Source organism: Onychostruthus taczanowskii, unplaced genomic scaffold, assembly GCF_017590055.1.
Source record: "Onychostruthus taczanowskii isolate IOZ18803 unplaced genomic scaffold, ASM1759005v1 scaffold65, whole genome shotgun sequence".
NCBI classification, from domain to species: Eukaryota; Metazoa; Chordata; class Aves; order Passeriformes; family Passeridae; genus Onychostruthus; species Onychostruthus taczanowskii.
The window spans coordinates 2,097,654-2,241,832 of NW_024504233.1; the positions used below are offsets into that span (position 1 = coordinate 2,097,654).

A 144,179-nucleotide genomic window follows, 5' to 3' on the forward strand; every position below is an offset into this window, starting at 1 on the left:
TTTTTAAAAGTGTGACTAGTCTGCTTCCACAGCCTTACATTAGACAGCAGTACTCACCTCTTAGTTTTTCTATGTGAAAGAGAAGTTCTACAGTTGGGAAATCTTAAACAAAGGATATATATTAACAATACATTAATAACCATATATTAATTGTTCTCTGACATGCAATGAACACCAGTGACTAATCTGCATCCAAGGGTCTTTATACTTTAGATCTTCAAGGTATGCTAAATTCGCAATTTTGTTTTTCGTTCCTCTAAAACTAGCCAACAGATTTTGGGCCAACAATATCTTTTAGATAATTTTCCCATGTAGTCCCTAGAGCTTCCCCTCCACACATGACCCCTTCAGCTTTGTTAGTTTATCACCTAACACAACCCCTTGCTGAAAAGGGAATTCAGCTGACAGCCAAGGGGAATCCCCCTGCTCTGTGTCTGCTTGCTGCCACTTTCTGAAGCAAGACTGCCAGCAAGCACTCGTCTGAGCTGATAATTGTGAATGATATATTTGATCAAGGCTAACAGCACAATTAAATCAGGGTTTTAACCAAGTGTGACTGTACATGTTGTTTAGACAGCTCTCTAAGTGATTTCAATTATGTTTTGTAATGAGAAATTAGGAACAAGCAGTGATAAACTTGGAGCACTGAATCTATTGCGTGACTGTTCCTTTGATGGCTTCAAGCATAATAAAATGAAGCCTCTTTCCTCTGTTCCGAGAGTCATGACACTTACCTGGGTACACACACAGTTTTAGAAGAATTAAATTATGTGTTTTCCTACTGACATTTGTAAATTTTATCCATGTATGGCACAGCACAAGATTTTATACATTTAGAAGTAAATGATCAGTTTGCATAGTATTAGAGAACAAAATTTTTATCTTGTCAATTATTACCTTTTTTATTTGTTCTGAAAACAGTAGGCAAAAATCCAGCAAGAAATAGTAAAAATATCAAAATTGTAACATACAAAACAACATTATGAAAAAAATATCCTGTACCAATTAAAATCTACAAGTAAAATTATCAAAGTATTTTCCAATTCTGAAAAGAGTTTGGAGGCATTCATGGAAGTAGTCCTTTAAATAAATGTAAGCATAAGAAATAGATATGCAAGCACTCAGTATTTTAAGCTATAAGAGTAAACGGGATGTGTTTTCCACCAGAACTCTTGCAATGATCAAATGTGGATCTCCAAACTCCTACAGGAGTATCAGATTAATATATGTGGAGCAATAAGGACACCTTGAGGACACTTAGAAAAATGCAAAAATTTCTATTCTGCACTGATATGGGAGAACTTGCACGTCCTTTGTAAATAGGAATTCCTTGGAAATGCCACATGATGTACATTATAAGCTCTTAAAACTGTTTGGCAAACTCCCTCAAGTGCCAAGAGTATTATTAATGCTCTCATTAGTCCTCAAATACTAGAATATATGCTTACCTATAGGTTCACTTACTTGCTAGTAGTTTTGAAGACAGACCTGTTCTTGCAACTCAATCTTGTTCTGAGTTGCTTTTTTCCTTGTTACAGAAATAAAAAAATTTGCTTCGCACTCCTCAGCATAGTATTACACTGTACATATTTTTAAAAAGAAAAGTATAAAAATAGTGAAGGTTTCTGTAGAAGTATTAAATGCAAATCTACACAAAAAAAAATTCCACAGTTCTTTGTCTCTCTCTACAAGTTTCAAGTATTCCTTTAAATTTGTACCTTTCAAAAACCAAAATAACTAAAATTAAAAAAAAAAAAGTGGGAAGAAGAAGAAATCTTATACCTCCCATTTTGCTTAAGATTTTTTGCATGCGAAAAAGCACTTTTTTAGTCTAGCTCTAAGTTAGAACTGCAGTTGTGGGGCCATTTGTAGAGCTTTCTGTTCCCTTAGTGCTATCTGCAGCCTTTGAACCATCACATATTTCAGGTGGCTCAGTTTCCTCTGGCCGTGGTGGGGCAAGATCAGTTGTGATCAAATCAGTTTCCTGATCTGATTTTCCTACTTCATTGCAAAATTCGACTGTATCTTCCTGCTGGCTGTTCTTCTTTATTTGTCCATTCTGTGCAGGGTAGGTACTGGCAATGGTGTCATACAGAAATTGGTATTGTTCCTTAAAAATAAAGAGAAGTTAGTGTTAATGGAATGCTCAGAGTCCAAGAATTAATCCATTCTTTCTTTTTTCTCTTACATTTTAGAAGTATAGCATGTAGTTGGACAAGCAAGACTGTATAATGAAGCACTTCAACAGTTTTTGGCATACAGAGTGTTGCTTCTATGGTTTATTCTGACTTCATGTGTACATAACATCTCTGAAACTGTCTGCATCAGATATTCCAAGCTGTCTCTCAGTGCCCTTTTGTTTCATAAAGTACCAAAATATATGTTTTTTAGACTACCTAAGTTGTAAACAACATGTATTGTAGTGAGTCTGGAAGGTCATGTAATAACCTGCCCATATTGACAACACCCAGGTCTATTTTGTGCACAGTGTGTGCCACAGTTCCTCTGGAGTGACTAAACAAAACAGTCAGTGGCTGCCAGCCTGCAAATGGAATTCATCTCCCAGCTGCAGAAGGGACACTGCATGAACATCATGAACCAACTGCAGGAACAGCAATTAATGCAATTTGTAATTTGAAACTATAGACCCTTTGCCAAAGGCAGTACAGAACTGCAGCTCTGGATAGCTCGGACTCCTTCACTCCTATCAGCAAGCACCACTGCCCAAATGGTGGTGAGTGTGAATGTTCTGATTAGAATCAGTGCTCCCTATGCAGAAATTATGCCCAAGATTATGGGGATATTAGTGATCATGGTAAGTAGTCTCTTTTTTATCCTGTTAATTCATAAGATTTACTTACGAAGGTGGAGACCATTCCCAGCCTGGTGCGACGAAGTGATTTTACTACTTGGAAAACATCTACTACTTCTTCTATTTCTGCACTTTCCAAAAGGGTCATTAAAGCACAAAATACACCAGTCTGCTGTGATCCATCACTACAAGATGATGCAAAATATACATGTAAATTTACAAAGCAAAATCAGAAGTCTTCTGACTAAATGTTAGATATATTTTAAAAACTTCATACTGAGTTATATTCCAAAGCATTTTTGACTGGATTGAAATTGTCACAATTAAGTATACGTGTAGGATTCACACAGGACGTAGTTTACCTAGAGACTACCTGGACCTGAGGTACCACTTAAAGGAAATAGGGAAATTCAAAATTTGAGACTTACAGCCTCAACTATTGTTAGCAGGATTATCTTCTGGTTTAGAAGGCTATTCCTGGAAAAGGTCCTAGAAAAGTGCACTTGTATCCTGGAGTGAGAGATGATCCCAAAAACTCTACTGGATATTCACTAGTGCATCCTGCAAGTGCACTCTGACCTAGCATTTCCCCACAACACAGGTGCACCAGCCAAGAGGAGCTGCTCATAGCACCTGCTCTGTGCCCACACTTGCCCAAGAGAAGTGTGCATTCTTTTCATCACTACAATCCAAAAGGGCAACCTTGAGCAATTCAAGGAATCTTCTTTGGAGAGCTGAGTCTCCAGACACACGGAAAGGCTTGTGAGAAAAGGTAGGCATCCCAAAACTATGGTTGCTATGTATATCCAGAACTTAGAGGTAGGTGAATGTCTGTGTTCTGAATTCAGACCCACCAGCAGTGGACAAGCAGCGGGACACTGCGGGTTCTCCTGTTGTCCTCAGTGACTGGTCTGGCTGGAAGTTTTTGTTTAATGTTGAGAATCATGCTGACTAAATCTTTGGGGGTTTCTGGAACATCACAGCCACTCCACTGGTGGTATTGATACTGATACACCTTCTGAGTTTCTTTTGTCTGGAAAACAGCAGTGGAGATGTGGTTAATGCTCAGGATAAAATACAGATTCACACACTAACTCTATTGCTGCTGATTAACAAAGAATTATATTCCTGAGGAACTGCAGGGTGAGAGTTCTGCCTCATGAATATGAGGTAGGTAAACATCCAAGCTTTGTTCAAAGTAGAAAAGAGAGTTGATCTCCTAAGACTCCCCTACCACCATTTCAGCAACTCACTAAATAGAAAACTTGAGATAATTTATAGCATTTCTCATGATTGACTGTTGGTCTGGAAGAGAAAAATATTTCCATTAGAGCAGGAGTTCTGAGAACTGCAGTGGGAACTGTTTCTTCTCTTTCTTGAGGCTAAGTTTATAAATTTGTTTTTAAATTTAAAAACTCCTTGAAAACCATGTTTTGGAATTTGCAAAGAGACTTTCACCTTCAGATGTGTAACATCAAATGCACGTATGGTATAGCTAGGACCAGACTTGACATCTGCCATTTGAACTTCTATGCCATCATATGTTTGTTTTCCTTCTTCCCAGTACTGTGCACAGAGTTCCTAAAATGGATAAAAGTACAAGTCAGTGATTACCACTTAAATCTCTTTTTACTTTGCCTTCCACATGCACTTAGAGACTGTACTGACTTTAAAGGAGTTCCATGGTATTTTAAAATACAGCATCATACACTTTTCCCTCAAAAATTCTTTGGAAAGTAAATTAAGTAGGTAAATGATAGAGCAAAATATATTGGAAACGCAAATTCCTCATCCTATGGAAAACATTTGAGCAAGGGAATGAGAGAGTGCAGTGCAGTGTTTTGTTTGCATGTAGAGGATATTCAGTGTGTAAGTGTGCAGATCATGCCCCCACCTGATCTCCCTCCTTCAGCTCTGTCAGCATAACAACGACTTTGACTTTTCTTTGGAACACCATTTGCCAGAAGTCAGAGATAGTTTCCTGCAGTGGTCCCTGTGTTGCAATCATGGCTTTTGGACCCCAGTAACCCTATAAAAGAAACAATTCTTTTCATCAATTCATTTGAAATCTGATTGTCAAACACTAGAACTCGTCATTTAAGGAATACCCCACTAAATAAATTAATGAACATGTTTGTTTAAAGGGAAAACATGCCTTTCACAGTAGGCCTTACAGTCTTACAGGAATTCTACTACCCAAACGACACTAACCTCAGTCCACCTAAGAACATCACTTCAGACTGACAACAAGATATACTGATGCTGCAGTGGCTGAGATCTCACCCTGACATTTTTTGAAAAGCATATTTTTGAGAGGTAAAACATTCTGTTTTACACAGCCATTTGATTTTACCACTAAGAAATTGTGTTTACACCACACAAAGTTGGTGCACCAGTCAGTTCACACTGAGCTTCCTAAAAGCTGAATTTACCCTGAATAGGTATCCTAACAGTGCAGCATTTCAAAGGATTCAGATAAATGGAACTTAGCTAGTAATTCCATTAAAATCAGTTACTTCATTTATGACCAATAATTGTTCTTCTTTGGATATATAAGGATACCAAAACATTGTTGGCTCCAATTTTCACTGGTAGAGTTTGGTCCATGTGAATAACTATAGTCACATTTTACTAACAGGAAAAATACTAATCTGGTTCCAGCTGTAGACAGATGCCACGTAATGGAAATATATGTTATCATGAGGCCAGCTGAAGGCCAATGGTTTTAAACATAGATGGATTTCCCAATCAGCCATCAATTCCGTCTCCCTTATTCAACTAAATTCTTTTCTACTGTGATGCCAACAAGAGAATAAGAGTTTTAGCTGAAAGCTTGTCAAATGCCTACAGTGTATCTTCTCAATACATACAGTTATGAAGGAAGCATTGATGTATGTGCTGGACTCCTCACAGTCGCTGTCCTCATCCGAGGACTCATCTGAATCATGCTCACCCTCCTTACTGCAATCTTCTTCGTGCCTGATGGGCACGCGGTTAAAGTCATCTGTGTGAGACAAAATGTCACCGTCACAGCACACCCTTGGGTATGGCATTTGTGGGGGCCAGGGAATAGAAAGGCCAGTCCTTTCACAACAGACTGCAGAACCAAGGCCACCTTGTTTGAAATAAACACTCCCAATAATTCACATTGGTAAAAACTCATCTTTCTTTTTTAATTACTATAAGAATTTTAGAATTTTACAGTGTTCAGAAAACTAATCAAATACTACTCTATAAGACGAATTGCTCATTTTTTCAAAATTTTTCTAATAGAAGAAAACAGATAAAATAAGGCAAGGTGGGATAAAATAATGCAATGGAAAATACTTACAAGGAATTATGTTGGCATTCCTATTTTTGCTTTTATTTTCATCCCGATTCCCAGTGTTCTGTGTCCGCCACCCCTTATAGGATGGCAATCGCTGAAGAAAGAGGATATTTGATATTATGCTTGATTAAAATGGTTCTTGAGATCATTGTCTCCTCAGGACTCACACCCAGTCTTCATCTTGCAGTGCCTCTGTCCTAAACTTCAGTTCTTAAACTTTGGTATCATCTGAACTACCATTTAAAAATGCCTGCTACACCATGTACAATGGTAGAGGAAATCATGAACACAGACACAAGTAATCATTCTGTGAGCTCCATCTTTCTAAAAATATAAATGCCAAAGCAGAAGTAAAACTTCATTAGCATACAGCTTTTTTTCATGGAGGTAAAGAAACTTCTGTGGTCAGAGAAATAAAATAGCACCTAAATGGCCTAATGCCTGAGGTATCTCTCTAGCTAATGACTATTCTGCAAGGCAATTTTTAACATAAGTGGGAAGGAAGGGCAGCTGGAATACAAAGCTTATTTACCTGGAACTCTGCCTCCAGCAGAGAAGGCTCACTCGGGTGGTCTTTTCTTTTCAGATTGTTAAGGGAGGAATGCAGCTCTGAGAGATTGATCTCTGTTTCTCCATACTGATTGTATTCCACCAGTGCTTGATGAATAAGGATGTACTGTGACTGGTGTTTCCCATTTGAAGAGTTTACACATGAAGTTAAAGAGTTTAAAAAAAAATCATATCACTTTTTAAAATCATTATTAAAAACTATTACTCCTGTGATAATATCATTAGTGTTATTAATATTAAGCATTAACACTAAACAGATATCAAATTCAAGTGTTAAAACTTTAAAATGCTGAAATAAGTTAAAATCAGGTAATGCATCAGTCCATAACTTTTGTTGTACTCAACTCATATGAAAATTGCACTTGGGCAGATGTAATTTAGAATTTTTAAAATCTAGTTTCACTCTGCAAGCTCAGTTTTGCATTTATGACTTGTATGCCAAAAAAGCTGTTCTCCTTGGCTTCCTCATCTAAAGTCTGAACTTAAAAAGTTGAAGTTTCTAAAACTGAAAAATTATGTTGGAAGTTTTTTTCCCTCTTAATACTTTTCAGAGCTGTATTTTCTATGAACAGCTTCAACTGAACTGAGCAATGCACTTGTGAGAAATCCTGCTGAAGCCCTAGAACAGGAGAGTGGTGGCAGGAGTTTCAGGAAGATACCTCTACTTGGACCATGAGGCATCGCTGCCGACGCAGTTTCACAACGTAGCCATAAACATCCACTCTGCCCTCCGCGTCCAGCCCCTCCAACATGGCATCGATTCCGATGTACGTCCCCGTGCGCCCAACGCCGGCGCTGCCACGCACAAAGGGACTCGGTTATCCACAGGCAATGGCAACACAAACAACGATGAGTTTGCACTTTTAGTATCTTTTAATGAAAGCAAGGCCAGCATGGCCAAATACGGTGCTTATAGCCAGAGCAGCCCAACATTGATCTGGCGGTTTTTCAAAATGTATCCCCAGGTTTTATCAACCTGAACTTCTTTCATATCCTTCAGAAAACAGGCCTGGTGTATCTTTTGCTGCCTCATTTTCAAGTGTTTAAGTCACAAAATCTGGGATCAGACAAAGACTTTTGCCAGATCCCTTTTCTGAATAGCTTCATTTCAGTCATTTAACATTACCAATTTTTTTAAAGAACAACATATATTTACCTGCAATGAACCACGATCGGACCACTAAAAAAGTTGCTGAGGGCATTAACTCTGCGTCGGAGTTTGAGGAGGAGATGTGGATCCTCAGGGACTCCATGGTCTGGCCAGCTTGTGAATTGGATATGAGTGACATCTCTTCCAGCTGTCCTTTCTCTTCCCTAGAAAAAGTGAAGTTTGGTTTTTAATATATATCAATCAATATATATACATTAGTATATGTATACAGATGTATACATAAATGTAAGTGACTAGATTAAAGCCCAAAGCACGTGAGTATTGAGTGGACTTTGGTATCTTACTGCTAGACTAACAGAGAGGACATAAATTTTGATAACCATGATTATAAAACTAAATTAGAAAAACCCCTCAAAGACATTGCTTTACTGGCCAAGACTTATATGGCTGTACAGGCATATTTCCACTAATTAACCTCCAAATTCTTACTCATAGTTGAGTTATCCAATTGTGGCAGAGCTATTCATACAGTTGTTTGCCATTGTTTCAGTAATTATACATCACTCTTCTACCAGAACTGCAGAAGTCTCCACTTTTTTGCCATGGACCACTCTTCAATTCCTCAACCAATATCCATTTTATCTTTATTGATATGATGTCAGCTGAACAAAGAGCAGACAGTTCTAAAAATATCAGCCCTCAACCTGCTGCAGTCATTCATTTCTAATGTCATATTCCTTAAGGGACAGAGCAATGTCTTTGTAAATAGGTAGTTTTTAACATTCTGATTTGCTCACTGACCACACAAAGCTACAGCTTTCTTTTAATCAGACCACTTCCTGAGTAAATTTTAATGCAATATGAGACAGCAGAATAGGAATTTCCAGCTGTAATTGTGAATCAAAATGGGTAGATTCTGTTGTTTGCTGAAGATCTGCCAGCACATTTACTCTTTGAGTCTGAGTGCTTTTAGCTATGATTTGGGCTCATTTATTATCACTGAAATATTTTTGCAAAGGGCCTGAGCTGAGGATTTAGCTTTTGATGGCAAATTTTGTTCTCAATTACACACAGGGCAACTAATGTGACTTCAGATATGTGAAAGAGAGCAATTAACCAGCCTTAATGACTTCACACATTTAGAAATGGTGATTTTAAAACACTTATATTTATAAACACACTTGAGACTACCAGAATTTTTGATTGTCCCACTGTACAATTATCAGAAGGGTCACACTGATTTTATATGCAGAGGGGGTTATGCTGAGATACACACAAAGCAAATTTTTTGTGTTAGAGAACAAACTAAATATATAAAGACACTGCAGGGTATATATTAATTTTTTACCATTTAGCAGCATATTAATAGCATAATCCTAAATGTTGGTTCCAAAGAATTAAGGAAAGATACCTTTTGAAGTTGAGAAATATATATCTAACTCATATTTCTTGCAAGAAATTACACCTATATCTAAGTTTTCCCTTAAGCTATATGACGTTTAGGAAAGACAGCAGAGCATCTTCCACTGAGAGCTGACTCTTCTCTCTTAAAATACAGACTCCAAATGGACACTCCGGTTCCAGTCAGTCTCTCACTTTTGAGTCAACTTACATTTGTGATGTGCAGTTTCTGAATGACATAGTCTGGGCATGTTTTACTTTCATAGACCTTCACAATGATGTCCCCATACGTTGCAGTCCTGTTCTCCATTGATGGCCAGTACTGGGCACATTTGTTCTGTGAAGAGATGAAGTTAAGTAAGTGATGTGATGTGGTGATGTGGCAGAGAACTGAGAGCTAGAAAAAAGCCTAATTTTAAATAGATGGCAAATCAGTATAGCTTTTCCAACTTTTCAATTCCAAATATCCAACAACTCAGGTCTCTGACCTGAAATTTATGGCAATGGAATTTAACTTCAGATGTATAGTGGGGGAAAAAAAATCCTGTACGCTAGTTGAAACAAGGAAGAGTGACTGCTACTGTTGCCTGATGGCTGGAGAAATGTTTGCAGCTACTTCCATGCCTTGTTTTTCAGTCTTCAATGAGGGCTGCTGCTTCTGCCTGCCTGTAACATCAGCTTGGGTGTGCTGTAAATCTGCAGGCTGTCAACATCCTTAACTGCAGCTAAAACAGCAGTTCCCCTTCTTCCTGCTGTACCTGGAATAAGGAACAAAAGCGGGCCAGAAGCACCCAGCCTTCCACTTTAGAAAAGGCAGCACAGGTAAAATATTGTTTCTAGACTCTACTGAGGGCACTGCCAGGTTATCAGAATAGACAGGAGAAAAATAAAAGCCATACCTTTTCTGACAGATCTATGAGGAGCTACAGTTCTACCTTGAGCCCTTTTCTGGATTAATTAGCTGTAATTTGGAAGCTCACCCTCTGCTACACACCGCTGTGACTAAAGTGATATTTTCTGGTAAGACTGGTAATTCATAAGGCAACACTGTTTTGACATGCTTTTCAACACAGGTTCTGCCACAATGAGAGAACAGCAAAGAATGCAAAAAGCAAAGTACTTAAGTATGTAATTGAGCACAGCACAGCAACCCACTCAGCTTTCAGAGAAACATGGTGGAAAGATAGGAGGAGGGAAGGACGGATATTTCTCACCCTCTTTCCTTCCTCACAGCGAGTCACCATGACAATAATGGTTGCCTTCTGTTCCCAGATCATTCTCCAGAAATCATCTGTGGTTTCATCCTTGGGGCCTAGAAGGAGATAATTTAAGGGACTTTTTCAGAGTGCACCCACATGATAAAACACCTGCATGCTTACCTAGGCAATCTGAAGAGCTAAGCAGAGATCATGCAAGGAAGAGCCACACACTTGATTTCATTATGGCTGCTGCCAGTAGGCTACAGCATTTAAAATCTCTCATCTGTATCTTTAGTGCCTAGCTACAAAATCTGAAAACTTTCGGTGTAAAATTATACAACATGCGAAATCTGTCTTTGAAGTACGATTTATTAATTGTCACAAAAATTCCCTAAGCAAAAACTCATTGACAACTTTGTCATATTAAATTTCAAAATGTCAGATCTTTGTTTTTCCTTTAAGCTTACTAATAGGATTTTACTACTCTAAAATAATGGGTGAATAAAGAAAGCGTATCCTTTTAAGATTATAAATTACCTTGTGCAGCAATATATTTTCTTGGTTCTTTGAAGCCCTGTGAAAAGTACATTGTTATTAACTTTTAGAAAGAAAGCATGAACAATCTAAACGATTTTCAACTTTAAAAATAAATTCAATATGCAACAATTCAATAATACCAAATACATTACAAAGGTGAAAGCAACCCCAATGGAAATCCTCCAAGGTGCTGATGCTTCAAATGCACTGACTACAGGATTTCTTCCGTAGTATCTAAGTAAGATTTCTTCCATAGTATCTACTTTTTTAAAGTAAAGGTCACTCACATCAATATAACTTGCATTGATATAGTCTGATCCTGGATCTCCTGGCATCTCTGAGAGCTCAACACGGTTATGGTCATCTGTTTAAATAATTTAAACCAAAATAATTATATTATCTCAAGGCAATGACAATTGAAACATATATAAAACATGTCAAAATGATTACAAATACTCACATGGAAGAATATCAATGTAACGGTTTTTGTTCTGATTATGACTCTTTTTGGCCTCCTTTATAGGAAATTTACTGAAGACTCTAGGAATACTCTGTAAAATACAAAATTTATTTTATTAGTTAAGCCTAGATTTAAAATAGTCAAATGAATATGGAAATAATTTGGAATTACTGAATCTGGAAGGTAACATTTTACTTCATAAGACATTACTTCTTATATTTCTTATAGCTAAAGTTCAAAAAATTCTTCTTCTTAATATAGTTGGTATATATCTCCACAATTACGTATTATTTACATCCCCATGGCTATGCAGTAAGACAAAGTTTAAAAATATGTGTTAAAAGATACTTTAGGATAAGAGGTATTTAGACTGCATCCTTTATATTTTTGCTGAAGAACACTTTCAGGAAAAAAATAGTATTTTCATCTTACAATGGTGAGAGATTGCTAGCAAAATTAACTGTGGGCTATTTGACCTTAGACGAGAAGTCACTCAATTTTTTAGAATATTTATTTATTTCTAACTAGTACATGTACTTCAAACATGCTCCTGGATGGAATTCTTCCAACACCTGGATAAAAACTTGTGGTATATTTTGAGTGAAGGACAAACCTGAAATTCTTCCAAGAAAAGCCTTCCTTCATCTGCAATCTTCCTCTTGTATGTGTCCAGCAATAGCTCTGAGGGTATTGGCTCTATATTGAGAAGTTGCTTGTCATCATCTTTAACTGTGTAAATAAATCAAATGTTTATTGTTACTGATATTGAAAACGTCCATCACACTTCAGTAAATGTGATGCTAAAACTGCCAGATAAATTAACAAAGGTACTAAACTCTTTCTTTTAACCTGGTGCATTTATTTTTATAAAACTGCTGTTGCCTGAGCCAGCTGTGAGCAAACAGGCTGTGGGAATAAGAGAACTTTTCCAGATCTGCTGCCTGACTGGAGACACCTCTGGAGGAGGCCACATGCAGGGACACCACATCAGTACTTTTGCACAAACTGGTGACTGTGATATTCAGGGCACAGCAACTGCCTCAACACTCACAACAGTTACACAGCCTTGCCTTCAGCTTCAGTTCTGGTCAGTGATTAAAAAATAACAACATGTATCAGCTGACTTTCCACATTTTCTCAAATTTATGTTCTGAGTTGCAATAATCTGCAATATCATCTTGAATGAAAAAAAAAACAACTGAACAAGTTGTAACACCTCTTACTAGACATATATTCATTTTTCATTGACATTGAAAAGTTGTGTTTAAGCAAATGGATTTGAATTTCAAATTCACGGTCCTACTTCCCATTTAATGTAGTTACTTTTTGTGAATTTTAGTGTTCTAAATTATTTTTTACTTGAAGCTTTCTGGTATTGACTGATCCTGTCTTTCTTCACAGGCTTTGAAATCTTGCACAAAAAGGTGCACAAAATTTTCAGTCTTTGGGATTTGAAAGACGTCAAACTTTTTCAGTAAAAAATAACTTATTTATATATAGAATACAAATATAAATATTTATTAATATATATATTTATATAAATGTATATATATTTATATAATATTAATATAAAAATAGTCTTATTTTGGAAAAAGGTGCACAGAAAAGGGAAATTATGTTTTAAGATGGATTTTATTCTGGACTTATTCTCAGTGTTAAATATATCACAAACATTGTCTGGGATAATTATAACTGGGTTTTTAATTGACTAATAAGAATTTTTCAAACACTGATGAACTTTCAGTTCACTCAAGTATAAACACTTCTAAGTATTTACTGAAGTATTTTTGTCCTCCATATAAGGTGTTATCATGTTGATATCTGTAATCTGTCTATGCAACCTAGAATGCAAATAACCCAAAGGTGGTAGCAAGACCTGAGGTTAAGTGGAAATAAATATAAATTGCTAAATATATAAAGATACTTACCTGCAACAAGGTTCACGCCTTCAGAAGAATTGCTGTAGAAGCAAAAGCACCTGTAAATGCTTTGACTAGTAAGATATATATGATAATAAGTTAAATCAAATCAGTGAAACAACAGTGCTACACCTGGGACTATGCAGATGTGGTTGGGATCCTTGTCCTCCTGCCCTCCCGCCCCAAGGCAGAGAAACAAGGTGGCCACACCAAAAACCTGTAGTGCCTGCCTGATTTTGCCTGTCTCACCTACAACAAATGTGTATTTAATTTCTTCACTGAAGTGACTGCTCACACCATCTTCTTCCCTTGCTAGTGACAGAAAACTAACACATAACTAAAATACAGTAAGTTTAAATGGTAAGTAGCCACAGCATCAGGGAATGCAATGGCCATGCTTCTATTGCCATCCTCTGTGCTACAGAACTGCTGAGCCATCGAGAGGTCACTGTAATAAGCAACACCTCCCTGAGATATTGTTTAGGGTGAACAAGCAATTAAAAGAGTTCCAAGAAAGTGTGGATTATTTTCATTACTTTTGATTTAAACCATGAAGGAAATGTTTTCCACATATTTCTGATTTTTTTTTTTCACAAAACTAGGGACAAGTCATTTTTTTCTGTGCCTCAAATAAGGGTAGAGCAGAGACATTTTAAATCTATTTCATTATATTTGGGGTTTTTTGACAAACACAAAAAATTTCATTTCTTTTAAAAGATTTAAAGGTAAAAGGATATCTTTGCCCAGTATTCGTGGAACATTGAATTTGTAACATTTTGTCACTACCCACTGTGAAATCTTGTGGAAAAACCAAAAGCCACCCCCATGCCTCTTCCATTTATGTAAGAGAGGGAGACAAACATGAAGCTTACCTCAGCTTTTTTTTGTGAAGATCATAGATTTTGTACAGAACCAGTAGTAAAGCAATTACAGTCACAACGATCAAGAATGCCAAGAATATAATCAAGGCTCTAGAATTATCTACCAACAGAAAAACAGTACATTTACTATTTTAAAATTACTTTAAAAAAAAGAAACCTGTATAGTTCCCTAGAAACGGTGCTCATCAATTTTTGGTTTGGGGTCCTTTTTGATAAAAAAAACTAAACAGGTTTGAGTTTGCTATGCCAAAGTAGTGGAGGGAAATTTATGTCTTCATTAAGAAAACGTTCCCTTAAATTCTCCATGTCCACCTGTCAAAATGCCACAACTCATTGGTTCAGCATTACTGTGCTTGCCTCCTGCTCTGTGTGACCTGTACAGTGCAGCTCTCAGCTGTTGCTGATCTGGGAATTGGGAACCTCTGCCAAGTCACAGATGTTCAGCTCCTGAAATACAGGATCCCAACATAGGAAAATAGTCCAAAAGTGAATCATGTCAGTTAGAGAAATTAATTTCTAGTTGGATTTGATTGTTTCCTGAAGAAACCACAGCTGTGTAATAATTCTGAGTTATGATTAATGACTTGTCAACATGATGTGCTACATTAATACTGAATGGGGATATTTTTCAAATGCAGATCAAATATTAACTATAAAACAGGAAGTTTGGATTTTTAATTAGGAGCAATTTAACTGAATTCACAATTTACATTATTTATATTATGCTAAAATCAAAAGGTAAAGATGCTGTACATATTTACTTACATCTGGTTCTTATACTCCCCACTACTACTTTCCCATTGTATTCTCCATTAAAGACGAAGAGCTGCATGCAGTGGGGGACAATAATAGAGATGTTCAGACATGACAAGTAAAAATTTCTGCATACAATTCTTAAAAAACTAAGCACAATGGATTTTTCAAATTCATCCATCTATTGACAACATCATTGACAGCAGTGTCTGCTGTCAACCCCTGCATTGACATTTATAGTGCAGCTCAGGTTTCTACCCAAGTTACAGCAAGATCTGGATTCAAAAATATGGAGATGACAGGAAAAAGAATTTAGAAAAATAGGAAACATACTTCACAAAATAAAAATCAGATGCATCTCAAAGTAAAATCAATTTTATCTTTTACTAAGCCTCCCAAATCTGAAAAAATAACCGTGCAATATATAATAACCCCATTTGCTGCAAATGTAAATATACAAATAGTCCACTGAATTTGATGGTTTTAGTACAAATTTATGTATGGGTAGGTAATTCATAGAAGTTCAATTAAATAGGGTGTTTTCTTCCATCATTAACTTTCGGGTACTTTAAATGGTGTTAAAACACTAACTTTTGTTCAACTGTGTTTATGTTTTATCACATATTTAATATTTATTTGCTCTTTTAAATTTCATTAATAGAAATTCCTGTCAGATCTAAAAGACAACTTGTAGTCAAATATTTTACACTGGGGTTTTTTTTCCTTGTGAGTTTTCTATAACTTCACCAGAGTCCTTTCATTACCAGCTAAGCCCATAAGGCTTTCTCCAGTTTTTGGGCAAGAATTAAGCAAAATATATGCAAAGCAGAAGCCAGGATTTAGAGGTGCAGAAGCAAATTCTTTCTGTAAAGAAAACTACTCACTGAAAGTGGTGGACAAAAACCTTAAATGGCACAGAGGTCCTGTGCTACTGGGACAATGCAAGGATCTTTTGCTCCTACAGGACCTCATCTTTATTTTTCAAATATAAAGCTCTCTGAGCAGAATCTGTTGGGAAAATTCTGACAAAATATTGACATGAAACTGAGATTACTCAAGCTCCCTGATACTGCATTTGTGCAGGTAAAATCAGAGAAGGAGGAAAAGACTGTGAGGAATGAGTAAAACTGCTTCTTAAAAGTAGTAAAACTCCATCACTCTTACTGGTATCTTTCTTACCTAAACTTTACTGAGAGGAGCTATCAGGATATAAGAAATATTCCTACTGGCCATATTCGGGGAATCACACAAGGCCATTATTCATTCCCATATTCAGGGAATCACACACCCAAAAGGGTGAAATGCTGGACAGAAAATTGCAGGAAGCCTTGAGGAAAGTGAAGCGTGTAAACAGAGGATGCTATATTTTGTACAGACACAAGGACTGGCTTGTAAGAGGCTGATGTAAAGGCATGCAAAAGGATCTGAAGTGCTTCACACTAATTAGTCCCTGAAGAACCAAAAATCTTCATTCATTAAATGGAATATGTTTTAAAAGCTAAAATATCAGTCATACTCAAGAAACTATTTGAATCTTATGGAAACCCCAAACTTCTCCTGAGCCAAGTACAAGCAGTGTATTCTGCTTGCATTTTTCTTGCTGTTAGAACCTATGTGGAATAGCACACCAGGGATTACTTGATAGGTTAGGCACATATGCATTTTAGTTCCAAAATAATAATTACTTTTTTACACCTAAGGCCTACAGATTATAAATTGACTTCTCTGCCACCATATTTGCCTTTTTTTTCCCTAAAATCAAGCATAATATGCTTAAACAATGAAAATGCAGCAATATTTTGTATATTTTAATACAATATTTTGTATATTTTAACACAATAAGCTAACTTACCTTAAATGTATAGTTTGTCCTGTAAAAGAGATTTTCTCTTTTAAATTCACATTTGCTTTCATTTTCAATTTTTCCATCATTCTCCCAAATCAATATAAAATGTGCATATGGTCCAAATGCATTTTGTTTTTTGCATGTAATCTGGACAGCATTATCAGCTGTCAATATTGTTTTAACATGATGCACTTTTTCTGGTTCTGTAGACAAGAAAAGGAGTTACTTGCTCTATTCTCATCATTTCAAACCCAACATTTCAAGCTGTATGTGCTCATGTCTGTTTCCTGCCTTCCCTCAATAACTTGATATATTTTCTTCCTTAAAAATTTCAGTCCAAATTTAACAAGATAAGTAAAATCACCTTGACTTAATCATAAGCTTATCTAAACTGAAAAAGATGTGAAGTTGAACTGAAACGCTCTACTGACAGACTGCAAAAATAGTATGATGGCAAATCTCTCTTACATCTGACATCACTTTCTCATTTGGGGAACATGGGGCGAGACAAAACAGCAGAAAAAAAAAAGAGTTCTCCATGCGAATATTCACATGTAAGTATAGTTTCAAAACTATTTTAAATTAAATTTTCTCCCAGAAGTCACCAGTATATTCTAATATTTAGAATAATGTCCTTTCACTTAAGTCTGGCCTAAAGCCAAAAAAGCTTTTTAATGGTACAGAATCTGTTAAATCTAATCTGTGGTTTCAGACTCTAGTTTCTTCTGTTGCAGGTTTGTTGCAGGTTTCAGACTAAAGGGCACAGCCAAAGGACCTTTCTCTGTGAGCTGGTAAAACCGTTCAGAAAGTAAATGAGGCAGCCTTTGTAAGGCAGCCTCATTTTGGTAGCCATATCTCAGTAGCCACATTTCAGTAGAACGCCACCATGGGAATTTTCTACAAAAACATGTCAACTTGCAAAACAGCATATTGAGAAAAAATAAAACCCAAAAAACTGCAGCTGATTTTTTCTTCATGTGAAGAGCTAAGACCTGTAAGGCTCTATAAGCAGATCAAATATCCCAGGTGAGGAGTGGCAGGATATTTACTTGGCTGAGTGTGAGGTTACATCATAGCTGATCATTTTTATCCACAGGGCACATCTGTTAGATTGCTATTCCACATGCTGCTGGAAGAACTGTGACAAGGAGAAAGTGAACATTTCTGGAGGCAATGTATTTGTTGAAGATGAAAACATCTTTTATAAAATGTAGGGGTTTTCCTGCTTCCAAGGACTTGTGTTCCACTGACATGTCCTTCAGTTCAAGAAACCATAAAACCCTTACACTTCCTGCTTGATTTGTTATTAACTGTTGAGAAGGTCTAATTAATACCATTAATTCATGATGCAACTCGTTATTTTTGCAAAAACTAAGGGAAATGAGGTTGTTTGCATATCCATAAACTTATATTGTAGATTTTAATCTTCACCTGAGTTATTAAAATGAGTGGAATGCAGAAAGTGGGGGCTTCAAAAGATAATATGCTCAAACTAGACTTTTGTAGAGAAAAGAACCATGATCATGCTAATATTAGGGCTGCCTAAAAATAAAAGCCATATTTAAATTATTATTGCAATTAAGTCTCAGACAACCTGTTTATATTTATCAGTAAATTAATTTATCAGCTTTTTTATTTTTTTGGGGGCTTCAGGTGACTCTGTATACTTGAAACTATACATTTGAAAGGATAGCCCCAAAAATGCTAGATGTGCAAAAATGTGCAAAGATGCACAGACCTTTCTGTCAGCAGAAGGGATGGCACATATTTTTTCATCTTTAACCTAATGTTGGAAGCTGTGTACAGGTACATCCAAACCAAGTGACATCCATTACAGATGGACAGTGTTGGTGTAGCCTGAGTCTACTTCAAGCAAACAGGTAACTACACAACAGAAGGTACAGGCTGTACATCTTTGTAGCTTTCACGCTACAAAGAAAAAAAATCAAACTTTTTTATCTTTTTGTTTAATTAATTTTTTTTTATATTAGGATATAATCCTTCCTAAAGACTTTGCAAGAATTTCAAATGAATGAAATCTTTTCAAAATTATATCTATATAAGAAAAATAAAAATAGGAAGTGTATAATTCAAAAATAGATCAACATTAAGTAATTTTAAAAGGGACACTAATTATATGAATTTCAGTACAATTATTTTCATTTTAATCAGTTTCTTGGCTAATAGTAATACCATGTATAAAATATAATGAACTACACCAGGAAATTCTTTGTGTTAGTATCAGCCTAGTCATAACAGTTAGCAAACAGATTTACCTCCTGCCTTTGTTATAAATTCACAGCTTTCACTGCTACCTTCAAGCTTGTAATTGTGTTTGTTGATTGTATATGGAGTCACAGATACAGAAGCTTTGGTATAAGGTTCAAAGTCATTGTAAGCATAGTGAGTTGTGCTGGTTTCTCCATCATGAACCACTGAAAAAGGAAAATAATGAAATTAATTAAATCTATGTTACGAGCACAGGAACGCTTACACTTTATCAGAGCTACCTGAAACCACTGTCATGTGCACTTCTATTTTAATTACCTTAATCTGGTTGCTTTGCTTACTAATGCTAAGTGAAGGCTCAGGAAGAAGAGGAAATACATAAATACACAGAGAGTATTTACATATAGAGAGTACATTCAGCCTGAGAAGGGGTAAATAGGAAGGTGTCACTGCACACTGAGCAAGTCTATCCTGGTGTGATGCCTGAGATGTGATGGTAGCCCTGCTTCCAGGAGAGGCAAACAGCAGAAGAACAGAATTGCATGAGAAGCAATATGAGCAGAGCTGGTGCCTGCACTGCACTGGGCTTCAGTGCCCCCGGGAGCTGGGGAGCCTTTCTGTGCCTCCTTCTGCCTGTTCACCATGGGGCCTCCCGGCAGCCACACGTTACTGCCTCTGTCTCCTACAGTGGCCAAGCCAAACCAAGCCACACCAACTGGAACATGGGGCTGCCACCCTTTTGGGTTGTGGTCAAATTCGGGGCATGGAGAATGGGAGAGATGATTTGCATCAGAGGAGCACAGGAGCATGACAGCCTTCGGTTCCTGTGGCAGCCCAGGTTTACATAACTGCAGTATATGAACAGAAAGGCTGAATTAAGCCTAAAGGATTAATCAAGCCAGGACTAGCTTAAACCTGATACATATTTATTATTATCAGGCTCTTCATAGTAAAAACCTCATTTTCCAATCCTTGTTTTGAAGAAAAGCTTGCACCTGGAGAACATGGATCACAGTACAATGGATACAAATTTATTCATTGAAATGTAAGAGGGCCGAGACCAGCATATCTGGAAGGAGTGGCCATTTAGCAGAAGACAATCCCCTGGCTACACCCATCTAAACATGTTTATGCCTAACTGCCGTACATTTGTGCCACCCGAAGGGTGACAGGGTCATGTCCTGACACGGTAAACTGAATAATCTCAACTAAAAGTTCAACAGGAACAACCTTAAAGGAAGGAAATTTTAGTATTTGTCTAAAATAAATTACAGTATTAAGAGATTCCAATAGGACTTGACAGTGCATTTATGCCTGGTGCTCTGTAATCATGTACATGCAATGAATTATTTAAATGTGAATATACTTACATTTGCCGTTCACAAAGAATTTCACGAAGTAGCCTTTATTGGGACAGTTAGAAGTGTCCCCAGGTGCTGTCCAATTAACTGTTACACTTCTGTTAGTCAGATGTATTATTTGAAGGTTTTGTGGTGCTTCTGGAACTGTTGTAAAAGAAAAATAACAATAATTAGCAATAAATGAAAATAAAAGTATTCCTCTTTTGACCTATTTTGATTAATTAAATTGAATTTCATCTGACACTACAGCAAGATACCAACAACATATAATACTTTTTGTACTCTGTTTCAAGAAGGTATACATAAGTATAAACTGAGTATACGTAAAAGCATCATATTACAGTAATTTCATATATTTAATTAATTCAGGACAAGTGAATACAGCAACATCAAATTTTACTAAAATTGTCCAATATCTTCATATCAAGAATTTAAGACTGGTTTCAGACTAGGTCTGCACTTTTTTTGTATATGCATCTTCATTCAAAATTCCATGTAGCTGATCATGTTCTCAGTCTCCAAAACAGCAATAAAAAATAATCACAGTCTCTGATAGAAGGAAAGAAGGGCTCAGACTGGAAGAGTGAGAGGGTGACTGCAATGAAAGAACAACCACTAGGGCAAGAGACCAGGAAGGAGGAGCTGAAGGAGAAGCTGAGTGTGGCAGAGAATGCTGCTCAAAGTGTATCTTTAACCCCAGGAAACCCAGATAATGGGTTTCATAGTAGGAGTTGCCAGAAATATGTGGAATCTAAACCAAAAGTAAGCATTACACTTACCAGCACAGTCTGTATATATGGCGAAGTTTGGGTTGGCAACATTGCTTTCTTTAAAATGTATGGATCCAATGCAGTCGTACCGACGGTATGGTAATAAATTTTTCAGCACTTCACAAGTTTGATTTTGATCTCTAGACATTGAATCTGTAGACACAAGAAGAGCTTTACCAATATTTTTCACAACTCCATACGTATGTGGCACCATCTTGAGATTTTCTCTACCATATTTATTTGATATCATTTGTAATAAACTATCATGATATTCCAAGCAGAAAAATGTACAACCTGATCCAATGACTAGACTTTATGTTCTTACATACTAACTTAGTTTGCATAGACCTTTACTTTTCATCAGTAAAGGTCATAATTTGACTTTCTAAGGAAACAGTTTTCCTACAGAAATCCAAACATGTCATGGGGAGTCTGGCAGTACCCTGGAATGGCTTCCTAGCTCTTCAGTTCCCTTAAGCAGGAAATCTCCAGCCCCAGACATCCATCACCCATTTTTCTGGGACACACGAGGCCATTCAGCATCCATATGTGCCCTATCACACTAGGTGCCTCTGAGCCAGCATGTCCTCAGGCCAGCTGACTCCAAGAGCAGAGAGCCTGGCCATCCAGGAGCCTGCACAGCCAGTGGCCAAGGCAGCCTGCAAGGGGTCAGCTCACAGCATGAGCACAGACTGCAGCATTTCCAAACTGCTCAGCTCCCCTTCAGAAAATCAAACAGGACCTCAAAACTCTCCAGAATTTGTGCGACTTGTGAAGCTGGTAAACTGAGCAAAACAGGTCTCTGGGTTTGAATTTTCCCAGATCCGCACTTGTGGTGATGGTAGTCCTCCAACTGGCAATCACATGAATTCTGAGCTACCCTTATCTCAGACTGGCACAATTACTTTAAATCTGCCAGTCTCTCACCAATAAACAACATCAACAACACCTATAAAGACAAATAAATAAAAAACCCACTTTTAGAATAATTTAGAAGTAATGTCCCATTGCAGGTAACAGTCACACCAGCACAGGAAAGTGAGCTACTCCAACATAAGAAGGCAGATGTATCGTTTGTGTCCTTGACTTCAAAATGTTCATTGGCAACTGGAAAGGAAGATTATATATTGTGACATTGGATATACTGAGTCTTTAAAGAACAGTTCATCTATGTTTTTTGACTTGTTCTGCAATATGAAGATACAATCAGCATACAATAATATGCAAAATTTAATAAGAAATGGAAAGCAAAAATTGAAAAAAACCTTCATGAGATAAAGACACACAGGTATTCAAATAATAAATTAATGTTTTAGTGCAGACATTCAGCATAATCACAGGCTTTGAAGTAGTGGCTGGTCTTGCTATTGTTTACCACAGTGCACATGGCCAGTGCAGCTAAAGTTCCCTTTTTTTTTTTTTTTAGTTAAAGAACTATGGTTTGTTTTCATTGTACTTTAAGAAAATACTGAGAAGTTTTAATATACAACTTTAGAATAGCTTGCAAACCATGGACAAAATATGAAAACTTGCTGTCTGATTCTCTGAAAAGCAAGAAGAATAGACAAAGAAACCTGGGGAAGCTGAATTACTGCATATAAAAATAAATTTAAAAAAAAAAAGAAGAAGAAAAGAAACTACTAAAAGCCTTGTACACCTACCTTTTGGAACAAGAAAAGAAGAAGAAGTCCCATCTGAACACCTGCCATTTTTAACTCCAACAGTGTAATTCTGGCATTTTGGAAGCTCTACTGAACGGTTGCTGGAACTCACAGTTTTGTCTATGCCATCCCCCAGAATACGATATTCTGTGTCTTTTGTGTGAATTTTCAGTAAAACCTCAGCCATTTCAGGGTTGTTCTTAGAGTCTTTTATGTCTTCAATAATAGCTAAAAGAAAAGCTACTGTAAATGGAGGTGAAAAGACCAGAATTGTTAAATAACTTTAATCTTTCTTCTTCCAGAACAGGAAGATATTTTATAAAACAACTAATTGATCAGTTTGTTGTGGGGTTTTTTTGGTGGTTTTTTTTTTTTTTTTTTTTACTGCTTTATCAGCTTTACCAATTTTCTGTATTTGAGTTGACTTTTTGGTCACATTTCAAGACTGAAGAGAATAAGGGGTATGGTTCTTACCACAAGATGCTTCAGGTATCGCTGTGGTAGTTTCTATAAGAAAAGAAAATAATATGAAGGTCTGTCTTAACAGATTGGCTATTTTTCCCACAGAGCATTGGAGAAGGGTGAGCAGAACTGCCCCTAACTCTTTTTTCAATATATTCAACACAAGTAAAGGTCCTCTCACATTTGAAATAGGGAAGAAAACTATACATAACCCCATTCTTTAACTAGTTATTTTAGGGACCATGTGTCTTTCACAATTTTCCAAGGACATCAATGAACTAGAAATGAAACTGGTTATTAGTAACATTTCTGAGTACAGAATTACACAAGAATATTCCAAAATCACACAGTCTCATAGCAGTATGATAAACTACAGTAGTTTTCCAGGATATCTATGCTGTGGAACGGGTAACTGAGCTGTATAAAATGTCACCAAAGAAACAAAATTTACCTGCTTTTTGCACTGCCACTCTTAACCTTTGGGAAGAGATTTATACAACAGTACAGATCATTTAATGACTACTTTTACACCGGGATACCCAAAAGAAATTTATGCTGGTATTTTCTGCAGACGCTTAAGCAAAGGACTTCATCCTGAAAAAAATTACTTGGTATATCCCAAGGTAAAGGTGTCACTAAAACACACCAATGTCTATTTTTTTCATAGAAGGTAGGCCCTAGATTTGCCTGCCTCCAGGCTGGGAGTCACCAGCTGGATGGTGGCCCTAAGGAAAGGGCAAAGTGAGAAGGACCACTGGAGAGTCACCAAGACTGTAAGGGGCAGAGCACCCCCAAGTAAAAGCTCTGTTCAGTTTGTCAAAGAGCAGACAGCAGCCTACAGCTACTCGAAGGACAGTTCAAGAAGATGGAAAGTGTCCAGCTCCTGGATGTACTTTGCACAAGCACATACATGTATTTTATTGACCTCACTAATTTCTTACAACCCAATGGCAACTAAAATCACTTCAAGTGCTTGAACTGCTGTGTGAAACCAAAGGGAAGACACCAGAAGAGAGAGAGGCACACAGATCTTAGATGTATTCACACTTTTTTGATGCTTGGGCAAATTTCTGTGAATAACAAAAGGAGTACTGACATAATAATTGAGAGATTTACCCTCCTGCTACATGCCACTGTGTGGACCTAATTTCTATTTTGCACTTGCTTGACAAGTAACAAATCTTGTATCTTTAATATTACTCATGAACAGTTAGTAAGGCTCATAAAAACATCCTTAAGGTTAATACAGTTGAATGTCTAATTTGTATGCTTAGGTTTAAAACATTCTAAATGCCTCATTCAAATCCATTTTCTGTGCCTGATGTATCAGAACTGTGGTAACTGTGTGCAAGTTTGTCACCTATTGTGTAAGTGGAGCTGGGAGTGGGGGTGATCCCAGTGCCTGCTGGCATGTTGACTGATGAGGTGGTGCTGTGCAAGGATGTTGAATTGTAATCATCTGTAAGAAAATAAACAACATATCAGCATTAAAATGAGAAATTCATTCTTTCATATGGCTTTGTCATTAGAAATGTCTTACACTACAGCACTTCTGTTTATGTTTTGTTTCTTAGGGGATTTTTGTAATTTAGAGAAGACTGCTGGAAGAAAAGTGATCTTAATATATTAAATAAACAAAAAGAGTATTTAAATAGAAAGCAAATTTTTAGGAGTATACCACTTACAAATGAATTTTGCTATGTACAGTGACAATTTTTTTGGTCAATACTAAGTCATAATTCCAGATGAAGCCAAAATAAAAAGAGTGTTACAATCTCTGAACTGGGAAAAACTAGAACATTTTGCTATATTCTTACAGTAAAATACAATTATGAATAATGCTTGTGCTTTTTCACAAACAGCAACTCTAGGCAGTACTCCTTTGCTGGGTCATGTACCTTGCTCACTGTATTTCTTACTAGGATTCATTATTCATCTCCCTGTTTATAAACCATTGACTGGTCTCTATATTCTCTTTTAGGCTCATTCCTACTGCTCTTGCTTTGGGGACAGCCTTGTTGGCAGCAGCTGGACTTTTGATGCCACTGTGGTGACTGCAAGACTCAGCCCTCCAATACCAGATCCTGCACATTATCCTGGCATTGCCACCACGCCGAAGCACAGACACCTCTTCCATTTGATGAGCCATGAGCTGAAAAAGGCTACCCCGGTGCTGACTTCGTTTTCCCCTAGAGCTTTGAGAGCAGCGCGTGGCCTCTAAGGGAAGACAGCAAACCTGCAGGAGCATCCCCGAAGGCAGAGGGAGTGCGTGCGGTGAGGGCAGCGGAGGCGCTGCTGCGTGCTGGGCTGCTCGGGGCCGGGCCGGGGCTGGGCTCCCTGGAGAAGTGCGTGCTGTGTGCGAGGCTGGCACCTGCGGTGAGAGGTACAGCGGGCTCGGTGGTGCTCCATCCATGTGTGCCCGGCCGAGGAGGGACAGAGCTGCCCACAGCACCAGGGCGCGGTGCTGGAGCACTCTCATAATGAGACACGGGAATTTTTAACCAAGCAAAGGCACATCAAACATTTAAAGTACAGGGGATTCAACAGGTGTCAGATGAACAACCAGGGAGTGTATTCTTTTTTGGTTATGATTGTGCCTTCCACGCAAAATGCTGTGTTTTAAGATATACTTAAATACAGTACACAAAACCAGACGTCTGATATTCCTGCCTAATAAGACAGCATATTTCATTTTGTTGGGTGAATGAAAAGGCATTATACACTCTGTGAGGTAATGGAGTGTGAGAAAAAGAAGAAATTGTCAAGGAATTTAAAAAAAAAAAAAAAAAAATCAATGCAATTCTGCCATATAAATTGTTTCTTACCAGTACCAGGTGTGGTCATTGTTGTCTCCTGCCCTGATAAAGAGAGAGAAAATAATGTAACTTAAACTTTCAAGGAATTTGCCAAAAATATAAAGACACATTCCTTCCACACAAATATCAGCTAACCTTTCCCCAGGACATCACACATCCTTAAGTTATATTTAGTGGATACAGCAACAACCAGATGCCCAAAATATCAAGTATACGGTCACAGAATGGTCTGGGTTAGAGAGAATCTTAAAGATATCTAGTTCAATGGGCTGGGATGCCACCCTGCAGATCAGGCTGCTCATGGCCCCATCCAACAAACTTCCAGCCACCTATCTGGCTCTTCCTTCCTCCTTCTTTTGCTCTTTTTTCTACCAGATCTTTCCTACTATGTTTATTTCTTGGAATTTATTTATCTCTTTCTTGTGGCACATGTTGTTCAGATAGAACTTCCCTGTTTATCATTTCTCTGTTACTTCAGCTTTACTACAAACTGCTATAGCTTTACTCTTTTGAAAATGAACTCCTTCAACCTTTAAAGCAAAAAACCAGCTTTATGTGAGAAACTGCCATACTTGTGAGGGATTTGTAAGTATCCTGTTCATGTGCCAGCATCAAAACTATGTCCCTCATCTCTGACACAGAAGATCAACATAAGCGGATATCCTGGGACTCCAGATTTTTTCTCCTTACAGACCTGACAAGCAGCAGCACATGTGTTGGCTGCTCAGTGGCCACCATGGATTCTGCACCCCATATGGACAGTTCGGAAGGCTGACAACAGCCATTCAAAACACAAAAGCAGCGATGGCAATGTCATCTGCAGGGACTGAGAATTTCTTGGTGCTCAGAACTGTCATGAAGTGTGTCTAAGCCATGATATGAATCTAAATGTACACAAAAGTTAAAGTCCTGTGAATACTTTTCTAGTCAGTAACTGAATTTGTTGTGCACTATACATTATGCAAGATCTCTTACTACAACTGACAATTTGGAAAAAGCCAGTAGCCTGATGTCAACAGAAGTCAAATGAAGTTCAGCTAAAAACAGTAATGCAGCATTTATTTCTTTACAGAAGTGGGGAAAGGTGTTGCCTAAAATCTGGTCCATGAGATAAGGACATGGGTCTATGAGGTTTGTCTGAAATCACATGAAACTGTCAAAATAGCATTTATCTTAATTGGAAGAATATAATCTCTAAAATGTAGCAGACTGAAAACAGATTGAATAACATGGGTGTAGAAGCCACTATATTAACAGGCCTAGCATGTTAATTCATTTATATCTATATACCTTCATTGAAACACAGACCATGCATTCTTTTCAAAGCTACAGAATCTTAGCACGAGAAGCTTCCTAACCTAAGAGAGGTTACAGATAAGAAACAAAAATATAGCTGACCTATTGAACTTTCAATGTACCTTCAGCATCTGAAACCTCCTGGCTGCAACATTTCTTTACAACAATTGCATGATTTACAACTATATGGATTAAACTGCCAAGGAACCCTGTAAAGGCAAACATTCATATCCATTCATATTTGCCATAATGTATTTTCAATGTATTTTCATGGTTTTCAATTCAGTGTTTGAAAGCTGGCAGTTGGTCATTCTAAATTCCATAATATGATTTTCTTTTTTCAAAAGGCTTATTAGCTGAAGAATCAGTTATTCCCCCTCCTTTTCCAAATCTTACTTTGGTTTAGCACATCAAATATACCTCAAACCAAATATTAACTTTCCGTGAGCATCGTCACAGATTAACTTTCACTTAGAAACTTTTCCAAGAACACAAAAAAACACAGTCCTAAATTAAACTCTGCTCAGATCAGTGAAACATTCAGAAATACTTTTGAAGCTATTTACTGATCTCTGATGCAAACATAATAGAAACAAAATTACACACATCAAGATTGCCTCTTCCAAGTAAAGTGAGATAATAAAAGGTAAGAGGGATCATAAGCTTGTCGTGTTGTGCTGCCGCATTCACTTCCTCAAGATTTCTGTGAAAATAATTTTCCTCATCCTCCCCCCGTGAAGTTAGAACAATTCTAATAGCTTAAATAGAGTGTAAGGTTTATTGCTCACTCCCAGTGAGAAAAGCTAAACATTACACATAATCATAGAACTCCAGGTTAGAAGAGACCTCAAGAGACCACCTGGTCCCACTGCCTTGCTCAGAGCAGTGTCTTAAAACAGTATGGGAAATAATAGTCCAAGATTACCCTTTTTTCCTGCCTATAACTAAGCACTATCATTTTAACAGAACTTCATGGCAGTTTTATGCCCTTCTAAGCATTTCAAGGGTCTCCTGCTCTCCTGTGATTCTATTCCCTAATATGATTTATTATAGCAACGAAATAGGATGCAGTTGAAAAGAATTCAATAGGTGGCACCAGAACACTAAAAAATCCTCTCAAAAAGAAAAGCAAATGCATTTCCCCATGAAACCTTTTTGAGAGGTACTGGGTAAAATGAAGGAAAATCAAGAAGGATCCCAACACACCAGACTCTGTTACTCTGAGATTAATGGGTATATTTCTACTATTAATTTATTTTCCAAAAAATGTCCCAACACTAACAAATGTCTGAGCTAACCTTGGGCTAACCAAGTTTACCTCAAAGACAAAACTGCTCAGGTTTATATCCTAAAACGTAACTCTAGAAACTTGAAAGCTGAAATCAAAAACTATCTTTAAAATGTAATGAGGATGTCCAATCCCCCAAACACATGCTGTGCACTACAAAAGCTTGATGACTGCCAAACTAAGCAAGTCAGTCTGAGTTTAAATGGAAACTACCCCAAAACTTTTCTTAGAGCTTAAACTGCGCCCAACTGTGAGACATTCTTAAGATGATATGTGTAGGATAACAAGGATAAAATCAGATACACCAAATGGAAGAATTAGAGCACAGAAAAAGTTCCTACTACTGCAGTAAGTTTTTTTAGCTTCCCTCTCCCTTCTCTTGATTTGGCCACCAGTTGGTTCCTGCTGACATACCTAAAAGATTTCAAATGGTTCATCAGTAATGTTTGAGCAGATCTGGCCTTAATCACATGTCCTGGAAAAAGATATAACCAGCAGCTCATCCCACAGGCAGATGGGAGCCTGGCTAATTGCTTTCATTCTCCTTCCTACCAGTTGGTGGACAGAATGCAGCTGCTGCTTCAAAGAAAGGTTTGAGATGACAACAAAATACACCTAAAATGAGTTCACCACTCTTTCTCCTGAAAGCCCAAAGATGTACTGGCCCTGTGAGTGAAACATGGGAGTACTGTGCTATGAAGTATTTTCAATGTTCAAGAAGAAGAGCAAATGGAAAAATCGTGAAAGAATCCAGGCCACCAAAAAACAGAGCCAGCCTCTCAAACACCTAGGACAGTAGGCTGGCTGGGTCACAGGTACAGGAGCTGCTGCATCACCTCTGCAGTACTGACTCTGCACTCACTGAAGTGCTGTGGTTACACTTGTACAAAAAGTCTAGTTGTATAAGGAGACAGTTTTTTGGTGTCTTAGGAAAATGTTTTCACTTGGCAGGACCAAGCAACTCAACAGAAGACAATTGGGGCTTACAATATTTTAAATGATAAAATTGTGTTTCAAGGAAGTCCAGGGTGCAATCTTCTCCAGCAGCAGAAAGAGCCAGCACACATTTCCTGTGTGCATGTGCTATTAATAACACAAACTCCAGCTGATAAGATGGAGATCCTGTTGAATCAGCATTAAGAGCCTAAAAATGTTACCATGTTTATAGGGGCAGAATTCAATTAGCTGATGACATGGAACATGTATTTTAACTCCATTCTGCTGCTTAATTCGCACAGTGAGTAAAATGGACCTGGTTTTGTATTTCCTGCTGCACTGGCCAGGAGGCTACGCTTGCACGGCAGCAGCTCAGGCTGCTGAGCACAGGATTGCTGCAGGACAGCATTCCTCCACACACACAGCACAGAGCAATGTGGGAAGGAGGATGCCTCTTCTGCTAATAGTGCATTTGGTGTTTTATCTAGCATGGTGCCATACCAGCTGGCTCTTCACATCCAGCTGTACTCCTCGTGTCTTTGCCAGAGCTGGGAGGGGGCAGAGGAAGTAATCTTTCCTCTCAGCCTCGTGTCTGTAAAACAGTTGGCAGCCAGGTTTTGCTGCCAGGAAAAATGCTTACTGATTCTGCCCTTTTCCCAGGATCTTTCCAGCCTTTAGTATATTGGTCAGACCCCAGCAACCCCCACCAGGCAGCATTTTACGCCAAGCAATGAATGTAGGTCCAGATTCTGCCTTCCCTCTTTTCACAGCTGAACGGCACTGCTTCAGCAGGGTCAGGGCTCTTCACATCTGCACAGAAAGCAACAGGATGTGGTCTACTTGTTCAGATGGAGTAAAGCTCTTTGAGGGGGTCTCCTAGCAAACAGCACAGACATTGCAGCTCCCCTGCAAGCCAATACTAAATTGCAAAAAAAGAACAGTTCCTGGTGGGAGGTGAAGGGTGAGTAAGGCAAGGAGCCTCACAAAATGCTGCCAGCCGCCCTTTGATTTATTTTTAAACTTCAAGTGGGATAGGATGTAATTCACACCTGCTTTAAAGCTCCCTTGTGCTGCCAGAACCAGCTAACGAGACCTTAAAGTAAATGAGCATCAGGGCCAGAGATGTTACTGTTATTGCTGAAAACACAAAACTCAGGGATCCATTGCTACTTTATAAACAAATCTGGGCAGACCTAAGAATAGACTAACAAACACTTAAACATCTGAGTAATTTTATACCACAGAGGACCCCTCAAATTTTATAGGCGGGATCACATGTTATAAAGGGCTTTCATAACCAGAGACTACAGAATTGCACTTTATTTTTTATCTCTAATTCTGGGGAAGAAAAAACTATGAATATTCCCAGTTTCTGGACAAACTGCTGTTTTTTGAAAATCAAGTAAAAAATGACATATAGACTTCATATTAAAAATATGTGAAATTTTTCATGCTCAGAGTCAAAAAATAAACCACTCATTTGAGTTCACAGCATAGAATTTTCTCAGGTGACAGAGACATTTCTGAGGGTCCTAAAATAAAAATCTATTCTTGTGGTCATTGAAGATGAAGCCATCAAATCACTTCTAAGTTATTGTCTATTGATAAAAGTCTTCATAGCCCTATAGCAATCATAGATGTTAGAACTAAATAAGTATTACAATTTCTTTTCCACGGGTAATATTTACAATATTTATTTTCACCAGAAATTAGGGATAAAATGTTGAAACTGTAAATTTTAATTTAACAGAAATTCTAAAATGTTCGGATTAAGAAATGACAATTGTTTGCTTTTGATACTTGGATTTAATGTCCCTTCTGACTTTTCAAATTAGTAATTGGAATAGTTTCCATCTGATTTCTCAAAATATTTCTTTTTGTACAAGTCCATTAATAATTGCCTCCCATAGCAACTATTCACATAGTGCATCGCTGCCCAAGAGCCTGATCCTGGCACTCTTTCCTGCCCCTTTAACCTTTGGTTAAAGCATTATGTGAGAGTCAAAGGCCTTTTTGTTCCCAAGCACCTGCCAGCGCTGAGGGCTGACTGGCAGTGGGGAAGGCGTGCTCTGCCTGCAGAGCGCAGCTCAGGAGGGAGCGCTGCTCTAACTATGGCCAACGTGATAGGATGTGGTGTTCGGGTTTGAGTGAAAAATTGACCTCTGAAATGAATGCTTGTTCTAGGTCCCTCTCCTTGCTGTCCACCTTCCAAAACTGGAGTTATCCCTATCCTCCTCGAGTTCAGAGTCAGCTGTGAACATTAATCAGCATTTGCAGCAATGGAGCAGGCAAAAATTTGAATTAGCCAGCAATCAAGTACAAGGGGAACAACCAAAAGAAAGGGAGGGAATTAAGAATTTATATCTGACAGGTACAAGGAGGAACACATTGTTACAATATATGTTTAATATTTCTGACCATTTAAAAAAATTATTGTTCTGGTTATGATTATGCAAAATAAAAATAAGAGATTTTTCCAAAGGAAAATAAAAACAAAGAGCAAAAGAAATTTCCCTGAAGAAACAGTAATTTAATGGAAGAAATATTTGTTACCAATGATATGTAGAATTTATCAAAACCATAAACCTGATGTAGAGCAAAAACCAACAGCATCAAATCAAATTATTTTTGCCAACATAGTTCCTGCAAACCTAAAATAAATACCCAGGAATATTGTGTGAGTAGAGCAAAAACCAACAGCATCAAACCGAATTATTTTTGCCAACACAGTTCCTGCAAACCTAAAATAAATACCCAGGAATATTGTGTGTTTAGCAGTCAGAAGGAGGGGTTTTCTATCACTTGCACCATACTTGAAATGACATTTTCAGTCTTCACATGACAGCTTTGCAGTAACGCACTCGTACAGCTACAGCTAACGATGCCTTTGCTGCCCTGTGGTTTCTCTCATGCTGTTTACTTCTGCCTTTCTTCTACAGAACCCTGCTCAAAAGGAAGAGGGTGCAGCATACTGTGGTTTTGAGCTTAAGTGCTTCCAAATGCGAATGGAGTTACCATAGCACCCACATGCCCAAGCAATCAGACTTATCTTAGTGCTAAACCACTTCTCTAGTGCAGTCATGAAACATCCCTATTAAATTCCTTTTCATCACATTTGCATTTGCAATTACTTTCAGTTCAGGTTCATTAATATGATATAGTGAGGGGTGGCAATCTTTGGGATGAAGTCCATACTGCTTTGCAGGGAGTCCTTGTCACCATGTGAAATGTCTGCAAGAGAGGAGAATTTCAAACCCTGATGTAACAGTTCCTTCAGCTGTGAAATGCTGGGACTCTCCACAGTCATTAAGAAACACCTATGCATGAGGAATGAAAGATTGGCTGTGATATTTGTTTGGCAATTTTGTGCAATATGCAAAAAAATCTCTGTGAATATTTGCTTTGCCCTTTATATATTTTCAGTATTTGTGCACAGAAAGTCTTGAGCCAGATTCATGTTGTTCCCATGCTAAACTTCTCTGCTCCCCAGGGCCAGTCCCTCTAACTTTAGTCATGACTTTTCCAGCTCTGCTGGATCCTTCCTTGATCTTCCTTTCCCCCATCTACCTTGGACAGAAACACTTGCTCCATATTGCTCTGCTTAATGGCACTGACAGAATGGTTCTGGATTTGCTGATTGAATATTGTTTATGGCAAGCAGAAGGAGGAAAAAACTTACACATATTTTATCATCCTCTCAATTTGTACTCCCACGTTTTTTGCAATTGCTGACTCTATTGGTCACAGGAAGCTGTGGAGAACAGCAGAAGGCAGCTCAGTTCTCAAGAGTTTTGATCAGAAAAAGAGGCTACAGCTGAGTAGTCGGACTGACTGACTTGGTGAGAGTGTGAGGCAGGGGCAAACTTAATTTCAGGCCCTTCATTGGACCATGGCTTATTTAAATATCTGACTCGCTTCTCTGCTTCTCAGAGACAGATATCCTTGAGTTTCTTCAAGATTAAAGTATTATCTGGTTTTGTACATCTTCCTGATGGAAGGTAACTTTTTATGTAATTTTGCCAGCTATAGAAAATGGGTCCTTTGCACTACAAAAACCAAATCAACTTGGAAAAACGTCTCTAAACTGTCTTTAATTAGCTCAAATTCAAACTATAAACAGTCTAGTACCATTTGAAGAGTAGAGGAGGCTGCAAGTAAATTATGTTTAAGGTCTAGTCTAACCCAAGTCTTTCTGTGAGTCTGTGATTCTAAGATCAGCATTTTAGCCACTGATCACATAAAGCCTGTTGAAATCAGAAATACCTTCTGTTTCTCAGAGTTCTGTTAGCATGAAATCCTTGAATCAACAGCTCTGTACTTACTCATGTCAGTGAGAACTCTAATCAGTGATTTTCAAAAAGATTCCGCTTTTTAACAAGAGCATTTCTTTCAAGAACTGACATCTGCCTGTGAGTTATTCCTTTTCATAATAATATTTTTCTCTGACCCACTGCTATATTAAACACCCTACCAAGCCACATGTTTGATTGCTATGCACTGCAGATTTTTTTACTGATAAAAGATATATAAACGTGCCACAGAAATTCCATGGTTTCACCTTGGCCAAGGGCTGAGAGCAGGGCAAGCAGGGCTGCACGGGAGCACAGACTCAAGCCAGCAGGACCAGACTGTGACAAATGACAAAGGAACAGCCCACCAGAGAGCAACACTGCATAACTGCTGCAAAGGTGTAGCAGCACTGAGAGCACCTGAGTGTCATGCCCCTCAGCAGTAGCAGCTGGGGACAGAAAGAATCCAGAGCCCCCAAAGGTGCAGTCACGGAGTGTACCGTGAATGTGCAGCTGCAGCGTTCCCTGAGTTCTTCCCTTCACCCAGGTAATTCAGTACTCCTGCAAAAATCACACTTTTCAGACAGTGCTGTGCAAACAACATTTCTGATACTTCTAGGAGACGGCAGCTGGCTCAAAGGAGTGCTGCTCTGAGTGATACAGTGATGTTTGGTGCTTCTGAAACAACCCTATTACAGAGTCACATGCTGGGGTTGGGAATTCAGCTGCTGTCTTGGATGAGAACAGGTCCCATGGTTCAAATGGGCACATTGGAGTCAGAGTGAAGATCTGCCTTTATCTACTCACAAAATTAAGTGTTACATTTTAATTGAATTATCTGATGATTGTGCAGTTCAGGCCTAACAAAAACTAGCTGCTTTATTCCACAGCAGAGAATGCACGAGCCATTGCCCGGTACCTCCAGTCACAGTGCTGGGTTTTATTGTGCACAGTTACTCTGCCTGCAGAGCCTCAGCCTTTGAAAGATTCACAAATCAGAATAAAGATGTGGCACAAAAATTTCCTTTTCCAGTGATCTGTCATTTGTATTTCAGTGACTTCTTGCTCCAAGCTTAACAGGACCCTCAGCAGTCCCTGTGCTCCATGAGGTGAAGTCCCAGCCTCACATCTCCAAGCAGCAATGCTCTAAACTATCCTGCTAGTCTCAGTCATCTCCTATGACCCAGATTTCTTCCAGCATGAAGAGAAGATCCTAACCAGCACTGGCTGATAGACAACTAGCTTCTGTTTCTTGAAAGGATAGAGAGTACAGAGGGAAAAAAAATCATGCAGCTCAGTGGAGAACCGTTCCCATACCAACTCTGCCTGCTGGGCAGCTTCCTCACCCTCCCGGGGCTGCCAGCTGCAGCCAGCAAACTCTCTTTGTTTCAAGGGACACTGATTTTACTTGGCTACTATCATCACTTATTCTTTTTCCTCCAGACATCCAGGCCAAAATTTATCAGAATTGAATATCATTTATCAAATATGCTACCGAATAACATTTTTATTGTTCATAAAATACTCTGACAGCCAGGATTCACTGACCAACAGCTAAATCAACTGCATTCTTGTTAGGGTGCAATTTAAAACACAGTAATGTATACACACAAAATGTTGATAGAAGCATCATGTAAGGGTCAGATTCTTCCAGCATTATTAATGCAAAAATCATTTGAAAAGTAAATCATTCAGTGATGCATATCATTATCTTCCAGAACACTGCCCATTAAAATTTATCATTCATTTTTTATTATTTCCCTGGAGGCATTTAAGAAAAGACTGGATATGGTACTTAATTCCATGGTCCAGCTGACAAGGTGGTGTTATGTCATAGGTTAGACTCAATGATCTCAAAGGTCTTGTCCAGCCTAGTTAATTCTGGGATTCTGTGAAAAGCAGAAATCACACTATTTAAATTAATTTTAAAATGTCCTATATTTGATGTGTGACCTGAAATCCATCTCGTCCTCAGCTAGAATGAGAAAAATTGGAACTGTGACTAAGTCCTACCCAGGAATTCTGCTTTTTGCTCACTTAACTGCATGAGTGGTTGAATGTACTCTCCATGTCTGTGTCTCTCTAACATCCCGTGCTGCAAAGCGGAGGTAATGGCACATTGCAATTAGAAATTGAATTTAAATTATGAAGTTCACAGGGATCTGAAAGCAACATAAAAAATATGCCCACATCCGTCTGATTGCATAAACAGGAACAGGCTGCAAAGAGAGAAACTCCTTGAACTTGAGCTCCCCAGAATGCCCTGCACACACTTACAAAAGCTTCTCACTATCTCAAAATCTGGATTGCAAAACCTGGGCTCTGTCCCTTCAGGGAAGCTGAGCAGCTCAAGAAGGGGCCCTTACTTCATGTGACATCAAAAGCAACGATGAACAGATTTCAGAAGACAGCAGAGTCCACACAACTCCTCTGGAATTCAATAAAAACATTAAGTGATTTCTTAATCCCTTCCTCTTCTTTTTTTTTTTTTTAAAGATCAGTACTTTTGGTACCCAGCATTGGGCCTTGGCATTTTAAATGTGTTCTTTTTTTTTTCCTCTTTCTCCATTTGCTACTTTCATTATAACAGGAGATGTGAGATCCAACTTTAATCAACCACCTGATAATCACAAGCAAAGAGAGGTAAAAACAGTTCATCTAATTTTGCTTTAAATGCTACGCTGACCATCCTTTTCTAAAATACCATATGTTGAATGCTTCAGGAAATAAAAATAAAGGCGCAGAATGGAAGGACTCCACTCTTCACAGGGATTGTGGTGTCCCATATTCCAGCAAAAATCTAAAGCTCATGTTCCTCAAGATTTGAACAAGACTGATTTCAGTATCTTCTTAAATAATTCAAGGCAAAAAGAACATAAATACTCTGTGCTTCCATCTTTTGCCTGTGGAAGGTAATTCTCATTAGCATTTCAAGTTTCCTTTTTTATTATAATTTTTTATTTTAAAATAAAATGTGCACTCATATTAAATGAGTGGTCTGGGAAAGAAAAGAAAAATCAAAGGATAAGGATGCTAGACAAGAATTTATTTAGGAAAAGAATTGTATGGACCTTTCAATGTATAGGGGCCCACGGAAAGCCCTCAGGCCAAAGCTAAGAGAACATCCAATTTCATGCTCCAAATAATTTTACACTCTTTATATAGGCACAGCTATTCACAAGACCTGTAAACATTTCTTACGTGTAATACCAAGAAAAGTGTATACAGCAGCATTACATATGACAATAACAACTCCCACTTGGAGGTGGGAGGTCAGAAGCCCAGTTTAATTTGTAACACAAGTATCAGTTTGTATACACACATCCCCATAGACCAGCAGTTGGGGAGTAGTGTGTGTACCGTCTCCTGTGATGACAGATGTAAAAGCTGAAGCAGAAAGACACAAGTATGTGCAAATATGGGTAAGGCTTTTCTAAGTCTATCCTTTTACAGTATTTGGTTGAAATACTGGTGAATATATGGCCACATGAACTGGTAAAATTTACTGCTCTTTCATTTTTAATATGGAAATATATGGGGGTTTTTTTCAGTTGTGTAAACTAAGGCACTTGAAGATATTATTCAGCACCTATTATTTTGCATTTCATACATATGCCCCACAAAACTGATAATACAAACAAACTAAAAAAGACAAAACCTTCTGTTAGGTGTTCAAGGAAGCACAGAAATTTGTTATTTGTCATTTACTTCAGTAGGAATTAAGTATAGCTTGAAAAAAGATCATAGTTTGAAGAAAGATAATGTGAATCAAGACTTCTATAGAGTCTGGCATGTAACAGATCTCTTAATAACCCCCCAGCAGCACACACAAGCAGGAAGCGGGCACTGACAGTGCTTAATTCAGCACTCTGCTCTGTTGGCTCAGGAAGGCACGTGAGCCTTCTCTGTACCTCCATCTGGTGCAGGAGACCAACTCCAGTGTGGGATCACCTGGATTTCCATAGGCTGCTCTGCACCAGAATGTAAACTGCTAGGAGTAACTGGATAAACTGCACTATGATCAAAGCCCTGCACAACCTACAACACCCTCACCCAAATTATTTATCAAATTTTTCAGTTTTCATTATACTTGATGCTGAAACTAAAACCTTCAAGGTAGTTTAATGCATATTAAAAATATCAAAGGCCATTGTTGATGGTGCCCAACATTAGCAAGGCGACTGAGAAAGACAAAGAGATTGCAGCATTTTAGTTAGGATTATGAAGAATATCCTCATGAGCAGAAACTTTGAAAAATCTACAAGAAAGTAAAACTCTAGTTTCTGGATTTCCATTTTGCCACATAAGATCCTTTTGTAGGATATTCCATGGTCAAGGATGATGGTCAGGAAATTCATTTTTGGCACATGTATGGAGCCAACAGCCACCCCAAAGGAACAGGATTCTCTGATGAATGGAAACGGAACTTAATAAAAGAATTGTCCTATGAATGCAAGAAATGGCACTAAGGTCCACAACATCTCCTGCTCAATTCCCCCCTGCTCAGTCCCACACCATGACTGGGGAACCGGCAGATAGAGGAGCTGGCTCTGCAGAGATGAGTGGCTGATACCTCAGTGAGATCCCACAGCACTTGGTATCATAAGGAACTTCTCACATTACAACGATTGCAACCTACTTGACCATGGCTTTGGTCTACGTTACATGAGGAATACCAGCCTCTTGCCAGAGCATTGGCCCTCCAGCCAGGAGTGCTAGTGCTTTTACTTGTGCAAAGGTGCACAGCGCCAAAACAGCTTAACTGCCAAGCTTGTTTTGTCTTTCAGTTTCAAGTTACTGGCAGCTGCTAATGAAAGTCATCTTTTACCTCATCAAAGTTAATGAGCTTTGGCACTGCACTCCTGAATGTGGTCATAAAAGTCCTGCTTCTGCCAGTAGTTGTGTTGTTCAGGGGCCTCTCTGCCTGGCAGTGCTGTACTGTGGAATCGTGTCCTTTCTGGCTATGACTCATCACAGTCAGTCAGCCACATGGTCTAACTCCCTTTTCAGTTTAAATCAGCTTCAGGTTAGATTTGAGTGGCTTAACTATGGGAGGGTTCCCATTGTCTTGTTTCTGCCTTCAGACCTTAGGGGACAAAGCTGAGAGTCAACGTTGGTGTTTATCCATTAGTCAGCTCTAAGTTTTGCTTTGGCAGAGACATAGAGACATCACATAAGGCAGATAAAACACACTGCAGTCCACCACTTCAGCAGGAAGGGGCAGAGGAATTACTTTAACACATAAAAGTAGATAAACCCTTTGCTACATGTGTTTGGTCTGTAGTATAAGTTTGACAAAATGTCTGCCTCTGTTCCTTCCCAGGCTCTGCATTAATGCTGACACTGACAACAGCTTATTAAGCACGACTAACACATGAATGGGCTCAGAGAGGGGTTTGGGGCAGGTGCTGCAGGGCTCCAGTGACTTCTGCACACCCACCCAACAATGCTACTTTCTGTTGTGCAGCTTAAAATTGCAAAAGCCATATGTGATTGGCTGCTCTTTGCCCTCTTTTTTGCCTCCTGCCCTCCCTGCCAGCCAATGTAGGAGCTGCTGATTCAGTGCTCCTTCAGCAGCCAACCTCTAAACTGCAATGGTCCCACGTTCAGGGGGTGGCCCCTACCTGCCTGGCTCCTCATTATCTTATCATTGTGCATCTGCCTACAACACACTCCAGGAAACTGGCCCACAACTCTGATGATGCCTCCACAGCACAATCTGAAAGACGCGTTCAGTTTAAATCAGCAGTCAAAAACTGACATGTTCTTGCACCAGAGTTTCACTAGGAACTTACAGCTGCTTCAGGCTTGCCACCTAGACTGCCTTTTAGGAAGCCTTGACAGTTTGCTATCTTCTGCCAACTTGATCTGAAACTCTGAAATTCAGAGGTGGTAAGATCACAAGGATTAATTCAGTCTTCTACAGAGATAGTAGTTCAGATTTGCTTGCCCAGCAAGCCTGTGATGCATAACATTATTACTGTGTTTATCTTCCTGGTCTTGACCAGTTTTCACTGGGACAATATGGTTTGACTTCAGGTAAACTAAAAAGCTTAATTAAAATTTGTATTTCTTTTCAAATAACATACTGATTTCAGAAGAATTTCCAAAATAGACCCACTCAGCCCTATTTAATAATTTATTGCAAAAGTTAAAGTTGCTAACATTATAGAGTAATAAAAGGAGAATGTCTACTCTCCTAGTCAATAACTTCATCTAAAACATATATGTATTTCAAAAATCAAACAGTTGAATTTCTCAATAATTTTAAGCTGCATATTCAACATCTTTGGTACAAGGGTAACGGACACAGAACTGGCAGCAAATAATGATTACAAATGTACAAGAAGAGTTGCATTAGCTACCAGTTCTGTGAATTTACTCCTGTTCACCTGCAAACCTAATATGGCAGAGAAATAGCCAGAGCTGGTTTTGCTCCTCCTCTGCCACCACCAGGAAGAGTTGCACGAGCAGAGGGTTAAGCTCACAAGGCATAGTTTCAACTGTGCACAGTATAAGGAAAATCAAGTACAACTTTTTAGTCTTTGCTGGTTTTTTAACAGTGTTTGGAGCTAATGGACTTATTTCAATTTCCTGGTAAATGGCAGCCAGCAAGAACTAAATGGTGTGACAGGATGTGGGTGCCTAAATTTTATCTCCATTTAGCAGAGCACTGGTCTGCACTTAGCAAAGCAGCTCTCAGCTTGCACTGTCAGCAAGCACCTTCCCATTCCCAGGAAAGGCTGTCTGTCAACCCACAAATGAGTAAACTTCCTCACTGAGGTAAGGGGAATGGTGGCAATGTACAGAAGCATTAACACTTCAGCCTGCATTGTTTGACGACACAGAATATTGCAAAACTAAAGAACCAGAAAGAGTAGTTGCCCTAATGATTCTCTTTTTTTCATTTTTAGAGTGCTTTTTTAGCTACAAAGCACAACACAGCCACCACAATGACACAAACTTCATGGTACACTACGAGACAGCAAATATCTAAGAACAAAGACTATCATTTCCCTTCTGTGAGCATTGCACAGAATATCCAGAGACTGTCCCAGGCCAGCATGAGTCGAGCTGCCCAGTACAAACATCCAAAGTACTTTTTTCTTTTATCCTTCTGCTATTACTATTTCAAGTATTTTTAACTACTGAAGCTGCATTGATCTATCTAAAGTCCAAAGAGCCACGATTATTAAAATTATGATCCCCTGGCTACCTCTACCACAGCAGCTGATGCTCAGGCAGCTGTTTTGTTGTTTTGTTTGTTTTTTTTTTTTAATTGGAATTTCATATCCATAAGTCCTTCAAGAAATCTTGGGTGAATTCCACAACATTCAGCTCTGAAAATTTCTTCCTAAAGACAACATCCTGAAGATTTTTTTATAAGCTTATCCATAAGCTTTTCTTTCCTAAAAGAAAATCTAGCATTAGTTAAAAAAAAAGGCAACAGGTCCCATTTCTGCTCTTCCCCAGTGCTCCCAGAAGCAAACAACTTGTGCTGTTAAACTGCTGGGCCCCCTCCTCACACCACTAACAGATTGTAGCCAACCCTGCCTTCTACTGTTGCCTTATACTTTCCAGCACTGAACAGGAATCTCTCTGGGGCTGACTGCACGAAAACTTGGTAAAAAGGCATTTCAGTCTTCACTTTTATTGCTTCTAGTACTTTTTAACAATCTAGCAGACCCATGGAGTTATTCACAACTTTTCTCATGCATTGGAATAATTTGTTAATTAATTATGGTTTATGTGATTTCCTGAATTAATTTCTTCATTTTGGTAATAATTACTTTGTATTTTATCTACAGTAGTAGATATTATCTTTAGTCAATATCACTTTAGATGCATTTTCGTCTTCAGAAAACCACTACTACCTACACAAACACTCATAACCCAGCCTTTATTTTTTTCTCTGACGTTACTGCTCCCTCTCCATTTAGCCTGAGGCACACACTTGCACAGTGTGTTGCCATAATTTCCTGACAGGTTCTAGGATTTCAGTTTATATTTGTATACTTTCTTTCCATACATTCTAAAATGCTTTCTCCTAGAGCTAAATTTTAAACTCTTGTCCCAATGAAGACTAGAGCTTACATTCTGCAGAAATAGCACTGGGGATTTCAAAGGAGATGTAACTTGTACTGTTTAAATTACACCCTGAAGATAGCATATACTTTCAATACATTGCATTTATGTAACATACTCACATCTCTCACTTTCTAACACTAAGAGTGCATAAATTTTTACAATACTAACTCCAAATACTACTTATAATACAGAAGCTCCTCATGGTATATCTCTGCCACTGCCTTAAACTGGGCAAGCAGTCCTTTGGTTAGGTATGCTGAGAGCTTGATATAACTGAGTGAATTAACTCTGTTTCTTTGCAAGAATTTCTTTCCAGTCTAACTTAATGGTGTTTGCAGTGAGATTCTACAAATGTGTGCCCTGTCCTCATAAAGAAGAATGCAAACTCAATTACTGTGCACTCTCAAGCACTGCGAATGGAGGATTTTTCAGACCATGAAAACAAATCACTGCATCTGCACATTGTTACCTGTGTTTTTTTAAAGCAGAATATATTCTCTGTGAAAAAGCATCAATTAAAACATGGCATTAAACCAAGCCATGGGTTGTTTTGGGTAAAACATGATGACTCACTACAGCAAGAGCAAATCAATCACTGGAAAAATTACACACTGCCTAAGAGTATGATGAAAGGCATCCAAATGGCCTCAAGTTCCATCCTTCATGCATCAGTAGAAATGGATGAATATCACTATACCAACAATCCTGACAATGCTTCCAAGATTGCAGGTCCAGACCAAGCACCTGACTCCAAAGGGAAAGCACCTCCATCTGCCACACTGGCTCTACATGAAGGAAGCCTAAATCTGCAGAAGAGATGGAAGCAGCCACATGTGTCAGGGGGACTTCCTGGACAGCCAGAGGGCTGACAGCCAGGCAAGGATGTCACACCATACTCCTCTCCTACCCTATCATTTTTATGGATTTTTTTTTTAATCTCATAGTTCGCATTATTAAACTTTTTGAAAAGATCTCTATTAATACAGTTTCTCTAATTTACATTTAAAAACCCCTTATTATTAAAGAAAAAAATGTATCTGCATAACAAAACTACGAATATTAGAAAATAGCAAAAATCAGTCAATTTCAATAAAGTTGCCCTGACAGATCATAAATGCCAGTGGAAAGAAATACGGAAAATTTATTCTGTTTAATTATTAATCTGCTGACAGCACAAAGGTAGTGCAATGGACCTGGGTGTGTCCTTGAAATGCCTCTAACCTTTGCAAGCAGGAAAGTGGTCAGAATTTGTTTTGCAGAAGATGAACAACCCCTGCATCTCCACAGAATCCTTTGAACCTTCAAGATGTGGAAAATCTGCCTGCTGTGGTGTTTAAACCTCTTTTTTTTCCCCTGTAGCATGCAGACGACTCCTATCCAAATTGAGAAACTAAGCAATCTTTTTGACTTCCTCTGTTTTCCTCATAACAAGGCTTCACCTGTGAAGAAGGCACAAGCTGGGCTGGTGCTTGCCAGCTTGATCATTATATTAATAAATCCATCAAAAACAATATTAGAACGAATCACCAGTAAGACTGCAAGCACTGGACAATAAAACAATATTAAATCTAATTCTTTCTAGCAAAGAATCATCAAAGAGCTGAAATTCAGAAAGAATTTTTGATATTAAAACAACAGCAGGAATATGAAAAGCAAGTGTACCATAAAGATAATGAGTAGAGAGAGCAAGCTAGGATATATTTGCAATCAAACTGGTTTCTCCTCCAGCAACTGCATTGTGAAGCATCTAGATGGAATGTGTGGTCAAGAAACATCTAACATTTCAAAAACTCAGCATCACACACTGTCAGCCATTCCCAGGATTATTATGAGTGAATTCTCCTGTCTCTATATGAGAAGAAGTCATAGGGATTTGGGTTTGAGCTTGTTTTTGAGCCAAAAGCTTTGAAGCACTTTTTGTTCTGAAATGTGGCATCACAGTGAATTTTGTGACAGATCATTTCCCTAATGATCACATTCCCTGCAGTGAGTTTTTGATCTTCCTCCATGACTGCACCAACACACACTCTGCAACACCTTCCACCTCCAGTGAAAATGCTCTTACAGTCCCTTAGATTGAAAGGGGACTCAAAGAAATGTCTCACACTGACTTAAGTCCTGGGTCAGGACTCTGCATCACCAGCACAGCTGATATGTTTTCATTTGGGGGTTGGACTTATTTCACAATAGATGGTAACTTCTATACCATCTGCCTCACTAAGACCTACCATCATCCTGATCATGTTAATTCTCATTTGCCTCCTGCAATGCCACAATAATTCCAGATCAGAAAATAAATGGAGCTGCTAAACATACTGAGCCCTGTAAAATTAGTGGGACATCATTGTTATTTCTCTGCTCTTGATTTACTCTTGCTCATGTTCATTAGAAAATGCCACCCTCTGATCTGACCCAACTGTCCAAGCAACCCTTTTATTTGTGCTCAATTTGATACCTCTGACTGGAATTAGGCAGAAATTTTCTGTTGAAGATGACAGCAATCCTCTCCCAGGAAGAAGGATTAATGCCCTCAAGTCCTCCTGCAGTAGTCTTTCCTGAATATCCCATTAAGTTTTTGTGTCCACCCTTATTTGGATGACAAGCACTTTATGCAGAAGATTGACCCAGAATTTCTACAACTGGCTGAGGTGATGTACAGGCCCTCCTACCATGCTGCTGATTGACCAACGGGGTTCATTAAATTAATGGTTCATTTCTCATGCATTTATCAGTGTTATACTCTCTGGCTTTTTGCTTCAGTTTGCTGCAAAGTATGTGACTTCCTTTATGAAATTACAGTCACAAACAATCAACTTAGATGTTTGGATTAAAAAATGCTCCTTCTTTTGTCTTCATTTCTGATCCTTTTCTTACTCAGCAAAAGGTCCAGAGCATTTCTTTTTGTTCAGCAGCTTTCCAAATGACCTTTTGGAAGTCAGCTATCTGAATGTTTCCATTTAACACAGAAATAATAACTTTTACTTGGTAAAGTGTAAAGTGTTCTGAGCTCTGTGGAACAGTAAGACATGTAGGAAGGCATTGAAGTCCATTTATGAAATAGAAATATTTTATATTAGCTCTATGAGGTGACAGTTTGCTACGATGAACAGGTGTCCCAAGGCTCTTTTCCTTTGCATTTCCTTTAATAAATAATGTTTACGAGTACTTACTAAAATAAATATGTGATCTGAATTCTGCCAAAACTTACTTTTCCCTCTAATGACACAAATATGTTGCAAGGTAACATTGTCAAAAAATGGTTTATGGGTCTTTTAAGGAAATCACATTTCTTTGTCTCACCTAAAAGATGAAAATGACCGCCACTAACATTTGTTTCACTCAAAACCACTTATATGTATGTGAAGTAACCAAGATTCAGGTACGTTCCTGAAAGCAGGAATCTATTCTAAACCCATTGGAAGAACCATTGTGTTTCTAGTTGCATACAGAAACCCACACACTGTAAAAACTGGCAGTCTGTTCATGGCTTCTGAATCCTGGATGGTGTCAATGGGGTGGCCAAGAGATCAAGCCTTGTGTGTCTGGCTTGATAAATGATGTCATTTAAATTCTCTATAAGCAATCCCAAGGAATTTGACCAAATTTAAATAGTGAATAACTCTGCTTTCTTAATGGTACAGATTAAATAAGTCAAACACTGAACCCTTATTAACACTGATTTTAAAGACAAGCTATGTTGTCTTAGGCAAGACTCTCACAATCATGAAAGCTTCTCCAGGTAAGAATCTTGTGAAGATGTACTATAATCCTTTCTCTGAGCAGAATTCCTCCCCCCACACCTGTAAGAATTGCCTATACTTTTTCTTAGACTGGAAGAAAGAGAATGTTCTGCCTACACTTCCTGGAAAGTGTACCTAGGCCTGTGTCTGCTTTTATCAAAATACCCATCAAAGGTCAGGTAATTTTCCATACTCATCTAGAGACAAAGATGCTACCTATCCTGATGAATCAGTTCAAGAGTGCTAGTGCTTTTCCCTCAAAACATATCAGATATAACCACTAAGAAAATGAAGTGCATTATTTCCATGACTGTTTCCAAGCATGCTCAGAACTACAATGTAGCAGATTCCACAGCTTCTTCCACTGCGTCACTCCAATCAGCTCTTCCCTAAGCTGGTGGCAGGGGACAAGGGGCTGAGCAGGAAATCAGTCAGGAAGAACTAACTAGACTTCTGCACTAGTTATAACAGCTGTAAGAAAGTATGAGTATGCGACACTGAGCACTAGTTTTAAAAAAGAAAAAAGACACAAAAGAGAAAAGGGTGAAAAAAGTGCTATCACTGAAGAAATGCTAGAGATAAACCAGTAGGTTTTCATCCACTTTAGACTAATGCCAAAAGGTGATTGTCCCTGCAGTACTAATTTACTTCTTTCATGAGAAACTCCCCGATTTACTGGGAAAAACACAAAAAAACAATTACTTTTAATAAAGTAAAATAACTTTTAGTTGCTGAAGTGTTCTGAGCTGTGTGGAACAGTAAGACATTTAGAAAAGTGTATTGAATTCCATTTAAGAAGTAGAAATATTTTGTATCAGCCATATGAGGTGACAATTTGCTATGATGAACGGGTGTCCCAAGGCTCTTTTATTTTGCATTTCCTTTAATAAATGTTTATCAGCATCAGGGCTGCTTTTTATAATAAAATCATACACACATAAGCTGTTCCACAAGTCATTGTCCAGGGAGCAAAGGCAATTACTCAAGAGCTGCCAAATATCCATTTGTATTGGCAATGCAAAGCCCTAGTACTTCTTCCTTTCCTAACACTGCTGAACATCCACAGAGAGGTTTCATTCCATGATCACAGACTGCTCTTTTGGTCCAGCTTAGAACACAGCTCCAGAACACGTGGTGAAGGTGCCTTTCACCTGCAGAGCTGATTCTGTGCTTGAGCCAGGGAGTAAGGGAGGCAAAGAACACTGAGAACAGAGAGATCTCACAGCTAAGTAGGGAAATGGTAGCTGAGGTGACAGGATTAATATTGCAGCTCTCATCATAGAATTCTTGTATGATGTTACAAAATGTACTCACACTAAATTTTACATGCAGCAATCATTAATAATGGGTCTGCATTTAACAGGTTCTTAATTATACCAATCTGACTGACAGAAGTGGTGACCTTTCAAAACTGAAAATTAATCTGAGACAAGCACCCGCTCTCCTTAAAGCACCCCTAACATCAGTTAATTTTTCTGATTATTAGACTGATCTTCTCTTTGGACCATATTATCATCACAAGTATGAAAAATCTATATGTGTGTAGCACTTAGCTAGAGAAGATGAGCAGCAGCTTCAAAAAACATAAAAAGAAACAAGTATTTCTACCTGTAGAAAGTTTTCAGTAGCAATTCTGTAAATATGGCCTGAATTGTACATTGAGCAACACAGATATAAAACAGTGAACAGATTTTCATTCTCTTCACAGAAAAGAAAATACAGTAGAGGAAAAACCTCTTTCTGAAGTTCTGAAGAACTTCTTTCAGTGAAGACACTGATTGCACCCACCACCACTGGTATCAGCAATATGTCAGCTTTATCACTCTATCATTGCAGTGCTTTTCAAAGACTACCTTAGAGATCTAAAGCAATTTTTAAAAAGTGTGTAGGGTTACTGTGCCTGCTGCCTTCCCCCTATGGTTACTCATTATCTCAAGGAAAGGCTGTCATAACAGACAGATATCAGGTTTTACAGAAAGATTACATTAATAAACAGTTATCGCACACATATTACACAATACAACTCCATTCAAGGCTCTGCTTACACCTGTATCTTATGATCAACTACTGCATTTGCAAACAGAGCTATTCCAAACACTTAACACTTCATAACAAAACTTTTTCACTCACACCTGCAGCCATCTAGAACCCATAAGTCCTTATGACCATGAAATCCTACACCGCAAATTAAAAACAATCAATTCCATAAAAAACAAACCAAAACCCCCATCCCTCTGTAGTGTTCAGTAGATATCTGTAAAAAGATATTCTGTACTGTATCCAGGTCACACTTGAATTAATTATCTCCAATCTTGTATCTACAGAATTCACCCTCTGATAATCAGGAAACATTATTATTTCTTTGCAGTCTAAATAAATCAGTTAGGTCAATTACATGTCAAAATTAATTTATTATAATTATTACTATTTAGGAGCACTTAGATATGAAATTGTTGAATGCAATCTAAAATTTATTTGAACTGAACAGAAGAGATGTGGAAACTCTCTTCCACAGCCAGATGCTGTTCATGTTAGCTCACCTCCTGCAGGTCGAGGAACAGCTACAAGAACTGAGAATCAGGAGGGTGGGATTACATGCTCTCCCATACAAGACAGTGAATGTGTGTGTGTGTGTGTTTGTAACACATCATCCACACACTCTGTTGTTTGTTTACTGTATTTCACTCACTAGTGGGAGAATGCAATATGTTAATGAAAGGATTAAACAGCTGGAGAAAATAATCATTGCAAATACATGTAGTGCCTTTGTATGTGACCTGATTTTTTTATTGTTTCCACACAATAAAAGAGAAGAGCTGTGGAACACCTTTTTACCCACAGTAGTTTTATCATTAATGTTATCTTCCAGGAATACTTACACCAGTTGTTGCTATGTATAAAGGTTTTAAGAGCACAATGTGATGATATGTGCAATACATGGGCCTGTGTAGGACAGTTGATCTTGAATCTTGGGAATAATTTGTTGCATGCTGCTTTGAATGAGGTGTTGTATGTCCCTTTCCCAGAAAAGGAAATAAATAGCTCAAGGGATTATGCAAGTTCTTTGGCTGGCCACATATGGTGCTATCACTTTTTCCATTATCAGTCTTTCCTCTCACTTCTATATTAGCCCCTTTTAAGAAATATCCATGTTGCCATCTTATTGCAAAGGTATCCATACCTTCTTGGTGATTTCTCACGAGCATCTCCTCACAGCACTGACTCCTTCTCAGCACAGCCAACAAACTCCATCTCCCCTGCTCAACCAGCCAACCTACTCTTTTACAATACCCACCCTAACTGGATCTAGCTGTGGCCTATTAAGGGCAGGCCTGTTCCTAATGCTTGGTAATTAACACAGCTGTAACCCCTAGGGGTGAGATTACCTTCCCCACTATCTCTATTCTCCTACATTCTATCCATCCTCATATCCATGCTGTCCAGAATCAGATCAGAAATCCTTTGAGGACCAGACCATACTTCATCCTACATTTGTCCAGCACCTGGCCCAGCAAGACCACAGCTATGGAAAATAGCCCTCCTATAAACACAGAAGTAAGACAGTCACAACCACACAGAGGACCAGCTCCTTCCTGACTTCCCAAGTAGCTCTTTCTTTCCTTTCCAAGTATTCACAACTTTAGAAAAACTTTCAGAAAATTATTATATATTAACTTGCAGCTGAACACTACAATTTTTCATATTATCTCAGTGACCAACACATGGAGGTCCTCTGAAAATCTGATCATTTTATTCTATGTAAAAAAAATTCCCAAGTGTTTTGGAGCTTACAGTCAAAGCCATGGATATCTCTTCCAAATAGCCTTCTCAGGGCAGCTAACAGGAACTTGGAGTTCAAAGACCCCCAGTAGGTTTAAAGGGAGGAAAAAAAAAGCAAACAAAAAACCCCCAAACCAGCAAAACCAAAAAGATAAAATAAATTCTATAAGACACTTAAAAGCCTTTTCACTGACTTCAGGATTGAGGTGAGACTGAGGTGAGCAGCAATTATATTGTGAAGAAAAACAGAGAGCATCAGCTGCAGTGAGAGCAGCTGAAAATGGCACTTCTGACATGCATTTTGTTATGAAAATGTCTTCCTTGCTTGGTGAAGGGTGTGGTTTTTAGGAGCCATGGTTTGCAAGCAGTCCTTCCCTTGCCATCAAAGGCACCCTCCTGCAATGACGACACACTTGATGACGTCCACATTGTAAATGGTTTTCTTTCCAATATTAACACAAAAACTTCAACCAGCTACTACACCAAACATTTGTCTGTTTATTCAGGGCAGTGCAAAACTGCATCTTAGCAGGCCATTGAGACCAGAATTCATTACAGGAGGAAGACAAATGCAGCTGTTGCTTTTTTACTAACTTTTGGAATAACTGATCCACATATCTTGGCATTTTTCTCCTGAACTGTTCTATAATTTATAATTAATGCATCGTGTTGATTTAAAAGGCATCTGTAGGTGAGTTCCATAACTGTACACTTCTATAAATAATATCTCACTACATATTAAAACTTAACTATTTTATTACTTCTAAATCCTCATGGCCAAACCGACCAGTCTGCAGAAAAGTTAAAAAATGCTAAATTTGGCAAGCCAAACAACACAGGATTTTATGAAAGTTTTGTGTCTGAGTATTACAAAGCCCTGATCCATTACTGTCAAGGTTAAACAACTCTTTACAGAATTCATATTCATATCCTTGAGCTCACTCCCTTGTTTCCAGCACCATTCCACTGTAAACCTTCTAAACTGTAGAGAGGAAGCTGGCACTGGGTTGAACTGTTATTATTCATACATTTTTTTCTAAGAACAGGAATATCGGATGTCTCTCAGAAACGTTTCTTTCTAAGTCATTTCATTAGCAGACAGACAGCAAAATCAGAAATGCTACTAATGTCTACTAACACATGTTTCTTTCTGCTCTTTCACATCTTTCCCTCAAACTTCAACCACATTTCTTACCTCAGACTAAGACACCAGACTGCAGGTGTGTGCAGGATGTAGAAAGATCTTTCACTTCTGTTGAGGCAGCACAGTTGAGCACAGCAGCATTAATGAAGCTGCAAACCAAGTCAAGCTTTTTTCTGTACTTGTTAGACCATCTGAGGTATCCCAAATATTACCCTTCCATTCACACACATTGCACAGGCATGCATATGCACAGACTGTTCACAGTAATATTCACAGAAAATTCACAGTATTTTGGGAGGGGGGACCTTGTGTACTGCATACAAGAGATCTAGGGCAATAATCTCTTACTGTCATCAGGGACCAAATAAAAAAAAAATCCACATAATTTAAGAAATATGTGTTTCATCATTTAAAGTCTTCCAAGAAAGTATGATATGAATAAAGAAATCCTCCAGATACTCTATCCAAAACTCATTAAAACTGGAAGATTTCTCAGAGGTGTATACACATGTGATTTTGCATTAATTTTAGATATCAAAGGTCTATCTTAAGAGGTTAATCAAACTGCTGCAGTAGCAGCACTGGTTATCTTTGCTTTGGTTATGTGAGTGTATGATTTTACATTATATGCTGACAAAGTCAACTTGGCCTGCACTTCTCTAGAACAGTTGTTCAGGTTTATAACTGCTACCACTGAGACTCCTAAAACACCTAATTTACTAGACAGGCTTCCTCTTGTATTTACCCTTAGGTGTGGAGGATTCTTTATAACATAAATCTTTTTCCAGCTGTGGTCTGTTTAGCACACCTCAGGTCATCCACAGACACAGGACGTAAAAGGCTGGTGGTCCTGTTCTGTTGTCTCAAGAACAAATTGACCAGCTTCAGATATTTTTACCCATTAATGGGTAAAATAGAGACCACAGTTGATGTGATCATGTTTTACAGAATTTCAGATTTGCTAGGGTTAAGCACAGTATGGGTTATGCTCTTACTCAGCACAAAACTATCAGCTCCTCATTGACCTGCGCCTTAGGACTGAGAAAAAGGTATAAATTTATGTACAAGTCATATGCTCCATACTTTTGCTTTCTTTCTTCAGATACTCTACCCAAAATACTTTAATGCACAGCCAGTTTCATCACATTAGTTGGTGGTAGTTTACATGTTGCAAGACACAGGCATACCTGTAAACATTTAAGGAATTAGGACTCTACATTTTCGGCGAGGTAAGTGTTACTATCTTCAACTTGACAGATGATGAAACTGAAGTCTGGAGAAATGAAAGCAACATTTCACACCAGGAGTTTCTGAGACAGCCTAGACTGCATCTTACTTCTGTCTCTTAGATCTTATTCTAGAAGCCTAACCCTGCTTTGTCATTTATCTTACCCTATTTTTCCCCTACATAAATCTTAACTTACAAGCCTCCAGAAACAACTACCTTAAATATGCAATTCAGTTTTGCAGTGTATATGATTATCTGGAAAGGCAATACTAACCCTATATTTTTGTAACATCTCACCTGAGGTTCTGTATTATATACTTCTCTGAGTGTAAAATCTTTCAGCTCATATAGGACATATGCTCCAGTTAACGAACTACTATTTCCTTATATATTTTACAAAGAGCTTCATTGTATGGGTTCATTTTTCTATTAGACAGCTATTTTGATTATTTCTCTTACTGTCAGGAAAAGAATCTATTTCAAAAGGCAATTAAAAATATTCCTCCGTGGAGTCCACCTTTTTCGAAACAACAAAAAAGTCATTCATGCCCTAAAAAAGGTACCTCTAGAGCTCTTTGCAAGGCAGTGGGATTATGAATGAAGAACAGACAGATTGTGAGAGAAGTCTTTGAAACTAAAGAATAGAAACCTAAGCAAGCAGGCCAGCCGAGAAGGCACTGACACAGAGGGAATAACTGCAAGAACAGTACTGCAAAGTAGTGGTATAAAAGAAAAGAAGTGGATCCTGTTAGCTATACAACACTATGGCTAATATAAGCTAGCACTGAAGTGCTCACAGCTAGTTTCTAAAATCCTGGCATTGAAGGCCCCAAACTGCTTTACTTGAAAGGGAAAAAAGCCTAGAAATAGATAAAATGCTGTAAGAGTTACTGAAACACCAGTGAAAAAGACCTGTTTGCAAGTGCATGGATAGACTGGAAATACATCAGGACATGCAGGCTAAAAGAACAGTCAAGTTGCAGGGAAATAAACAACTTTTGTAACTGTATCTGTTATTTTAATCTTGATATTTACAAGAGGAAGTCAGAGTCAGAGTTTTGCCACTCCTTAAAACTTCTCACCATTTGGTTTTTTGGTTTTTTGTTTTTGGTTTTTTTGTTGGTTTTTTTGGTTTTTTGTTTTTGGTTTTTTTGTTGGTTTTTTTGGTTTTTTTTTTTTTTTTTTTTTTTTGGGTTTTTTGTTGGTTTTTTGTTTTGTTTTGTTTTTTGTGCATAGCAGTGCTTCAGGGCCTAAACTCAGCTTTGAAGAGAGTCAACTACTTCCTCCAAAATATACTGGATGCACTTCATGGGTTTGTCTGAAAAAAAACTTGCTTGATTTCTGTTATATATGATTTAAGATAAATCAGTGTGAACGATGGGTATCTCAGGAGGATGCAGAAAGCAGCAGAGCTCGGGGACAATGGCTGTCTCGCAGGCAGAGCTGGCAGTCACAGTGCCAGCAGCCAGCTGGGTGAGCCCATCTGCTCGGAGCAGGCACAAACACCCGGCCCAGCCCTGCCTAAGCCATGTGCTCCTGTAACACACAGCCTCTGCTGGGGCTCAGAGGAACTCACAGCCACACAGCTGAACTCTTGCTAGCAAGCCTTGTCCAGCACTTCACACCTTCCTGCAGCACTTCTCACTCCTCTGCTGTCTTGGGTTCCACTTCGGCAGCCACCCCCGTGCTGTGCTCTCCCCGCTTGGGTTCTCACCCTGGCACTGGCAGCAGAGGAGGAACAGCCCCCCAGAGAAGGCAGAATGACTGAGAAAGTCAGCCCTTTACAGGGGGCTGTAGAGACACTTGAGCTAACCACACCAGGTAGTTGACTGAGTACAGAAAGTCAAGCCATGCCAGCAGACTTCACCGTGGGTGAATTTCTTCTGCCTTCCTGGTGGATCAGATTTATGCTTATGAATATTAACTCTTAAAGTACATTGAGAATGTAAACAGAATGAACATTTCCATGGCTTGCTGTTCTCTCCTAGCTCCCAGCAAGATACAGTCAATACCACAATGCAGCTGCACAGCAAAGGAAAGCAGAATATATACAATATATTCCTATCTTCAGTGTGGAGACTGCTGCTGGTTTAATGCATACACATGCTACTGGACTAGCAGGCAGTTCTGAAGATAGATCATGGGAGTCAGAAAAACAGAGCTTGATTCCTGACACTCAGCACATTTGGAAAGTCACTTCATCCTGTTTCCTCCCCGCATTTCTTCAGCCTTATTTCATTCTATATGCAGTGTTTCTAACATTGTTGCTGTTGATTTGTTTTTCAGAACCTTAATATATAAATATAAGTTCACCAAATTGAAACTAAAGGAAGTGGTTCCAAATACCAAGCCACCAAGAGCTGGACACTCTTTAGAACTGGTTTCTGCATGACAGTTTTTTTAGCTTTAGTTCTACACTGGTAAAAGATTCTTAGTACATCAATATACTGATGTGAGTGAATAAAAATGACTAGAACATGTATTTTCCCTGCTATGTAAGAAAGACCCACTAGTCCAGAACCAATGTCTCTTGCGCTGTCTACATCAACAGATATACCTATAGCACATCCACAGCACAGCCATCTGCTTGTTATGTTTTGAAAAGGTCTAGGCACACCCACAGCACAGCCATCTGCTTGTTATGTTTGAACAGGTCTAGGTTAATGAGTAAAAAAAAAAAAAAATCACATATTTAGTAGAAAACTGTATCTAATTTCACTCCAGAAACCAAGTTGTTCAGCCAGAGTTCGGCTGAGCTCCAACCAACTTGTGTTCTGCCTGTAGCTTAGGTATGATACCATAATGAAACTGCACTGCTTCCAGTTCAGCAGTTGTTTGTGTCTGGCCAGCCTGGGGAGCGAGCAGAACTGCCAGCCACCTGTGTGCACACCACTCCCTGCCTCCAATCACTGGGAATAAAGCACTGGGATGGTGCACAATGTGTAAAGCAGGCAATTTGTTGTAAATTGTTAAGAGGTCCCTGAGTGCAGGACTCTGGGGCGTGCATTTCTGAAACCCTCGAGTGCACCACTACAACAAAAAAAAACCAGTACCAAACAGAACCTGCACTGGGGCATCTGTAAGAGGACAGCATCAGTGGTGATGCTCTTCACTTCCTTCTACCTTAATATACATTCTCCTGCCAGAGCAATTCCATTTGTACTTTATCCTACACATTAAATTAACTCAACCCATGATTTTTCTCACTTTTACTCTTCCACCCAGTCCCACTGGGAGGCAGTGAGCATGCAGCTGTGTGGGCTGTGTTGCCAGCTGGGGTTAAACCACAGCAGTTCATTTTGATGCCCAACGTGGGGCTCAGAAGGTTCGAGATAACAGCTTTGGTTGGAATGTGTTAGATGGAATGTATAGCTGTTATTGCTCTTTGGCTGCTCCTGTGCTTGCCCTGGGCCCGATGCCTTACAGTACATTAGTGTTGTGCTCATCTGTGGCTGCTTTTTGCTTTCCCTCTGTTGTGCTGCTGATCCCCTCACTCTGCTGTGCTTGGGGACATTTTGAGGTGATGCACAGGGACTGGCACATGGCCAGGGCATGGCTGCTGTTTCTGTGCTGCTGTACTGGACACGCTGGAACTCCAGAGTGAGCTTGAGTCAAAGGGACTGTGACCTGTGGGTGAGTCCACGTGGGAGCAGGATATCCTGAAGCTTCTCTGGCCATGAATAAGTCCATGCCAAAGCAGGCAATCTGGGAGTGCCTGTGGCCATGGCTGTGTCAGTGCCGCAGCAGGGGTGCCCCTGAAGGAGTCGGGGCCCAAGGGCAGCTCCGTGCTGCAGCAGGTACAGCTTGAAGCACCAGTGGCTGTTCATAGGGCCGTGCTGGAGCACCTCAAAGGGTGTGGCCATGGATAAACTCACAGCAGAGCAGGAACAGCCTGCAGGGACTGCAGCCAGGAGCAAGGCCAGGTTGGGCAGGTTTGCTTTCTGAGGGGACAGCAGCTGTGGGTGAGGCGCTGGAGCAGGTCTATCTCCAAAGGCACTGAGGCCCATGGACAGGGCTGTGCTGGAACAGCCGCCCCTCAGAGGCCCTGTGGCTGTGGATAAACCCATACACCAGCAGGCGTGTGCCTGAAGAGACTGCCTCACAGACAAGGCTCCACTTGGACTACATACAACCCTAAGGGACTGCAGTCTGTGGGTAAATCCAAGCTGGAATAAGGGCAAGGGGAAGAGTTCATTGCAATGTTAAACCCGATAGGGAGTGGGTAAGAGACTGTAGTAGAAATACCTTTAAATTGTTGTAACCCATGATTTGAATTGCATGTTATAGGAATTACTATAACAAGAACCACCCAAACCTATGGAGGAAAAGCCTTACAAGAAACAGAGCAAGTGCATCAGGAACCCAAACTGAGCTGGCTTTGGTGCTCAATAACCACAAAACAAACCACCTCTCCTGTCCTAAGTATCACCACAACACAGAGCCCAAAGTCATGGACTAAATGCATTCAATGGATGTGTGGTGGACATGAACACTTTGCAGTGGTATCTGTGTATTACATCAAAGGATAGGAAGTCAGGTGGTGGTTATCTATCTCTATTATCAACATGGTTTTCAGCACAAACCCATACTAGCTACTGTGTCCAAAATTAACACTATCCCAGACAATACCAGCACAGTGTGCCTGCTGAAGCTTGATACTTTTAACTTGGGGGAAAAAAAAAGTCACACCCCAAACTATCAAGCAATTATTTAGTTTCCTGAAATAAAGGAAGTGGCTCAAAAGTGAGTAAAAGCTTTTGAAAGCTGTCAAATTGCTAAAACTTTAGTGGAGGAGGGGGAAACTTGAAATAGTGATCTAATGGAAACAGTGCTTGTTCTGCAAGCATTTCTTTTTTCTAAAGGGAAGCAAAGGTGTTTTTCTGACTTTTTTGGCTTGGGTTTTTGGGGGAGGGATTTTGGGGTATTGGTCAGTTTTTTTTTTTTTTTTTGGGGGGTGTTTGATTACTCTTGGGTTAGGGGTTTTTGGGGGAGGGATTTGGGGTATTGGTCCGGGTTTTTTTGGGGGGTGTTTGATTACCACTACATATTTTTTCTTATCAGAAAAATTAGTTGGATTCATGCTTTGTATTTGAGGGATTTAAACAGTGAAAAGGCCTTTGTGGAGACTCTAACTTCTATTTTCTTTCTTTCATGTAGTTTGATGCTCTAAAATGTGGCTTGGTGATTACTGGAAATAAGTGATGTTCTATAGGATATCTGAGCTTGTGGAGGAAGTAAGACAACCTTAAAATTTCTCCTGCTAAGTTTTCAAAATCACTAGGTACAATCGGCTGCTGGAAAATAATTTTGGTAATAACAAAAGAAGTCCAAATGCCCACCAAACTCTTACAATCAAGTGCCTGAAAAGTGATTGCCATAAAGCCAAAGCCTATGCCACCCTTTTGAAATGCTGCTCCTCCATTACAAACCCCTCCCTAGCAGACTGCCCAGTGTCCCTTGGCCACAAGGCAGAGCAATCTGCACAGCAGATATGAAGTAAAATAGCTCTGTCACCCTGAGAGGAGATGCAATCTCTGTGCCAAACGACATCATAAAAACAAGGTGTCTGATGCTGTGTACTTGATACTACAGTATAAGATTTAATTGATTTAAGTGTAGTAGAGAGGAGTTAAAATATTTCCTTGAGGCTCTTCAGTTTTGAAAATGTAGACAGGAACTGGCTCAAGTCAGACTACTGTGTGTGAACAGAGAAAAATAACTAATACTTGAAATAAAATGCTACTACCCATTTATCTATCTTCCAGCCCTCTCTGTCAGCTAAGATGTTGACTGACTGTGGAGGTGGCTGAGAGAGCAGACAGTAACCTGCCTTTTCTGGAGAAAAGGTAGCAGTGGGAAGTCTCAGAAAGACCTATAAAATGGAAAGTAGGACAGCAGATAAAAAAAAAAAAAGTCAGGAAAACCAAGAGATTTTGTTCTTTTCCTCTACAGTGCAGCATTCACTTGTTTTCTTATAATCTCCAGCAGCTATCAACCAGATTTATGCAGTGCTGTCTCTGTTCAGAGACTTTAAGGGACAAGAGAGCTAACGCTCAGGCTTCAATGTTCAAAAGTTCTTAGCTGGTTATCAACTAAAGACAGATCATTTTGGTGCTTATAGTATAAACCTGGAGTTACTATAGTGACAAGAGGGAAGAAGCATGAAAAAATTCAATGTAAATGAAAAGAGATTTCAGCCCTGCATATAACTCGCTGCCATTTCAGAAAAAATATTTCAAGCCACTTTGTGTCTGCCATCAACTATTCCAAATTACATTACCAGCTAAACTGATGGAAGATACATATACATAAAATATTGCATTTTCTTCTGAAGAAAATATTTTCTTGAACATGGATACTTTTTTGACCTTACATTAAGTATTACCTCAGGACTAACTGCTTTCATGCTACTCTCTCTATCTGTAACATCTAACATGTTTTGCAAGATCATCCTCTTGAGATCTATCCTTCTCTCAAAAAGTCAAGCAACAAATTCAGCAGCAGTAGGCTAATTAAATATTCCAAAGACTATTTAAGGAGCAGTTTCTACAAAATAAAAATAATGTTTTACAAAATAAGTAATTTACCAATAGTAGAGATTCATTTACAACTTTTAGAACTTTTTACTAACCACCCTGCAGTAAAGAAGTCAAAACTGGAGGAACCGTGAGCATATTCTGTGATCAGGGAGTGGCTAATATTGATGGGAAGACCTTTTTCTTGAAGGATTTCAACACAGAAAACCAGTACTATATCATGAGATGAAGTTGAACATGAAAACTACATGGAACACGTTTATATAAGTCCTAAATGCATTCTTTTTCAAATTCAGCTACAAATGTGGTTTGTTTTTTTTTTTTTTTTACCTAAATGTATTCTTTTTAAAATTCAGCTACAAATGTGGTTTGGTTTTTTTTTTTTAAATGGTTTGTATAACTCTCACATGGAACCACGCGGGAGACATTTTAGCGTAGTACATGATGCACCAGTCTTCCTGACCTAGGTTCTTACACCATTGCATACAATTGTATTCTAATTTCTGAGCCAAGATGGTATTTCTGCACTTTGCAAGGCTTTTCACTGGTTTTACATCTACAGAGGATATTGAGGGATCAAAATGAGAGAAAGAAAGATCAGTTGCGACCTACCTTTGAGAAAAGCATCCTGTCCCAGAAATGCAACACCAAATGCTAAGAGTTTAAGCCACAAAAACATGGTTATTTCTGGAAATCAGGCGTATCCTTATGAAACAGCATGTGTCTCTCTCTGGAAAGCAAAATAAATGTTATCTGTCTGCAAAAGAATTTCTTCAAAAAAGTTGAACCCAGAAGGAGACTAACTAGGCACATACATTGCACTGCCTGCTTATCTGAGAAGGAGTTGCTTCCTCTGTTACCCTAACTAACCACTCGCAAACTCGCAATGCACTGTAGTGATGTCAGAGACAATTACTTCTTCAAAAAAACTTCTTTCAGTTTCCAGGAAGTCAAAGGGGTTTTTCTTAGGTTCCTGCAGTAATACTTAGCTTCCTTAATTCAACTAAAGTAGATTATTTTCAGCTATTTCTTCCTTTGTACTTAGGAGCTACACAAGACTCACTTTTCATAGGACTGGATTTAGCAAAGTCTTTTTTTTTCCTTCATATGCACTTTTCTGCACACATTCACTGATTCCCATATATGTTATGTATGTTTCTTGAGATTTCTGTTGAGAGAACAAGAAACCCTAACCACGAGTCACCAAAACACTTGTTTTGACAACAAGGCCTTCATAAAAATGCATCCTCAGGTGAAGTAACTGATGATTAAATTAAAACCATTTAAACATGGGGTTGAACTAGATGATCTCTAGAGGTCCATTCCAGCCCTAACTATTTTGTGATTTGGTGGGATATATTTCTGAATCCTTCTACAAGGATATTCTTCTGGGTATGACAGTCATACACAACAAATGGATAGAGGCAGTCCAATTCTATTTTCTGTAATGTTTAGAATTTGAGAACTCAATACAATTCTTTACCATGATAGTGCAAGAGGAATGTTGTCGCTTTCATGGACTTAATACAAGGTACAGCAAAGACATTTTCCCTCACTGCATGCAGTGAGGCAGTTCTCAACAACTTGGTAACAAATGTCCCTTATATAGTAGACTACAAGGGGAAGAAATGCTCGATTGCTCCTCTTATTGAAGATCTCTGAAAGAACCAGCAGAACCCTGTCGTAAGACAGACAAAGAAAGGAAGAGAATACTTTTGTGCTGCCTATTCGTAAGTCCTTCAGGCTTCCTAAGCAATACACAGGAAAAAGTTGCACAAATTCACAAAATAATTCATAAACTATATGACTGAATCAAACTCCTCATGAGATTAAATACATCTTCTACAATTTTGAGTCAAGTCTTACAGCACAGGCCAAAATCTTAGCTTTCATTAAGCAGTATGTCTCCATACAAAGTGGCTGTAATAATAATTGTATTGTAAATGTGTTCAGAACAAAACTGATCCAATGATATTGCTCTGACACTCCAGAGATTCCAATTTTGATATAAAATAACATCATCCTGCAGTTGTCATAAATAAAATTTGTACTATAGCCATGCATATACAGCCCTGGCATTTTAGTCCCTTTTAATCCTAGACAAAAGCAGGATACCAGCACGGCTGACATGTGCCATCTGATGAGCAGAGTGCATGACATCCTGTGCAGAATCTCCTGAAAATGTTCTCAAAAAGAACCAGGCTCCATTCCCACATGACCTTCCCCAGTAATTTTATACAATCTCCACTCAACTCCTCAAGCTGCAACCCCAAGACAAATTCCTGCAGAATGGATCTTTTCTGGCTGTGTGGTATTTACAGCGCTTCCACAGCACTGAAATATTGCTGTGGAATACCCTACCTATTATTTAGTGAGAACATCATACACTCCAGTGATCCCACTGTTCTAGGTATACTGCTAACTATAAACCATCAAGTGTCAAAATTAATGACCAAAGTTACAAATTTACATAAGAAAGACACAGAACTGTTGGAGCAAGTCCAGAGGAGGGTCACAAAGTTGATAAGAGGATTAGAGCACCTCCCCTATGAAAACAGGCTGGGAAAGTTCAGGCTGTTCAGGCTGGAGAAAGTTGAGTGGAGACCTCATCTGAAGGGGCCTAGAGGGAAGCCAAAGCACTCTTCATCAAGAACGGTAGTGACAGGACAAGGAGTAACAGGTACAAGTTGAAAGAAGGGAAATTTAGGTTAGATATTAGGAAGAAATTCTTTACTGTGAGGGTGGTAACTGGAACAGGTTGTCCAAGGAGGTTGTGGATATCCAAACACTGGCAGTGTTCAAGGCCAGGTTGGATAAGGCCTTGTGCAACCTGGTCTAGTGGGAGATATCCCTGCCCACTAAAGGAGGGTTGAGACTGGACGATCTTCAAGGCCCCTTCCAACATTTAACATTCTGTGATTCTGTTAGAACTCATGAAGTCTTTTTTCCAGACATAAACTGCAGTCTACTTTCCCAAGGTTAAACCCAAAACTTTCCTTTTGAGGGAAGAGGAGAATTAATTTACCCCACTTGCTCATTAAACAATGGACTGGTAAAATAAATTCTTTCTCAGGACAGAGCCTGACTTTTTAATTGGCCAACACGATTATGTCAGTATGTAACTAGAGCACCATACTTCCCCTGTCCTGGAAAGAATCAAAGCCAGAACCATCCATTTGTATTAATAAGGATTTCTAAAATGACATGAAAAATGTGTAGCTGCTTAAGTTACCCATTTCTTTGGAAATCTTTCCCTTTTTTACTCATCCCCCTGGGTAACCTAGGAGGGAGAGTCTGCTTCTCTCACTGCTAATAAGACCACAGCATTGAAGCCAGGAGCTGTGATCCTCAAAACACTCCACATCCACTCCACATCCACATAGAGGCTGTGCATCTACGTGCACAGCCTCTCATAAGACATCAGACAAAACTGCTGTAGGTGCTCAGTGACTGTTGTTAGACACTGCAAAAGCTCTGCCCAGACCCCCAAACAGTCTTAGAGCTAGCTAAGAGACACCAAGGTCTCTCACAGACTCCTGCTAACTTGCTTTCTACCAGGAGGTGTTTCTGACAGACATCAAGGTCTCTCACAGACTCCACAGTCCCTGCTAACTTGCTTTCTACCAGGAGGTGTTTCTGTAGCTGTTTTATAAGTGGTGTGGCCCAGAGACATCTGATTGCAGGGTGTGGCAGAGAGAGGGAGGGAGCAAGCACGCATCCATGACACTTCTGCCCCAGAACAACTCCACTATATGCTAATGCAGCTAAAAAATACCTTACTGTTCTTTAGGGAGAAGCCAAGGAGCTGCTTCTTATTCCAGTGAAGGGCAGAGCAAAGTAGATAACAGCCATAAAACTCACCACTATTTACCCTAAAAGAAGGGAGAGCATGAACTCTTCAACTATGTGACATTATTCTGAGATTCCCTTTTTCTACTCCAAGAGCATTCCCCAAACCATTCCCTATCTCTGCCTGGTACTACTGAGCCAGGAGGAAATAAACTGGAAAGATTAAAGCAATGCAACAGTAGCAGTAACCAGGGTATAAACAGCATCTTGATACAGCCACAAGCCAAATAAATCTGTGTCTCAGGTTGGATCATCACAGGCTGTCCCCAAAGATTGGCCCACCCTACATCTGCCACCAGATATCAACAGCCACACTTCCCCTGCACTCTGACACCTACGGGGCCTGTACCACCCACAAAGGACCATTCCTGGTGCTCACTGTGTTTAATGCCATGGGAAGCAAGACTGAAAGATGCCAGTGAAACCTCATTCTGTTTGTTCTCTCTTCTTATGTTTTCATGCTGCTCAGGTTCACCCTATGCTCATTTCCCTAAGGGTTTAGTCAGATAACACTCAGCATTCACATTCCTCACACAACACAACTTCCAAGTCCAGATTATCAAAATCATTATGGTTTCACTTTGGCATTCATCACCAGGAATTTTAACTGGGATTTATTTGGTTTTTGGAGGGTATATTCAGGCAATGGTGTTCTTCACTGGTACCTAAACCTAATGCTGTTGTTTTTGGAGGGTATAATGGCATGGAGGGGGAGGATTAATTCAGGCAATGGTGTTCTTCACTGGTACCTAAACCTAATGCTGTTGTGTGTTAACGTGTTTACAAAATGTAGTATGAATTCATTTTCTCAATCAATGTATTCTCAAGAACTCACCTGTGTTTTCCTTTTGTTCAGAGGCCTTGAAAGAATACATTACAAAGCATGTAACTAAATAAAAAATAAATTCTCTACATACTCCATACATCATTTGTATTTAAAGTAATGCAGATTTCTTTTTGCATAATTTCTCTTGCACTGAAGTCATCTCATATGACTCAGCTCAATTACAGTGATGCTCAGCACACTGCATATCAGAATTAAGCAGCTCACAGAAACTCAAGTCACATGCTTTTGCAAACACAAAGGGACAGAGGATAAATTTATCCCAAGGGCAATTCTGTTTAAATCAAGGGGGCTACCTGCATTATGCATTTTATCCAGTAAAATTAGTTTGACAGTCTTACTGTGAAAATATTGTTCGTGTTAGAGAACATATCTTATAGCAGTCTTAATGTTTCACTGAACATTTGCTAAGGAATCTATTTTTTACATATTTTTTCAGGCTTGTTTTCAATTGCCAAGAACTATTTCCTGAAGAAAGAAAACATTTCTACTTAATGTGTCATATTGGATCAAATTATTTTAAGGTTGAGAGTAAACAATATAGCTCTTTGTGCAAGCATACTGCTCTGCTGCTATCAACCCTCAGGCAACGATGATTTGACATCTTCACTTCATATGTTGCCTGCATGATCTGTGCTGTACCTGCTCAGGACAGAGAACGTATTCTGGTATCCCTGAGGCACTCTGCACAATCTGGCCCAAAATGAGCAGTAAGCCTACAAGAAGCTCTTGGAAGTTCCAGACACCTACTTCTTGCTTACACATAAAATCAATGCAGGATAACAGTGGGCTCAGTTATTGTGAAATGAACGCTCTTGAATAGCTCCTTTTAACATGCCCACTTAGAATTTGCTACCCTTAAACAGTGTCAGCATAGCCATAAGTCCTGGAATTTGTTAGATTTGTGCTGAACATCTGCTCTGCCTCCTGGTTCTGAATGAGTGCTGGATGCTGAGAACAGCTCAGGAGTTAACTTTGTCTAAGATGTTCAAATATTGCACTGTGAATGAGATCATTTTATATTATAAAACATCAAATAAACATTTTCACCCATAGCGTCTTTTCCTTGTATCCTTCCATCATTCACTTTGAAATGGAAAACGAAAAGGAGGGATGACAATTAATTGAATATTTGCTTCCCCTGGACCACTTCTTGAACTCTCATTCAGAAGAACTCTTCAACAGTGTCAGATTTTTCCTCCTCTTAGTCCTATTCTACTTTTCCCCCACCATTTTCACTTCCTAGTACAAACTTCTGGGTTCTATAGGCACTCATATGACTGTCTCAACAAATGAAGAACCACAATTTTAAAGGGCAGTGAGCTGAATTCCAGGCAGGGCATTGTTCTCTGAACAATCAGGCTGAAAGTCAGGAATACCACCCCAGCTGGAGGTACTAAACAAGCTCCCTCTGTGCAGGGTCTCCCGTATCACCTTCACAAAACCCACCCTGCCTTCAGCTAAACTGGTTATTTCCTTGCTGATGGCTTGGTACTAGCTAATCTATAACTGCTGGTTAATTTTCCCAAATTATACACAGACTTATACTTAATTACATAACACTCTGCAGTAAATGCTGTCTTACCTGCACCATAAAGCCACAATTGGGCCATGTTTGCAGAAGGCCTGACAGAACACAAGTAAAGCAATAGTAGCACCTGCCAACACAAAAGAGCCCACACAGTAAAAGAAGAAAATGCTTACAAACAGTCTTTTTCAAAGTATTTACATTCTGGTTTCATTGCAGATCACTGGGTATTCCTTTATCTCCTGAACATTGTTTCCTGTGTGCTCTGCACCAAAGGTAAAGACCAGTCTGTTTATTCTGAAGGTAATATATAGGGTAGGCTTTTTTTTTTGTCTTTTTTTAATGTTCAACTTCAGCTGAAGCAGGCCAGGATAGGCTACTGAACCTGTGTTTCAGGCTATCTTCCTGCAATATGCTAACTGCTCTCTAGTGTCTGTTGTAAATGAGCAGACCAGCTTGCTTTCTGTGAGTTCTCTGTCCCCTTTTCTCTTCTTCCCAAGCAGATATCTTCTGTGATTTTAACTTCTGTATCCTTTGTTTCTACCACTGTATTCTGCTTCCACCCAGACTGCTCCTCAACCTCGGGTGCCAGTTTCATTGTCATACCTTATTAGCTGTGGTCTGCAAGTTGTCCTGGTGTTTCACTATCTGTCAGATGACAGTGCTTACAGCCAAGATTATTTGTGTGCATTTTTCCAATAAAACACAGGATTACTCTATAGCAAATGTTTTTCTAACATCTCAGCTATGATTATGTTTTGGATGGACATGCAGTTCCACAGCTGATTGTAGTCATTAATGTACAGAAGAACAAAATGCCTTTGAGCAAGGTATTTATAAGCATAAATCACAAATCCTTACCTAGAAGGCTGGTCTGCTTACAGCGATGCTGTCGGTCATCTTCTGATAGCCCGTCTCCCGCCCTTCTTCACATTGTGACAAGATTTTTCTCTCTGGGGCTGTCCAAAAGGGTTAGAGAAATGTCTCCAAAGATAAGCATGTGGCAGGCATTACTTCTTCCTCAGTGGCTTGTCAAGAAACTACTGCTATAAATCTACAAGAGTCTGGAAGATTTCTATAAGCTAAACCCACAATAGTCATTTTTGAATTTGAAACAGTTAGGAACCCAAACTGATCCCACTGATTTATTGACCATGTACATCAGGGTCTGCATCTCCCTCCCTCAGTTTCCATGCCTCTAAGCCATTCAGTTTATTTGTTTCACACACACTACAAGCCATCTTAAAATGTCACAAGTTCTTAGTGCTAATACTCTGGGGAAAAAAAGTCTGTCTAAACTGGATGTCTTGGTTTATTCTCACACTAAAAAAACAACAAAATATTTAGCAAAGGCAATAAGTTATAAACTTTAAAGAAAAAGAGTAATGCAAAAGTCATTCATGTAATTGAAAATATTTCTTTATCACTTCAAGTTAATGGGCATAATTAGAGTCAGCTAACAGAGGTGCAAAAATATTGGGTATATACTTTTAATGTAACAATCATATAAACAGTAGACTCATGCACGACAAATTTTGGCAGAGTCAAGCAAATATTTGAGTGATTTACAACACGTAAGAGAAAAGACAGCATTGGGAAGTCAAACACTGAAATAAACAGATTTTTTTTGTTATTTGGGTTTTATAGCTAATTTCTATTTTACTATAGGACATTTCATAATAAGCACTCAAAGACATTTAGCACAAATTGGCTATTTTAACTGGGTCACAAAGCTCAAGAAACATATTGCTGAGGCCTTATAAATACATACAATCTGTGCATACAGTGCAATGGAAGAGCCAAAAATAACCAAAAAAGGATGGTGGAAGGGGAGGAGGGGAAGTTGTTAATTCCATGCTGCGGTATTCCCCAAACACCTGGAATTCTCAGAGTGTGTAAACCACTGAATCACATGAGAAGCAAAACAGTATCAGATTCATTTGTTTCAAGAAAAAAAAAAACCTTCCACATTTCTCATAAAACAGGACCCTAAGAAACACCACAATTTCATAACTGTTTTATATGTGCTTGTGTGTACACTGCCAAAAATCTAGTCTCTGTCAAAAAAAAAAAAAAAAAAAAAAAAGAATAAAACATAGTATCACTACTATTTCTAAGTTTTATTCTAAAAAGAGATAAAATGTTGTCAATATAAATTGTAAACAAGAATAGCTTATTTTTCCCATACCAAGCTCAGGCTGATATACTAATTTGGCAATATGCTCTCACTCCCCAGATCAGCACAAAATATTTGCACATCCTCTTTCTGCCTTACAGCAAGTGTTACTTCCTACACTTAGTGAGTTAGGAAATATCACAGAAGATGAAACTTCATGCAACAATTATTTAGCAAGAGTCTCTGTCTGTTTTTGTCTTCTTCTCATAAGAAGATCCCCTTTAGAGTTTATGAGATTCTGAGTTAAAATACAGAGGCATAATTTAAAATTGATTTTGATGCAAACCAAAAATAAAGTGCCAGTTTCCAGAACAAAGTCAGTCTGTCAAGCCTGCAATCTTGTAAACAAAAATTAAAGCTTTTCCTTCAGAAAAAGCTATGCTGAGCTATCTGAACCTCATTTTAGTTTCATATCCCAGCTTAATTTTCAGTTTACTGAGGTTCAGAAAGTTGCTCCACACTGATCAATAGAGACACATGCTGGAGGGGTGGATTTCCTGAGAGACTTTACCCACTCCATCAGCACACTGTCATTCTAGGTGGAGGAGACCATGGAAAAATACAGATTCACAAACAAATTTGTCTAAGAAAAGCAAATAACCTGTTCATTTTCCTTTCCTTCTTCTACTGTAAACAGGAACAAATTAAAGACAGATGACAGCAAACGAAACAAGACTTGCCTGCCCTCCACTGTCCTTGATCAAAGAATCCTTAGTGCTATTCCTTGCTCTCAGAACCTTCCTTTTTCCAAATTTCCCACACCAGTCTGAAAAAAATCCCGAACTGTGTTACTACTGTGCACAGACAGCTCACCTTCTTGAATCATGAATCTGTAAGGTCAGCCTTACAATACACTGTATTGTAGCTCCAAATACCTTTCACATACTGCTACAGTTTTTGGGCACCAAAATACCAGTCCTGAGGAAAACAAGCTCTGTGCATATTTTTGCATGAGGAACACGAGCAGGGTGAGAAAAGAGAAGTTCAGAAACAAGGTGGGAAGAGCTTTTCTCTGCTGCTTCCACAATGGCCTCTGCTCTACTCCAAGAGGTAACAGGAAGTAGAAAAAGCAGTTTTGAGAAAGCCTGGGTTTTATACATGGTCCTAGCTCATGTTAGAATGTTGAGCAGCTGAAAATGTACATATTCTTTCTATAACCATATAACCATGAGATCTCTCTGAAGATCATGCATCAATTCCTATTTACCTATTTTAAATTGTTACATGCTTTCGTCTTAATTAATTAATTTTAATTAATTAAATATTATATTCCTATTTACCTATTTTAAATAGTTCTATGCTTTCATTAACATTCAGATTAATTAAGGGGCAAAATAGTTTGGTTTTCATGATCTACAATATATTAATAAATAATAAATAATAAAGATTAATTATTAATTATTAAAGATTTATTATTAAAATAATAAATAATAAAGATTAATTAAGGGGCAAAATAGTTTGGTTTTCATGATCTACAATAGTTAAATTATGCAAAATCAGTTTTATAAATTATCTACTAATCATCCAAACTACCTACAACCATTTATTGAACAAGTAATAGCTCAAAAGGAAAAACAAAACCCCAAAGTCCTGTCAAATAGATTATTTATCTTGAATCCCAGCAAACACCCACTTAAACTACTGACAGTACTTTTTATGATGTATTTGTAAAAAATGTATAAGTTGAAGCAAGTTTTGTTTGACTGAAACAACAGATATATTTAATACCTTTACTGTCATGAAAGATCACCAGCAGTGTTTTTCAGCATTGTCAGATTAAGACTATTAGACCAAATAAAGCTATAACTGAAAAACAATAAAAATTTATGACTGCTGCTTCTTGCTCTTGCCTCAGCTTGGCTCATAAATCGATGCTGCTCTCAGCTTTCCAAGCTGGTTTCACTTTCTGGCTCCTGTATGATAATTACCAAGGCCCAGAAATGGTGCAGACCTGCAAAATTCCTTTAACTGAGGAACTGAATATAACCTTTTCTAGCTAAGTGAAATTCCAGCTACATCAGTGAAGCCACATTTTCAATTATGCTGTCTCTGGTAGCTATCTTTGCAGATGGAGTTTCTGGAGATCAGCTAAGGCATTTTGATGCAGCCCACTGTTGGTCCCTGAAGTAAGGAATACTCTGGGAACTTAAAAAAGCAGTGTTGATATCCTGGCCCTCAATCCCCAACCTCAATTTAATACACTGAAACACTTGAGGTGAGTCCATGCCTTCTCACCTTTGGATTGTTTGGATGAAACCATTGATCCTTTGGGGAAAACCTATCTGATATCTCAGCTTTCATTCTGTACATCCGAGGTACCAAGCTCCTTTTCACCAATCTGCCTGCCACAGGTGCCAGCACTTTCTTACTGAAAGCAGAAAAGTACAGAGACAGATAAATACCATGCATATTCTCATCTAAGAACTACATTAAAAACTTGGAAAACCGTTTAGAGTCAGGTGCCCCAGGTTTTCCTCAATTGATAAGCTGCTTTCTTAGCTCTTGTCACAATACATTGGGTGATTTGAAGCTTGCACTGAACTAAAGCACACCTGACACTGAATCCCAGGTGCTGCAGGACCTACAAACCCTGCCCTGGGGCATGGGAGAGGTTGCAGAAGTGTGCAGACATTTGAAGTTCTGTCCAGTCCAAGTGCTGAGAGCACATCTTTCACTCTTCCTGGTCCCCAACTGCTCTTTCAGCTTCTCAACACCTCCCTTTTGACATGATAGGACTTTTGTAAGGACCAAAATTATCCACTACACAGCCTTCCCCAAAACACTTTTGGGCGGCACCTTTGATGGGATACATTTTATGTTTCAGTGTATCTTGGCTTGTACGTGAGTCACATCTTTTAATCTACCTGTGGTATCCACACTCTGTTTAAAAATATAAGCTGTCATTTTATGGCCATTTCTGCAGGATTATTTGAAATAATTTGAACACTTTCATCACTGGATGACATACACTGCTAGTGCAGAGATTTGTGTTGCCCTTCTCCTAAGGTGGGGACAAGCACTGACAGAGGCTTTCATTTCTCCCCAGTTGTCCCTTGACATAGCAGTGCTCAGGGAAAGGCACCCTTTGACAGCCAGCTCTGTGCAGCACACTCGTGTTCTGGTCAAGCAATGCAATTGTGAGTGGGAGGGAAGGAGAGGAGAGGGAAGAGGAGAGCACAGGACAAAGGCAGATCATGGAGCAAGAAGTGGTGGTCACTGAGAGCTCTGCATATGCAAGTAGGATGCTGGTAAAAATCTCAGCAGAGAAAGCACTGACACCAGTACAGTGCAATGTGCTTTTACTACATCTAGCTCCACCTAGATGTCAGGCTGCTGTGCTCTACTCTCAGCTCTACAGGCATTTGTTAAGTCCAAAGTGTTCCAAAAGGGCAATGATCCACAGGATTCTCGGTGTATCTGTAGGTACATATAGGAACATGTATATGAACATGTAAGGATGGATGATGTTGCAGAATAGTTGCCATTTTTTGATGGAAGAGTTATCAGGTTAAGAGGATCCTTTAAATGTTTTGTGTTCCATGGTGCACAAAACCTTTGAGCATATACTTGATTTAAGCAGCTCACACTGCCCGGCTCAGCAAGGGTCATGTTCAAATTTGCTGCTAAAATTAATGTCAATAACATTTCAAGGATCTCCTTAGAAGCTTTTAGCTCTAAGAACCAGAGCAAATACATATCTAGCAAGAGACACAGTAACTTAAATTTATAACCTGACCTTGAATTATGGGAAAGTATTTTATAACATTCCAGATTTATGATTTTATTTCCTGGAGACCTGACTATAAAAATGAGGTTGGACTTAAAGAAGAAAGTACTTTTCTGATTTTCTTAACAAGGTGTCCTTGAGCTGTATAATCTCATAACATAAACCAGACAATCTTTTAAGAAATCTATGTTCTTCCTTAATTGCCTCATAGCTAAAGGCTTTAAAACCAAGATGAGGTATGTACTTCCTCACACGCACAGAGGCAGAGACACTGAGCAAAATTCTAGCTTTTGTTATGCACATTTCTTGAGAGTATGATATTCTTTTTCTCCATATCCAAATTTTACAAGTACCTTTTCTCTTTCTTGATTTGTAGTCTAAACAATCTTTGCATCATAACATTTCCAAATTTTCAAATTTATATCAAGAAAAATATCCATTCTTAGCTACAATAAAATTCAGAGGTAAATGCTTTACAGTCTTATTGACTCATTTTTTCAGTGATGTGTAAACAGACCACTTGTCCTGCAATCATTAGAATGTTCTAGAACAGGATTTAACTACAGAAAACTCAAATATATTCACTGTTATTCACTTGACAGCTTAAACTGATAATAACACACATGCTTATACTTAATTATTCCTTCTGTTTAAGAGTCAAGACCAAAACCAAAGCCTTAAGTTATTGCATTATTTTCTGTTACAGTTTTTCACCTCTCACTCATCTTACAAAAATACAGGGAATGGGAGCACAAAACAAAGAAGCAGAGGAAGTAGCTTCAGAAATTTGAAGTTTACTTTACAGTTACTTTCTCTTTCCTGGTTTTCAGGAGTAACTATAAAAAAAAAAGCTCAAATTTTATTTTATTCTTTTCTTCAAAGGGTTGCTGGGAATAGAATTCAAATTATCAGAGGTTCCCTTTCTTATTTAGGGCCACTGACTGACCCTAAGAAAAATGTATTGAGGCATTAGATGTATTTGTTTGAAATACTTGATATTGAAATTCAAACAGTTCTTCAAGCAGAATTCCTAACAAGAAGGATTTGTGACAGGGAGTCTACAAGATTTACTTTGAAGAAAGAAAATGTGTGTTTAAGAGACCCTCGAACCTTCAAAAGAACACCTCCTTCAAAAGGCCCCACCTCACAGCTGTAAGGGGTTTTCAGAAGTTAATGTATTTACATAAAGTGGAAAGCCTTGCAAACTGTACAAGGCAATTACTGAAAACAGTGGTGTAGTATTGAACAAAATGGTCCCGATTTTCCTTGGGTTTTTTTTCAAAGAAATCCATTATTTCTTTCATCTACACTAAAACTATAGAGCAAATCCTATAGTTCTTACTAAAAAAAAAGCAATTTTACAGACTTCCTGCTGGTCTTAGATGGAAAGAAATGGAATACTCCTGTGGGGTGAAGGACAGAAAGAAAAGGAACTTGAAAATACAGTCCATAAGAAAGAAAAATTGTATTTAAAATGCACCAAATAAACACTAAAGACCTATTACCATGTATTTGAGCAGCTTTTTCTGACATTTCTATGACTACACCTATGTCTATTTAGACACATATGTATGCTTGTGTATTCATGCACCATGCCACACAGAGCTATCCAGATGAAAAGCCTATCCAATCCTTTTTAGCTTTAGTTACAATGCATTGAAACCAACATACTCTTTGCTGTCATCAGCTAAGACTTCCCTGGGAGAGGACTCCGTGGTGTCTTATGTTTTAAATCAGCTTTGTGAACTTAGTAAAACTTATAATTCAGGAAGAGAGGGGTAAAACAGCTAGAAGACACACATAAGCATCAGGTCTAGCTGGGTAGTTCAAGTGATCAATGCATTTTTTTTGTTGGGTTTTTTTGTTTTATTTTTAAAATATTTTCCTTCTTCTAGTTTATGAACAGCTTTTGCCTTTTGAACCCCACCTTTATGTTTCTCCTAATCTCTGGAATTATCCTGAAGATGTTTCAGAGAGAGGGGTAGAGAAATGAAAATTATTTTTGCAACAGAGTAGGACTGGTAGAACTTTTCATCAATACTGCTGTGGGCACGATGCACGAGCACATGCACACACAAACCACCACACGTCCACTGAAGATTCTTCCCTGATTCCTAACTGCCCAGTATCAACTGAAAAAAAAAAATCCCACACTGCAAAACATGGTAGAATGAGTGAATGGTATTTTTGTAAGGGAGCTCTCTAGACTTCACCACAGAAATCTCTTTCCACTAAACACTGCAGTATCATTCAGCCTACACACAATAATGTATTTTAATCTGGCAACACTCGCCCGTGTGGTAAGAACACCCAACAAGTAAGATAAGACTGACAATATCTGAATTAATTTGCATTCACCTCCTTTAGTAAAAGGGAATCCATATTTAAATTTAAAAGTTTTATTCATTTTTGAAACTATCTTAATTCAAATACATTACTGATCATCAATCAGTTCCCAATAAATCAACCACTCTGCCTGAATGCTTGACACATGCTTAAAATCATGCTGTATATTTGAAGAGGAAAAAATGTAAAAATCCTTTTTTCTACACATTCACCAGAATGTATCTCCATTGATCATTGTGGAGCAACTTTCTGAACCCCAGTAAACTGAAAATTAAGCTGGGATATCAGACTAAAATGAGGTTCAGATCGCTCAGTGTATGTTTGTCTGAAGGAAAAGCCTTAATTTTCATATGCCCAGCATACAAAACTATGAAAGTGTTAAGGTTCTGTAGCTGCAAAAATTACATAGCTGACCAGGAAAATTACAGACACAAGCATCTCCTGATTTTCTCAGTATAATTAACAAGATAGCTCTGAAATTCTAGGACTCTGAAGTCACATTGCCTCTTGTAGACACTTGGATGGTGAAGCAAAGCAAAGGCTTCCACTTATGCCACTCTGGAGTGATCCTATTTCCTATTTGTATGGGATTGTGAAACACTTCTCTTGTGAAGCATTCTTTTTAATATGAGGGTTTCCTCCAAACACAGAACCTACTGCCACCTCACCTGCCAACTTTCAGAGTCTGTGCAATCACTGCAGTAAATTCGAGCCATTCCCCAGTACTTAGACTTTCCTTTGTTGGAATTTTAAAGCCTGCTGCTGCATGGTTACTGTGCAGAGCCTGTGATTCAGTAACATGAGTGAAAACCATGAGCCTGAAAACATTTAACTGACCTCTGGGTGATTGCAGAGGAAGAAATGCAGCCTCTAAGGCCTCTCCATTCCCCCACATGGATCTTAGTGCAAGCTAAGTACACTAACTCTAGCAGTCACAGCCTAGATGTATGCAGTTTTTCCTCTTTATATGCCTTGAACAAACCTTAGAAATGAAACTTCACCAACTTTTTCCCCACTGCTACCTTCAGCTGTTAGACAACCTGAGAGACATCATGGGGCGCAGGAAAGGACTGGGTCATCTCTGTATCCTCTCTAGGCCAGGACACAGACAAGGCTCTCCACAGACTGCCAGAGAGGCCTTGTCATGCCACAGCACTTATGGCTCTTGACCCTGGGGGCTGAGGACGCCTCTTTGCTGCTGCTTTAGGGGTCAAGCAAACTGCTGGTAGGTGTGGAACTAAAACACCTTCATTCTCAAGTTCAAATCATGCCCCTGCACAGAACTCTAGGGGTTTTCCTTGCAAAATTATTATTTAGGTCAGTTTTCTAAAACAAACAGATTCTTTAACAAGGTAGGCTGAAAAGCTGCTATGAACATTGGTAAGCCAAATAACAGGATAACACATACCTAACCACAGGCATAAGCATATTTTCACACAAACCTTTGATTTGTTGGTAGCAACCTTATCAGATACTGTCTGAGGAAGGGGAAAGTTCCCATAGCCAAGTCATCCCTTTATATATTTAACCTGCAAACTTCAAAACAGCAAAATTTTATATAGAGGAAGTCAAAGTTACTGTAAAGAGTCAGATTTCTGAACTTCTTACCGTCAGCTCCCCTCCCACCCTTTAATTCACATACCTATTGACACAGGTTTCCAAGCTGTAGGTGCCTTGTTATGTCTTCAGCATCATCAATGCCTGTAATAATAGGTGTTTCACATACTGCAGAACTGCAAAAACAGAAACGTGAGACAGTCAGAAGAAAGCACTGATATCAAAGATATTACAGTAAGAGGGGGTAATTTATACTTGGAAATTTCAAGGAAATGAGAGTGCTTTACCTGTAATGCTTCAGAGCAGTCCCCAGAGTAACAGCACACATCCCTGTTGGAGTTTTTTCCTGGAGTACATGGGACATAATATGCACATTATGAAAAATATATCAACCTGTTGCTATAACATTCAGTTTCCACAACGTCCACACCTGACACCATAGCACAACATTTATTTGACACATGCAGGTGAGTGCCTGCCCCGCACCTCAGTGAAGCTCACAAGGTGAAAGCCTTGTCTTTTCATCACCATGTCTGCCCCTCTTCTTCCCATGTGGGATTCATCAAAAACACATCTGCAGGAGCCAGCAAAAGGGCTGCAGTGCTACACCTGCAGCTGGGGGCAGAAGCCTGCCTGAAGGTCAGACTCAGCATGAGGCCCTGGGCAGCAGCACTGAGAGGGAGCTGCTGGCATGGGCAAAATGCAGGAATGGTGGCTCGTATGGTCACAGCTTATTTCATAAAAGCAGAGCTGGTTTTGTTCCAAAGGCAAAGAGGAGTCAAGTGGCCAGAAAGAGGTGAAAAAAAAAAAAAGAATAATTTCTGAGATTCTCAGTACTTTGCATACAGTGTTCACCCCTACCTCAAAAAGGGGGAGAAGGGAAATGGACAAATGAACTGCATTTTTGTTGTGGAGTCTAGGACACATATCTACAATCATCTCTGCTATTAAGAGGAGGATCTCAGGTGGCTTGGAATGAAAGATCCAGTAGGGCACACTGACAGAATAAAAGCTATTACTTCTTATGCCTTTACTAAAGAATTTCAATGGATTTAATTTAATTTCAAGAGTGTTTTGAGAGCCAAGACTGTGTAGCCTTTCATCAAGGGTTACCATACCCATAAGCATGAAGCTTCTTTTTTTAATGTATCTTTTGAGGCTTTTCAAAGCAATGATTTTTTTCTTTTGAGAGACTTCTATTACAGCCTATGCCATGCTCTGTGAGAAAGGTTTAATCCATGCTGCTTCTGCTATTACCCATAGTGTCAAAAAAGAACAGTGCAAATATTCACAATATCCTCAGACAGAAGTAGAAAGAATACTTTTGTGCTTTCATATTAGCCTAATTCAATTTTTTTCTCAAAAAAAAAAAAAAAAAAAAAAAAAAAAAAAAAAAAAAAAATTCCAGGCATTTATTTCAAAGATAAAGTAGGCAGCTTCTCAGAATTGCCAAATTGATAATAATTTGCCTTTATTTTTTATTCCAGCAGCTCCTATCAGACCACATATTTACTAGAGCAAACTTTTCATATTAACATTAACTGCATGTAAATGAAGTTCCATTTCATATTAAAAAAAATATTTTCAAGTCATTCACCTCATTCTTGTTATGACTTCAGAATAGCATAGATAGCAGGGAGGCTCCCCTTTAAATGCTGTGTGATCGCAAAAATCCTGTGGCTCTCTGCAGAGCCACAAAATATTCCCTGGGATAGGCAAGGATCTTCCAAGATGTTCTTCTGTAAAATCTTTTGTTCCTCTTTGTTCTCCCAGACAAAGTTTGACCCCTAGAACTTTTGTGCCATAACCACAGAAACACAGAGCCAACTGCTCCCACAGGAGCTGTGAGGGAGGCCCACAGGGAGCTCTCCCTGGTGGCCCGTGCTCCGCGGTTCACCTTTGTAAGCATAATTGCTGTCAGAAATGCACCTTTTCAGTCTATTCCACTTCCAGGACAACGACACCAACCACCTCTGACCTATCTGTGGATCACCAACTCCTGTTATTTCCCATCCCAGGCCAAGGGGAATTTCAAACAAGCCCGGGCCGCAGCACAGTTCGGAGCCGAGGTTGGCACTGCCTGCAGGGAGATGCTGTGAGCGCCCCGCTTCCCTGCGGCGGCTCCCGCAGCTCCGCTCCCACCCCGCTTCCAGCGCCTGCAGCCCGGCCCAGCGCAGCTCTGGCTGCCTGCTCCGCCGGCCTTCCCTGCCAGCTCCTCGCCAGCAGGCCGGCCCCCGGCGAGGGTCGAGCGGGAAGGGCGCCCAGGGCAGGGGCAGCCATGGCCCCGCTCGCCGCCGTGTGGGCAGCCAGGCTTCCGGACATGTTGAACACGCTGTAGTGGTGCTTAGCTTCAGAAGCCCTGACGGTACTGGCAAGTGAAGTGTTTGAAAGAAAAGCAGAACTAATCGTGACTTTTGACTTTCTTTTCAAGCCTGTAAGAGGCTCTACGTTAAATCATCCAGAATCCTCACCAGCAGAATTACCTTCAGCTGAGGAAAACCCAAGTCTGTACAAGCTACCAAGAGAATGGTAAAAAAAGAGGGTGGGAAAGTGTTTGCACTGCACAAAGGCTTGATAATAAAAAACCTTCCTCCTCTAAAATGAGGAACTGCCTGAGACGAGACTCACTACTCTCACAGCCACATGACAAGCAAGAGAAACAAGGAACAGAAATACCAGAGACGTGATGTAAAGTGGTGGATAGGCTAAAATTAATGTTCTGATTTCTTTTATGAAGGGAGGATAAGTTCTATTTTTATTTTTTTTTTAATTACACCAAAAATCCTAGAGGTCACTGGAAAGTGGTGGAGAAGAGATTTTTAAATCTCAATACACACATGTACTAACATAAATACATGCACATGTTTAGGAGCACTAATTACAAGTTGATTTTACAAAGTAAGGAGAAAAACACCATATTCACCTTCAGAATTCTATCAGAATAACATCAGGAAGATTTACACACTACCTTAGCTAAAGCAACTTCTACTCTAGTCTTAAAGGAAAGGTTGCCAGTATTTCTCATTTTTTCCACCCCATATTTTCTTTCTTACCTTTCCAAATAAAGCTTCCCTTCTTCCTATTGAGGTATTAATACTTTCACTACAAGAAAGGAAATTCTTACTAGTTTTTCTCACTTTTAGTTTAAGCCAGTGTTGCTCAGAGCTGGAATGAAATACAGTGAAAAGACTGAGTAGAAAATTGAGATTTTGTTACAAGTTAGAAAATTGATTAAAACGACCTTGAGCTGTACACAAAGCAACAGCACTTAAGTACAATGAAGAGGACCACAGGTTCAGCTCCTCTAGGCTGCAAAGTTGAACTATTTTCTTTGTGATATCTTTGTTGATCTTGTTACGTCTAATTTGAGACAGAGCTAAACTTTTCTAATATAGTACACTCAGTTTTCTTCAAGTGTATGTTGAGCTGTGACACGGATATGAGTTTTTGGTTAGCCTACACAGTTCAAATATACTTACATGGCTCCCCAGTTCCCCTCCCCGCCTGCCTGGGTGCACAAATACACTGATGACGTTACAAACTTCTTTTGGGAAAGGCAGCAATGTGAGGAGTCACAGAGAGAATGTCATAAGGGAGGAGGCACTGTCATGGTGCAGAAGAATGGGAAAGAAGACAGCAAATAGCTGCACTGGGGAAATTAAAAAAAAAAAAAAAATAAAAAAAAATTAAAAAAGAAAAGTCCTTGAAATGAAGCTGTGTGCTGCTGGGGCTGGCTGTGATGGAGTTAATTGCTTCATCGCAACCTGCAACTAAAATTGTGCTGAACCAGCGTTGGAGGTGCTGCTGAACAGGGCTTGCAGGGTGTCAAGGCTTTCTCTGCTCCTCAGCTCTGCGCCTCATGGGGCTGGCAGCAGGCTGGGAGCGGGCACAGCCAGGACAGCACCACGGGCTGACCAAAGGGCTGCTGGGTGTCACACAGTGCCAGCTCAGCCACAGAGCTGGGCTTCGGCCCTTCCTCAGTACTCCCTCTTTGGAAGCTGACTAGGCACTGGTCTGCTTGTGGGAGGTGAGAAGTGACTTCTTTTTCATCAGTTTGTGTCCTCCTACCCTTTCACCTCATTTTTAAAACTGCTTTTATAGCTTGACGCACACATTTTCTCACTGTTGCTCTTCTGATTCTCTCCCCCGTGCCACTGTGGGGGAGTATGTGATCTGCTGGGTGGGGATTTGTTGGCTGAGGTGATCACACCATAAACTGAGAATAGGAAACAACCACAACCTGATGACAGTGAAATTATAAATTAACCTGGAAGTTACAGACACAGAAACTATGGCCTTTTTTTCTGCTGCTTTTTCTTTTGCACTTTTTAAAAATTAATATTTGCTTTACCTGTATTTTCACATGGGTAGTGAGATTTTTTTAAAAAAAAAAGGCCACGTTTTAATTCTTAAGTTTTCTCCTGGATGTTGAAGAGATCTTTAGGAAAATTAATTAAATATACAACTCACACTGGCTGTATCTGAATGTAAAACCCCCTATAGGTGCAAAAAAAATTACTTCCATTAGGACACAGGCCAAATTTAGGAAAAAATATGAGCTGGTTTAAAGTATGTGTTTAATATAGGGTCATCAGAGTGCTACACCAGCTGAAGCTGGGGCTGTGTTGCAGACTTGGCCAGCAATCAATAAGCTTACCCAGACAGTGTGGCAGCAAGCTGCCTCTGGCAATATTTTAATATTTATTCATCTTTGCATACCTTTTTGTTCCCATATTTTTCAGGCTGATGGGTGAAATTCAGGCTGCTGAGGTCAGCTGTGGTGATGTCATCAGGGTGAAACTGTCAGTGTCAGAAAATGGCTGCAACAAGGATCCTAGCTTGCAGACATAATTACAACTTCAGTACAAAGTTCTCATAACTATCTTCTAATGTAAGCAAACAGGTTTTGAATTCAGAGAAAAAGCCAGGATTTTCACATATGGGTGATGGTTTTCACTGTATACTTACGAATTTGTGTACAAAGACCTTTTGCTGTTGATGCTAACAGAAGCCAGTCTCTCTCTCTCTCATCATGACAGACCCTACTGCATCAGAAGGTGCTCCATTTTCACGAGGAACAGTCCCCACTGTGCTGCAGGAAGCCATGCAGGTGTGCACCCTGCTTTTCCTCACTTAGGCCTTTCTAGAGCAACGAAACAAAAGGCACACGGACCCATAAAAGCACTGAGGCAGCTGCCCTGCCTGACACACTGCTGATCTTAAAGGCGTTATCAGTGAATCAATGTCGCTGCTTCAAAGCTGCAGCCTGAACTGCAGCCACTTAGCACACAGTGGCTCATTTGGAAAGAATTTGGTTCATAATTATGAAAAAAAAAATATATATTTAAAAAGTGTGTGCCTTGGGAAGTACAGCCACAGAGACAATGCATGGGAGACCTTCACATTCAACACGTTTCAGTGGAAACTCTGCCTGCTGCCCTCCTACCTGCAGGAGAGTCTGTGCACACTTAAACCACAATAAAAGGATGCCACAGCACACCTTTAATGCTCAGTAGTAGGTGGATTGAGAAGGTGGTAAACTCATGCTAGGTAAGGCTCAATCTGAGTTACAGCAAGCAGATTTTTTCCAAATAATCTGAATTACCTGGGGTGAATTCAGCCATTGGCCCTGGCCTTCCCACTGCAGAGATAAAACAGCAGCTGTGCAGCCTGCATCTAAACTCAAAATGCCTGATTTAGAGTGTTTCTGCTGTTCAAGCTGTGGGTCAGCAGGGAGAGCTCAGCAGGGTCTCTTATCCCTTGTAACACTCTTCAAGAGCTCTTGTTCTGCTGCTTTGCTTTGAAGGAGTAAGAATGCCAGAACTGAGCCCATGTTTCCCTGTCAGTTGGGATAACCAGAAAAGGCTCAGGAAATTCTGGAGGCCAAGATAGATAGAGAAGATGCTGAGAAGAAAAAGGAGACTTAAAAAAAAAAAACAACAAAACCCCTTTCTCTGCCCTCTCTCACTCTGGTAACACCTCTCCTGCCCCCATCACCAGTCAGCACATCAGCTTCTCTTTTCTAATTAAATGAGTCTGGAGCTGACTTGGAAAGAAAGTCTGCAACTACGACACAGAGAAGTTTCTTACTGGCTTGTGTGATGAAGTAGGAGCCAGTTTGCCAGTCCATGGCTTAACCTACTTTATTTTAATGAATTATCCATGAGGTGGGATACATAGAGGTGTCATGTCAGTATAGTCTTAGGTCATCACCAACATCATCAGACAAGCTTTGAAATTAGTTCTAAGTGGCAGTACTTCGTGTAGAGTCTAACAAAATATGTATAAGCACCAGCCAAACTAAATTATCATCTTCTCCCCTGCAGATGTGCACTAGTGCCTGCCTGATGCCCTAAGGGCCAGCATGGCATGCCACCCCACTGTATGGAAACCAGCCACAAGGAAAATTATAAATTGAAACTTTTTTTTTAATTCAGAAAAATATTAAAAGTGTGAACTGTGACATATGCAGCTCAAATGATCTGCCTAAGGAATATATTAATTTTTTCACAATGGAAGAACTTTATAGTTGCTTGAAGATTGTACCTTTTTCCCATAAAAATTCATCATATAGAACCATTTTTTGTGAAATATTAATTAATAGATTGTATATATCAAAATTCAGATCATTAGTGATGCCCAAATACTGTAATTATAGTATTGAGAACTGCTCTGAAATTTCAAAGGGTCTCACCCACAATGCTTTCAGCCAAGTCCAGAAATTGAAGCAGTTCAATTTGCCTGTAGTTTTGTAACATTTCTCACTGCAGTGAGATTTGCTTGACGAGACCCTTTGCCTGAAAAGGGATATACTTTTGATGTCTGAGACGAGCCTGACATTTCCACTTCCTATTTAATTTTCAAGTCACTTCTGCTTTAAAGTTCTGAGCTCAAGTTTCCTGCCCCAAGTAAACCAGATCTCTTCATTTTTTACTTTCATTTTCCACTTCTGCTTTTCTTTGCCAGTAATACCACTTGTAGCTGAATTGCAGTGGCAAATGGCTTCCTAACCCTACAGTTTCCACATTTTCTGCAGAATTGATCATCACTTCTTCTGTGGCTGAATAAAATAAACTTCAAGGCTATGCATTAAAATCTTCTAAAAAAAGTGCCATGTCTGCTGTTCAGCTGTTAGAGTGACCTCTGGTTTCAGTGCTGGAGATGAGCAAGTATCACACAGCTTCTGGATGAAGAAATAAACTCAGTGTTTGATACACTGGAAAAAAAGGCGGAGCTTGAGTGACATTTGACTTTGCACTACACAGAAACAATAGAACAGAAAACAAAACAAATTCCTTTTCCAGGTCTCAGTGCTACTGTTGTTCACGACACTGCCAAAGACAATAATAAGGCAAGAGGCTTCTCCTTCCATTTTCTCTTAAACCTACAGCTATTTGGCAGGGAGAAAAAAAAGACTTCATAGCCTACTTCATAGACTACTTCATATAGTATACACTTCCTCATCAGAATCAGGCAACAGCCTAGCACAGCAAAGCAGCAGCATGACACAGCTGCCCTGGGAAGCCCCAGAAAACAAAGGGCCCTAGAATAAGAACCATTAGCAGAGGGCACCAATTAATTTTTATATAAATGTATTTTATGTATAATATATACAGAAATCACATCACATGTATAAATATATAACTATGTGTATAAAATTGCAGCATGGAAAAAACATTTCTATCAGGAGGTGATCTCCAGTCCTGGCAGAGCTCTATCAAAAACCTGTAATAAATATACTTTACTGTAATAAATATACTATACTTAGTTTACTTTATGCTGTGAGGTATTTTCTTACAAAAAATAAATCTGTTTTAATTATGCAACGTGACATGTCCCTCTCCTGTGCAATGGCCGAAGTACCTGTAACAGGTGGGATTTTGGGGGTTTTTTTATGAGGATTCAGAAGATGAATATGCTGCTTATTCATGCAGTAGCTCACAAAGCCCTCTTTCCCTCTGTAGGGAATGGGATGTGCATTTACAGCCACGCACAGGCACTTATTTGACTGTTGTGTGCATTATGACTTGAAAGTAAAACCTAGCCCACCATTCATGCCTTGCAAGAGTCTGGATCTTAGAGCTAAGCCCAGAGTTTCTCACTCCATCTCATCTCCACTTACCTCCATCATGGCAGATTACAAGGCAGAGCATACCTCAATCACTAAATGCTTTTTTAAACTTTAGTCCCCAATGAATTAATTCCTATTGAATATTTTTTTAAAGTGAAAACCCTAATAAGTATTGTAAAGAAGTAACATTAAACAGAAGTCTGCAAGCAGTTCTTGGTGTTCAACCAAAATTAATTGTTGACTGAACTTGATTCTTCACTTTGAGGAGAAGTTTTATTTAAAGGAAATGCCAAGAAAATATTTTCCCCCTCAGTTCCTAGACAAGATTAACTGTATTCTGCCTCAGAAATAAGAGCTTGCAAAAAAAGAGAAAAAAAATCAGCATTAAAATACCATAAAAAGCCATTTGAAGTGCTCTTTTTTGCCCCAGTGTGTTAATCAGAGACTTCAAGCTCTCTGTGACCCTGAGGAGAGGAGGACGTTCCCTTCAGCCTTGCTGCTGTGTTTTTCTGACTGCACTCCCAGGCCTGTGCGCCCAGCAGCAATCCAGGCACAGCCAGCTGGGTTGGTACAGTCTGGAAGCTTGTTGCAATAACACACAGAACATAAAACACAAGGAAGAGCCTGGCAGCTATATAAAACTCCCTCTGAGCTCCAGTCTTCGCAGAAGTTCACCAGCCCCAGCAAGCAGCATGACCAGCCAGTCTCAGGGAATCCAGCAGCTTTTGCAGGCAGAAAAACGTGCCAAGGACAAACTGGAGGAAGCCAAAAAAAGTAAGTAGTTGGCCTGGTTTTACTGTACTTCTCAAGTGCAAGCCCTTCAGAATTACAGTAGCTCACAGAACAAGATTCTTTTATCTGTATACATGCACTAGTGCTGCAGCCAGGCATTAACGCAAGCCTGAACATTCAGAGTCTGCTTAAAACCCTGTGTGCTTGTGCCTACGTGTACATGTGCCTTATTACATTAAAAAATGTTTTCTTTGTTATATTCATCCTGTCAGCTGCATTTGTTCTTCCTTTATCTCAATGCTGATAATGCCATTACTACCTTGCTATTTAAATTAAAATCTCACATGTTGGCTGCCAGCTCTGGAGGACTAGACTCCAAACTCTTTACTTCTCTCAATAGGTTTTGCTAAGATTTTTTAGTGTTCCTCTTTACTTGCAAAATCCAGTAACTTGTCTCCTAATTGAAGCTGGGCTTCAAAAAATTATATGAAAACTAAGGGGAAACTTCAGCACCCTGATAGTAATCAAAGTCACAGTAAAACCATGAGCACTCTCAGTACTGTAATAGATCATTCACAGAAGTTTTATTACATGGTACAAGTAATTACTCTCCTGAGTGCAGGTACAACCACATGAGTCATTGACCTGCACTAGCACTGAAAAATTAATACTGGTTTTTGGAGTGATCTTGCTTCAGAAACTAGCAGCAGAATGTAAAGAAAATGGATGACAATGATGTCACGTGGAGCAAGAACACAATTAAAGGAATATATTTTGTTTTCCGGGAGGAATGGACGCTAAACAGAATAATTTGTGTAGTTTCCATATCCCTTTTACATGTGAATCAGCATTGTTGTGTGCTCATTAATATTAATTTTTAGTGTAACGTGTCAATTTGTACAGCAGCACACACAAATAAGTAGAAAGGCAATTTCCCTCCCTAAGCACCCAGGCACTGCCTGTGCCTTGCAGACACAGTAGAGATTAAAACAAATCCTCCCAACCTTCATAAAACAGAACTCTCTCAGGCAGAAACCTGAAGGCAAGGGACACTTAAGTAGTGTTTTGACCTCTCACACAGCCAAACTAGGAGCTCTGGGAGGGATGTTTTTTCCCTTCTCATGTAGCACAGAGGAAACACACTGCTCCCTCAAAGCAAGAGGGCACACGACCTGGAAAGGCACAGCCTCGGTGCAAGGAGAAGGAGTTTGGCCTGAACACAGACTGCAGAATCAGGCATTAGCTTGAAGTGGATTACTTTTGGGTTTGGGGGGTTGTTTTTGTTGCTTTAATTTCATTTGTGGGGTTTTTTTTTTAAACCAGAAGAGTCACTTTAGCTTTTTCCGTAACGGTCAATTAAAAAGGAAGCTTCATAAATTAAGAAACTCCATATAAAGAATAACTGCAATGTAAAAGTGATGACCAAAGATGAATGTCTTGAAGAATCCAAACACAGTTATGGATGCATTTACTCTAGTCTGCAAAAGACACACTCCCTTGTCACCACCTCAGCCTCACTTGGAGTGCCTGTGATAAGAACAGGATTTCTTACAGATAAAGTATCTTCAGACCCCTCTGAGTCAGAAACTTGAATTAAACCACTACCACTGTTTTCCTCAACACTAACACACTAGTAGGAGTTATTAACCAGCTACAGAAAAACAGCTATTAAGAATTTTCTATCAGCAAAAGAATTCAGAATAAAAATATACTATCACTGTGGGCTTTCTTTTCTATTACTTTTAAGATCACTTTTTTTTTTCATTTATAAAAATTATTAAGGAAAATTAAAAATTCAGTACACAAATGTAAACATAAGTAAACAACCCAGTGACTGCAAGGGTGGAACTGGCTGCCCAGAGGCTGGGGAATCTCCATTCTCAGAGACATTCAAAACCCACTGGATATGCCCCCAGTCAAGTTTCCCTTGCTTCCATCAGGGAGTGTATCCTATAGATTCCTTCCAGCCTCAGCAGTTCACTATGATTCCATGAAAAACCTCAAGAATTTCCAAAATTAGCCGATCAAGGGCAAACCGTTTAAATAAATCCACTCTGGATTTGTTTATTATAGGTTCAAGCATTATAGGTAATCTACCAGCATAATTCTACCTAGACAACCATTCTATTCAACATTGCAAGAAGTTGGCAGTGAAGCTACAAAGCAAAATTAAAATGCCCATGTTGTCCCTAATTTAAGTATTTCCATAGCACTCTCAATACACCACCTTAGATAACTATGCCAGCATCAGTTAAATACTGTGGGACAAGGGCAAAATAAATTCTTTTAGAGGCAAATCTGGCTATTCTAAGTTGGAGTTACTTCAGCAATCTCCTCCCCACGTTGATTCTGCACTTAGATCAAAAAAACAAAGGACTGCAGAGTTTGTCTCAGCATAAGAGCTAAGCTGAAAGACAGTACATGAAATGCAGCAGATCTGTGCAGTGCAGTTGGCTGACCCGTGCGCACACAGCTGGGTGGAACAAGGAGGGAGGTGCTGCTTCACCCCAGAACAGGCAGCTCAGATCCACCTGGCACCAGCTGGGATCAGCAGCTGCTGCTCAGGGCCTGCACTCCGCAGGTCTGGCCTGCCAGGGAAAGCACTGAAGCCTCCCAGCCCTGTGACCTCCTTTGTCACCCCAAGCAGGCATTGCACAACACCACTGCACCGATGGGTCTGGCTGCTGTGCTGACACTGGGACATCAGCTGGCAGCTTGTTCCTGGGGCACACCAGGAAAAGGCATTTGCAAGGAAATGGGACTAGCAAAACTACCCTGATGCAAAGCCTTCAGTGTTTACAGTTGATACTCACATAACCATTCAAAATGTAGTGTGAACACACATAATATTGTATATAAACAGTTAATGGTCCTAGGTTTTGCTGACATATGTGCACTTGTTAGTAATGCAAAAGCCATTTGAAGTAGCTGAAAAAATTAGCAAATAAAATTATATTGATACACACAAAGCAAAAATATAATGCTAAAGTTCCTCTGTACATGCTTAATTACTTCTTGCTCAATACCCTTTCTCCTAGCATGATATCATTAGCTGATATCATTTATACCTGAAAAATTATTAATGTTTTAAATAATTAATTAAATGAACACATGCAAAGCTGAAATTAGATTGATTAAACACAAGCCAAACCAGTCTGCAATCGTTTGACCATTTGAACATGGTGCTGCTTTATCTATCATTTTTACTTTAAGCAAAATTTGGATCCCAGAAATAACTGAGCATTGTCAGCGCCAAGACATCAATTCCTGAAAATCCTTTTGGGTAAAACAAGGGAAACAGATGTGTCATGAACACTGGGCTCAGCAAAACTCATTCTCCTATAGATTTTTATATCTTCCCTTGAATTTCTCATGCCTAATAAAAAGAAAACTCATGATCAAGATGAAAGATCGTAGAAAATCAGATTAAAACCAAATGCTAATCAAAATAAGATATTGTAAACAGAATTATATCCATGGCGCTCCTCTTGGACAATATCCAAGACATATTTTATCTACTGAGAAAGCTATACATAATTCTCAGCTTGCCTCTATTCTATTTTATTAAAAGTACAAAATAGTTTTATCACAACGCACATCCCCAAATCCCATTTTCCAGACAATTTAGCAAAGACAACTGAAATGGTTCTATTTTAAGAAAATATGATTAATTTTTGGCAACTTCTTCAAATGACTTGATTTCTATGCAGAAATTCAGCTAGAAGCCTAGAAGATATGTTTGAAAACAAAACTCCAATTTTACCATTGCAGTTTTTGGAAAGTAAGATAACTTAGTGTTTGGACAAATTAGAATGCAAAATTTTTGCCTCCTACTGTCTTTCTTCCAAGATCTAAAAAACTCCAACAACTTAAAAGACACCAGTTCATGTGGATCTAGCCAGAGCAAAGTGTTTCATGAACACCACAGAAATACCTAGAAAGAAGAATAGAGCCTTTCTCCATGCTACTAACACCTTCCCATGTTAGGCAAGAAAATCCTGTACAGTTCTGAATGGTCACAGCAAGTTTTTTAAAATTTGGCCAATTTAACACAATGGATAAGGAAACCAGGCATAGCACAGCCTGGTTTGCTGCTTTGCTGCTCTCCATCTTCAGGGATGGAAGGAGGGACAGGGGGCCAGCAGCAATCCTTGCCCCCATAGCATGACCTTTGTGGCAAAAATCTCTTCAAGTTTGGGGCTTTCTGTACCTCACCTCTGATCCTGAGGAAATGTCATAGGGCCGGGCTGTTTTTCCCATCCTCCTGCACTTCTTGCCCTCTTTTTGCATGATTTTGGCTGAATTTCTGCGCTCCACCACCCTTCAGTGTGTAAGGGTTGATTTCAGCTTGGCTGTGCTCTGCAGAGAACCAGCCCAGCAGATCAGTAAGGCTTTGAAAAGGCAGTCCTGTATTGCACAACTACGGTAGCAGACAAGTGGTTAACAACAGACTGATTAATTAATTTTGGTTTGTCCCTAGTGGAACAGCAGGTTAAGCTCTAGTTTCTGCTTAACTTAATCAGGTGCAGCATATGCACCGTCGCATATGTTGGCAGTTGCCGATTCTGTCCACAACGTTGTTGGACTAGCAGTAATTTACTCACAGCTTTTCCACTTAATTAAATAGGAAGCAGCAGGTTCCTGCTGTGCCAATCCTAAAGGCATCATGGAAAAATGAAATGGCTGCCACCCTACAGTGACACTCTATGTATTGTGCTTACTCCAGAGCACTGTCAAGAGCTGACATGTATGTATATATATACTCTTTGGTTCACTATCTATATTGTCAGAGGCAACTGAACTGTTGTTTTATAGTTAATCTCTTTCCATTTTCTGCATTTTAAATGGATATATTTATCTATCTGGTGGCCAAATATGCAACATATTTACTACAGATGGCCCCCCAGATGGAATTTGAAATTAAAATCCCACTGATTTTGAAATAATTTAATTTGCTATAGAGACCCAGTTCCTCAGCTGGTGAAATTGGCAAAGCTTCATTGTAGTCACTCCCCCTGACTGCCAGCTCCAGAAAATCGCCCCCCAGCTCCACTCCTACAGAGTGGAAACTCTACAAAAGGCTGATCAGCTCCAAATTTGGAGAGGAGAATAAGGGAAACTTCAAAATACAGACCTGAACCTGGTTCCAAATTTTGTTGTCCAGACTTATGTCAGGCTCTCACACAGATCTGTCAGTTCACTCACCCTAGTCCCAGTACTTCATACAGTGAGTGGCAGAAGCTGGGGCAAATCAGCCTTTTCCAAACAAATACAAACTCTGGAAAAGTACCCACTAGGTTTAAAACAGCCTCTCTCCCATTTATACATAAGCACAGTGCCTATATGGGAAAAGGACTCTGATAAATATAATTTCCCACACACGAGAGCCCCGCACTGATGGACTGGGAGTCAATAAAGCTATCTAGTTCCTCAGTAGGTTGCTCCTTCCTGTTAAAAGCCTGCCATGCCAGAGTACATGCCACTCCCAAGGTTCCACAATAAGCCAGTAGTCCAGAAATCAAGACTTAAAAAGTAATTCCCACTTTGTGCATCTCTCTGCTTCTACTCACCCATCTGCAGATAATTATTTTGGAAAGAGCAATCAGCTGGAGAAGTAATTTCCTGCTGAATCAGGTATTTTACCCAGGCTTTTGCTGAATCTCAGGTGTATTAAAAACAGTCTTCCTCCCAAGCTTCAGCTTCCTCATAATGCCATGCTCAGTGGGAGCAAGTTTCCATATGACACACCCGATAAGGCTGGAGAAGCCCAGCTCAGATGTAACCAAACCAGTGTAACAGCTTGGAGAAAGAAAACAAGAAATCTTTCATCTTCCTAGCCTAGGCAGAGAAGGTTTCCTAGGATTTCAGGAAAAGAAATAGTGGTGTTAAATAGGTTGTTACCATAAGTAAATAAATCAGCGTGCCACAAGAGATCAAGATGGCTCTTTCAGCTGCCTAGGCCACCACTCTCACGTTCTTGTGATATCCTAATTTAAGCAACTAAACAATTTTTCAGCCACTGAAGATATTTCTCCTGTTTAAGAAAAGGGAGTAACCTTATTCCCCCCACTCCTAAAATTCTATCTGTACAGCAGAAAGAGACCCCAAAAATCAGCACTAGCTCAGGTGTCTCAAGTATAACATAGCAAAATTCCATGCAAGAGGTTTAAAGTTAGAAAATTACTGTTTCCTCACAAGGTACTGTCACAGAATCCTGAGGAGATCCATGCAACTTTACTGACCTTATAAATGACAGAGAAGCCCAGAGGGGTTTTGTGACATACTCACCAGTTCCTTCATGTACAACCTTAAACACCACATTTCCATCAAACCGTTTACTCTCATTCTTTACATGACAGCCCTACTAGATCCAGAAAGGTCCTTATGTCCAGTCCTGCAGTGACTTACATGCTCTTAATTTGACAAGCCCATAGCATTTTACCTAAAACAAACTATTCACAGCAAACAAAATTAGGTATGTAATCAAGCCTGGTGAGGAGAAAGGCTCTAGTTTCCACTACACACTAAAATGTCACCTTACAGATCACCTTGTTTAAAATGAAAAGAAAAAAAATTAATCCCTTTCATGGTTTCTGTGCGTTGACAAAGAATTGACCTCCTTATCTTAGTCACTCACCTCTGCATTTAACAAAGGTTGGTAGAAGAGGATGGGGGAAGAAAGGACAAAGCCTGAAAGCTGCAACTCAGTTTGGTAGTGGTTAAGACATCTTGCATTATTTTGGATATCTGCCAGCTCTAAGCAGAATCCAGTTGGTGTGGGATGAAGGGATTCTGGCAACCAATCAATACAGGAAATCTTACAGAATAACGTCTTTTCCCATCCGTGACAACTAAAATCTGTTATCTGGCTGCTACTATTGCTGATGAAGAAAAGATAGATATTTATTTAAACACCAAGCTGTGATTAGGAAAAAAATGCATTTGTGTTGCAGGAAGATGTCTACTTGCAGAAAGACTTCTGTCAGCAAACCAAGAAGCTCTTCACTTGATGTGTGCTTCTGCACAGGAAGTTGGTCTCAAAAGAGGGGTACTTGCATGACTGGCTGGCAGTCAAAAAGTGTTCTAAGTCAATGACTTCATCTCTTCTGACCATTCTTGTGTAAATCCGATGGACAAGACTTTCAGCAAAGTCAGTGTTCTACTGTGCCAGCTAAAATATCTCTGATTTGGAGAGATTCATCTCTGGGGATACAGGGATGGTATGAAATAAATGCCTTTTTCTTCCCCCTCCAGGAAAGGGTAAAAGGCTGAAGCAGGCCAAAGAAGAAGCCACAGCCGAGATAGACCACTACAGACTACAGAGGGAGAAGGAATTTAGAAACAAGGAAACAAATGTAAGTAAGAAACCTGCATGTATTCTTTTGTCTTACCAAACTACTCAATGGTAAACCAAATTGTTTCCAAGAGTATTACCTGGAGACTCCTGCACACCAGTTTGGTCATACTGATTAAACAGAGGGGTGTCATCTACAATGTCTATATGCTTCATTTGGACTTTTTCACAGACTTTGAATGCATTTGTAGAAGAAATTGTGAACATTCCCCACCAAAATGGTCCAGATTCCATATTTGGTTCACACTTATGCTTTGAAGACATATGTACCTCATATATACCTCAGGGTATTTCTTTACTCTTCTCAGCAGAAGAGTAAAGATGTTGCTTTTTTGTGAACTCCATTTTTTCACCACAACCAAATTAAAGCTGCAGGGAAAGGCCACTATTTGTCAACGGAATGTTTCACATGAGCAGGACAGAGCACATATCGCCCCTCAAATGACAGCATGTTGTACAAGATCGTTGCAGTCCTCCTGCACGTTCCCTGACCCCATTATGTCGAACATTCACCTACCCAGAAAAATGCCATCATTAAGGTGCGTCTGGAGGCAGACAGGAGCTCCAGCAAAGCCAGTGCAGAGGGAGCTCTGATGCCCGGTTCAGTTTACTTTCTTGGGTATTTGGACCCAAGTATTTTTAATTCTCTGTCATAGTCTCCTCTAATGCCATTCTTCCTCCTACTTTGCATCACTTATATTCAAACAGGAGCAAATTTTATCATACTATGAGAGGCTTCATATCCATCCAGAATTAAGAAGAGCAACAGAAAAACAAAGATTGAGGTTAGAATGACAATATGCAAAATCTTTTTTCAAAACACACAAAATTTTTTGCCTGGATCTCAAACCAATTTTGCTTTTTCACTCATTGTCTGAGGTCACCTAACTCTGGAGATGTGCAGCCTACTTCTGAGTTTTGTGGCTTCTGAGCCAATGTAATATTTTAGCAGCTTTGAAATGACACTAGCATAAAACCTGTATGGGAAAAATAAGGGAAAAACCTTCAAGGTCAGCAGAAATCATAAACTAAGCAGAGCATCGCCTGCATTCCGCAAGAAAAAGGTCCTCAAATTCAGAAGCTGAAGAAGAGAGGGAAAAACTCAGAAGAGTAAGAGTTTACTATCTCAAATGACATTAGCATGAGCCAAGAAAGCAGGGCTGCAGAGGCTCTTCTTAAAATTATAATACTTTTCTTGAGGCTTTTCAAAAGTATTTAGCGGCTGGATAACATGCAACCATCTGGGATCTCTAGAAAGTTACTTTCCCCAGTGGAAAAATTCAGTTCCATAAATCTGCTCTAAGCTGTACAACCTTTCCCACACACAACACTTGAAACTTGTGTAAAAGTTAAAATAAAATGTCAGCTAAAAATAGTTATTATAGAAAACTATAATCTTTTCCCAATACTTATTATTATGTCTACAACCTACATTTCTTCCAAACTGAAAAATGGTTTACATGTGGATTATGGACAAATGTCTTACTATATTGCCAGGTACTGATAACAGAACAGGGAAGGTAGTCTGTGCAAAATATGCTTTTCCTTTTTTTAAGGACTAAGTTGGGCTGAAATCACACAGAAAATAGAGTTAACAACCCCTCCCTTGTTTCTGATCATGCTCTAGGTACCCCACTAATATACCACAGGTTAGCTCCACCTGCTAGTCCACCCCAGAGAACCGTGGCACAAACAAGAATATGTTACTTATTCCTTTCTTACTATCTGAGCATGCAGAAATGTCTTCTTCTCTCCACATGGAATTCTTTAGCTGGAAACCAATTTCTCTGCTGGTATCAGAAGGACTTTTCCATAAGGGAAGAATTCAAGAGATGTTGGGGCAGTGGGGGAGGAGGGAGCAAAGTCACAGATTTGGAACGTGTGCATCTGTTTATAACATAACCTTGCTAAAATGTTCAGTGAGTCTAGAGTCAATTAAATTCTAAGCGAATGTCCTGATATTAACTGTGCCAGAAGCTGTCTGGTATTTCGCCAGATAAGAAGATGTAACATTAAAAGACCTTGTCTGAGGCCTGTTGAGGGTTATACATCACTAACTGCTGAAGACATTTCAAGTACTCTGAAACTGTAATTATGCATTTTCAGGAAGGCTTTTCCATGTTTGGGCTTTAGCTGCACTCACAGGCATTCTCAGTGAGGCCAAACGAAGGCACACAGTGATAGAACTTAGCTGCCTAGTCATTAAAACAGAAAACAAATTAAAATGAGCCATATAAAAGACAAAACATACACAATGTTTTTCCCACAGCGAGCTGGTAAACTTTCATTACATAGGGAGATTCCCATTGCTAATGAGCATATGAGAGTTGCCTTTAATCCTGTTTTTATGCTTACAGTTGAACCCAGATCAAACCCTCACTGTTCAGAGGCTCTATGATGTGTTTATGTTATGCTTGTGCTACATGATGAAGAAAAGTTCAATAAACATGGTTATATGTAGCCTCTCATTTTGCTCAGAGATCTTCTGCTTTTCAGGTAATGGGCTCCCAAGGTAACCTCTCTGCCAAAATAGAAGAGCAAACAACAGAAGCCATCCGAAACCTCACAAGCAGCTACCACAGGAACATGGAGGGCATGATGAAAAAGCTCTTGAGCACAATATTTGACATCAGCCCTGAAATTCACCCAAACTTCAGACCTGCAGTTTAAGATTCATTGATGTTCTGTGCTTGCAAAGCAAACTAGCCTTCTTTCTTGATAAGCATAAATATTTCCTCATGTATTGTTTCTGTATGTGTGAGAAAAAAAGAGCACTGAAGCCAAAAGCACACAATTCCACACAGGCTTTTGATGTGGCAGGAATTATACAAGCATTTGTTGGAATATTGTTTCCTGTAGCTAAGCCCCTGTCATTTAGGCAGGGACAAGTCAACAACAGCAAAATAAATGATTATTTGACACCAGCAGGTTTTCAGTGGGAGTCTTTGTTCCTTTTGTCTTATAAAATTTTCTGTACTTGTATGTTATATTGCATAAAGTCTGTCTATCCTAACCTTTACTGTACTTCAAGTCACATGAAATAGAATATCACTAAAAACTAAAATGGAACATTTCTGTTTTTCTTGTGACACATAGAGTGGTCAGGTTATGGACCATACAGGACTATTTGATTTTGGTCAAAAATAATAGGTCAAAGCATTTTCAGTTTTTCTATGCTAGTTTAAAGCAAAATGTAGTTAACTTGTACAAAACTATGCTTAAAAGCCTACTTAAATTATTATACTAAAATTTAACTACACCACAAACTTTATATAGCTTTGTTAAGTCTGAAAAATGAGAACAGGCATAATCATTATTTACAAAATTGCTATGGTGCAAGGGCCAGGCTATCACATCTATTTTCTATATAGTTACCCTGAAAGCACAGGAAGCCAAGGGCTCAAACTCTATACCAGTTATCCTAAATGGTACCTGAGTCCACGGGTTGTCCACTAGAAATCACATCAGCTACAGCTCATTTCTGTTACCCTAAGCAACCTTGGGTAATACTTCCCTCTGCAGGAGCACAGATTTCCCTTGGAATAAAATTCTACTGAAGTTGTGAAAATACAATATGATCTGTGCTCTCAAGGTGAAGCCCATTCAGTGTAATGGGAGGCTGATGGGAGGCGCTGATGAAGTGGGGATGTGACACACACCTGCACTGTGAGCTCCTTTAATGCCTGTCTCCACTACAAAATTACACCAAATTAGAAAAGAAGCTTGAGAAATGACTAGCAAACAGTAGCCATGATTTTCAGTCCATGTAGACACAGACAAATCATTTCCATTTCACAGCAGCTAGTCAAAGGCAATCTCCTGTTCCAGCAAGGTTTACACAGTTGATGTGCTGTCATGTGTAAAATGACCGTAAAGCTGTAGTCAACCTAATGTCAGCAAACATGACTCCTCAAGGCTGTGCCTGGATAGTACATAATCTCCAAGCCCTGATTGTTACAGTCTCCTGCGCTTGATTATATTCTCTGGGGACCCAAGGATGCTGAGGAATGGGAAAGAAACTAGAAATCCTATTGACACCAGCTGGAAGGCTCATTTATTTAGGAGCGCTTTGAATTGATGTGTGATAGGTTTTGATTTCCTGGGGGGATGAAGGCACTCCAGTCCCAGCCCATGTGCAGGACCCCATGCAGGCACCTTCCTGCACAGCTTGGGACAGTCAGGGCTGTCTCACAGCCCAGGGGCACATGCTTCCAGCTTGGGTCATGTCTGCAGCCCCAGTGCAGTGCTCAGCTGAGAAACACAGATCTGTGAGCCTAAAGAGTCACCAAGGTGGACACTAACACCTCACAGGGTCTCACTGTGATGCTCAGGACTGCTCTGCTTTCCCTATGGGCTACCTCAGCACCCTTGCCTCCAGCTATCACTTCTAAACATACAGAAATGTTGCAGGTTCAGCTACAGAACTGAAGCAATGGGGCTCCCATTGCTGCATGGGATAAAACACCCCCACCCCCCTATGGTGACAGCAGAATTGCCACAGCCTGGTGGGCAGCAAAATCAAGCAGCAGCTTCTCATGTTGCTTCTCAGCAACCAAGTTACTGCCTCCTGAAACAGGTTTACTACCTCCTCTTGAAATAAAGATTTGCCTTCCTGGTTACCCTGCTTCTTTTTATGACAATCCCTCTCTCCCTCATTCCCACCAAAATCTGTCTTCTCTCACCTGCTGCTTCTCTTGCAAAGCCTTCAAGGCTGTCTGTACCCTTCTGGTCCTAATGGCCAGGGACACATCTCTTATTTAAATATCCTCTGCCCTGCAGTCACAGCCATGACCTGCCTGTATCCTTGTTATCACCTGCATACCTGAGGTACACACCAAGTCTTAGGTTATAAAACCTTTTTGAATATGATTATGTTCTTGAACTCTGGCTACTCCACATTTACCACTCATATAAAAGGAATTAATTTGATAATATTAGGTTTTTGATCTCAAGGTATAAATCTGAGAGCATTTAGCACTCTGAGCATTTACTCTCCTCTACATTCAGTCCTACTTTCAGACATAAAAAAATTGGTCATACCATCACTTTTAGATGTAAGGGTCAAACTAGACTTCATGTTATTTGGAAAGATTATATTAAATTAAGAGCTTAAGTCACTAGCTGCAGCAATGGAATATTGGGGTGCCAAGAAAGCACATGCTGAGTTTATAAGGGCACAAAATACCTTGTATGTGGCAGTTACATACAGATGATAATGGAAAAAAAATTGTTCCATGCAAAAGGAAAAAAGGATTGTTAATTTCAGGGTTTTTTTAGGGTAAAGGTAAAAAGGTAAAAATGGTTACTCTGAATTAGCAGTCACTACCAGGAATGATAACAAATGTCCTTTCATCTCCTGGGGATATTCCCAGACCCACAGGAGCCCCCAGTCCTCACAGAGCCTTGACACTTTATTACCTACTATGCACCAATGCAGTTGCAAATAAAATGGCAGTATCTCACATGCCACCACACAAACAGATTTTAAGACACAAGAAGCCACATACAGATAACACTCATATAAACCTTTCTCTTTTGTTTCATAATTACCATTAAAATCAATTGCAAAACTCCCATAGTGTGACATATTAGGACTGAAACAACAAACTTGAGTTTCCTAGATTGGCCCAGTTCTTCACTGGCTTACAGGACAGGGGTTAACAAGGCCCTTTCTGTCTGGAAATGAAGACCTGTATTAATCAATAAATTCTAAATCCACTGATTAAAGTATCTCAAATAACAACTAGGTCATAAATAACAACAAAGGGTCATACTAGTGAAAAGTACAAGAACTGTTTTATACAACTCATGACATGGATTGGGCTGAATTTCTCTGGCTATTCTCCCTCAAAATTCTCCTTTGAGTTATAATATATGAGGATGTAGTGATGTGGTTCCCATTCATGGGTGATGAGGGGAGATCTCTGAACTCATGCCAGTAAGACAGAATATCTTTCAAGTCTAAATAAAGTAAAATAAAACAGACATGAAGAATTAATACTACGCTCTGTGCTGAAGTTGTCTACTGACTTTCCCATTAATTTCTGAAGAGTTTGGAAGCCGAGGTTTGGGAAATCAGAACCAGATGTTAATCCATTACATGGATTATGCTATTAAGTGAAATTTTTCCATATTAAAATATACTTGGAAGTTCATACAATCTGTAAAACATAAGTTGTTCTTGTAAATCATCATATGTAGCGTATAAGTGTGTGTGTATGAAGTTTTAGAACAAAATACTTCAGTCCCTGACTTAAAAGATTTTGTAGCCCCAAGGCTGTGAGGAATGTTTCCCTCTAAGTTAGGACAGGATGCTCTGCTGTTGCAGAGCTCAGGAACCACCACAGGGCAGGTGACAACAGGCTGCCATAACATACAGTCACAAGAGATGTGAACCTCAAGATCCATACTTTCACATGCAGCCTTGCCCAGAAGCATCCTTAACTGCAGACAAAGCAGGAAAGATGTCTATGTGTAAGGATATATTGGGCATCCCTGCAGCAGGGGACAGGGTCAAACTTTGGGTAAAATTTGGGCAGGGACAGACACCAGACTGAGTCTGGGCTGAAATTTGAAGACATTGTTAGGCTATTAAGCTATACCTTCCATCATTTGCAGTGGCACTGGCTGTTAGCTATACTGACAGGCAGGTAATACTGCCTTCAATTAAAGACACATGAACAGTAACAGTTCTTACAAAAGGAAGAATCAACCTTACCCCTGTGGTCCATCAATGGAAATACATTATGTTCAACTGGAACTTCTATTAACTGGGTGCATCTTTCAACTATGGGTTTGGTTTTTTTCTCAAAATAACAGCATGGAGACTAATCAAATGTTGTCGAGACACAATTCTTCTTCAGCCTCAGCCATGAGTCAGGCTCACACTCTAGGATGTCCTCACCAAAAGACTAACTCATGGGAATGGTACCCATGTGGCATCTCATCATCACCTTCTCCAAACTCTGGGGCAAAGAACATGGCCCTGACTGTCCAACAACTCAGTGTAGAGCCAGGTGCCATTGAAAATAAACACAAGGGGAGCAAAGGACAGTGGGCAAAGATTTTGGGGTGACAGCAGTAATTCCAGGTCTTTTCTGTTCTGGAAGCCCCCCACGGCCACATATTGGTTAAGTAGGACATTTGAAAATTACATTCTGCTTCATGTATACAATGCATATTCTTCAAAATAATTTCCTCCAGCTCCTCATTGAAATAGAAGGAATGCCTGTTCCATAATACACAAGCATCATGTATTCCTGTCAGCTTTCTGTGGCCTGTCCTTCACAGATTTGATTATTCCATATTTTATGGTTGTATAAGGCACTTATACTCTGAGTCTTCCCCAAGGAACATTAATGCTTGTTAGAAATACATGACCCAACCAGTATTACTACAAAGCACTTGGAAAATGTTACATTGGAGTACTATTAATACACTCTATTGCACTTGCACTACATGACTGCATGTGGAAAATCTGATGACTTGCAAGCTTATTAAGTTACTGAAATTCCTCATTGCTTTTATGAAAGATATGCCACAACTGAACTACCTGACCCTGGGTGATTCCTGGAAGTCCCTCTGGCCCCAGATCTGATTTATTTCCAGGGACATCAGACTCCAATATGCTACCAAATTTCCATATCACTTTTGGAAATACAGGATTTTTGAGGTGAGCTGTACTCCAAAAACAAGCTTTCCACAAAATATGCCAGGAAAATTACCTCAAAACTTGCTATTAAATAAACCTTGATTTAAGAAACACAGTATTTATAATTCACCTGTAACAAACCAAAGAGCATAAATATTAATATAAAACAGATCATCAATGTCAATATAACCTAATTTGTATAACCTTCTCTATGTATTTCATGTAAATATTTATTCAACAATCCTGTGGCACTGATTTATTATAGAAAAGAGATGGATAGATAAAAACAGATATATAACATAATGTAATCTCACCATGTGTGTCTTTGGCAAATAAATGTAGCATTTTGTGTCAGCGTTGTTTCCGTGCAGACTTACTCACGGGAAATGAGCAATCCCATTGCTGGCAGCGGGATGACTCATACCTGTGTTCCAAATGGAATAAAGGTGAAGTGTGGAGGCAGCTCCAAGTGCAGAAGTGAGATGTAGCAGCAAGGACAGACTGCCAGGGCACATGGGTGCTCAGAATTGCTCCTGCCATGAATTCTGATCCACATCTCTTCTCCAAGGGTGGCTGCCCTGCACCTCACACCAACACTGCTGTTTCTACCAGCCCATGAACACACAGCCTTGACTTTCCAACAACCTGGCTCCCCAAGCATCAGGAGGATATGTTTTACCTCTTACACATGGTTCTCCAGCTGTTAGCAGCAGCAAAGAATGTTTAATAAATGAAATAATTGTGTCTTATAACAGATTTACACTTCGTAACATATCTATAAGATGAGTTTCAAGGAAAAAAAACCAAAGTATTGTTTCCTCTTAACACTTAACTGCTCTGTCTGCATGTGCTATGGGTAATGTTTCTTATGACACAGGCTGCCAAATCCATTCTGAGTATTTTCCCTAATGTCTTTTCCATTCAGCTCTGGAGTAAGCAAATTAGCATTCAGCACTTTTCTCCTGTTTCTAAACCATTTTTCTTCCACATCCTTTGGAGCCACCCACAAAAGTGACATTGAGACAATAATTTACTCCAAGATGAAGAGTCTGGAGAATCCTCACCCATTTCCATAAGTACACTCATTTCCAATTCCTACTAACTGCTACAATTTTGACTGATATGTTTATATATATGAGTAAATATATACATCCCATATGTATCCTTTGTATTCAAGAAGTTGAAATAATTTTCATTCAGTTTCTCTTTCTAAACCTAAGTATTTACCTACCTTGGAAAAATAAACAAAAACTACGTTTCTTCTTTTTTGTGTCAAATTCAAGCTGAGTGATTCACCAGTTTCCACTTAATCACTGCCTAAAAGAGCCAATATTCACCATAAAGGATTTTAGACCTGGAAATATTATTTCCAAACTTTTGTTTATGTGGAACAACTGTGAGAAAACCACTGAGGGCTTGACTGCCAGATGCTGGGAATCTCTGTAAGTCAGATGATACCAACAGGGTAGCAAACAACACAGTTTTGTGAAAATCTGTGAGCTCTGCATCTGTCTCAGGCACTTTCTGTGCTGTGCTGTTCCATAATGTCCCAGCATGTCTGCTGCTCTGCTGATGCTATTGCTCCTATCTGAAACTAGATTCAGTAAGAAAAACACCTTATGATGGAGGGGGTTGCCAGTCTAACAAGGCACAAGAAAGATGAGTGCATGGTGACAGCTTGTGCCAGGTCTGTGTGCAGGCTCTCTGCTGCCCAAAATAGCCCACTGTCAATGACACAGGCTGCAGGGTACACTGGAGAACTAAAGAGAATTTCAAAGTGGGAGTGCCTCTCAGGAACATTGGTACTTTCTGAGAGAATATTCCATGAAAAGTTTTTCAATCAGCTCAAGCTTAAAATTGTGCTGCTCTATTATTTTCAATGTGAAAAGCTTTAATAAAGAGAACTCATTCTGAAACACACTGCAATACTCTCTGGACTAAGTCTGCTTGAACAGAACAAATGGATACAGCCATGTTCAGTGAAACATGAAAATTTATCACAGCTTTGATCTGCACAGAAATTCAGCAATTCCACAGTAAAGCATGGTGTTTAGGAATGATTCACTTGTTTGACATGTGACTTGTTCAAGCACTAAGACCAATATTTATACTCTTTGGTGGTTAAGAAGGATGTTGTATTCAGAAGAAAATATGTTGTACACAGAAGCATGTGGACTTGTCAGCAAACACCGAATGTAGTCATATATACTAATATGTTATTAATTGGTTTGTGGATAGTAAAATCAAGTCCCTGACTTCAGAGTGAAAATATCTTTCCTCTCCTTGAAATGGAGAGCAAACTTGTATCCTACATACTAACATGGATGCCAGCATTTCTCAAAATCTTGTGCAGCTTTTAAACTAAACTTGAGATTCATTCTCTATTTCCATGTGGAAAAGGTAAGATTAAATGTGTATTGGTTAAGACAGCAGGCAATTATAATTCAAAGCATTAACAAAAATGGCACTATGCAGTTTACAGTTGACTTGTAGACATAAAGTTTAATGAGCCTCTTTGTTTTCTCACTCCTCTGCAACTGGCTCCAAGTCTTTTAACTATTCCTTTGCCTTGTAAATTCAGGTCCATGTAAGGTGAGGATCAGTGTGAAGGTTCAAGCAACCTAACAAGCCTGCCTGAGTTTGTGTTGCAGTGCCCTGCTTCCCTTCAGCAGCTCGGGTAAGACTGGAGCATGCAGAGCACCAGCAGCAGCTGAGGGCAGGAGTCAGCCCAGGAGCTGGCACTCCAGAGCTTACAAATGTTTGTGGAGAAAAGAACATCAGTGGCACATACAGAGGCATTGCTGACCTTATAGGCCACTCCTGGCATTCAGACTTCAGCGTGTCTATGGAAGAACTGGGAATTGAAAGAGCAATCTTAACACAGACCTATAAACGAGAGGAGGCAACTCCAACAGCATGGGTTTGTAGGAGGTCCGGTTCTTGACTGAAAGCCTCAGGCTACTGGCCTAAGGAAATTGCTACATGTGCAATATGCAGCTCCTATGCACAGTGGGGCTGTCACCAGACACTGGGGTACCCCATATTTTTTGTGTATTTGTTCTAATAAAATGAGGCAGAGAAAGCTTATTTACAAAGATCACACTGCTGACATAACTGAAAAACTTGAAGTAATTCTGTATACAGATTTCATCTGCCTTTCACAGGCTCTCTGCTCAAATTAAGCATATGTATCTCACCAAGGGAGTGCAGGTACGCTGTAGTAGTGTTTTTTGGTTAGTCTCTTTGTCACAGCCACTAGTGCCACTGGGAAGAGAGAAAAATCCCAAAAATATAAGGCCCTCCAAAACTTTCCTGGTTTATCACTTTCATCAGGCCAACATTTTTCTCACACAAAATGCAATCTGCTTTTCTTTATGTCTAATGTGTATCCTAATTTATTCCCACCATAACCTCCTTAATTTCCACTTAACTTATGCATCCAGTTTCCAATATCCTCTAATTACTTTTCCAAATAATCTTCATGCTTTCTCCTTCTCTAACAGGAATTCATCATAGACACACATCACATTGCTTCATTTTCCTTCTCTGCACCCCTAGTAACCCTACCAAAAGAGCATGGCAACCCTAAAACAAATTGTGTTTTGAAGCTACTATCCAACAGCATCTTCTTTGTTTTCTGAATTCCCCACTCATCTGTTGCCACATTGTGCTACAAACTCCTGCAGACAGGAGCCATCCAGCCTTCTGACCTCAGCTCCAAGTCCCACCCTCACTGCAGTCCTGGTCCACGGCTGTGATACCCAGGAGTCATCAAACACAAATTATTGCTATTAAACAACAGAGTTTGTATAGGGTTTGATACAACAGAATGACTGAGGAACATTTTTAACTGAGAAGCCATAGGTCCTTCTTACACTTAGTAGAAAGTAAAAAATATTCCATGTGTTTATCCCTGGGGTGGGATTAAAAAGGCCCATTATAAAAAAATCCCATTTGCATTGTTTTTACTGAAAGACTTCACTTTAACAGGTCTGATCTGGATTAAAAATAATGACCATCCAAATTCCAAACATTCTTCCTGTAAATACTGGCTGTCCATTTATAGCCTAACTCAAGCCTGTTCTTAACTTGTAGCTGGATCACCACCACCTGCCATTAACAGCTTGTTCAAAGTTGAACCTAATTGTACAAAGAGGTAAGGACACCATCAAAGTTATTTCTTAGCCAATCCATCATCTTTTATGCCCATCTCTAAGCATGCATCTGCACTGCTGGTAGGCAGACTAATCTCTCAGGTATATAAAGGGAAGGGACTTTTGCTTTACCATTACAGCTGGCTAATCCTATTAAAATAACAATATGTATACAATAATTAGATGTCAGAAATAATGGGTGCTGCTCTAGTCCTACCCTCTCCTTTTTTTATTTGACTCTGTATTTCAAGAGAAAGTGATCCGGTGGCCTGTAGTTCTGACCTTTATCAAGTATTCCTGAGATCAGCAGCTCAGCTTTTCTAATCTTACCTTGACTTCTCTTCAGTGACCCCCCGTTCCCCGTTACAGACTTCCCCAATTACCTCAATAGTCACAGTATTCCCTAAAGCACCGCTACATGGAACACTATTATCTCTTATCTATTTTATCTATTAACCTTAGGAACACGGGCACGCTATTATGAGCAATCACTGCGCTTACAGAAAAAGGACAGAAAGGGGGCTGTGCTTTAAAAGCGTATGTGGAAAACGTTTGCCATTTTGAATACATTTTGTGTTTTCTTCTAAAGGAAAAATAACCAGATACTTCAGAAGCAAAGCCAAAATATCTCAATTAAGCCTCTCAGCTCTTCTGCATTCACTGGAGTACTTATCTTTTTTAAAGATGTTTCTCCTTGATTCCTACATATTTTCTATTGCTCATTCTTCATAGAGAGCCTGTCAAAAGACAACAGCAACCTGGGAACGGAGGTGTCCTGGATATCTAACTCTAGCCCCATACCCTGTTTTCTGGGTAGACTGCCAGACTCTTTAGTTGGCAATGCCGTGCATCTGCCTGGGGACAGGGAAAAAAACTCCTGAAGAGCCAGCTGCTTCAGGAGAAATAGATAGTTTGGGAGAGAAGGAGCAGTCAGCTCAGAAAAGACAATAATAGCATGAGACAGCTGGAGCAGAGATCTGCAGGAGCAAAGCTTGTCCCTGATCATGTACCATCAGTAGAACTGGCAAATTATTTGTTTCCCAGTCAAGAGGTTTGGGGCTTTTGGAAATCTGAAATTTAGAAATAACGTATGTAAAGACAGCCAAAATCAATTTTTCCCCACTCACTGCTGGTTTGTTTGTTTGGGGTTTTTAAGTCACAGATTTGCCCATGTGGTCGTATTGTGCAATATTTCTGACTGCAGATAAAAGGGGAAAAAATTGTCTGGTTCACAAACAAATTCAAAGCATACATTTTGATCTGCTGGATTTGTTACTGCTGATTTTTGGTTTTTTGTTTTTTTTTTAAAGGGGGAAAAACAATCTTCCATTTTTTCAAAAAGCTCAAAATTTTGAGCTTTCAGAATTTCTCCATCTGAGGGGGAGAGCAGGGGCAGAAGTATACAAATGCTCTGAGCACAGGGGCAGGGAGAAGTCCTTCAACCTCTACTGTACTTTTGGAATGACATTTCAGAGGTACGGATCTTATTCCAGCTCCTCCAGAGACAGGAATATATGCCAAAGCAGTCAAGGAAATTTAGAGGTGCTGAGCTTTTCTGGTGAGGAAAAAAAAAAATCCATGTATTTTGTGCTTTCCATGTTCAAAAATGTTCTTTCATCACAATTAAATTCTATTTTGAATTGTAGTACAGAATGCTATCACCGACCAGGACTCCGTGCTAATTCCATCTCTAATCAGCAGATGGCACCATTAATTCGTCAAACAGGATGGAGACCAGAAAGAAGTATAAATTTATCCCCTAAAAGGAGGGGGGGGGGGGGGGGGGGGGAAACAGAAGGAAAAAAAAACCATACACACAACTTGACACATAAATCAGGAATTAAATTCAGAGGGTGTAACTTTCCCCTCACGCCACCCCTCCAAAAATACACCGGGCTATGGAACCCGCTGTGTGACACCCTGATGCACAAAGAGCTGCTACACCTATAATGTCCCCAGCCTTGCCCTGTCACTGACCTACATTGTCTCATGGCTGACTGTGAGACTGTAAAAAATAAAAAAATCAAAAACATCCCAACTCTCCTTCTGACCTCCCCTTACCCTGAACAGCACCTCTGGAGTAGAAGGCCTCCCCTGAGCTGGAAGGGGGACTCAGGAGCAGCACAGCAGGGAGCTGAGAGGAGAAGCTGGAGGCAGAGTTGCAGATGCTGCTGCAAGCATGGGTTCAGAGTCACAGGAGTCCGAGCCCACCCAGGGAACCACAGGCTAAGAACAGGCAAGTGCACAAGAGTTTGCAAGACTTTTTTTCCTTTTTTCTTCCACTCAGACAGCAAAATTTCTACTTGGAATTCAAAGGCTGGTAGAGGCAGCCACCCCATGTCCCTCACCAGTGCCCTGAAGGAGCAGAGCATGAGCCCACAGCTCCAGCAGAGGCAGGAAGCAAGCTCTGCACAAAGCAGCAGGTCGGTGTGTCCAGGTGTCTGCCTTTCCCCTGGCCCAGCCATGCTCATCCCAACCCCTGCTGGTAGGATAACTGTTTTGGCAGGCACGGAGCTGGCACCCACCTGATACCTCTTCACGCGCACCAGGCTCGCACAGGGCTTCGCTGTGGGCACGGCGTGCCGTGGGAAGGTGGCTCCTTGGCACAGGCACCAAAGGATGTGCAAGATGTGCTCACCCCCATCAGAAATCTGCTGCATTAAATATGGGCTTCTCCATGCTCTTACATATGAACAGTGAGTGTGAAAAGCCTGCCTGTCCATCTGTTCCTTAAAGGTTTCTTTCTTTTGCTGCGTGTTAGAATTTCTCCCCAAATCTTCTTCAGCAGCACAAATCACATCAGTGACATTTATGGGTTAGGTAAATGGTATGCTGCTGACATCATCTAAGCACAGTAACAGGCACAGTTATGTTGTCTGTGGATAGCTTTAATGCTATGGACTTCAAGCTCCATTTATCCTGTTCTCAGTGAGCAATAATTAAAATGTGCAGTAAAGAAGTATTGCTCTAAGAAGCAATACCCCTACCATGCAAAAACCAGACATTTTCCCAACAGAAGAGAGCATTCAATCAACAGTTTCAACCATGGCACGAAAGTGAAAACTCTGATGTTTGAAATTCAGAGAGGAAAGCAGCACAAAAAGACAAGCTTACCTTGCATTGCATGGAGTCATCTTTTCTCAGGCCCAAGGAGCAGATGCCATAAATTTTTGCCACTTCAGACTCTGCATGTCTGGTTGTTGCAAAGTGATTTTTCTTCCTGACCATTCCTTACTATTTTCCCAGCTTGCCTAGCAGGCACAACTCAGGAATTACCAATACCTCGGCAGTGACACAATTGATTAAGTATGAGCAATACCAGCCTGGGTTTTGCATTCAGTCAGAGCTCTGTAATGGCAGCACAAGGGGCCTCAATTGTTGAGCAAGAAGGGCTTTATGTCACTTGTCCCTAGAGCAAGGCACAAGTGATCTTGATGGAGAAGGCAGCAAACATACTGTCAGAAGCCATATTCACAGGGAAAAGGCAGAACAATGGAGATTAAATGACAGGGCAGAAGCAAGGAATTAAATCATCCCCGAGGCTCAGCTATTCCAGGCTTCCCCATGACACCTGCAAGAGGCACAGGGGAAGACCTGGAGCAAATCCCTGTGGAAGTCTTGCCGTCTGTACCAACACTCTGATGGAAAACCTGCAAAATCGCTTGTGGCTCTTCTGAAAATCATGGGCCATACAACCTTGTGTCCAGCTGCACAGTCACTTTTCAGCCAGTTTCCAGTCTGAAAACTGGACTGGAAAACAAGAGTAGAATTGCTTTGAATCCGAGTCCTTTTAACTTTTTCTTTCTGTAAACAGCATAACTCTTGCCTGCCCTTCCGCTGCACTAGTGTAGTTCACTTCCAAGTGGTAAAACAAAAGGAAAATAGTTGCTTGCTATAAATCAAAGGAGATTGTGTAGGCCACTTACATGCTTCTAACTTGGTAATAACTCCGTTCTTCCAAAAGACAGGAGGCACCCTGAACCCACACCTGCCCTTTCAACAGTGTGCCCAAACCACCACAACAGAGCCCTCTGCACATGAGCATCTTTTCCTCCAGATGCTCTTGTGTGCTTACGTGGAAGATATTTTGGCTGGGAAGACAGTAATGAGAGATTTTGGATTGTCACCTGAGAGACAAAATCACAGTTCCAGGCCTAGTGCCAGGGAAAAGCTGAGTTTTCCACGGACAGGGAAAGAACTGTGGTGAAAAAGGGAAAACTAGAGGTCTGCTCTGTCTACAGCAGCCTGATAGCTACCATATCTTCCCAGACCACAGGGAAGACACCTTTGCTTCAGACATGAAGACAAACCCTTGGTCTGAGTCAGATGGAAAACTTAACCCTTGATATGGCCTTTCCCAGATTTGTGCTGGGAATGGCACAATGACTGTGCAAGAGTGAACAACAACATTTCCAAGTCTTAGTAAATAAGTTCCAGATAAAATTACAGTAATTTATGCTTCCTTATATTGAATAAAAAACATTTACCTCTGTGGAGCAATGGTTCAGGCTGGCTGTAGGTTTGTGAAGTTCCTGGCTCCTTTCAATTCATGGACACTGCTCACTTTACAGCTCTGTATGCCTCTTCTGCTGGTGTGCTGCCACTACCTCCCTGCCTCTTTGGACCATCCCTTAGCTTGGTACAACAAGCAGGGGTCTTGTGATCTGCTCTCAGCTCTGTCAGCAACATTGCAATGGTAAGCTTGAATTTTTACATAGCTTTTCCATCTCTTGCCTGTAAAATGGAAGTGACAATAGTAATTACTTCATATTAGAAAACTAACTGTATTTGTAGACAGTCTCTCTGCGCCCCAATTTCCAAAGAGCTTCAGGTATGAATCCATCCTCCTTTTCCTCCTCATTATTTACTTACTTTCAAAACATCAGGGCAGGAAAGGTCACGGACAACTGGCACAGTCCTGTTGCCAATGTCCCATTGGCAAACCTCTGAACTTGCGAGGAGGTTCCTCTGATGCTTTCCATGGTTACAGGGCTGTGCATAGGTAGAAGGAAGACACTTATCTTTGCATGATATCAAGGATTGTGGGTCTTAGTTGAAACATAAGGCCTCTAACCCCCACCAGTACAAAAAATGATCTTCAATTGGTGCCAAAGAGTCTGTAAGTCATGCTCAACGTCTTCACTAAAACAGCATCCTGTGCCTGCTTAAAACAGAAGAGAAAGTTACAAAACAGGAGCCACCACCTGCTTGGGAGTCAGCCTGAAATACACCAGCTGAACTGCTGCTCTGCTCAAACAGACAGGGAGCTGATGTTACACAATGCAGTTGCAAGGAAAAAGTGATCAGCAGCAATATTAAATTATTTATTTCATTCATTCACATTTACTTCATTCATTATCAATATGGGACTGTTTCCCTTATACTTTTCTCCTCACCAAAACAGGTTTTTAATGCAATTTGCTCCCAGCATTAAGTTGGATACAATCCTTTTAAAACTAGCTGCTTAAAAGGAGAAAACTAAGCTCCGGCATGTCTTTGGAAAATTAACATCATTCATGTCACTAGTAGGCTATCACTGGGGATTTTGTTTAGCCAGAAAGGCTGTGTTTAGGCTAGTGACTGAAACACATCTTTGAGACCCCTGAAGCACATGCCCCTCCGCACAGCTTCTGCTTCCCGTGGGGAAATCGTGAGGCTGGCACCCCCCTGCTGCCACCACCACACCTCAGCAGAGAGGGACACGCCTTTAGCACCACTCCATGGCTTTCCGAACTGCTGATATTGCCAGTTCTCCTGTACCTGCAGCTGCTTGTTGTTTAGACAGCTTCTATAGTATTAGAAAGCTGCAATGACTGGTCTCGAGCCCGAAGCAGTATTTTCACTGTAAGCACTGCTGCTCAGCCCTTAGAAGTGCAGCTAATAATTCTGGGAGAATTTTATCTGACAAATGTAAACATGGTATGCATGAATTTTCATTAATATTTCACATGAAGAAAACAAGGCTGAATCAATCAGATAGTGGCTAAACTGCAGTAGCATCTCTGGTGATAAGCAACCACACCAAACCCACAACTCTCTTCAGTTCCCTCAGTTTAAAATTATCACAGATATTTCTTTGTGAACAGCTCTTTGCTTGCTGGAATTTTGATTTATAACGAAAGTCTGAAAATCTTTTTAAGTTCTCTGTCTGCATTCTGTGCTACAAAACACACAGTCCCTCCAGAGCCCTTCCCAACCCACGCTCCCTTCACCTCTGCAGCTTTACTGCACCTCCTCTGGCAGGGCTGCGCAATGCACTGGAGGAAAGAAGTCACCTGGCAGCAGAGACATCCACAGAAGGTGATGAAAACAAATCCCACCAGCCTCAGAAGGCTTCGTATCTACCTGCTAGTTATACAACAATCCTCCAAAGGTATCCAGGCTGTGGAACTGCCAGAGGGTTGACATATATTCACAAAACTGTAGGAGCTCTCCCCAGATTAGTACCAGAGTCTACTGAATTCAGCCTGAGAGGCAAGAACACCTCAAAAATGTGCAACCACAGAGCTGTGGACAAACTGCTAAAATTATGCATTTCATTGCAAAGAATATCTAACTCCTTGAATGGAACATTGAGCTAATGTCAGCATTAACCCAGAAACATATAGCTGTATAACAGCAATTTGAACTGATTTCAGAAGCAAGCTGAAAGTATCATACTAACAAAATGCACTTTATGACCTAGCCCACATCTAGTTTTAGACACCTCAGAGACCCTTAATGGTTTGGGGCTTTTTTCTTTGTAGGGGTTGTTTTCTGGGTTTGGTAATATTTCATTTACAGGAAGGTTGAAGACTTTATGCCAATATATGCACTTGCACCATATTTCTTTAAATATGTTCCAGGAAATGCCATACTGATGAACTGCTCTGTAATATAATCCTTCAGACTGGAGCAATTCATAAGATCCCAAGAACAAAAAAAGCTTTTTCAGCAGGTATGGTTAATCAGGAAGTGAGTACATGCCATATTAGTATCCCTTCAGGGCTCCCAGTCCTCAACCAGAGCACGACCAGTTTGTTGTTCTGCTGGGAAAGCTGTCACAGGACAGACGGACTCATTAGAGCTCCATTTCCACGTTCTCTGGAGTTCAGAGCAGAAGCTTTGCCATGTCTGCTCTGAGATCTTTATTGGTTGTAAACCATGACAGACTTGAAGGAAAATTCTCAGCCCTATGGTCCAAAAAGTTCACAGTGTAAGAAACAATTCACACCAAGGATAAACTGTGAAATGCATTCCTTAAAGTGTTTTATTATCATTTTTTCTTTCAGCCTGGTGCTGGAGGTAGATATCTCTTTGACACAAAGCCCTTTGTCCCACAACCAGTGTAAGAGCTCCAGGGACAAAACTGCAAATTGGTTTCCAAGTCTATTTTAGGAATGGCTTAACAATCAGAAGAGGAAATGTGATATTCAAATCAAATGGCTATATTTTTCAGCAATAAAGGTGATGGGGTGAGATCTGCTCTAACAGCACCGAACAACAAAATGCAAATATTCTAGCACTGGGTGGCTTTGCAGGGGCCAGCACCTGCTGAAGTCACACATTTCTACTTGCTGACTTTGGCAGGGAACAAGGCTCCCAGGGGACAGAAGCCCAGAGGGCTGGGGCTGGTGTCCCTGCCCCAGCACAGCACAGCAGTCAATGGTGAGCAGCACTCTGGCTGCAGCTGCATCCCCCAGCACTTCACCACAAACTCCAGCTGCCCAGCAGCCTCCAGCAATCATTCACAAGGGACCACTTATTCCATCACATGAACACCCCAAAAAGCAATCATTTGAGGGCCACAGAAGCTCTGTGTGCACATTCCTTCTCCCTGCTGGAGTAGACTCCATTTGAAGAGGATAACAAGTTCCATCAGGCTGGCACATCAGGCAATAACCCCCGCAGCACTGAGGCTCTCTGGAGCCTGGCAAGATGTGACACAGGCCCCTGGGCAGCACTGCTGAACAGGGCAGCTAAGGTTGCCTGCAAGGAAATTCAGCCCAGCTCATCTCAAACACCACTGTTTCTGAAAACTCCGCTGATAAGAGAATACAAATACACATGTAAATAAACTCAGGTTTGTTTGTGATTAGCAGAGAAAGGTTTCTTAGTGTTCATATTAAGCTATTTTTGAACTGGTACAGTTGCTTAGTGTTCACTTGCAAAAGCAGAAGGCTTTTATAGATTTCTGCCAGAGATTAAACCAAATGTTATCAGGTGACAGCATAACACAAAGGCACCAAAGAGAAAGGATCCAGCCTCCAGCATCCTCTGCACATTCAAATAAAATGGACGCACTGCAACCTTTCATATGGTGTAAAAAGTACTGGAAAATCACTGTTGGTGCAAAACAGCTGTGCCTTTTTACTGGTTTGTCCTATGGAGCACACTGTATGCATTTGCTTTGCCTGATTCCCAAAGCAAGGTACCCAACCATACACTATGCCATAGGTGTGAAATCCAGCCACGTGCTGCTTTAGGGTGTCTGCATAAACCACTGCTCAAAAATCAACTGTCAGTGTCACTGGCACTGGGGGCAAGTCAGTGCTCTGAGATGTGGCCACTTATGGGAAATACTCTGCTTGTCTAAGGGTCTGTCAACATAGGAGATATTTACTGAGGCAATTATCCTTCCTGTAACAGGGCACTAACCTGCTACAGTCACACTGCTGCAACTCTTAGTATTGAAGTACTTATCTGCAGTTCAGACTAAATTGCTTTGAATGCAATATAATTATTACACTGCCAGAATCATAACAGCAAATATCCCTTTGCAGACAAGTTCTAAGGAGCGAAAGGCTTTTCTGCCCTGGAGAAGATTAGGCAGATACAAATAATGAATCATCAGATTTTTTTTTCTTGCTCCTATTATCTGTCTCTGCTAACAGCCTGCATGTCAGGAAGCTTGAGCTAATGGACTGGGCATGGGTTTAGGACAACTAGTGTCTCATCTCTGGTTTTCATATGCTGAGTGACAGCAGGTAAGTCACCTGTTTTTTTGCCTTTGGGTTTGTTAGTAGCACCAAGTCAGTAGAGGCAAAATGCCAATTTAATAGTCACTGTCTAATTTTCCTATTTCAAATGGTTTTTTTCTTCTTAACACTGAGTAAAATAAACAGGATATCTATTGCTCCAGCATTCCACGTTACCATATTTCCCACAGAATTATGGCTCCTCTGCCCAATGAATCTGATGCTGACAGTTGCAAATGGTTTGCAAACTTAGGAACTATCTGAGCTCAAAACTCAGGCCCTTTGTGTGAGTCTAACCAGTGTAGTGCTCTGGAGACGGATGAGGAAGAGCAAAACCACATTTGATACAATACTGTTACCTTCAAGCCAGAGTTCTTTGTTTCAACATAGCATTTTACCTGCAGTGCTGCAGAGATGCATGTGGTGACCTGCAGTGAGGCATATGCCATCACAGCTCTCCAAAAATCACTCTTTCTACATTAGCTCACCCTGCTAGAATGACTGGGACATACAGTAGGTCACTATCTGATTGAAATGACCTTGAAGTCTATTTGCTGATAGGTCAGAGTTGGTCTAGTCTCAAAAACCACACCTCACCACAACCCAAGAGCTGTGCTGTGCCACTGTTGCAGAGCACGATGGGCTGCAGAGACAGCAGCACCTGCCAGCCAAGCACTGGCTCATGAGAGCCCGTGTGCCTCTGGAGAACCTTATACAGCATCTTTCATTCCTTTGCCAGCCCTATTCCCAGGAAAGGCTCTATATGGTCTTCATAGGCAGCAATCTATGCCCTAACTTAAAGGAGGCTTTCAAAATTAGGGGATATATAATGTCATGTACTTGAGGTCTGGATGCCTGGACCATCAAAATGAGGCAAAAGCCTTTCTTTGGGGTAGCTAAGTCAGAACATTCTTTTCTGAGACTGATTTTCTTTGCTGGCTTAACTGACAAGTAGGAGCTAGGACAATCTTCCTTCTGATTTTCAGGCTCCTAGCAGCACACAGGGATGTGGGCACAGCTGCCAGAGGCTCCAGCAGGTGCCCAGTCATGGTGAGAACCAGCAAAGCCCCACAGCCCCGAGGCATTCCTGCTAGGGAGTTCCACAATGGGGATGCTCAGCCTGGCATGACCACTGGGGGAACCATGCCATGCTGCAGAATGACCAGCCAAGAGCTCAGCTGTGCCCTTCACTGGGGTCTGCACCCTGTGCAATGCCCTGTACTCAACACACACTGCATGCTGGCCACGCTTCACCGGGGTCCTGGCGTAGAAGAAGTGTTTCAGAGACAAAGAGGCATGAGGAACTTCTAAGCAGATAACAGCTTGACATAAACGAGAGGAAGACGGTACCCCCTTCAGACCCAACCTGCAAATAAGTGAAAAAAGACAGTGCTCCCAAGGCAACAGCCCGAGACAATTCAGATTAAAAGCCAGTGATTTGCCATTATACTCCTGAGAACACCTTGGGATGTGAATTTTTCCCCTAGTATCTTGGAATAGCAAAGTGTAAATCATGTGAAAAGGTATGTGTGTCCCTCTCCACCCAGCTGGCACAGGCCACAGTTAGCAGCTAAAAGAGATTATGTGTCCTGTGAAAGGCCAGTGAGAAAAAAAACATGGTGAATGTGCCAGCACATGAACATGGAAATATCAACCTTTTTATTTCCTCATAACATGAAAGATGTGCATCCATACTGTTTTCCACAAAGCCACTAAAACGAAGAAACACTAGGAACAGTTTCTGATAAATAAAAACAAAGGTGGGAATACATAAAGTTAGCATTTGCATGCTATCCATTGGACAGTTTCACACACTGAAATGTCTCTGTGAAGTCCTGGACTCACTGAGATTTGAAGTCAGTTTCATCCATTGAGTATAGATGAGGTCTTCCACTCAAGAGAAAAGAGACTTCAAATTTATCAGTGGTGATAACACTTGCAGACTTCCTGCCTTATCAGATCTTTGCTTTTTTACTTAAAAGTGTCCTGAGATACTTAAGTTAGTGTGTCTTGGAAATATTCATAGCTTATTAAAGTATAACTGTCATATGCTGCAAATACCTCACATAATCAAATTACCTATTCATGACCTTGCAGGTATTATAATGTGCACACCCTTACCTGACAAACAGAAAAAATTGGATTTCATCCATGTGGACCACACTTCCAGACACATGATGTGATTCTTGGGGTTGCCTTCTGGAGGGCCAGGAGGTGGACTTTGATGATCCATGTAGACCCCTTCCAACACAGGATACTCTATGAGTCTATTAGCAGAATGACACCTTTTAAAATCAGTATTCCCAAAGCATCTAAATGCATGACTCATGTACATGTTACACTGTACAGCTTCATATTTTTGAATGAGTTTGTTCATATTTGCTAAACTAAAGAAACATACAAGATTTTGAAAGCATGAGAAAAAGTTTGAGACATTAAGCTGTACAACAGAGAAAGAAACAGAGATCACAAAAGCAAAGAGATGACAAAGATCAGCACGACATGGTTACCTCACTTCTGGGGTGCTTTTAAGAAAAGTATTAGATATTCAGGAAATACTGAGCATTTACCTTCAGAGAAAAATCAAGCCCATCTGAAGGTGCCAGACAGTCAGCCTACCCTTGAGTTTCACTTCTACTGTGCCAAGAGATATTATGCCTCATATCAGCTCTAAAAACCCCATGAAGGTGCCTTACTCCATGGCACATGGATATCACAGCACTGGGAGTCAAAGAAATATCTGGAAAAGTCATCAACCTCAGTGGGAACACTAATTTCCTTCAGGGCTTTTCTGCAGCTTGTTTTCAATTTGATGCTTCCTTAATATTTAACATTTGGCCTGGAATGCCAGCACTGAGTGGGGAGCAGCGTGGGTCATCCCAGACAGCATCTCGAGCTGCAGTGCTGCAAGCAGCTGCTCCAGGCACCAAGGGAAGCTGGAGATGAAGGGCATTGTGCACTTTTTAGGCGTAGGTTGTCAGCAAAGTTGCTACGCCTGACACTTTTTTGGTGCGGGCACTCGTTTCTAGGAAACACTTTGGTAAACAACTTTGAAGTCAAAATGAAAAATTACAGCCTGAGTGCTTTTTTCGCTTTTATCCACCTTACCTTCATGACTGTACTCGTCCATTTAAATGGCAAAGCAGTGCTGAATGCAAACAGCCTCCTTCTGCAGGCTGTCTCCACAGTTCAATTACCAGTGCTTTAGCAGTGCTAATTAGCATTCCTCAGAGCTAGATCTCTTTGAGTGACAGGTAACCATGGAGAGTCACAATCCTGTAGGTGATCAGCAAGAGTCTGACTTTTCTTTTTAATTAAAAATTAGAAATGCCTTAAACAAAAATAATAATTCAGTGATTTATGCTATTATCCCAGGGTTGCCAAGCTGGTGAGAATAACATTAGTGTAGTAAAAATGAAACAATTTTTAAATGAATAGACTAGGGCAATATAAAGGAGAGCAGGTTTATTATCTGTAACAAGAGAATGTACTCATAATGATGGTACAAAATAGTAGACACTTCTCCAGAGAGTTGGCATGGAGACCAAAAATAGGACACTTTGCTGAATGTGGGATGGGATTGCCCCAATTTATTTTAGATTTTAACAAGATAGATAAATACCAAGTCTGTTACACAGATAGAAATTTCATAGGGATATAGTTTCAGTAAAATTTAACCATGAGTTATACTGAGAGATAGTATTGCATCTGGTCCAAGAGGGAGCCAAGACTGGAAATTGAATCAGCCAGATAATCAATTAGTGAAAATTGTTTTCAACGTAACTATGCCATTTCCCGTCAGCTAATGATCTAGGTCTCCTTCCAGAAATGGACTCCAGCAGCAAAAAATTCAGAGTCATATTTTTGAAAACGGCAGTGGGTCTAAGTCAACAGTGTTGGGCCAACCAAATCTGAATATTATTTATCAACAAATAATAAGGAACATGTTTAAGCTGAATATGCCAAAGACAGGACGACGGATATATGAATATTTGTAATTATGAAATATTTCCCAAGACCAAGGAATTTCAACTCAGCAAACTCATTAATTGTAGATTCTAATGAAAATAACTGCAGATAAGACAATAAAAGGAAACAGATGATCAAGCAAAAATTTTTCTTATAATCAACAATCATAATGCATAATTCTAGCCATTGTTCATAGGCAAAACCGTGGCTGTTAATTGTGAAGCATCTATTCAACAAGGGATTTTTAAACCTTCCCCATATAATTTCTTTCTATATGCAAAAATCAAAAAAAAACCCCAGACCCCAAAATCAATATGGTTTATTTTCATATGGAAGTATTAACATCTTTAACTAAATGAGAGTAAGATTTAACCGTATACAGGAAGGAAAGAACTAAAGGTAATTTCATCCCTATCAAAATTTCTGTCAGATTGCCTAGTTTGGTTAATATTTCCATCTAAAATTGAAATGTTAACCAAAAAGTTCATTTCTACAAGTTCTGGGAGGAACACTTTCCTAAAAACACAAGTAAAAAAAACCTAGATACTGTTCCAGTATAAAGTATAATAGGGAGTATAAATGTATAATAGGGAGTAGTAAAATAAATACCCAATTTTCAGCTCATTTATTTAATGTTTTAAGCTTACAAATGGGTAACAAAGTTAAAAAAAAACCTAGATACCGTTCCAATTTACTGAGTATACATGTATAATAGGGAGTAGTAAAAAAAATACCCCATTTTCAGCTCATTTATTTAATGTTTTAAGCTTACAAATGGGTAACAAAGTACATATCTATAGCTGTCAAGATATGCAAACAACCAGGGCTAATAACAGTTTTGCTGAAGTTTATAATACAGTTAAAGAAAGAAAGAAAGAAAATAATAAGACATCTCTGAGTCTAATATTATCTTTTATTTCTTTCTGTATTTACAAAAATATCAGTCACTGACAGATTTTTAGCTCCACTGAATGCTCTGAACTTTTTCTTTTTGAAGGAGAAATTTTACAAGCAAACAAATCAGAGATCTGGCTTTGTGCTGTTAAGAGACTCAAGTGCTTCCATCCTGCGAGCTCTTATCCAGCGCCATCTCAGCACAGCCATAGCACCAGGCTGGCTCAGCCCCAGCCAGCCCTGGTGACTCCCAGGAAATTCAGTTTGACTCTTTACTTTATATACATACACTCAGGCACATGTCTCCAAATTTTTGGTCTGGTAATCATCTTCTTACTCTCATATTTCAAGGAAATAGTAAATTCAGTTTTATGATAAAGCTATTTTTGCTCTAAATTCAGTGTGCCTGTGTAGAACGGTTCATTCAAATACTGCAAACTTTAGTCACCAGCATGGACAGAAAATTCTTAATAGAAGACAATTAATTAGTAGAAATTAAGTCTCAGAATAAAGGCAGCCTGCTTTGGAGACCAGGTTTGTCAGCTTGTTTTGAAAGCTGTTCTGCTTTCTCTACTGCAGTGCAAGGGAAGCAGCAAGGGGAAAGAGATGGCTTAAGCAGGAATGGGTTAGGAAAATAAACCCACCACTCTCTCTTGCCACAACTGCTCCTGTTCTTGCTCTTGGAAAGAAACTCTCTTTTATATGCTAAACTATCACCTACTTAAAGAGAAAGCAGATTTGAGCAACTACAAAAATGACAAATGTTCCTGCCAGTGAGTTCCAGATTTAGAGGTAACAGAAATAACGATCATCTGAAATGTTGAAGATTTTTTTTTAATAAATGCGTATGGTTCAGAGTTTTTCATTAAAATCATTGAAAATGAAACTTTCTATAGTATTACTGTGCTATTTAACAGTTTATATCTTTCTTGATTCACTTGCCTAACTAATACATCCTGGCAAGTTTAGGGTTTCAAAGATTAATTATCCTATCCAAAAAGGATTAATTTCTTTCCCTTCTTGTTGATAAAGCTATCAACATGGTTATATCATACTAACAGGCTATAATCCACTCTCTGCAGCATCAGAAATGTTGAAATACAAAACAGGCTCTTTGCTAGCTCTCAGCAGAGGGATGAAGTTCACTGACAGAGGGAGCTGATAAATTCCCCCCAAAATGGCTCTTAGAATTTCTCAGCAACATCTCTCAGTATTACAGCCTCCATGCCTTGCCCTGTGACTGCCAAGCTGGAAGGACTACTAACTGAAATATCTTGGTTTCTTTCCCAAAATCTTTGGCAATATCTCCATCATTCTCATCCCTCCCTGAAAAATCAGTGCAAGCAATCAGATTACCTTCAGTAGAACTTGTACCAGGACTTGAATGTGCTCCTGTTACCAGTTCTGTGATTGATTCTGATGGATATTTTGGTATTATTAAATATTTATAAAACTACAGAATTTTATATAAGCTATTATTTTTCCTCTTCCCTGACAGAAACCCTCTGGCTATGAAAATTGGCTGGCATTTTTCTGAAACCACCCTCTGCTTCTCTTCCATCAACTTTCACTTCACACACCTTAAAAACAAAAAAAACCCAGTCCAGTCTTCCCATTAATCTACGTGTAGGTAGGCATTCTTAAAAACAAAAAAAAACTAAACCCAGTCCAGTCTTCCCATTAATCTACGTGTAGGTAGGCATCATAGGGCAATTCAACAATATTTTCAATTTTTTTATCTTTAAAGGGTCCGTAATTCTTCAGCAGCCTTTAACTATGGGGATAGCTCCCAAAAGCAGGAGTTTTCACAGGTGCTGCTTTAACACACCGTCTCTGTCCCTGCTGTGATAACCTCATCTTGCTTTCATGATTTCTTTACACTTTAAAATGTTTACAATTTGATACAACCCATTTTTTGAATAATATTGTTGGGCATACTAAAACTCTGTTGTTTAGAGTCCCTGTGGATGAGAGAACGATTATATAGCTGAAAATACTTCCTTCAAGATAAGAAGCAAAAGCTACTGAAAAACATTAAATTATTAAAGTGAAAAGATTGCCCTCCTGAAGAATAGAAGTTAATTCTGCAAGCTGTGCTTCTTGCTGCAGAGCCCAGGCTGGTTGGGGTTTCTCGCTCTCTCCCCAGGTTTGGGCTTGCCCTGAGGGTGCCCAAGCTGCATGCACCCTGCCACCAGCCCTCAGCCATCCCTGCAGGATGAGCCACAACTCAGGGCTGTCACCTCTCTTAATTGCACCCTACACTGGATTTCCATCAACCTCAGAAAAGCTCTTAGGTGTGTTCTGCTGCCTGCACTCAGAAACAACACACTTGCCCGTGGTCAACAAGGAATCCACGCTGCTCCTGACTCCAGCACAACCTAAGAGCTCAAAAGTTGAGTGCAGCACTCACTGTTATTTATTTTCCTATTATATTTTGTGTTAGGTCCATTTTTGAGTCATTTTGTATAGATGGCAAACTGAGATTGGACTATGGATCTATTCTCGGGCTCCCTTCTGAAAGCACACTTAGGAATGGTGTTTTTTTCATGTGGCTAAATTTTGATTAAATATGCATGGCACAAGAAAAGAGAGGGTGTAATTCAGACATTGAAGAAAATAACTTTTGCATCTCTGTTTTTAAAGAGGCTGCTGGAAAACCTGCTGGCAACTGCAGAAGCCCTGCCTAGTTTGGCTGCTCCTTTCTTACTTGGTGTCAAAATGGAATATTTCAGTGCTGTCCAACAGAGATGTTGCATTTTGACTTTCCCAGGAACAGGATAGAAAGTGGAAACTAATGAAAGCCTACTCCAGTTTTTCCTTTGGTAGCAAAGAGGCTGAAACACATCTGAAAGCCTGGAAAGAGAAAAAGTAGGATGTATCTTCTGATTCCAAACAAGAAGAATTAATTGCAAAGAAATAAAATGTTATCACAAGATCACATATTGAGTTTAAAATGTACATATGCAAGTAGCTGTGCACATGTTAGAAAAATTCCAAATGCATAGGAGATAGGATTTAAGTTCCAGCAGTGTTAAAAAGCTGTTTGCTACTTACTTATTTTGGCAGGCCATAAGTGATTTTTATATTCAGCAGAACAGGACAGAATGTATTTCCTTTAGGTACAGCAAACTAAGTATCTTCAAGGAAAGGCTGCATTGTTTTGTTCAAACTAAAGAGAAATAGCTGATGAGTGAATAAGAGCATGATCTAAAGCCTATTGAAATCAATGGAAAGATTCTCATTGACTTCTCCAGGCTTTGGATCAAGCCTCAAAAGAGCAGCTATTTCTCTCTGATACAGCAAGGAATCAATTCCCTCTCCCAGCGGTACTCTAAATAATTCAATATTTTGTCTCAGATCATTTCCTAAGAAAAATGATGAGGATGTTGTTTAAGTGGGCGATACCCTGAAGTGACAGAGTTTACAATGCACTCAGCCATGTAAAAGCTGCTCTGTGCTGCGCGGCTGCACAAAGGCAGGGCACTGGGAACAGCCCTCGGACGCTCAGGGGTCCCTCCCCGCCCGCCGGCCGAGGGATAGCAAGGTCCTGCTTCTCCTCCCTGGCCAGGAGAGACGGAGGAGCTTTCCTAAGTCACAAGGAAAGTCACACCATGACAATTCTTTAAAGAAGCAGCACTATTTTATCTTTGCAGTATAATCATGATGTTTTTCTCCACAATTTTTTTCTATGTTCACAGAAGGGCAAAAATTGCAATGCTGATCTTGTTATTTACCAACACAATTGATGCTCTCACCATTCTTCAATGCTTTTGCTTCATAGAGCAAAACACTATATGGAAATGATATCTTTCTTCTCAGCTCTTTTGTTCCACATTAAAAATTAATCAGTACAAAGCAAACCAGCATTAGATTGAGGAACTCTGCCCCAAACCTCAGCAAAACCTTACTATAATTTTTACTCCCCTACCATAATGTGGTGGCCTTCTGCTCACTAATCCTTTGCTCCTGTAAACTAGAGAAGCCTGCTACAAGTTGCTTATGAGGAGTTTGGAGGTGAGGCACAGTATCCGTGCTGTCTCCTGGATACAGAATCTGACAGAGCACAGCCCAGCTCCCAGCCATGCTTCCTTTGAGCCAGCAGCAGAGCAGTGCTGGGAGGATTCTCCCCATTTGCACAGGACAGCATTTTTCAATACACCATTTTAAGGGAGAGTGTGGAAATAATCCTATGTCTCCACTCCCACCTGGCAGATATCTAGAAACAGCTGACAAATGGGCAGGATGAAATTGGTACTGGGGTGCCACTGGGGTGATGATCCCCCTTCCCTGAGTTACACCTGCGGGGAGGGACTCGCCAGCAGCACCTGTGATGACAGCAGACATGGCAGCTCTGGCACATCCCCCTCTTCATTCCCCACACAAAGCACAGCCACACTTTCATAATCATTTGGGGAGAAGTACTAATCAGCACCTGTCCAAACATGCTCCAGTTTCCCTGCCAGCCTCCTTGCTGCCTGCACACAGCTGTACTCACAGCTCCTGCTCCCTGTGCATTTCAGGTGCTTACAGCACTGGATGCTGCCTCAGGTGCACTGTGGTGCCAGTCCCAAAAGCTTGCCCTGACTCTTACACAAAGCTTGGAAATCCCCATGCACAGAGAAAAATTTGCTGCCAAGGCCATCTTCCCCTGCCAGCTCTTCCATAAGAGCAGGAGAAGGGACAGGCTCTTCCCTTGTCAGGGCTGCTCTGTTTCAGACGGGTTTTGGAGATCAGCTGGGTGTTTGTGCCAAAGCCCACCCTGCTGCTCAGCTGGGCCAGCCAGCTGCTGCCCACCACTGGCACAGCCACGGGGCACGGCTGACTGCCCAAAACACCCGAGAAATGTCCTCGCAGCTGGTACAAAATACACCTGCTCTCCTCTCACACACCAGGATGCGTCTGGTCTTGGCAAGGCCAGAGAAGGGGATCCTCAGCATTCTTTCTCTGCTGTTTGCCTAACACTGCCACATACAGCCTGACTTCCCACCCACCCCCACAGTACTTCTGCTCAAGTTTCAAGAGATTATATTTGCTAAATTGAGCTGCTACCCAGAAAAAGACACTCAGACTATTTCTGACGCGTCCTTCAATTTCATCAGAAAGTTCCCTTTTGATTTCCGAGGCATTGAGACTTTTAAAAATTATGTATTCCAAAGACATGATAATCAGATAATGAAAAACAAACAGCATCCACACTTCTAGTCATTGAAAAAAATTGTCTGTAGATAGACTAATGTATTCCAGCAAATTTGATTGTTGCCTTTATATTACTGTCATCAACTCTCATACATTTCTGGAAAATGCTTTAAAATAATCCAGCAATGAGCCCTTAGTTTAATCTTTTCATTTAAACAGTATTCCCAAACCTTTCAACTCAGATTCCTCCTCCCAAATCAGTTTTTTCATTAAACAATTTGTTACAATACCAAGGGGAATTTGGCAAAATAACGTATTTAGGAGTCACTGTATAAAAAATATGAACCATCTCTTTGATTTGCTGTGTAAACCTGCAAAGATGAGTTAATATCACATCACCCAGCCATTTGAATTGCAGTAACAATGCTTCGTGAGCAAACTCTAAGACTAAAAACAATTTGAATACCTTGGTTTAATTCACATTTTAAATTGGGCTTTAAAGAGAGCATAAAAACCTTTTTGCAGTTTTGTTATGAGCAACAGACAAAAATAAATATTATAGTTAGAAGCTTTGTTTTAGTACAAAAAATTTACACTAGTTTATAAATTAAGTGTTTCACATTCTTGCACAGAAATTTAGGCACTACATACAGAGGACAGGCGTTTCTTCCCCCATTACCACATGAGTGCCAAACTGAGTCTTTACCCCCTTTCATTGTGCCTTAGACTCCACAGCTTGCCTGTCACACTGAAAAGACCATGGTACACATCTATGTGCATCACAACAGCCTCATCAATAAGGCACAGAGTAATGCCTATGTGTCCTTCCAACCATTTCATTTAAAGAACAGGATGGGACTCTGTCACGGTCCCATGAGTAAAGGAGAAAGGCACCATGAGAATTTAGGAGTTATACATATCTAACCACAAAAAGAAATTAGCTGCAAAAACACCACTTCCTTTTCTAATGAACAAATTTATACAGCAATGAATAAAATAAATTTGAGAGCTGCTATTTATTACAAGCAAATTAAAAATGCTCTGAGCACTCAGAAAGCAAATTTATCAGGGAAGACACTGCATCCAGTTTTCAAATGTATTAACCCCTGACTGAGACGGGGGAGAAATGTTCAGCTTTTTCTTTAACCAACCTTGGTCCATGTTATTAAACATTCCCCGCACTGTTGATAAAAACCAGTGGCACAGGAGACCCCACACTGGCTGTCCTGCCTCTTTTCCACCCCAAGCATGGCTCTGCCTTTGGGAGGCTCCCAGCCGGATCCCACACTGCCAGGAGCATGTGTACGCCCGCTCTGCTGCCAGACACACAAAACCTCATTGCAGCCCCTTTGATTCTGTACTTTCTGTCCCTGCCTAGATAACTTTTCAGAAGCTGACAGAGCCTTTACAATTTAATTGGTGTTGACACCTTTTGAAGCAATGCCTTGAGGCGCCGAGGGTCATTGTCTACTTTATCCTGCTTTTCTGCGGCTGCCTCCATTTGGCTACCTTGCAGCCTGTGGTGCTGTGGTGGCCCCTGCACTCTTCATTCATGTTTGTACTTGTACTGAGTCCCGTTACAAGGACCCTTGTTAAACGCCCAGCAGGCAGCAGTGAATAGAGATTTTGACTATCTGGGATTTGAAGGCCTCTAGCTATAAGGGAGAAAGGCCTGTAAACACAAAAGTATCCCAGTAGCAGTGGGGCGTTAACGTAATCATGCATTTATGCCACAGGACTTCAGGACCAAGCTCCTTACTGTCGATTCACTGGCTATTAAGTCTCGGTAATTAGGTGGTTTCCCGTGACTTTTCTTTCCTGGGATTCACCAAATATCATTTTCCATATGTCCCTTTTTCCCAGAGCAGCTATACACCCTCACACATTCAATAAGCCAGGCAGATGGTACCACGTACCAGGCTCTGAGCAGCCAAAGCCAATTCAGAACAAGAAAAAGGATTCGGCATGGCATTCCCAAAGCTGCCCAGGAAACCTGGATCCAAAAATCACAAGAGGTCACACAGCCTTGTGATGGCAAACTCATCTCTCCAGGTTCAGCCCTGCAGCGCCTGTAACCAGTGAGAGATTTCTGGGCAGTCACATCCGAAAAGCAGCACTAGCACAGAAGATGAACAAGACAGAACCCTTTGAGAACTATCTTTCACTTCATAAACAACATTTAATATTAATTTCTTTGATGTTTTCCAGATTTAAATAACTAAGTCTCACAAATTTCCTACTGAAAATGCAAAGGACTCACTTCTTTTGGACCCAAGTACCAGTCATCTTGGGGCCACATCTCAGTAAAACTCAGCCTCTAACACTGTATTAAGACAGTGAATTATTAAGACCATAACCAAATAAAACAGAAAATAATATTTTGGTTAAGTAAATATTCAGTCAAGCAAGGTATTAAAGCATGGCCAGAATGACCTCAGTGGCAATTTCCTACTTGAAAAATTCCCTGCCCTCCCAAAAAAACAGTCTTGCTCATCAAACCCGATGGCTGAGCTTTGCATTTTCCAGCATACTCTCTGCCACATTTCAGACTCTGCTTTTCCACAGTCACTCTGAACTCCAGCACTTCACCTAGAGCGCTCTGAAAATGAGACCTGTAATTCCACTACGGCGCTGCCAAATCCTCCCACATTCAATATCATTTGGTCCTTTGCCATCTGGGGGATGCTTGTCCCTGTATCCACGATCCCATCAACCCCTTTCTTCCAGTGGAAAAAAGCAATGAGAAACAGACCCCTGTGCACACCTGCATCCCATGGACACTGAGATCTGACTCCAGATCTTTACTCCTTGTTACCTCTCTTGTTACCCTGCCGTCATGTCTCCCAGCCTCTCATTCACAGCCATTCTCCTTCCCTCTGTCCCCAGCCTGCTTGAAAGAAAGCTGCAGCTCTGAGCTCTGTATCTGAACCAGTGCCACAACAATAAGTTTCCATTTGCCCAGCTAACCTGTGACCACGAGTGACCAAGACTCAGAACATAAACTTTTCCACACGCAAACAAAGCTGCATTCAACTGCGATAAAGGACTTACCTGTCCCATGCTTTATGAGATCCCTTTGCATCTTTCCGTGTGCTTCTCCAGCACAGCACATGGAGCTTTATAGAAATACCTGAAAGTCCAACAAATAGGGCAAAAACCACCCTGTGTAGGCACAGTGGAAGAAATGAGGGGTCCTGGAGAGGCCAGGCTGGCCTGGCTATGAACACACAATACAGAGATGCACACAAACCACCTCCAGTGACAGGTGTCCTAATGAGCTGAATGTGAATAATGTCAAGAACAGCTTGAAGCTCAACACACTTCAGGCAGCTCTGCCAGGAGCTTTGGCTGACAGAGGCAAATGCCTGGTGCAAAGATGAGCATCCCACCAACAGCATGAGTGGTGACACATTGCTCCCAGGCAGCAGAGAAAGTCACTGGATGAGAGTTGGTTACATCCACCTGTGCATCTGCTTCCTTGAGGGCCACAGTCAACCCAAAATTCATCACAGCTGAGAGCACATGTTGGGGCAGCCTTTCTTCTGTTTTCATCATCCTATACAGAGTCTGCAGGCAGGGATGCTGGCTAGGATATAGGAAGTAAAGAAGCTGCTCTAGACTAGCCACTCTATCTGAAGTTGTCACTTGCAACAATTAAACCAAAGCTCTAACTCTTTCCTCATGGAGGTGAGGACTTTGTTACAGAGTCTACTGCAAGGTACAGGATATTATCTATATATAGAAACAGCCACATATCTGGTCAGGTGAGAAGCTAACCTCCCTTTTTCTGTGAGTGATCTTTGTGCCCTTCTATTTAAAAAAAACCTTAGTGAAGCTTGCCTTCCATTATTGCACTCATACTCTTTCCAAGTCCCACTTCTAGATACCCACCCCCCCCAATGCTGAAATCATGATGCTCATTTAGAATATTTGGTGTTTCCCTAGTGATTAATTCCAAATAGCACATAGTATAGGAACTGTTCCCTCAAATAGAAGAGTTTTCTGTTGTATGCTTATCTTGTTACCAAAGGGTTATGGAGAAAATATTAATGTTATTTCTGAAACATTCAATATCCCTCTTTTGTTGCTTTTTTCTTTGTTTGGTTTCAGTGATATTTTTCTAAATCTCCTGTATTCCCTCTGAGATGGGAAGAGTATTCTATTCTGTTCAAGGACTTTCACACATAGAAGCTGCTGAAACAAAGGAATCCCCATGTCTGCCCATTCTCCAACACACTTCATGTGGGAGCTCTCTCCCACACCTTCCATGCCTCAACCACAGGCAGGCAGGAAGGGCTATCCCTGCTCTTTTGAGAGCTAGGAGGGAGAGCTTATATTGAGGTACAGCCCACGTCCAGCAAGGCACAAAGGCTCCTCCACATCTGCTACTCAGACTTGTATCCTTGGGGCTAAATAGTCATGCTGACTACAATGAGCTCCAAAATCTGCTCATTTTAGGGAGAAAAGAACTAAAAAAGCCTAACTACATTTACAAGGAGATTTGCTCTCCTTTGGGTTAGATTTAAATCTGTCCTGGTTGTTGTCCAGGAGTTTACCTCTGATCTCCAGCACGCTGAGGATGAAACTGTTCATCTGACTCTAGTTACCAAAAAAAGCAATACTGATCCTATCAGGCGTCAGAGGGGAGATTACAAATGAGAGAAGGAGCCACCCCAGCTGATTGGATACACTTCTAAATCCTTTCCATTCTGCATCCTGCATTTGCTCTTTATTAAAGCAAAAAATAATAATGCACTGTTTACATAGTGCACAGGGTAGCTGTAAAATTTAATTAATCACTGTAGCTTAGCTTGCTGAGATTTTTCAATGAAAACCACTATAAAATGTAATGTTTGCTATAAAGAAAACCCCTCAAAATGGCCTGACTTCCTGCTTTAGTATCGTACCTTATGGGACCGGAGACAGGACACTGCTGACAGTCCTGATTCAGCAAATTACTTGGAGGTAAGCACATACCTAAGCCAGTGGACACCAAAGTGTGCATTGATATGGTTGACTTGGGATGCTTAAAATTGGTGCCCCATAGACTGGCTGCTTCTGTATTTCCTGCCCCCCTCCAAAGGATTTACTAATCTGAATTACTAATGAATCTTTCATTTCTCACTTCCAGATTTCCAAACACAGATTCAAAGCATGAGCCCCTGTTTTATAGTACCTTACTTCATTAATATCCCATAGTATAGTATGAGTAGGTACTGTACAGTGTGTTATTGTGAACAACAACTACACTTAGGATTACTGACCTAGAAAAAGCAAGATTTCCCACCCCACCCCAGCCCCATCCCTCCCCAGAATTTGCCTGAGACTTGCCCCAAGATGTAACACAAGAATGCACGTGGTGGTAAAAAACCTCAATGCTGTATCTCAAGTGCCTCTTTTGTCTTCTGGGTAATTCAGTTTTACCACAGAAATACATACTCTTACAAGCTGATAATCCCCCCAGATCTCCCTTTTTCTAAATCACATATTGTAGAAGACAACAAATATTCTTTTTTTTTTCCCCCTAATTTACAGCCTTAAATAAAGATTAGCACATAAGGATGGGCTGAACACACAATGTTTCCTCTCCCTGCAGGTATTATTTTCCCTGCTCCAATGTGAACAAAAAACACCTCACGGGTTAATTTTTTCTGTTACCAAGCAAGGCAGAAAAGAAGAGGGCCCTTAGTGAGGTACAATAACATGTGCAGGTTTTCTTGGATCAATTGCCAGCATTGACACTGCATCCTTCAGCTAGCAGTCTGTGATGAATGGTACCCTGTAGCATTGGAGAGAGCAACAGCAGCCAGGCAGCATGGGTGACTGCGTGCCCTCCTAACTGGCTGATGAATCAGGAAACTCAAGAGAGACTCTGAGTGTGGGAGCTGGAGTGGTAAATGTTTTCATCTTTCTCTTTTATGATCTTCCCTTCTCCATTTATATAGGACATTTTAGAGATTGAGCTTTGTTACAAACTATTAGCCCAAGGCAGTGGGTTGGGGACGTGAGATCTCATGGAAAGACAGAGCACAAGAAAGTGTGAACAACTGGAACTACATGTGATATTAGTGGTTTGTTGTTGGAGGAATTTCTGTTTGGATTGTAGTTCAGACAGTTGCCTTGATGTAACTGGAATGAAAATCAGCACCCAATGTGCCTAGAGACAAACCACAGAACTGTCAAAAAATACTTGCCTTTTTATCTCCCAGAACCTTCAAAATGAAAATTCCCCATTCACCCACAGCACACAAAACACAGCTCTGCACTCACAGAACTGGACAGTACTAAAGGAAACAAGAAAAAACAACTGCCCCCAAGAGCACCAACATGAGACACTGGTGTATCTGACTGCCCACTTTGCTCTGGCACACTCTGTGACACCAGAGAGCCTAATTTCAAACAATCCCACCTCTGGTAATGGCCAAGAGCCAGGGAAGCACTCACTCTGACCAAATTTCAATTTGGAATTCAGTTTGTGTTCTGCATTTTCTTCCACACAGTAAAGAATACAGTATTTGGTAATTATATCATGACCCATATGTGAGCAAGGTTTTAACCTGTGCATGACCAGTTTGTTCATCTGTGTTGCACATGAACAGCTCAGCCTGGTGTAAATTCTCTATTCCTTGGGAGCATTGGATCCACAGAGGCCAAGGGTATGGGCTGGTGCTTGCACACCAAGCTGAGCTGGAAGCAACACCCTGTTTGTCAGGTGATTAAAACACCCAGCTCCTGCAGAGTTTGTGCAAGGAGGTTGTGCAATGGTTTCCCAGAAAACAAAAAATCCTACACAGGTGCTCATTTAAATAGCTGTAGGCCCACTACGAGTGCCAGGAATTTCTCTGGCCTCTTAACTAACTCCAGCTCTTAACTACCAAGATGAGAGAGTAGGCACAATGAAAACAATACCTTTCCTGGTACTGTGTGCTTGGGATGGACACACAAGAGGCTCCTAGAGAACACATACTCAAAAATCTACATGGAGTGTCCATAGAAGGAAAGGAATACCTAGGGACACCCCAGGAACATTTGATTTCTCTGATGGTATGGCAACCTCATTCAAATGTTTTAACTGAAAATTAGTAGTGATACAATGCTATGAGGTAAAATATTTCCTTGAGTTTGCTACCACACATCAAGGTGGGAATTACTGTGGAACTGAGCTCATTCCATGGGCACATTACAGAACTGTGTTAGATGGCTGATAAGTATTACAGGAGCTCTAGGGAAATGTTGCTTCCTTATTATGTTAATCAGTTTACAAAATATGAGACCATAAAAGAAAAGGGGAGTTCCCCTTGACTCCTACCATAAGCCAAAAAACAAGAGAAATCAAGTAATTTGTTTTCTGCTCCATGGTGTACATGATGCCTGCAGGATGGGACCAAAATCTTCACCCTGAAGGGAGCAGTAAGGTTGGAGCTGTCTTTTCCCTCTGAGTACATCTTTGATGGGTGTAGTTTCCTCTCCTCTTTTGCTCTCCTTCATTATTAAATTACTTCATGGGAAAACTTGAGATCTATGGACAAAGCTTTTAATGATGGGAAAGGGAATGAAGCAAGGCCAGATTGGATGGGGCTTTGAGCAACCTGGTCTGATGGAAGGTGTCCCTCCCCATGGCAGAGGAATCGGGACCAGACGATGTTTAAGATCCCTTCCAATACAAATCATTCCATGATTCTGTGAATGTTCACATTTAAATATAGACTTTGATTTTCAAAATCATAGGCTACAATTAATGAATTTACTAATGCAGTTTTATTTTCTAACAAATTTATTTTTGCAATGCTTTTTAGTTTGTTTTTTCAATATTATTAGACCATATTTTGTCTGCCCTTGCCTATGGGAGTGGGAAACTTTGACCAACTGAACAAAAGTAATTTCCAGATGAAAGAACATGCACATTCTACTGGGGAAAAAAAAAAAAAAAAAGGAAAAAAAAAAAAAAGAAAAGGGGAAAAAAAAAGAAGAAGAAACCCTAACTAAGCCACAAAACCACAAGGAAAAACACCATTTTCACACTTAGGCAGAAAAGCATTTGGAAAACTTTAATAGTAAATCCCCAGGCAATGGAACAACCCCCAGGGTTGTCAGCAACTTAGGAGACATTCAGTGATGGACTCTTGAAGGAGACAATCCCACATTAGAGATTATTTGACTGCACAGTCAAAAAAATCATAGAGGAAACTCTTCGAGTCCATGAGGATGATTGACATACCTTTCTATTCTACCTCAACAAGAAAAAATAACAAGGAAAATTCTTCCTTGATCAACCACACCCATTAGAACATTTTCCCATCACCTTCCTGACACTCAGAGAATGAACTCATTGGCCAACTGTGTTCATCCAGTGGAGCAGCAGCAAGGAGATGGAATGAAGATATCAGTAAAGACAACAGAGGACAACCGCAACATCCAGTGGCGTGGCCTGACAAATTGCAGGCCAGGCTGCCTTCAACAAGTCAGTATTCTGACTGGTGTGGGTCACTCCAAGTAAAGATCATGTTTTGTTTATTTCTACTGGAAGAAGTGTTTGTGGAGGCCCACAGAAGAACCCAGCAAGAGTGATAAATGTTTTGGTTACTGCTGCAAGTTGCTCTGACAACCATGGGACATTCCAGGAATGTTTGCCCATAACAAAGCCTGAACTTGTCTGAAATATATTGAAGTTTCTTATAGTTCAGGCACACCTCATATGTAAATAGTCTGTGTCACTGTTAATAGAAATACTAGAGAAACTTGTTCTCCAAACAAGGTCAAACAAGGTTGCCAAAATTACTTCAGACAGGAAAATCAAGCTTTCCTATAATCCCAGTAGATGGTAAAATTCTGTGGCCTTTGGCCCTCAAAGTCTGGTCCCTGAAGTAAGTCACAGTGCTGCAGCATTAGGGTGATAAAAGTAGCTGTCAATGGTTGAGTCCTGGAGTGTCCCAACAGCCACAACACACAGAAGTTCTGAGTTCACAACATAACATGAGCTTAAGAATCAGTGCCAGACGTGACCCATCTCCTCTAACCTGACTTTTGCCTGGTGGTATCCCACCTACTGGTTCAGTCTAGGAGCTGGGTGAAGTCCATGACTCTGTTAACTAACAAGAATGCACCACAAGGAGGGAAAAGTTGAAAGCATCCTCATTGACCTTGTGGATCTCTGTTATTGCGATACAAATCCTGGGGAGAGTAGGGTCAAAACACATCACTGAAAAAATATAAATTTCCAGCTTTGAACTTTAGCCATGCAAAGACCACATTTTCACCTCCACCTCTCTATGATTTCAGGCCAGAGGAGCCTGGTTTTGCCTCCTGAATGGAGTGGACAGAAAATCATATTGAGCAAAGCTCTTATGTAGAACAACCAATTGTCCTCATAGCCTAGAGACCCAACACTGTGCATGTGGAAAATGCAATAATGGCACCATTAAACAGCCTCAAAGGCTCATTATTCCAAAGCAAAGATGAGACAGAGTGAAAAATGAGTACTCACTATACTTACTTTACCAAGCAAAAGATATCAGACTTGGCCAGGTCAGTCCTGGATCTTTTCGACATACTTGGAGCTTGATTTTTTTCTGCTATGTGTCAATAAGATCAAACTTCCAGAGTTAACCTCTCAATTTGCATGGCAATGAAACACAGGAGATGTCATACATTCATCAATATAGCTTAGAAAAGATGATATAATAGAGAAATAGTCACTACTGAAAGTAAAACAGAAGGGCTAAATAAAAGGACTCCACCTGCTTTTAATTTGAACCCGCAACACAAGGGAGAAGTTAAAACTCAAATAGGTACATACGTTCCTTTGAAAAGCTAGATCTGTGCCTGAACAAAAGAAAGAGGCTTTTCACTTACCTCCTGTGGTATCAAAGAGCCCATTAAAAACCAATAAAATATTATGAAGCTTTTTCCCTTTGTGAAAAAGTGCAATTAATATCCTTCAGCAGATGATTATTGATTTTTATAAAGCAATTTACAGGCTTCTAAAGTCATGATTATTCAACCCTCCAGGGGCCAAAAAGGAAGAGTTTTCAAAAGTAGGAATCATATTCTCATTTCCACATCAGCACAGCCAGAATTTACAGACTTCTTGTTAGGTTTTTTGTTGTTTTTGTGGGGGTTTTTTGCCCCCAGGATATTTTTGTTGGTGTTGATGTTGCAGTGCTCCAGCACAGGATTAACCCTTTTTTTCCTCTCCCACCTGAGACAGATTTCTTTTGTGATCTGTTCTTGAAGTATATTGCCTGTCAGATATTTATCCGCTGCTCACGGCTGGTGGGTTGGATGCTCAGCAGAGTAGACTTTGTGTCAGAAAACCAGCAGCTGCTCATATATCACAGTGGTCATTAGCAGAGGATCATTCTGGACCTTTGCCCACAGCACCTTGCTATGGCAAGAGAAAGGCTATAAAACCCTAGGCCCTGTCAGCTGTTGTCATTTAGGTGAGAATTTATCAGGTCTCAGAGTGCCCTCTGACTGGATTATTATGAATAATGAATGAAGCTTTATGCCACACTGAGGCATTAATAAGACTGGGATGACTGGGAGAAATTCAGTACAACATCATAGCAGTAACTTTCTGCGACGAGTACACAGCTGGTGGGCTTGCTGGATTCAGCCTGTGCTAGACACTGCCCCTGAAATGAGGAGCTCATTTAATTATTGAGCAAGGAGCACAATGCTTTTGGTTTAGCCTATGGGTGGTATTACTGACCTGCTCACAGAAAGCTTGCAACAAAAGGCTTTCTACCCTCTAACCAAACTCATTTTCTGTTCTTAAGAAGCTGGATCACTGAGCCCTCCCCAAAATAAAAACAGTGAATGTCAATCTTCATATTTACTATTAAGCCAGCTTAAAAAAAAAAAAAAAAAAGGATATGTAAGAGCAACCAGCTAACAATAACTCCCTAAAATCTCCTGACACAGAAGTCATCTAACCTGTTGGTGGTAACTCTGGGGATATTAGCCAGGATTACCAATTTTCTTCCTTGTTTTTCCTCAGTTCATTCAATATGTATCCCTACGGTGCACAAATGAGAAACAGGGAAGGAAGGAGACAAAAACTGACCTAACTTGGAGGGGGGAAAAAGCAACAACAACAAAAAAAAGCAGATGCACAGCAGAGACTATTGGCAATAATCTACCTCCTGGTGTGGCAGTTCCAGCTGCACTCCAGAGGAATGAGCCCACAGAGCTGACAAGCACTCGAGGCTGTCATTTATCTTGGTACCAGCTCCACTAGGAAAATTATTTTATAGGGCTGGACACACTTTTACAGACTCTTTAATACCTTAGGTGCATAATATCGTTAAAACCTTAGGCTTCCAGTATCTCATATTATTGTGCTCTCAGCAAAAACAAAAACTGCATGGCCTCTTTTGGATAAACATGTTCTCCAAACTGATTTTTTGTTTTATTTTACCCCTTTAATTTGGCATGCAGTCTCCAGGAAATCCTCAATAATATCAGGCCAGATCTTTGCTCTCCTAAACGGCCCCAAATAAGGAGGCAGGGAAGGAGGAGCCAGCCTGAAGACTACCAACTGCTCAGACAGAAACATGTAATTCAGGAGGAATATTTCAACTCATTCCTCACACACAGGCAGTGCTGGGACGTGGCCTAACTCTCACATCAGCCTCTCCATTAACTGTTTTTACAGCAGAGCCACTGATGCACAGCCAGATTATGAACAAAGGGAAACTTGATCTTTTTCAAAGGGAAAATGCCTTCTTGGCAGGGCTGGACACAGGAAACACCCATTTGAAAAGGTTCAGTTTCCACCTTGCTCACGGAGTGACAACTGGAGAGCAGGAGAGCCACAAGGAATGGCAGACTGGGCACTGACACGAACCATGGGCAGCTCTGAGAGCCAGCCCTGCCACCAGGGACAGCCTTGGGCACACAGTGGCACCAGAGCTTTAACAGCAAACATGTCAGACAAGTTTGAGAAGCTTTTCTTCAAAATATTATCAACTCGGCTACAATATTAACGGTACAAGTTTGAAAATATTCTCATACCATAGGAACTCTCAAAGCAAACATTAGGTACATTAAAAGGCCTTCACTTGAACCAGCTCAGTTTCTGCTCTTTGATCCTAACTGCTTTGACCTCACTGACTCCCAGGTAGGACTCATTTTCCAGTATAATGTTCAAGACTTTGTTATTTAAGAAAAATCTGACCAGGAAAAAGAGAGAAATACGCACAAATACAATTTTTTGGAATGACACAAATTCTTAGGACAGCAAATTTCATTGTAATAAAGGAAGCCCAGTTCAGTCTTTATTTTGTAGTGGCAATATGGCCCTTTTCCTACACTTCTACTACTTTTTTGACAAAAGCAAATTGTAAAAAGACAGCAATCCCTTAATTCCTTTATTACAAAGAAATAATGTAAAATGTTTCATTTTCATTGTTTCAGTGCTAGACACCTCTAATTAAAAGAAAACTTGGTGTAATCTGGAACTCTGAAACCCCAGTGTACAACTACTGAAATAGCAAGATTCCTATAGATTTTTCATTTTACTGGATTAGAAATCATTACTGTCACTCACTGTATATTTTTTAATAGTATCTTCATATTTTTGTAGCTTTGATCTAGAATGCTTCATATTTGCATCCTGCCACTTTTGTTATGTATAGGGAAATTAAAGATGACAGTGCAGTCATGTATGTTTTTTTACTTGTGGATGTTTTCATTTATCAGTCTTTCTCACAATGAGTCAAGAATGAAAATAGTCCATGCTTGATTCACACTGGTGAAAAAGCTTTGAAAAGCTGTTTAGAAAGCTAGGAAACAAAAAACTGAGTTCTCTCTTTTCTTTTTTTTTAATTTAATAATGTTTATGTCTCATGGTAGTTTTCATCTTAGGTAGAGATTTTGTATTTTCATAGCATTTCTTTTGTAAGGACCTCCTATTTTGCTAAAACCAGACACAGTCCTATTTTGGAGGGGGTAGCAGCATGAATGGCAGTAAAAATCAGACTCCTACAATTAACTGAAGCATCAGGCAATGGCTGGGGCACAAACAGCACACCCTACTTTCCTGAGATTCTTAAAAACAAACAGAAAAGTGTTTCCTAAAGGCATATTTATAAATGGGGTTACATACCCTTAAAAGACATGATCTTTTCAAGAGCAGAATAGAGCCAGGAGAAACCTGCCCAGTCTTGGCAGCCTGAATCCTCCCCATGTCAGAAGAGAAATCACATGTTTGTAGAACTTGCAAGAAGTTAATTTTAGTTTCTTTTGTCATTTTTGAATAGCCATTTCATATTATAGATGTCTTGCTGCAAAGTAACATTGCCAGTGACACCTAAAATGTGAGAAACTAATGAAACATAACTACACTTCTTTCTTCAACTTCTTTTCTTTTTAAAGTCCCTGGACCATGGTAGCAGTGCAGTTACCTGTGCAGTTACTCCTAAGCAGTTGTAATGTTTCAATCTGTTCTCAAGCTTAACAAATTATTACCACAATTCACTGGAAAGTGATGTTCAGAGGCAATCCATCCTCCACTCTATTTCAGGTCTCAATGTCTAGGACTTACACAAGGTAAAACAGAGTGATTCCTGAGGAAAGAAGGGGAAAAAAAAAATCTGTTATTTGCAAATAATGGCCAAAACTGCAGCCTTAGAAGCAGTGAACAATTTGTGAATTCAGCTGCATTTTGATGACTGAAAACAGCTGAATACATACATAAATATATAAACAACTAAACACATAAATTTAAAGTTGCCTCCTCTGAGCAAAGTTGAATTTCCACATGGCAACTCTCCCACGTTTTTTCTAGTGTGCCATTATAATGGGAAAAATATCTTGAGGGAAAAAACCCCACCTCTCAGCAGACAAACCCCCATCTCAGATGCCATGCTCACAGTAAAGTGTCCCATACAAAGTCAACCCTTTTCATTCCTTTGAGCTACTCAAGATTTTCAAGTGTGAGCACCAGAAACAACCTGCATGTCCACACATGCACCAGCCCTTGGAAGGAAGGATCCACTGGTGAAATTGTGAGAGCCAGGAAACAAACCTTCCCCTCAATCCCCATCCCTCCACACAAATCATCTGGTACCTTATGGCAGAGGTGCTGCAGCTCCTGGCTCTCCCCAGGCTGCTTTTTGCTGTCAGAGGTGTTCTGCACCTTTCCATGGGAGCTCTGTGGGTTTCCTTCCCTAAAAAGGGTTAAAAATAAAAACAAGTAATAGAGATGAGTCCAGCTGAGTTTCACAGAATAACAGAGGCACAGAAGGCCCCATTGGAAGGGAGCATAGTGGGTCACCTGGTCCCAACTCCTGTCCTAGCAGGGTGATCCCAGAGCCCATGGCAGATTTGCAGCCAGACAGTTCTGGATTATCTCTCTGTTGTTGGACACAGACTCCAGTTTTTGCTTGGGATGAAATCTATAGGCAGCCATACTCATTTTAAAATGGGACTCTGCATGCAGGGAAACAACACTTGGTGTTTTCATTTTTTGGGTGCATAATCTAGGAACACTGTTATTCCCTATCTTTTGATTGCAGCTGAGTTAATGGACACATGTAAGAACACAAATACTGCCTAACCTGCTTTATTTTATTATCAGCAATAATGAGTAGCAACCCATTAATTTTAAAAGTTGAGGTGTACACTGTAAAATTAATGAGAACCCAGAGTCAATTAAAATAACAACAATTAAGCCATTTTATTGATTTTTCAGCTATCTTTTTTCTGTAGCAATTTTGTGGCACATACCACAGATCATCTGTGTTGTATATTTCAATGCAGATGATCATTTCTATTTAAAAACTGTTTTACTTTATTATGACTGAACAAGACATGCTGCTTTAAAAATCCTGGTTTACTATTACATATCTAAACTATGCCATTTATACGATTTTGTAAACCTTTAAACCATTTTTCAAGCTTAAAATTTCTTAAAAGTTGGATTCAGAGAGTCTGGGATAGGTGGAAGAAGAGAATAGTCTTTCCCACCCCATATTTTGTATGTGTTAATTCAAGGTTCTCTTCTGGAGAAGAACTTTTTTCCCCCTAAATTTATTTCCAACTACTTTTGTTTTCCTTGAGGGACCTTTGAAACACTATATTGCTACTTTTCATGTTTTTTATTTGCCCTCTGGAACAATAAAGGCTCAAAGGTTCATAAATATGCATTCTGTAAATGTATTATGCTGACAAAGTGTTGCTCAGATAGCTGCTTTTGCCTTTAGGGAATGAATAAGTTTACAGCATGCTTAAAAAACAGTGTAAGAGGAAAAAGAGAGAGAGGGAGAGCTGTGTCAGCGTGTGGGCTGAGAATGAAACAAAAGCATTATCCTGAATGCACAGAAAAGAGAACATAAAGTTAGGTAAGACACAACAGCTAGCACCTTCCAAGTTGCAGGGGTGGGGATTTGAGGGTGCTGCTCATCAGTGGTGTGCCTGAGAGGGCATCATACCTTGTTTTCCAGGAAGGCTGCATGGACAAGAGTTCACGAATCAAACTTTTTTTGCTAATTTTGGCACATGAATTAGGGTAACTCCTTTGTTCTTCCCAAAACATTCAGTTCCTGGCAGAGGCCTTGTACTGGCTCATTCTTATCTGATCAGACACAGATCTGCTTCAGTCACCTCTGCCTCACTGGAAGCTCAGGGCTGGTGCTTGTCAACACTTTTGGCAAGAAGAAAACATTTAGCAATTAGAAATACCATTTAAACACATCCAAACTGGCTTATTGATATTGATGTGACAGTAGGCTTTGACAGATAAGGCTCCAGACCTGGGAACTGGGTTTGCTCAGCAAAGTTTTGGCAGGGGGGCGACAGGTGGCTCCTGTGAGAAGCTGCTGGAAGCCTCCCCCGAGTCTGCTGGAGCCAATGCCAGTCAGCTCCAGGCTGCTGGCCAAGGCTGAGCCCAGCAGCACTGGTGGTGCCATAATTAGGATAACATACTTAGGGGACAGGCAGGAACTGCACAACAGAAACTTCAGCCAGAGAGAAGAGAGAAAAGAGAAAGCAGCAGCTCTGCAGACACCGAGGTCAGTGAGGAAGGAGGGGCAGGAGGTGCTCCAGGTGCCAGAGCTGCTCCAGGTGCTGGAGTAGAGATTCCCCTGCAGCCTCTGGTGCAGCCCATGGTGAAGCAGCTGTGCCCCTGCAGCCCAGGGCAGTCCATGGGGGCAGAGATCCTCCAATAATCCTGGAGACAGGAGCATTGCACAGTGATGCTTCTTGTCTCCAGGGGATGCAATGCAGAGCCGAGCCAGCCCAAGCTGCTTCCATTCCCACCTGGAATGGTTATATGCACATCCACAGACATGCTCTGCCTCCACTCTTCACAGGATGGTGACTTCCCCAAAAGTCGTTATCTGTACTTATGGCTGAACAAATATGCCAGTACTGCAAGGCTACAGGTGATCTCTTAGACGTACAAATTTTAAGCCCCTGACAACTCATTTGGATAAAATCCAAAAGGATAATACAGCCAACCAGTTGCTACCCCTAATTTTTTAATAACCTTTGAGCTACTGGCTCAATGTCTCTTAAGCACATATATTTTCCTACTTCATTATCTAGCTTTGTGTCTTTTCTTGGTGAGTATCATGGCATCACCTATTTTATATACCAATACTGGCTACTAAAGTTATTTTTTGTGACCTGGGATTGTCTTAAGCTACCTTGGTCATTTAAAAGCCAATCTTTCCTGTTCTCCTTTACTTCATTCCTTTATTTTATGTTACATTTCTCTTAGGCCAGCATTAAATATTTAAAGCTCCTTGATATTTTTTTCATAAGATTTTTTTTTCTATTCTTGCTTTGTTTCTTCTTCTCAACAGTAGGAAAAAGCAATTTCCATCTGAACAGTTAAAGGATGCTCCTTTAGCCATGTAAACAATTAACAATGGTTGCAAAAGTAAAATATCAACAGACGACAATACTCCCAATCAAATAGTGTCTGGCACATTGCTTTACACTGCTCTCAAAAAACCCCAAAACCTCTTTCTTGAAACCAAATTAGAAATCTTGTATGACCACATACCGTAAAGAAAAGCCAAGTTTATAATCTGAAGTTGTTCTCTTCAGAGAAGGCAATTCTTAGCAAAAATAATGACCAAGCTGTGCCTCATCACACCCTTCTCCAAATGCTGCAAAGAGAGCATTGCAAGATGTGTTTCTGGTACAGCTCTCGGGATACATCAGTCCGCTTTGCTGTCTAGTGCTCAGCAAAACCCCAGACACTGCTTAGGGCAGTTGGAGAGCACAGAGCCTTCCTTCAGCGCTCTGATTACCCCCGGTGCCCACCCGGCAGGGAGAGCCGGCATTCCGCGGTGCCACGGCTCCCCAGCGGCCGTGAACGGGCACATCCGCCCCGGAGTGGGGCAAGGTGCCTGTGCTGCAGAGGAGGCTCGAAGGGTGCAGCGAAGGCCGACTGCAAGCTTTGCCCCGTGCACGGGGATGAAGAGGCAGCCAAATAATCACGTCTTCTGCTCTGAACACACGAACTGTTGTTCTGGCTTTGCCCCTCTCGCACAAAGCTTCCGCGAGAAGCAGCAGGGGTCTAACAGACTACAAAGCCTCAGCTTTAGGCTGAAACTCTCCCTGACAGGAGAGTAAAGTTTGAAACAGAAAATATGATTATTTCACTAGTCCTCTCTGTTCTTATAACTCCACTGCAGCCTAGCACAGCTCTGAGCACAGGCAGACAAATGCCCAAAATATGAGGATTTTTCCTAATCTGCATCACAGGTCACTATATTGTTCCACTGCCACTTTAACCATCTCAAATTTGCTTTGCTGAAAAGCACTTCCTCTGTTTGAGTATATATTTATTTCTATAAAGCTCATTTTTTTCTGAGGTCAAATTATTTAAAAGGCCATCTTTGATGTATACTGTGTTCCTATATCTAGAGTTGGAATGTTCACCCTGTTATTTCTCAGCCCAATTCTGCATAGACTGGATTCAACGCAAAATAAACTCACAAGAAAAGGCCTACTTGCAGAGCACAGAATTAAAAAAGGAATTTCTTTGCTTGAGACTGGACCAATCTCCCTCTTTCTCAACAATGCAGAACCAGTAAGTTTCTACATTGTTTTTCTCAAAATAATTGCAAGATTAACTTGCAAAAATGGATCACAACATTCCAGGAATAAATCTGGGGCAAAAGCATTAAAGAACTCCTGGTAAATATATTATTATTAAGGATACGAGAGTAATAATCTATGTTTTCAGGGCAAATCTCAATACCCATTCAAGTGACAAATTAATTTAGTACCTCCTCAACTCATGCCAAACATGACTTTGACCTAGAAGTGGCTGCTGTGTGGACAGGATGTCACACAGATGTGCCACAACAACACAGGGGCCCTTTCCCCATGAGCCCTGAACTGTGCCAGACGCTTTCCCTGAGCCCTGGCTGCAGACAAAGCCACCCTGGGCTGGGCACCTTGGCATGAGGGTGTGCCATTTATTCCCCTGAAATGGCACTGATGCAAACAAGTGAACAAAGTCAGATTGTTGGCTACCAGTTCCATCATACCCCTTGAATGTAAAAACAAGTTTTCCTGGTATGGACCAGGCTAGGTTTTAAACTGAAATTGTAAGCAATAAATCTCTGGCAATCCATTAAGGATGAGGGAAGGGGGGATATAATAATCCAGTTGTCAGCCAGGTTGTTCAGTCTGCAAGCATTCATTGGCAGAAGAAAGGTGAAAGTCATAAAATAAAGAGGGAAAAAAAATAGGCTCCTGGGCTATTCAAGACAGAGACAGACACAGTGTGAGGGTTTCCAACAGAAAGATAACAGATCAAGACAGGGGATACAGATGCACACATGTTCTGCATCTCTCCCATAGATCTAGTTTAATAAAGCACAAATGATGATCATTTTTTTCTTTTTTTATCTATTATTAGGTTTTTTCAAGTGTGTAAGTGTGTCTTAATCAAAAGAACAGTTCCATACAGCTCTTGACATCAAAGAAGAGCATTTCCAAAGCTATTACAGTATCAAAGTAATATTCTGTGCAGAATCTAAGGTGAACCATTGGAATAATCCTTCTGGGATAGAGATGAAAAAATGCTGCATTCAGTGTTGCCCAGAAGCATCCAAAGCAATCTATCAAAAAAAGACATAAAAATATTGGGCCACACTTACTTGATGCATGTACTCACCACTACTATTATTTTCCTCCATTTTCTCTTTGTCTGCTTAGCTACTAATCTTACCTTTGTCTGAAAGTTCCTGCTGTACATATGAAAGTACCAGGGCTGATTAGTGAGTCACAGGAGGAAATGACCTCTGATGTGCTTCAAATCCATGCACCTTTTATGTATTTGAATCACATTATGGAAAAAAAAGGAGTGTTAAGGCAAAAATAGCATCATTGTAGCAGCACTGAGGTGAGAGTGCTGGACATGAGCAATCCTTTTCATGTGCCTTTAATACATTTTCACTGTGCTATTAGAGACTTCTGCTTCTTGAATATACATTTAAAGGTAAACTATATTTAACTACAGCAGTTTAGCTGGATAACCCATTTCAGTAAAAGACTTTGCTAATCCCAGCAACCATCGATTTAATTATATGCCTGTACAATACAGAGAGTTCTCCCTTCAGCTGTGTGAGTGAAGCACCAGTTTCCTTGCAGAAGAGATGGGCAGTCTGGCTGCTGCTGTGGTCAGGAGAACAGAGGGGGTGAGGGCAGAGGGGGAGAGAAGGTAAGGAGAAGTTCCCAAACACAAAGAAGCCCTTCCATCTGACAACAGTAGTTAACTTGCTCCTTGAACTTAACATCTGGTAGCATTTCATCTTCTGAACACTTGTAAAACCTTATGGTAGTTTAGACAGTGGGAGTTCCTTTCCAAAAGAAATTTTAACAGTACAAAGAGACCACAAAATCCATTTCTTACTGGGCATGGGGGTCTCTAATTCTCAACTCACAGCTTACTTCAAGAATACCCTTGAAGTTCTTCCTTTGTGTAGTTTTTTGAGAGCAGTTTTAGCATTAATTTTTAGCAGGGATAATATGCATATATGGAAAGGTTGCCTCTACATCCCTCAGCATTAAGGATAAATGTGGGTAGATACAGATATTTTTTCTCCTTAACTGCCTAATAAGGCCAGTATGGGAACCAGAGAAAACTTCATTGCTACCAAAACACATCTAAAATTAATACCCACAGAGGAAGATACAGTATTTTGTGAAACAATGCTTCCCACCTTTGAATATCCAACTGGCAGTGCCAAGGGCCTGTAGGGGGTAAGGAACAGCTTCCCACCCCCTGGAAGGGGGCACAGTGGCATGGATGCCTTCCTGCTGCCACAGAGGAGGGTGGCAGTGATGGCGTGGGATGCTCTGCCCCAGAGCAGGCAAACACATCCAAGGAAAGAAGCCAGTTGGAGGTTATCACGTTCTAATTCCTTCTTTCCTCACAGTGCTGCTAAAGCTGTGCTGGAAATGGAATTTGGGTTAAATGAAGAGGGCAAAAATTGATATTTTGATATTAAATAAGCTCTAAAGGAACTCCAATGTGCAAGCAGCACCAAGAGTCACCCAGCCACAAAGACCAACACATCCATCCTGGGCTGTAGGAACTGTTTGCAACCAAGCTTCACTCACAACACAAATGTAACAAAATCCCTTCAAAAGGGTTTCTTTCTGACACATTTGTCTATTGTTGCATGATGGCTGTCCTTAATACATGGAATTAACACCTGCTCCTTTTGGGAAACATTATTTTCAAAAAGCAAAGGATGTGATTAAGCGAGGATGCCTTGCTGACTACTAAGTCTCTGGAGCAGCAGTGCACTCTGCATTTGCCTCTCTCTCTAAATCAGCACCACCCCAAAGCATGAAACAAGCCTGTGATCACAAGAAAAAATGCAATCCAAACCTGCTGTGAACCAAAATGCAATGGTTTTGCCTCAGTCTATGAGACAGCATGTAATAAAGAACAAACCTGGAATGAATACTAAGCTTTGCATAAACACTACTGCAATTAAAATAGGGTTGAAGTACTTGTCAATACTACAGATTCATTAAGAACCATCAAATTGGAGAAAACTATGAGGAATTGCAAAATTCATTTATCAAAAGGAAAAAAGAGCAACATATACCAGAAGAAATGAATATTTTTCACTATGGTAAACATAAGATAATGCATTATAGAAAAATTAATGGAAAGCAGAATTCTTCTCCTTCCAAATTCAGTTTGTTCCAAAATTTATTTTAAAGCAACTGTAGAAGTAGACACACCTGAAGACAGATCTTTAGAAATATTATGCTCCTAGATGAGATGAGGAAGGTTCCACAGCAAAGGAACAAGACTGCAGTTTTAGCAATGCAGATGCAATCTGGGAGACATAGATTCTGAACAGCCTCAAGTACATAACAGCGTGCTGAATCCAAAAGTAGGGCAGTCGGGAGAAAAAGTTACCAACTTTTGGAGGAACATTTGCAAGAACCCACAGACAAAACCATCCTTTGGAATTTTCTACCCTTACTACTCAAAGGAAATTCTGCTTCTCAGCTGGGTCCCTCCTTTTCCTCAAGATCCTAAGTGTATTTTCCTCAGTTTGAAGCTACGGGAACTCCCGAGGCCGGGGCCCGGAGCCCTCACGGCGGGCGGCTCAGGGAGCCGAGGGCCCCTTGGGCTCGCCCTTCCTCAGCCGCTCCGGCTCCCTTGGCACTGCCTCAGCCTCGTTCCATAAAGCCATTTATCCACGGCACAGTAACACAGGAACAATAACACATTCCTGAGCTGGGGAGGGACCCCCCAAAAAGGATCCCCAGGGCTTTTATCCCCTCACAGCCCAAACGCAGTAAAGTTTCGCTTTTCCTCCTCACTCCTGGGCTCCCGCCGTGTCTCCCTCAGCCGGCTGCGGCAGCTCTCCGCGCCCCTGGTTATGCAAAGCTCGGCCTCTCATCTGTGCTCCCAGCCGGAGCCCAGCCTGCATGGCAGCCTGCAGCTGCAGACTGTTACCTGCACGGGTGCGTGCCGCAGCCGAGCCGTGCCGGGAGGGAAGGCCCAGCCCTGCCCTGCCGGAGCTGCCCCGGGAGCGGCGCCAGGTGCTCCCGGCAGGACCCACCACCCGTGCATTTGCCCCTGCACACGGGCGAAGAACGCGCTGGACAAACACAGGCTGCTCTTCCATCTCATCGTGTTTGCACCGACGTCCTGTGATGGATTTCACAGAGCTTTGGTAGAGCTCAAACTTCAGGAGACAACAGATAATTTGAGGTGGAAATTTACTAAGTATTTGTCACCATGCTGCCCTAGAGGGATCAAAAATCAAGAAACATGCTCATAGACAGCTCCCTGTTAAATACATGCATAAGCATGTGTACTTTTGAACAACTGGACAAATGATTGAGGTATGGCTCTGCCTGAAACAAAAAAAGAATAATCCCAGTTGGTCAAAAGCCAAGCAATCCCTATGAAACTGCAGTGAACAGAGCAATTCTTCAGAGCAGGCTACATGCCTACATACTGTATTTAGCACAGGCTGTAACATTAAAGATCATTATTTACATTTTTACTATCTTTAATGGGCTCTTATTTGCACTACAGAGAGCAAAAAAGAATCTAAAGAAACGCAGAGCTATTTATTACAGGTAAAATGTGTTCCTTACTCATTTACAACATCTCAAATATGGTGCAGATAGAATACCACAAGAAACTGCACCATTCTGGGAAAAAGATGGAAGAAGGCAGTTCTAGAAAAAGATTTCTATCTTGTGGAAGATGTCCCTTTTTTTGCCTGCATATTTGAGAGACTCGTGTATTCTCTTATTTCCTCTGCCTCACTTGTCTACAAGATGAC

General features: G+C 40.1%; 2 protein-coding genes across 2 annotated transcripts; one reads left to right on the forward strand and one right to left on the reverse strand.

The window, feature by feature from the left end:
* Positions 1-931: 931 nt before the first annotated feature.
* Positions 932-59,322, reverse strand: PTPRC (protein tyrosine phosphatase receptor type C). Its single transcript, XM_041420721.1, has 31 exons — positions 59,257-59,322; positions 59,054-59,171; positions 26,126-26,158; positions 25,537-25,671; positions 24,661-24,759; positions 23,313-23,345; positions 22,839-23,066; positions 22,156-22,284; positions 21,187-21,330; positions 20,417-20,551; positions 19,094-19,252; positions 16,824-17,020; positions 14,984-15,044; positions 14,210-14,318; positions 13,347-13,378; positions 12,032-12,147; positions 11,419-11,509; positions 11,246-11,322; positions 10,959-10,995; positions 10,437-10,534; positions 9,434-9,559; positions 7,867-8,024; positions 7,370-7,505; positions 6,673-6,822; positions 6,144-6,234; positions 5,683-5,816; positions 4,707-4,841; positions 4,271-4,393; positions 3,667-3,845; positions 2,862-2,997; positions 932-2,110 (listed from the first exon to the last, which is right to left on the reverse strand). Exons 2-31 carry the CDS (start codon positions 59,118-59,120, stop codon positions 1,838-1,840), a joined length of 3,621 nt encoding a protein of 1,206 aa, XP_041276655.1. The 5' UTR covers positions 59,121-59,171; positions 59,257-59,322; the 3' UTR covers positions 932-1,837.
* A 23,905-nt stretch (positions 59,323-83,227) lies between these two features.
* Positions 83,228-93,295, forward strand: ATP6V1G3 (ATPase H+ transporting V1 subunit G3). The gene is made up of 3 exons (XM_041420757.1): positions 83,228-83,313; positions 90,526-90,626; positions 93,122-93,295. Exons 1-3 carry the CDS (start codon positions 83,232-83,234, stop codon positions 93,293-93,295), a joined length of 357 nt encoding a protein of 118 aa, XP_041276691.1. The 5' UTR covers positions 83,228-83,231.
* Positions 93,296-144,179: the final 50,884 nt, after the last annotated feature.

Coding starts and splice junctions, on each gene's coding strand:
- PTPRC (XM_041420721.1), bottom strand. CDS start 59,120: ATGTTTTTGTGGCTTAAACTCTTAGCATTTGGTGTTGCATTTCTGGGA. Junction 24,760..25,536: donor CTTCGGGGATGCTCCTGCAG/GTTTGCTGTCTT, acceptor ATTTTCTTACAG/ATGATTACAATTCAACATCC. Junction 22,285..22,838: donor TTCTTTTCTTGTTCCAAAAG/GTAGGTGTACAA, acceptor CTTCCTTTCCAG/TTGCCAATGAACATTTTGAA.
- ATP6V1G3 (XM_041420757.1), top strand. CDS start 83,232: ATGACCAGCCAGTCTCAGGGAATCCAGCAGCTTTTGCAGGCAGAAAAA. Junction 83,314..90,525: donor ACTGGAGGAAGCCAAAAAAA/GTAAGTAGTTGG, acceptor TTCCCCCTCCAG/GAAAGGGTAAAAGGCTGAAG. Junction 90,627..93,121: donor TTAGAAACAAGGAAACAAAT/GTAAGTAAGAAA, acceptor TCTGCTTTTCAG/GTAATGGGCTCCCAAGGTAA.